Source organism: Clupea harengus, chromosome 1, assembly GCF_900700415.2.
Source record: "Clupea harengus chromosome 1, Ch_v2.0.2, whole genome shotgun sequence".
Lineage (NCBI taxonomy): Eukaryota > Metazoa > Chordata > Actinopteri > Clupeiformes > Clupeidae > Clupea > Clupea harengus.
The window spans coordinates 9,535,445-9,672,944 of record NC_045152.1 but is presented as its reverse complement, the minus strand read 5'-3'; the positions used below and the strand labels follow the sequence as shown (position 1 = coordinate 9,672,944).

The 137,500-nt window shown below is 44.1% G+C and overlaps 6 protein-coding genes and 1 long non-coding RNA gene across 13 annotated transcripts in view; 4 read left to right on the top strand and 3 right to left on the bottom strand.

Moving 5' to 3' along the window:
- Positions 1 to 107: 107 nt before the first annotated feature.
- On the bottom strand, positions 108 to 3,672 carry LOC116222426. Of its 2 annotated transcripts, XR_004164648.2 has the most exons (4): positions 3,174 to 3,672; positions 1,224 to 1,366; positions 995 to 1,071; positions 108 to 517 (listed from the first exon to the last, which is right to left on the bottom strand). It is a non-coding gene; the product is annotated as an uncharacterized LOC116222426 (long non-coding RNA). The 2 variants fall into 2 exon arrangements; XR_006152655.1 differs by having other exon boundaries at positions 995 to 1,366.
- Positions 3,673 to 10,061: 6,389 nt separating this feature from the next.
- On the top strand, positions 10,062 to 12,347 carry LOC105890742 (neurogenic differentiation factor 2). Its single transcript, XM_012816816.3, has one exon. The coding sequence runs from the start codon at positions 10,112 to 10,114 to the stop codon at positions 11,345 to 11,347; it is 1,236 nt and encodes a 411-aa protein (XP_012672270.2). The 5' UTR covers positions 10,062 to 10,111; the 3' UTR covers positions 11,348 to 12,347.
- A 14,983-nt stretch (positions 12,348 to 27,330) lies between these two features.
- On the bottom strand, positions 27,331 to 50,724 carry cdk12 (cyclin-dependent kinase 12). Of its 6 annotated transcripts, XM_031566906.2 has the most exons (16): positions 50,510 to 50,724; positions 50,166 to 50,227; positions 47,221 to 48,477; positions 41,364 to 42,026; positions 39,230 to 39,415; positions 34,977 to 35,116; positions 34,604 to 34,774; positions 34,055 to 34,244; positions 33,447 to 33,503; positions 33,120 to 33,221; positions 32,850 to 32,927; positions 32,584 to 32,700; positions 32,257 to 32,388; positions 31,831 to 32,051; positions 31,091 to 31,597; positions 27,331 to 28,631 (listed from the first exon to the last, which is right to left on the bottom strand). In XM_031566906.2, exons 3-16 carry the CDS (start codon positions 48,435 to 48,437, stop codon positions 28,231 to 28,233), a joined length of 4,182 nt encoding a protein of 1,393 aa, XP_031422766.1. In that variant the 5' UTR covers positions 48,438 to 48,477; positions 50,166 to 50,227; positions 50,510 to 50,724; the 3' UTR covers positions 27,331 to 28,230. The 6 variants fall into 6 exon arrangements, with proteins under 6 accessions (XP_031422766.1, XP_031422755.1, XP_031422780.1 ...); XM_031566895.2 differs by lacking the exon at positions 50,166 to 50,227 and having other exon boundaries at positions 50,510 to 50,723; XM_031566920.1 differs by lacking the exons at positions 50,166 to 50,227; positions 50,510 to 50,724 and adding an exon at positions 49,422 to 50,159.
- A 3,152-nt stretch (positions 50,725 to 53,876) lies between these two features.
- fbxl20 (F-box and leucine-rich repeat protein 20) lies at positions 53,877 to 65,047 on the top strand. Its single transcript, XM_012816800.3, has 15 exons — positions 53,877 to 54,445; positions 58,042 to 58,103; positions 58,843 to 58,897; positions 59,312 to 59,386; positions 59,592 to 59,686; positions 59,962 to 60,030; positions 60,206 to 60,301; positions 60,559 to 60,685; positions 61,250 to 61,324; positions 62,803 to 62,933; positions 63,096 to 63,156; positions 63,340 to 63,384; positions 63,754 to 63,810; positions 64,030 to 64,242; positions 64,757 to 65,047. Exons 1-15 carry the CDS (start codon positions 54,404 to 54,406, stop codon positions 64,862 to 64,864), a joined length of 1,311 nt encoding a protein of 436 aa, XP_012672254.1. The 5' UTR covers positions 53,877 to 54,403; the 3' UTR covers positions 64,865 to 65,047.
- A 7,801-nt stretch (positions 65,048 to 72,848) lies between these two features.
- Positions 72,849 to 91,811, top strand: LOC105890702 (SH3 and cysteine-rich domain-containing protein 2). The gene is made up of 11 exons (XM_031566886.2): positions 72,849 to 73,553; positions 81,037 to 81,349; positions 83,995 to 84,089; positions 85,869 to 85,953; positions 86,286 to 86,404; positions 86,738 to 86,903; positions 87,832 to 87,896; positions 88,079 to 88,161; positions 88,764 to 88,815; positions 90,030 to 90,167; positions 91,285 to 91,811. Exons 1-11 carry the CDS (start codon positions 73,461 to 73,463, stop codon positions 91,381 to 91,383), a joined length of 1,308 nt encoding a protein of 435 aa, XP_031422746.1. The 5' UTR covers positions 72,849 to 73,460; the 3' UTR covers positions 91,384 to 91,811.
- Positions 91,812 to 108,231: 16,420 nt separating this feature from the next.
- Positions 108,232 to 114,274, bottom strand: si:dkey-208k4.2 (P43 5S RNA-binding protein-like). Its single transcript, XM_012816795.3, has 10 exons — positions 114,163 to 114,274; positions 113,902 to 114,056; positions 113,689 to 113,789; positions 113,505 to 113,601; positions 113,242 to 113,327; positions 113,010 to 113,083; positions 112,832 to 112,912; positions 111,633 to 111,862; positions 110,197 to 110,250; positions 108,232 to 108,920 (listed from the first exon to the last, which is right to left on the bottom strand). The coding sequence occupies exons 2-10, from the start codon at positions 114,031 to 114,033 to the stop codon at positions 108,660 to 108,662; spliced, it is 1,116 nt and encodes a 371-aa protein (XP_012672249.2). The 5' UTR covers positions 114,034 to 114,056; positions 114,163 to 114,274; the 3' UTR covers positions 108,232 to 108,659.
- Positions 114,275 to 119,634: 5,360 nt separating this feature from the next.
- Positions 119,635 to 137,500, top strand: part of adam11 (ADAM metallopeptidase domain 11) — a 27,673-nt gene continuing 9,807 nt past the window's right edge. The window contains exons 1-15 of the mRNA XM_031566876.2: positions 119,635 to 120,826; positions 121,326 to 121,522; positions 127,200 to 127,276; positions 127,378 to 127,444; positions 130,584 to 130,666; positions 131,335 to 131,398; positions 131,760 to 131,829; positions 132,073 to 132,200; positions 132,436 to 132,504; positions 133,030 to 133,101; positions 133,787 to 133,953; positions 134,355 to 134,439; positions 134,661 to 134,751; positions 135,988 to 136,039; positions 137,160 to 137,259. Of these exons, the coding sequence (XP_031422736.1) occupies positions 120,769 to 120,826; positions 121,326 to 121,522; positions 127,200 to 127,276; positions 127,378 to 127,444; positions 130,584 to 130,666; positions 131,335 to 131,398; positions 131,760 to 131,829; positions 132,073 to 132,200; positions 132,436 to 132,504; positions 133,030 to 133,101; positions 133,787 to 133,953; positions 134,355 to 134,439; positions 134,661 to 134,751; positions 135,988 to 136,039; positions 137,160 to 137,259 (1,380 nt within the window). The 5' untranslated portion in view covers positions 119,635 to 120,768. The remainder of the gene's footprint in view (positions 120,827 to 121,325; positions 121,523 to 127,199; positions 127,277 to 127,377; positions 127,445 to 130,583; positions 130,667 to 131,334; positions 131,399 to 131,759; positions 131,830 to 132,072; positions 132,201 to 132,435; positions 132,505 to 133,029; positions 133,102 to 133,786; positions 133,954 to 134,354; positions 134,440 to 134,660; positions 134,752 to 135,987; positions 136,040 to 137,159; positions 137,260 to 137,500) is intronic.

Sequence of the window (137,500 nt, the reverse complement as noted above, 5' to 3'; positions counted from 1 at the left end):
AGCTCTTTTGCTTAACCTAAGATCCATCTGGAATGTGTTAGAACCACAGTCACACACTCACAGAATGATGGTATAATCCACAGAGGGGGAGGGAGAAAACAGGGGGGGGGGCTGTAGAGAGGGAGGACAGCAGACAGAGGAAGAAATGAAACAAACAAGTGAGGAATGGGAGGAGAGGCAAAGAGATTACATGAAGCAATAGTAAGTTGAATCTGATCGGCAGTCTGACAGCATGAATGTGTGTGTGTGTGAGGCGGGGGGGTGGGGTTGTCGGTGTTCTGATATACATGTATACTAAGTGTAACTAACAGACAGATGTTGATCATTTTCACAAATAGGATTTCCCCTTGAAGTTAACCCTGCCACTGATGATACATGTATGTCTGTCCTTTGAAGGAGAGTCCATTCCGGACGTTGCCTTGGATGTGAAGGAGTGGACTGGCATGCTTTCACACTGACCTTTGCCATGACATGTTTGGCCACATCTTTCACCTCCCCTCTGTGAGCAGCTGTCACCCTGAGAAACGGGCAGGGAAGGAAACAGAAAAACACACACTAGACCCTACAGTCTGAAATGCACCAGTGCTAGACTGCTGTGTAGCATTTTCTCATTTGAACAGTGAGAGAAAAGGAGCCGTATCTCATTTGCTGACATCAACTGATACAAGGCAAAGTTGAAGGCCATGATTTTGTGCTTGCGTACTTCTTGCCTATTTTTCCCTATGGCCTTTATTTCTGCGATATGTTAAATATAACACACGTATCTAAATGTTATCTTTATATAGAAGATGTTATCTTAGCACTTAGAGTAACATAGCCTACAACTTAAAAAAAAACAAGACCTCAAACACAGACACACAATGCAGAACTATAATTTAAAACGAACACAACAGACAAACAGAATCTACATGAGGTGATGTGACATTATACTGAATACAAGAAGTATAGAAATCAAGGACACGCAGAACCATTATGACAGGGCTGGAGTATTTACGTCAATCTCCTGTCAACTGACGTAAGGTTCATGAAGAACAGTGCGTATTCCCAACGACCACTGCCTGATAGCGTCATCTGCAGGCGAAGAGCAATATATTGAATGGAACCGAAGGATAAGAGGATGGGCCAGACTTTTCTAACGTGTCTCTCCATCAGTCTTTTATATAGAATATATAGTAGGCTACAGACATGTACTCTTTTATAAAATTGTATTGGGAGGAACCTACTTCAACTGGTCTTTTCGTAGAAAACGAAATGAGAGTTGCTGTGTTTTGTCTACGGGTGTCACTGCCTATGCAGTATGCACTCGTGTTCATTGACCACACCGGAGATACCGTTTCTCACATCGATAGGTTGTGTAGGGCGCCCTCTAAAGTGAAAGAATGCAGATTTCATTTGAGACGTTTTCAATTTGAAAACATCTTGAAAAACATAACATGTACAGTTAGAAAACATTCACATGTATTAATTTAGCAAAGACGTTTAAGCGAAAGCTGCAGCGATATTTCATCTGCATATGTAGTATAATTCGTGAGAAAGAATAGCGTCAGCTTGTCAAATTATTGTAATTACCTATTCATCAGAAAGCAATTTAACATGTCTGCGAAAGATCAAAATAGAATTTATAAAACTGAAATGAACACACTTATATTATTGGCATAAAGGACTACATATCACAGGAGACACAGCCACTGGAGACTGGCTATTCTCTTTTTACCATTTCCTCCACGAGATGTCGCTCTATTCTAAGAGTTGGTCCCATGAACTCTATTCATTGAGTGCACATGAAATGAAATTAAATAAAATGAAACCATTTGCCCTTTTTACCAAAAACAACATTTTAATTATTTTTTGTAATTCTATGTTGCTTTGGAACGGGAATGGTGTGGGAATACTCAAGTACTTATGTCAGCCATATATCCCTAGCTCATAATAATTATCTGTTAATATAAAAAATAAAAGTTACAAAAAATTAAAAGGCAATGCGTTCAAGAGAACAATTAAAAATAAAAATGATCACCAAAAACCCTTGCAAACACGTGTCTGGTTAATTTCACTTGGATGTTGTATGTCACAATAATTTATATTGAATCCAGCCTTTGCCACTATTTTCCTGCAGCTTTGTTTGAACAGACATTTGAGCATGTTGGCCCAGTACTTCCCCTTAATACACACACCTGTCATGAGCTCAGAACCTTCCCACTAAGCAACTTTTAAAAATGTTTTATTCAGTGTCACATTTGATCGTTTGCCTAATTTTGGATTAAATTTAGGCCTGATGTTTTTTTTCAACTATATGTTCTATAACTGTGTAGGTAGCGGGTGGAATGTTGCATGCCAGTGATGTCAACAATTGTCTGTATTGTTTTCTCCATCAATGAACACACATGTGTACAATTAATTCCATTTATATTTGTTATTTCTAATGTGCAGGTAATAGATACAGGTTGAATTCTATTGTCAATTCACCATTTATACTAATTCATTATCTATTATAAGGGAACTTCAAAATTTGTAAATCAAAGTCTAGTCTTTACATAGTCTCATTGTGGGTCAGTATAATTACTGGACCAGTTGGTATTATGCATTTTGGTGAGCATGGCCCACTGTTACACTGATGTTCCAGATGTAAGTTCACACACTTCACATTCGAGTGATTGACTTCAAAGTGTTCCTGAGATCCTTTAACGTTCACACATTGATTGTCCCTTCATATGGTCTGTAAATACCCCCCTCATCCCCACCCAAATAGTTTGTGAGGCAGTTTCTGAAAGACATAATTCCCAGTTCATGAACCAGAAGAATAGAGCTACAAATTAATTTCATCATGAGGCTACTTAGTTTTAAGGATGGATCCATTTTATTTCACTTTTGTGAAAGAAACAAGACTATACAACAAAATGGGACTGACATATTTTACACATATTTTACTTTTAAAAGCGGATGAAACATTCATATATGATGTAAGCATCATAACAGTAAATAATTAAACGCAATCAGCTATACATTTTGCGCTAGTACACACCAAACCCATTACAACTCCTCAGCTTTAAACAGTGCTGACATCCCAAACAGCTGAGTGCTGCTTTACTATTCTACTTACAAAGCCAAGGTGCTTACTAGACAACTATCACCTACTCAAAAAGTTAGTGAAAAGAGAAATCAATAAATCTGACCTTAAGCTTCAAATTTAGCCCCCGTTTTGCATGTTCCATCCATTTAGTAGGAAGAAGGGAGAACAAGGAGAGGAGGAAAGAGGGAACATGCAGCGGGAGAGGAGGTGCAGGATGAGGGGGCGCGAGATCTGACAAAGGAGGACAATGATCCAAGAGTTGGAAGGAGGGATCGCTGAGAGAGGACGGAGAAGAGAGAGAAGAGAGGGAGAGCAGAAGAGAAGGCAGAGGGGCAGTGATTTAATTACCCTGTTCTCCCCTAAAGCTCTGCACTCATTGCTCATTCATCAATAATACATGGCACTATCGTTCCTGTGAGTGTGTGACTGTGTATGTGTGTGTGTGTGTTCTCGTGCCATAATTAATCCAGCATAACTATAATTAAAAGACCAAAAACCCCTTAGCTCCAACCACCCAGCCTGGCCAAAGAGAGGAGAGGAGAAGTGAATGAGTGGCCAGAGACATGTCGTTTTCTGCCGCTCATTCTTGTCTTCTCTCACTCTCTCTCTCTCTCTCTATCTGTCTGTCAGTCTCTCTCTATGCCCCCCCCCCCGCCCCTCTCTCTCTGTTTCTCGCTCTCTTCATGCAATCATCCCTGGTGCTACACTGAGAGGTGGAGTTCTCTGAAGCTGCAATTAGGGCCCCGTGAGAAATAAATATTTCAGACCGGAGATCTCCACAGACACCTATGATGGGGGCCTGGCACACCTACAAGCACACATATAACAAATACAGGGTGCTGCCAAGGCTGAAGTCAACCACAAACACTGTCATAAGTGCAAGCGCTGTGGGAACATGTACAGTCTGATCCACAGAAGTTTTTATTAGCACACTACCGTGTAAGCAAGATTTTTGCAAGACTAAAGTCTGTCTGTCTGACAGACAATATTCATTTTTGAATGAGCTTTATTACTGAAACAAAATTACTGAAGTAATCACCAAATGACTTACAAATTACAACCAGTTTAACTATATATCCCTTTATTAGTCATTTGTATATGATTCCCCAATGTTCTAATATATACCGTCTAAAGTATACCTTGCCATAAAAAGGCAGGTGGCTGAGACCCACAGAAGAAAACTCAAAATTAAATAAGTAAAAAAAGTACTAAAAATGAATGCTAGCATCACAATTTAACAAATGTGGTTTGAATACTAAGGAAATGGTGAAGAAATTAATTTCTTTTGTTTACATATCATACAGCTATCATACTGTACAGTAGACCGCTTTGCAGGCTGAACATGCTCTGTCTAATTAAATGCACACGCACACACACACACACACAAACAAACACACACACACACACACACACACACACAAACTCATTCAGACACAAGTCGGACACTCCCTCTGGTATGCTAGTCATTGGTGAGGTCCCTCTCTCAACTCCTCTTGATTTATAGATAGCAGATAGTGCTGCACTAATTAGTCCAGTAATTAATTAATAGGCATTTGCATTTGTGCATATGCAATGAGGGGGCTTCAGGAGAGACCACTGTACAGATGGGGTCTGAGAGAGAGTCTGGTGGGGGGTGGGGGAGTGTGAATGTGTGTGTCTGTCCACGACATAAGCCTACATTGTGCTGTGGTGTGTGTGTGTGTGTCTGTGTGTGTGTGTGTGTGTGTGTGTCTGTCTGTGTGGCAAGAAGGCAAGAACAGGGTTAGCAGAGAAAAAGGTGAAGTCGTGGTCATTGGAGAGATTTAGAAAAATAATGCAAGATCATAGAGCATGATGGGGAAAGTGAGTGGGTCAGAGAAGATCAATGGTGAAGAAAATATGACCTCAACCCTTACTCCTGTGTGTGTGTGTGTGTGTGTGAGTGTGTGTGTGTGAGTGTGTGTGTGTGTGTGTGTGTATGTGTGTGTGTGAGTGTGTGTGTGTGTGTGTGTGTGTGTATGTGTGTGTGTGTGTGTCTAGACAAGAAGACTTGTAGATAAATGTATATTTAGAAACTACAGGGTAAAGTGAGGCTGTTGACATTTTCTAGTTCTCTTGGCAAAGGCACCTACTTTGGTGGATAACCATCTCCCACCCTCTCCTACCCACTTCCTGCACTTGACCTCTATTTATTGCGCCAGCCAGCTAAAACAAAACACACACTCCTGCTGATTCTTTCACACCCCCAGCCCCCCGTCTCATCCAAGCACGTCACACGAAGGCAGAACAAACACACGCATACACACATATGAACACTCAGACATGCATACACACCGAGCAACACATACAAAACACACACATCTATACACAGACACAAAGCCATACACATGCACAGGCAGACAAACACACACCCACACATATACACAGGCACACACACGAACACACACAGGCCCATGGACTTGCACACACAAACACACACACACACACACACACACACCCAAACAGATTTTGGCTGGCAGAAGGGTACCCAGTTCTCCCCTGTGTCTGGCCTGAGTTTGAGGTGGTGCCAGGGAGGCGGGTATGGTGCCCACCCTGTCCGTCTGCGTGCCAGCCTGCTCTCCTGAGAGCGGAGGATTACCGTACCCGCTGGTGCTGCGGCACACACTCTCAAAGACACACACACACATACACACACACAACCACAGACACACACACACACACATACACACGAGCACACCTAAACAAACACGCATTATGGCATAAACATGTACACACATAGACACACACACACCATTTCCAGCAAAGCCACTTCTGCTGGTGACCCAAACCTGTATTTAACACATCAACCAGCCACAAGCGGGTCTGTGAGCGGAGTTGGCCCAGATGAGGGAGCTCACACTGGGCATTGGATCAGATCATCTCTCCTGTCTGCCCCATCTCCTCCGTGGGCAGCCTGATCACGTCTTTTTTTGTGTGCTAATATATCCCCTGATGTTGCAGAGAAACTGGACCTGAACGGAAAGCGGAGTGATGCCGCGCACACCACTAAGATAGAATACAAAGCCGATGTCAAAATGGGACATTTGATTTTTGCAACAGTTCAGCCGTCCACCGTGGGCACAGCCTAGCGGATGCCAGACTGTTGGCATCGCCATCAAGCTCATCCCGGGAGATTCACCCGAACCCCCACCTCACACACACAGCCACACCTGGGTCCTTGGTGTTCACCCAGCCCAAGGCACCCATTTCTATTCCCCTCCATCCCCTCACTCCAAAGACAGCATCGGTGTGAACCAGCAGACACCCATGGCGCTCCTCTGACACTTTCCTATTTGCTTGTGGTGATCTGTAAATAATCCTCTCCCTTCTCTACCGCTCTATGTTGTTTTCTATCCTCCTGTTCTATTTCTCTCTCTGTGTCATTCTCTCAGCCCTCTCCCTCTCTTTCTCTCTGTCTCTGTCATTCTTTATTGAGGGCGAGTGCCTTGATTTTAAAATGCCTGTCTTCTCCACAGACCCTGCACAGAATTTCTGATTGTTTTTCCTCCCCCGCAAACAAGAGATTATAATTTTACTTAATGAGATAAATAAATAAATCATATACCTTCTGTTCACAGGCCTCGGAAATGGCTCCCCCACCACACACACACAAACAAACACACACACATTCCTCCATCACTTTATCTTTACCACTTGCTTGCTTGCTTTTAAAAAGTAGTGATTCCAAAATAGGTTGGGGGGTGTCTGATTTGCCCGAAAGGTGCCGTTATCTATGCCCAACGGTTTGCCTGTTTTCCCCTCCAGTTCTCTTTATCCATCTAACTCCATCTCACTATCTCAGCCTGACTCTGTCTTCCTCGCATTCTCTCTTTCTGGCTGTGTGAGCGCGCAGTGACAGATGGCGAGCTCCTCCTCCCGCGGGAAGGCAATCTCTCCGAATGCACGCGCGTGTCAATCAACCGAGGCTCGTGTGATGGCTCCTGCCGGTGACGTGCCAACCATATGGCCTGGCATCGAGGCTGGTATGTCGCCCTGCCTGGTAGCGATGCCACACTCTCTCTTTCCCTCCCTCTCTCTTTCTCTCTCTCTCAGCACGCGGAGAGCGCACACACATACACACACAGTCCTGTCTGGCCGCACCTACACGTACGTTCGGCTCGCGGTCCCTGAAGATGGTCTGATGAGCACACGCGCATTTTCACCCCTCACGAGCTCCCGCGGAGGTAAGTTGGAGAGTAAACAAACCGGGGTGAGTCGAGTGACCGCGTGAAATTGGGAAATAATTAATTTAATTAATACATAGCTATTAATAATGCAAACCTGAGTTTAACCACGCACGTTTCTAGGTTATCTCGCATGTTGTGTCTAACGCCAGTCGCGATAATAGCTCGTTTTGGAATTAATGCCGTTGATTAAAGGATATTGTATTGCTCTGTATTGATCATGTACGTTACAGTTATGGCTGTATCTCCTCTCAAATCGATTCGTCCTTCAGGTTCGAAAAGCACGGAGCCTCGGATTGTCTTTTAACAGGCGGACAATTCATCATTTCACGCCAGTTTGGCGCGGATAACCGTGAGACGCACACCTACCTACAAGCGCAAGATGGAGCGATAAAATCACTTTTTTAAACCAAGATTTCGGTTATGGATAATGCGTCTGTCAATCATTACAAGAGGGAAATAGAGAACGGAGATGGATCAAGCGATAGAGTCAGAGAGAGAGAGAGAGTGCGCGCCGAGAGTGTGGTTTCTCCTTTGCTGTCAGCTAATTGCCCCGGCGCTTCATGGCCCCGCTCGAAATCGGAAATGTATTGCCGTATTCTGTGCGCAGTCGGTAAGCTGAGCGGCTGGGTGGGACAGCTTGAATAAAAGGCGAAACGTGCAAGAAGGGTAAAGTGATTTGTGGTAAATGTTTTTATATATATATAAATAAATATAAAATAAATATATATATATAAGTGATCGTTATTTGATAATCAGATGATGCTTTAAACCTGGCTACCTAGAGTTTACTCTCGGGCTATTCAACATTTTACAGAACATTGTTTAAAAAGGCTTATAAATCTAAATCCATTTAACTGATTGATGTTGTTTCATTCAAATCTATTTTTAACGACGGCTAAATGGAGAAACAATATTGTCACACGTTATTCTGGAGTTAAAGGATGCGTTTAGTTTGCCCGTTCTTGCATACAATGTTGTTAAATGGATGTCTTGTAAAAAGCATGCACCACTAATTAAAAGTTTTTCATTTAGCAAATCTCAGGCGCCCTAAATGCAAAAGCTTGATCTCGCCTCTGGCACGCCCTAGAGTGAAGAAGCCTCCCACCTTGTGTTTGGCTCTGATGGGCACACACACATACACACACACACATTCTCTCTCTCTCTCTTAGCACACACACATACACACACACAGACAGGTTCACAATTTCACCCTCTTCGCCGGTCACACGCAAGATAAACTTTTCAAGTGGTTTCCCGTCTACTCAAGAGGGTATAATTACGTGCGTTTTTAGTCAACAGTTGACCTCACAAATATCCAGTATAAAATATCTGATTTATTGCGGTGATCGTCCAGCTGGGTAGGCCTATGATCATTTAAACTAAAGCACAGAGCCGTATTTAAGTTTCGTTGCAGAAAAGGGTTCAGTGTATATGTCTCATGCGTAATTAACTCAAAACCATTCTGGGGGAAAAATGAATCCGTGTGAGGACAGAGAGAATACAACATAATAATATAAAATTTTAAACAGACAATTTTGTTTTCCATGCGAACTAGGATGTCATTACAACAAATATCCTAACCCATTTACATATTTCAAAATGTGTTGTGTAAACACACAGTAAAATTGTTATAATAATGTTGCTTCAAAATAATATTTATTGATTAAAGTGACAGATGTTGTTAAGAGAAGGTACAGGAAGACTAATGAGCTCAACAGACAGAACACGCGGGTCTTGCAAGGGCTCAGCTGGGGCTTTTGCGCCGGTGCCCGCAGGTGCCAACGAACAAAAAGAGATATCTAATGACTTCAAATTAAGAAATGTTTAATCAAAATGTGACAATTTCTTGTTTGTTTGGTAGGTAGGTAGCTGCTGAACAATTCATTTAGGTCTTCACGGGGTGTTTAACGTCTTGATATCATAGCATTTTCGTTTCGTTTCGTTTTTCGAAGGAATGATTAGTTGATTCTTTTGGGCGATGGCTGTGGTGTGAATAGTGTTGGAATGTAGCCAGGATCGCGTGAGGGAGGCTTTTGGGGAATAGGGGGCTGGGCGGTGCTTTACCTCGCGCCCCACGGGATCACTAATGTGGCTTGCGCCGCCGAGACCCGCTGTGCAAGGGCGCGAAAGGCCACGCGGACGACAGCAGGGAGGTAAATTACCGCGAGGCCCCGTCTGGTGGCTCTTGGTTGCTCGGCAGAAGGCCGCTGGATGGGTTTGCCATTGGTGTGAGTTTCACATCAATCCATGCAGATCCACATTTACGATAGCGTTCCGACTCGATGAGATTATGTCTATTATTGCGTTAAATGACTGGTTTACAGATTGCAGATGAACAAATAGTTTGAGAGGATTAGTGATTTCTCAGTTTACAAAGCCATAACGAGGGCTTAAAGCACTAAATGGAATGTCCTATAATATAAATTCATGGTGATCATATTTAGATGACAGTGTTCAAAATTATTAGTATTAGTACCCAAGATGTACAGGTGTAGCTTCACCCTAAACTCCTTTTATTTGTGCCTTATTAGCCTAAACTCTGTCCTCATAGGATGACAAATTTAAGAATATAATTTAATATACTTCTTAATAGACTACTGTGTCCAACAGAAGAGTTGATGTAGTTTTACCCATAGCTATGAATGGATTCCTCGTCTTGAATAATTTTTTCTAGCATTTCCAAACAATGTTTTTTTGAAATCTGACTGAATTTACAGTGATTCACTGTCATTGTTTTTACATAGACCTGAGTTGATGATTTCTCCTCTCTTTTGTTCTCTCTTTGTGTGTGTGTGTCTGTTTGTTTGTTTTGCTGCAGAGGTACTGTAAAGGTGCCATGTTGACCAGACTGTTCAGTGACCCGTCCTTACTCTCCAACGTCCACCGTTTCCCCAGCTGGGCTGAGGACAGCGAAGGGGAGGAGTCAAAGACACAGGAGGAGGAGTCAGTACGGGTAGGGCTTGGTGAGGACCAGCTCGAACATGCCGGACGAACGCCCTCCTCTGACATCGCCCTGGATGATGAAGATAACGAGGATGACGAAGATGATGATGACGAAGAGGAGGGGGAAGGGGAGGAGGAAGCCGGCGGCGGCGGTGGCGACGACGACGACGACCAGCCACGGAAACGCGGGCCGAAGAAGAGGAAGATGACGCCGGCCCGCATGGAACGTTCCAAGGTGCGTCGCAACAAGGCCAATGCCCGGGAGCGCACGCGCATGCATGACCTCAACTCGGCCCTGGACAATCTGCGCAAAGTGGTGCCATGCTACTCCAAGACCCAAAAGCTGTCCAAAATTGAGACACTGCGGCTGGCCAAGAACTACATCTGGGCCCTGTCGGAGATCCTTCGCTCAGGGAAGCGGCCCGACCTGGTGCAGTACGTGCAGACGCTGTGCAAGGGTCTCTCCCAGCCTACCACCAACCTGGTGGCCGGCTGCCTGCAGCTCAACACGCGTAACTTCCTCACCGAGCACTGCCAGGACCCTACTTCTGCCCGTTACCACGGCAGTGGAGGGCCCTACCCCTCAGGCGGCTCCTCGGTCCACGGGTACCACCCTTACCCCTGCTCACGCCTCTCTAGTTCGCAGTGTGGAGGCGCAGGGGTGGGGTCAGGAGGTGCGGGGCTTTCTCTGCGTTCCCATGGATACTGCCCACCGTATGACTCGCTGTACGGAGCCGGGGGCGGGGGCGGGGGCGGGGGCGGGGGCGGCGGCTCGCCGGAGTACGACAGCGGGGAGTACGAGGCTGGCGCCAGCCCACCTCTGCCCCTCTACATCAACGGGAACTTTTCCCTGCGCCACCAGGACTCGGCGTCACCGGACGTGGCCGACAGGGGCTACCACTACTCTATGCACTACTCCACGGGGCCTGGGACCAGAGCCGGTGCCGGTGCGGGGGCAGGGGGTGGGCACGGCGGCCTGGTGTTTGGCTCCAGAGGAGGGGCGGTACATGGGGCAGCCGCAGCAGGCGTGCACGCAGACGGCGCCGTGCTGCCTTACCACCATGACATGCACCTGCATCATGAGCGCACGGCACTCTATGAGGACGTGAACGCTTTCTTCCACAACTGACCCCGGGAGTGATCCGAGCTCATCTTTAGTATGTGTGTGTGTGCGAGTCAGATGTGTACGTGTGAGAGGTCCATGTGTGTGAATGCATGTGCGTTGTAAAGAATACAAAATCAGCCTGCTGTATTGTACTATTTGACACATTTCCCAACTCCATTTTACCTGCATTCACACCTATGTAATAACACAGTTACTACTCCCCCAACTCCCAACACTGATATTACTGGTGGACACAAAACTGTGAAGGACAAACTATTTACTTTTTCTTTTAATTTAATTTCCTTTCAAATATTTATGACACTGGTGTGAATCTGAAAAGATGACTATTTGAATCATGTGTACAGAGCCATGGCTATAGCCAAGTTAAAAAAAAAAAAAGACTGACAGAAATAAAAGTCAAAAAACATCTCTGAGATATCCCAGCCTCCATCATTGAATTTGAAAAGGTGTGTACGGTATAGCAATCATTTTCCAAAGGGAAATTTAGTGGGCCTGGGTAGTAGAATCATATCACAAAGATATGATATGGAAGAGATGATAAGCAATGGAAATTGAATCAAAATGACTTACAAAAGCCTCAAATATGATAGTATTCGAGTGGAACAACGTTGACATGTATCGTAGCCTATGTTGGTTTTTTTCTTTTTTTAATGAAATGTTTACATTTGCAGTAGACAGTTGGGTGTTTTTCCACTGAGTAACAGACAAAACATATACATACTGTTTATTTATTTAAATGGGGCAAACGCTGGTGTTTTGGGTTGTGAGGAATACAAATTTAAACATTTTATTATTTTTACTATGATTAGCAATGCACTGAGTAGACCCTGCCTTCCCCAATAGTTCTTAGACGTTTAAATTAATTATTAGATCTATAATCTTATTTAAACGTATGTAACTTTTAGATGTGTTGCTATTTAATTTCTAAAGATCTATCTAATCAGCTAAAAAACACACACAATTTACATATATATATTTTTATATGCAACAGCATTTCAGGCAATTAATATAAAAAATTCTTCATTATGTCATGAAACCCTTTTCAGACAAAAAAAAACATTTGTTTAAGATAGGCCAAACAAAATGGTCTACATATTTTGCATGACAAAATTAATGTTAACAATTTCAACCACAAAAATTATAAAAAACATCATGAGGTAGACCAATGCAATATCATAACGGAGAATTGTAGGGCCGTGTTTACCAAAAGCATCGTAATCTTAAGCAGTTCGTAGAATCCCTCCTACAGAACATTTTACAATTTCGAAGCGTTTCCTGAAAGAACCGTAACTTAAGTAGGTCTAGTAGGTCTCCCGTCCTTTGTTATATTCTATTGTAGGCAATCAACCTTCAACTAAAAAAACTAAAAAAAAAGAAGATATTTTTTAAGATCATGGAAATATGATTAAACTATGGACACATAGTTGGCAAAGTTATGAAATGAGACATTGGCAGAGGCGTTACTAATTATATTTGTCTAAGTTTTCCTCTTTTTTTTATGGGGGGCATTCTGTGACCTAGGCCTAGTTCACAAGTGGGTACAGAAAGTGGTAGAGATTGGAGAACGAAGTTCCATCAGAGGAAAAAAACATAATCGTGAATAAGAGTTCGAAAATATTAAATACAAAAAAATGAAAACGGCGAGAGCGGAGTAACATATAGCCTACAAAACTTGTGCTGCTTCACCATCAGCCATAGGCCTAATGTTATACACTTATTTCCTCATTATCTTCCTTGACCACTTACTCATCCTCAAATTCCTTCTTCAAGGATACCCAAAAGAGCTCTGGTTCGGGCAGCATGCCCTTCACTGAATACTTGCAAGTAGCAAAAGGCAGACTTATGTTGGACGTCTTTAGAAGGCCTAATATATTGATAGGTCATGCAACAAACAAATCTGTACAGGTGTAATATTATACTTTTTTAATCATTAGTATTAAGTGTGTGTGTGAGTGTGTGTGAAAATGGTCTATACTTTAGTTAGCCTAGATGTTAAAGTGCATTCGTCGTATTAGCAATTAGCATGTAGGTCCTATGAAATTCAAAAGGCAGCTGTGACGTCACCCGATATCATCAAATTAGGTGATATTTCAGCACTGTTTATATGGACAGCGTCCGTTAAGTACTACTAAGAGTAGGGTACGGCCGTTTGTAGAACGTTCATAGAATCACTCGTACAGAGCACTCGTAACCGGTAAGATTAATCATTATTGATAAACTACGTAGAAATCGAAATAATGGCTTTGGGCTTCACATAAGGTCCAAAAAGAGCCAAGAACCAATTCATATTTCTCCAGTTTTTGCTTCTGAACTTGTAAATGGGTGAAACGGTAATTGTGCCTGCAATGGTTATTTTCACGGAGTGGATGTAGGCTCGGCATGTGGTAGATAGATAGATAGATAGATAGATAGATAGATAGATAGATAGATAGATAGATACTTTATTAATCCCGAGGAAAGGGAATATGTGATCTCTGGATCTATGTGTGAGGTCAATAAGGCTAACAGGGATGGCTTACAAATCTCCTCAAAGTACTAACCTCACAGCGTACCAGACGGCACAGAACATCGTAGGCTACCGTGAAATGACTGTGGGAGAAGTAAAACCAACTGGGGGTGACCTGGCTAACAGACATCAACTGTACTGTTTTGCCAAAGAATTACACGTAAAAAGCACTTCAATTTGAAATATGGACATTCCAATATGTGCTTCGTATATCTCTCGTCAGTTTCTTTTTTTTCCCACCTGACAGTCTCACACGGTCTATCCCGGGAGTTCTTGACGCACGTGCCAAAATATTTTGGCCTGAAATCCAAAGTGGAATCAAACAGATACGGGCATGCACGATGCACAATCACGGGTAACCCAGTGTGTGTGTGTGTGTGTGTGCGCGTGTGCGCGCGCGTGCGTGTGTCCAAGTGTGTGTGTTCTCATACAGAACCGAGACGAATGCGAGGGTAAAACCTCTGGATGAAGATGCAGCAGTCGCACGTTCAAATATTAATGATATCCCTGAATTATCTTAAGCCTGTGTGACTTCAGACCAGCAGACGCACAACGCTGTGGAAACAGATGGACTTTGTTTTAGATGAAAACACTGCTAGTGATAAACTGACAAAAGAAAAACACCGCTTTAAGATTAAGACCATGAAAAAAACATGTTGCATTAACTCAGAGGAACATTTCAGCGCAAGCGAAGAGACCAGTCTCATAACCAACTGTGGCCCGACACGAGAACGGGTGCGAAATCCCGTTGACGGGAATCAAAGACTTGCTTTTCCGTTTGATAATCTCCTATGAGCCTCCGACATCATTCAGTAAACATTAAAAGAGTTTGTTAATTCCCCGGTTTATTTACATATTCATAATATTTATACCAACTACTGAATCACAATGAGATTTATTCGTTTGTTTATGCTTTGATATTTTTATACTTGTTGTCTTGATTCTTGTTAATAATTTCAATTATCTATCACTTCTGAACAACACTTTATGACTCTACCAATTTTTATCCAGCCTGTCTAAACTTCAATGCGCATTTAGGTCTACACACACACTTTCCGTTTTTTGACGCGTGTGAAATTATAATGGCAGTAGAGGTTTGAGGTTTGTCTAGCCTGCTTCCCCCATTTTCTATCTATAGTCCACATATTAATGTGTTTAAGAGTGCAATATGTTCCTTCATATGCCTATGACAACAATTTGAAAGTATTAGGCCTACACAACACATATCTACAATAGGCTTTTACAAAAACATGTGGGCTGTAAGACTCTTCAACTTCAACTTCAGCTTAATCTTCCCATTGCCAAAACCAACGAGAATTATTTTATGGCCTCAAAAGTGCAGGCACTGATTGAATTAAATTGTTCAGTTCAGTCTTATACATTTTAGCTTTTTATTATGGAGTCCATGTCTATGGCTTTCAATTAACATTGTTCATAGCCGCATTACGGAGGAAGTAGCCTAATTCGAATAAATTAAATAACCGAAATATATCGAAATTCACATTGACAAAAAATATAATCAATACCTGCCTTCAAAGCGGCTCTGAAAATGGCAAGATAAATATATAAATAAATAAGTGTGGGCTATTTCAGTGACGTATACCCACAAATATCTCCAAAACCACATTTATCAGTTTGGGTTTTTCTACATTCTATTTATTTAATTACTGAGATGTCACGTCCAACCTACTTGCTAGTCGTGCTATAGCCTAACTGTTGTCAACTCAAGAACATTTTCAAAGGTTGTCCTCCTAAGGTGGAAATCAAAGAATTACAGATGTAGTACAAGCCTACGGAGGATGACTCGCGTAATCCCTTGTTCTGAGTTCGGCTACAGTTTGGACCACTGCCCGCACCCCATATGTTACAAAATGTCCTCAAAGCGACCATTACCAAATCCGCGCTACACATTGTATGACAGGAAGTCAGTCACAGTGAATGGAACAGAGTATTATTGGAATACAACAATTTATATCTATGTCTTAGGTAATTATTTGTGTATATATAAATAGTAAAGCATTTCAACAGTTATTTAAAACATGACGTTTTAGTCAACGTAGTACTGATATTTTCTTGCTACAGGATAACGTATGCTATTAAGTAGTATATACAGTTAACATAGACCTAAGGAGAAAGGCATACAATTTTTTTCTAGACCAGTACTTTTTCAATGATGCATTTATCTCATAGTTTAGTTTTACTACTTGTAACGGACACCGAGCCCGCACAGGTAGTGTAGATAGTGGTAAAACTAGTGTTGGTACATGATGTGTTTGTCAGCTCACGGGCCAACGTGTTTTGCTGTGACCTAGTTAAGGGTCAAGAGCATGCGAGTTGTCAAAGTTGCCAGTTCTGCGAGCAAGAACCAATATAGACTAGATATTTCCAGGAGGAGGAATATAGGAATACAAGTCCATCGAACAGTTTGTGGTTAAAGATTCGAGAGTAGGGACGACATCTATCAAACTATCCGGGCAGGTTTCTTGGCCTTTAGCAGGCAGCTGTGCGCGGTGAGGGGAAGGAGGGGTGGTCCAAGCGCAGCCAGCCAATTTCCTTAATATTCCCCAACACCCGCGCGAGCTCTAGTGCAGACACCCAACAGTCTCCACTGCGTGCCAACCCGCGCCAGTCCATGCCAGCTCGCGAGGTGCTTCTGGGAGGAGAGTGTGTTTCTTTCCTAATTTTGCGGCATCTGTTCATTATGCTGCACGCTCCGAAAGAAGGGGTGCCCATGCGGCCCTCCAAATGCTATCAGTAGCGCGTGAGCTTTGGCTGACCCACCTCTTCCTGTTTAAATTATTGAACAAATTGTGTATCATCACTGGAGCTAACTGATACAACGGCGTTTAGTACGTCGTTTTAATGCACCTCCCCTGTCTCAGCCGCGCCCGTGGCTGATAGATGGGCAAAAGACCCATCTTAGGCTGACCCATCTTTTTGTCTCAGTGTGCACTTTTCTTTTGTCCCTGTCTCTGGTCTTGTTTCAATACAGGTGATTCGAAGGAGTTGGGCTCCATACACCTCGTTGCGTCAAACACGCATGTGCATGCACGAACAGACGCGTGTTTTACACACATTACACAGTGGAAAAAAAGAGTTCAGACAGACTAGCTTTCCAAAAGTCCTGTTATTCGACGTCCTATTTTGCTGCTGAACTTTTCCGTTATTTTTCACGCTCCCACTGACGGATGGATCGCGCTGTTTAAATTAGCACGCGGGCCCACTCATTTTCTCGCCAAAGTTGACGAAAAAAAACGACTAGTTTAGGGATAACCGAGCGGCCAACGATGCAAAGACTTAGACAAACACGGGGAAATGTTTCACGTGAAAAAAAAATGCAATCCAATTTTAGACTTGCCAGGATTACAACTTCACTCTGAGGTGAAAGTGAAAAAAACACCCTACGTGTCTCATGTCATGTGTGAACTCAAGGATGACTGTAGGTCTTTGTGGAGTTTGTGGTTCATCTTAAGCAGTTATTAATTACTAATTGCAGTACTTTTAAAAAGAAAAGTCTGAAATCCTAGTCTTTCATTAACACGGCAACATATGGCATTACTCAGTTGTCAAAATGTCCTTGACTCGTGGGTAATACATTTTGTATTACAACTGTAATTTTAACATAAATGAATATCAAAACAAACATGCAAACGGTCATCAACAGAAAAATATGCATTTTTAAAAGATATTCTGTGACAGAAAGCTACACACTACTGAGAAGAAATCATATTGGCATGTGCATGAACACGCACACACACACACACACACACACACACACACACACATACACGCGCACACACACACACACACACCGAAGTGTAGGGAATGGCAGACAAAAGGGGCCACGGCTGGCACAAGAGGCCATTTCAGAGAAATTCCATAACATCTGTCGAGAGAGAGAGAAAGAGAGAGAGAGAGAGAGGGAGGTGGGGTGGGTAAGGAAGGTGGGCATATAATTGAGAACGGGAAAAAAGAAAAAGGTAGGGAGGAAAGGTGGAGGAGGACAGAAGAGAACCTTCACAACAAAGTTATCACTGGAGATATCACTGGAGATATCACTGGAGATATCACTGAAGCAAACAATGAATAGTTTTTTGTGTAGAAGATGAAAAAATAAGAGTGGGAGAAAGAGCAAATAAATAGAGACAGACACACAGACAGAGAGGAAGAAATAGAAAGAGAGAAAGAAAGATGGAAAGAATGAGAGAAAGAGATAGATACAGAGGGGGGTGGGGGGGGGCAGAGAAACAATGTGAGGTGGTAAAACAATGCAGGAAGGTGGGTGTGTTGAGGCTTTGCCAGAATGGAGGGGTGACAAAGATGCCAAGAAGGGAGGGGTGCCAGGCAGAGGGAGGGCAAGGGGTGCCAAGGAGATGACACATGCGCCAACGCAAAAGGGGGTGAGGGGGAACATGGAGAAGAAAGAACACAGTAGCGCTTTGAACAGAAGATGAAACAGGCACACAGAAAACTGCTTGGTGAACAACAGCTGGAGTCTGAATTTATGTGGAGCTGAGACTGTTGCAAACACACATAGTAACAACACCATTAAGAATGTTTTAGGTCATAATATGACTAAGATGTCAGGAAGTAGAATCTATCTGTGAAGAGAATGTGGTGAGGAATGTGTAAGTATGTCTGCATGGTTGCATGCACATGTGTGTGTGTATGCGTGTGTGTGCTGCCCCAGTACTGTGGGTGGCAGTAAATGGTCTCCATATTGACCAATCTTGGGGGCAGGCACTCTCCCAGCTGGCTCTGTCATAGGACATCATATTCACCTCACTGACCATTCTCTCGCTCGCTCTCTCTCTCTCTTTCTCTCTCTTTCCCCTCTCACTCTTTCTCTCACACATGCATATACACACACACACACACACACACACACACACAAAACAATATTGCATCTACAATACACACCATCTGTGCAGACCAGCAAAACCCCCATCTTCCAGCCTACATACACATAAACTTCAATTATTCTCAAAGATACTGTAGAGCATTTTAGAAAATATATCAGTAAATAGTGTTTCTTCAATGACATCACTATTCTTGCGTATTCAATTGATAAATATCTGTTTTTCTGCCTTATCATATTCCCGTCACACTTTCAGATAAGATGCACAAGCACATAATTAACCTCACCAAATAGGGGTCAATCCCTCTCCAGCAGCGAGTAACAGTGCCACTGTTGGAGTTCCAGAACACTCTCCCTGTTTCAGGCAAAAGAGACATAAGACCGCGCATCAACACACGGAACCATGATCAGAGGAGTGGAACCCAAGCGGAGATGTAGGCTTATTTTTTTTAGGGCAGGTACTGAGGTGAGGAGTACTGTGACCGTGTGGTGTCAATGTGATGCGCTATCTTAGGTTTTTGATGTGATCTTTTAGATGTGATGTGATCTTCTTATTTAAATAAAAAGACCTGTTTACACTGATTACCGCTGCATCTCCTCAACTCACACACACACACACACACACACACACACACACACACACACACACACACACACACACACACACCTCATTCTCCATTCCTCCTGTGACCTTCTGCAATAAGACGTCCTGGAATGTCACTGAGGGGGAAGAATTTAGCTGCAGGCAAAATGAGAGAGGGAAAGAGAAGTAGAGATTGAAAATGGAAGAGGGAAGAGGGGAGAGGAAAGAGGCGTGAGGGGAGAGAAGGTTCTAGATGAGGCTATGACAGGGTTACACGGTGAGGTTACCATCTACTGCCGAGGCTCCTGCTGAATATTTACACACGCGCCTCCTCACTACCCCACCCCACTTTGTTTCACCTGCCTTACTGAAACACAGTGGTGGGTTTGAGTTGCTGGGAGGTAACTATTCAGTTCACCCAAATTCTGCTGTGTTGTCTTTGTCTCCTAATCTGAGCTTCAGTCACAGCCCCTCTCTTACTCTTACTCTTTCTCTCTCCCTCACTCTCTTTCTCTCTTTCTCTTTCTCTCTTTCTCTCTCCCTCTTTCTCTTTCTCTCTCCCTCTTTCTCTTTCTCTCTCCCTCTTTCTCTTTCTCTCACCCTCTTTGATGGTTTTGGTTGTTTGGGAGCAATGCCCCCCCGAATGCCAGCCGATGGGCTCACAGTGTGGCACACCATCTGCTCCCCCCACCACAACACACACACACACACACACACACACACACACACACTGATGCAGACAGATACCCACAATCCACCTCTCCTGCCGAACAGGAGGCTTTCACACACATCACTTCACCTCTGATGCCCCCTGCCAGACACACACACACACACACACACACACACACACACACCAAAAAATAACCAGGCAACACCATCCATACTAAAATGGCAACAAATTAGCAGAAGAAATTAGCAAATATATTGCGTTCATTAACAGATTAAATGCGAGTCAAAATATATTAAAATATGTATATATCCTTACATCTGTGCTAATCTTATATTATTCATCAAAATTCTCCTCGTGTTTTTTTTTCTCTCTCCATCACTTTTTCCCTAAACTCTGATTCCTCTATCCTTTAACTTCCTTGAAACACGTCCTCAAATATTCAATGACACACAGACTCTTCTTGTTTGATTTCTCTCCCTCTTTCAATCGGTCTCTCTATCCCTTCCCTACCCTTGCATCTTCATGTAAATAATTCAGCTCCTGCATTACTGTTGATCTGGCTTCCCTCCAGGTGTGTGTGTTTATGCCTGTGTGTACATGTATTAAAGTGTGTGTGTGTGTGTTTATGCCTGTGTGTACATGTATTAAAGTGTGTGTGTGTGTGTGTGTGTGTGTGTGTGTTATGAATCTGTATGCCACCTTCCAAGAGACAGTGATTTCCGTTTTCAACTTCTTTGAAGCGACGGTTTCCCATCGTTGTGATTGGTGGAAACCAACAGTCACTCAAACAGATGGAAAGCGTCCGATTGGAGGACACAGAATGCCACCAGTCACTGCCAGATGATGTGCCAGCGCCAATCTGAAGTGAGCGCACACACACACACACACACACACACACACACACACACACACACACACACACACACACACACACACACACACACACACACACACACACACCTACAGCGAGCGTGGAAGAGGCACTCACCTTATCTCCCTCCACTTCTCTCTACATCTGCCTTTCTAGTCCCACTGGTGGGATCGTCAGCTGGTTGCAGTTTACAAAGAAAAATCAGACGTTCACTTCAACCCATTCATCTCTGCCTGTCTGAAATTATGACAGTGTTTGAATGGTAACTGAGGATCCAGTGAGCATGTCCATGGTATGTAAACAAAAACACAGTGGTGAAGTATTTATATAATGTTGAGCTGGTATGTGTGCCAACAACTTGCTTCTAATTATGGCGTGCACATGGACATGAAAACAATAAAGCAGAATGGTCATTAAATGTAGGACAACACGAAGACAGCTGATGTGTATTTGTGTGTGTGCCTACCTGCCTTAGTTATACACACACACACACACACACACACACACACACACACACACGCACACACGCACACACACACTCACACACACACAGCAGTGGGACCACCTCTTTGCCATCGCCACCTGTCAACACCAGATCTGTGTGTGTGTGTACGGGAGAGGGAGAGGGAGAGAGAGAGAGAGAGAGAGAGAGAGAGAGAGAGAGAGAGAGAGAGAGAAAGAGAACGAGAGAGAGGGAGGGACAGAGAGAGAGAGAGAGAGAGAGAAAGAGGGAAGGAGAGAGAGAGAAGGGAGAGAGAGAGGGAGGTAGAGAGGGAGAGACCGAGAGAGAGAGAGGGAGGGAGAGAGAGAGAGAGAGACCCAGCAGCTGTCGGCCTAATTTTTCTAACTCGCTGCTTGTGCTCTGATTAGGAAACAGATCTGACCTCTAATTTCCTACTGACACTGGCTAATACCCTGTATCTCAATCAATAACATACACCCATCATACAAACACACATCACATTCACACACAGAAACATTTTCCATGAATGCATTTCGGTTCACTGATTGTGCAACTGCAGCAAAACAGAATTGCATGGCAAAGGTTTGGTGAAGGCATTATGTCGAGAGCGTAAATGTGGTGGGAGCCAACCGAGTTAAAAACAAGAGCAGCAATGCAAACTCTATTAGCCCTCCAGCCCAGGACTGGGAAAGGCAAGCTAAACGTGCCTGGAAGAGGAGGGGATGGCGGATGGCAGATCTGTGACATGATTCTGTGCATTTGTGTGAGGCTCTGAATGTTGTGTGTGTGCGTGTGTGTGTGTGTAATGGAGGAGTAGATAGAGCAAGAGAGACTGTCAAGGCTAAGGAGACAAAGAGGTAAGGAGAAAGAAATATAAGGAATTGAAGGGAGAGAGAGAGCGAGAGAGCGAGACAGAGAGACAGAAAGAGAAAGAGTGAGAGAGCGAGCGAGAGAGAGAGACAGACAGAGAGACAGAGAGACAGAGCGAGAGAGAGGGTTTAGTTGTGTTCTCCCTCTCAGGCGAGTGGCTGGTATGAAGGTGGTTATGTAAATGAGATGGTTATTGCTGCACTGCTCAGCGAACAGCGTGCCGAGGACATTAATGAGCTGATGAATATTCATGCAAATTTGTTAATTGAGTTAATTATTCTGCTGAAAAGCATTCGTCTTCCAAGGACGTCTACCCAGGATTCCAAGCTGCTCCTGTCATCAGTCATGCAGTTCTGAAAAGTGGACAGGATGTCCACAATACAACACTGAACATATGACACTAAACTTAGACTGGAATATAGAACAGAGCCAGACATTTATGGTATTGTGCATATTACAACTACTGCTGCACTGCTGGACCACAGCTACAGAACTACAGTAAGTTTGATGAAAAAGGGCCCTTAACAAAATCACTTGGCCGAAAAAGGGAGATACTAAATCAGAAAGGGATACAGGGCAGAGTTCAGAATTAAGTACAGTTGCTTTTGGGAAGGGAAATTGAAGTGTTGTTTTTTTTCTTTTCTAGCATGACTATTCACAAGATTATCAACAGAATCACGTCTGTGACTGATAGAAGTTACACTTCACGCGTGACACAAACACACCCGCGCACACACACACACGTACGTACGCACGCACGCACGCACGCACGCACGCACGCACGCACGCACGCACGCACGCACGCTTCATATGGGCCAGTGCCCCCTCCCCTCTGTCTCCCTCTAGTTGGCCCCTAATTGCGTATTAAAATCCTCTTAAATGAACTTTTTCTGCCAACTTTCTGACACAATAATTAATTGTTGCAGCCAATTAAATGTCGCTGTGCAAATGAGGCTCAGCAGAAATGCTCCTGGAGGGCCGACACATGCACACCCACACTCCCAAATACACAGACAACACACCTTTCTCTATTCCACACACACACACACCCTCCCCTTTCCCCTCACACATCCACACACAGAAACACACACGGTACCCCTCCCCTTCTCACACACACATCCATACACGCAAAAATGTACCTTTCCCTTTAACACACACACTAACATTTCCCCCACCCCTCACCCCCACGCACACATCCACACCTGGTCACCTGAATTGTAAGCACTCTTTGAAGCCAATCACTCTGAGAGCACACCAGGGAGAACGTGCAGCTTGAGGTAGCAGTTTGTGGAGGGACGTTTCCTAATGGCCAGCTGGATGAAAAGGGCCAGTTGTCCAGCAAAACGCCCTACATGCCCTTTAATGTCCTCCACTCCAGCTATCTCTTTCCCTTACCTCCACTCTTATTCTCTATGAGGATAAGCATGCTGGTAATAGATGGTATATACATGATACATACAAAATTGATAGTGGATAAGAAGACTTTTCCCCTCTTAAAAACTCATTTCACAAGTTTTCAATGATCTTAGACATGTTTAGATGCACAATTGATGTGACTCCTGACCCCTCTTTGACTTAATGTGGCAGGCAGATATTTATGCCATTGCATATAATCCTAACTTTCAATATGCTGGCTACTCCTTGTTCATCTCTGTGCAATGTGGTCCTGCCTTGTTGCCATACTCTCCTTCTGCCCAGCTCTCCTCACACTTAGCATCAAAACAAACATTTCATTATTCAGTGAATTAATTGAAAAATTGTTACAGCATCTAATATACAAGATCTGCACGGGGACATATTCCCTCTTAACTAATGCTTCTTAACTAACTGCAATACATTACAGGATGCATATTCTTACAACAGGGAAAACATCTCAGAATGAAGCTACATCACAGCAGGTGATGTGCGCTGGATGAACAAGATTCATACAGGACTCTCCTTCCTATGTCTAAAGCTCTCTGTGTGAGAGTGCATGTCTATTTCAGTTTCAACTCTGCCACATAACTAGACTGGTGTTTTTTTTTTTTTAATGTGTTTGTAAAAAGTGATACTGGGGGCAGTACTTTGTGTTTCACACATCACTTTTGTCAAACAGTCCTGGAGAGGACATTTCTCCCTCAGTGTCTTTGGTCCTGTCTGGCCACTTTACACTCAGATTTAGTGAAGAAAATGCTGAATAAAATCCACATCATGCTGTCCATGTTTTTTTTTTCCTTTACAAAAAAACTCACAGCATTAGAACAGTCAGACTACTTTACATGGGCTTGTAATATTTTGGTTAAAATATATGAGAAAAACATTGGGGGCTATATGTACAAACATTACCCTCTGACAGCAGTAACAGGGGCTACAGCAGCTATTGTTTCTAGTGTTTTCCATGATAATGGAAGGTGACGGACATGTTCACTAGTCTTTATATGTGAAATGTTGCTAATGGCTATTCACCCAATGTACGTTGCTGGCCAAAGGATGATGGGGGGGTAATCTTATTGTTACACTGTAGCTAATGGTTTCGCGATTGAGAGTTTTGGTCCAACATTCCTGCCTCAAAACTTTCTGCACATTGGATTTCCACTAGAATCTTCATTTAAAAGTTCGTGTCAGTAAATCAAGTAAACATGTAAAAGAGCTGTGATGGCACAGAGAGAAGTGCCAGATAAAAAATAAACACCCCAAGGAGCTTTCTTATGTCTAGCTGGATGAAGAGACGTCCTGCTCCTTACCTGCTCGCTCTCACACAAGTCTGAAAGTTACCACTGAGCCCTCTTGATGAGCATTTAGCCTATCGTATGATCAGAAAAACAGTATACATCCGATTCATGTAGCTAGGCTACGTTCAAATTCCACATTAATAACAGGCTGTCAGCCATTCAATCATTGTAAGAATGTACGAATAAAATATCCGTAAACTGACACCGGCTGCTTTGAGATCAGATCAGATGAAAACTTGTATGACTGTATAACATGGAGGGCCTGGCAAATGTTTATCCTACAATGCAAATACACTGGTCCAAATTTATAAAGGTCTCCTAATAATGACACAAATTTAGTTTGAATTAGTTTGTATAAGATGTATAAAAGTTTTTATAAGATGTATAAAAGCACAGTAGAGCTACAATCTTCCATCACTGCTGTTTTCGTTGACTACAATAGGCTAGAAATCTGCTGTGGAAAACAAATTGTTTTATAAAACTAAATGAGCACTTAACAGAACACTGTGGTAAAATGTGGCACCAACAACCGTATCTTTATCATTTGACCAATGACACTCTATTTGAATAGCAGGCTACCGAAATCCACGCCCTAATGGTTAAGGGCGTAAACGCCCAGGGGTTTAAAGTAAGGACAGCCATGTCTTCTGTCAAGTATTGTAACTCTGATCAGTTGAGCCCGGATGCCGTCGAACATAGGGAGATCACTAAGGCCGCGTAATGCGCTGGGAGTTGTAGGGACCTTGCCAGCAAGATATGGATCGCCTGCACTCACCCAGCCGACGGTTTCGCCTTTGACCTCCGGGCCTGCAACCCTGTCCATCGCTGCCACTCAACACTCTTGGGCACGCCGTCGATCCGCTCGTATCGCAGGACAACCACCAAGACCTGCTAGGCAGCCTGCTGCATTTGCTCCTCTGGAACCCAATCCGCCACCACAGGCTGCCCAGACACGACACCCCAAAAGGAAAGTTGGAATTGTGAACAAACCAACAGTGCGCTTATATGTAAGTATACGGCCGTGCATTAGTTTGGCATACTGCCTTCTCGTTTGTCAATAAGGGTATTTTACCAACGCCATATGTCACTACAGGAAACTGTAGGACCAGCTTCAAGAAAAGGCGCCATGTGTAAAAACATCGAGGGACCTCGCGCAAATCCTCCTGGGAAATCCGCGCACAGAACCCTTGTCGCCATTTTGAAGAGTCGTATGTTGTAGCCTACCTTTGCTTCACATGAAAACCAATGAACTACCGCTAACAAATAAAATTCACAGTGGACTGCTTCTGTGCCTCAACACACCCTAAGGCTACCTCTGATAATAAATGCTTGTTGATGTTAGACGCCAACACCAGCCCGTAAGGCTAAAGCTGCACACCAGCTCTAAGTGAAGTAGGCCTATACTGAGTTCTTTCTCGGTTCTTGTCAGTTTAGTTTAACAGAGCAGATGTTGGACCTTTCTACCCAGAATAACAAACCCATTGAAGTCTTCATTATGTCCACAGTTTGTCTGTAGTGAAATTACATATGTAGTTCAGTTAAAGATTACCATGAAGGTAAGGCAGACTGTTCAATATTTAAATCTCAACTGAATGGGCTAACTCTTTCAGAAATAAAACAGTTGGCTGCCCAGCTGTGCCACCCCCACCCCACATCATGGCATTTGGGTCGCATATTGCTGCTACCAGAATAGGAGTTCCCAATAAATTAGTTTTACTTACACATGGCTTCATCTCACATTGGTCATTCTGTCCTTGCGAGAATAAGTGTAATTTACTAAAGTGAACAGACTAAACAAAACAGAATCAACCAGCGGGCCTTGAAGTAACCTTGCCTATAGTGAAGCCTGTAAGATTTTTACCTCTGTCAAGGTTGTTTTGACCTGTGTCTGTTTGTTTGTTTGCAGGATTAAGCAAAAACTTCTGTGAAATACCATATTTGCCCTTGGCAGAGGTATGCGCATTTTACAATCTACTATGACAATGTGTTTAACCACAACTCGCTTTGTTTACAAGCAAGGTACCAGCTAACATGGCTGTATTCTAACTATAATTTATGCTGCAAAGTCAAACTAGCACAATGCATTTTGATTTACAGGCAACCAAATTAACCCCCCACTGTTTGTAGGTATGTTCAGAACAAAACACAGACAGCACCACATGAAAAAATACAAACGTTGACAGCACAAATATACCAGTGAATGCTTATCTCCTGGGAAATATTGTGAAATACTGAACTAAATTTACACAAATCATCAAAATGATACTGATCATTTCTTTTCAATGTTCAGATAGTGGGGCTGGCATTGTAGGCATAGTAATCAAAGCCTTTCAGAGGTAAAGCTTTCCAGAAACAGTTACCCTTCTCATCATGTTTAGACAGTGATACACTGCCACCTGCTGGTTAGTATAGAGAACACATCCACTGAAGAATCAGGTACAATCTAGGTCAATATGATTTCAATTGATTTCTTTTAATCAACAGAAAAGAAAAAAAAAATACATATTACAAAATATCATAGAAACCACATTTAACTCAGTCTGTTTTTCTTCATAATTTGCTGGAGAAAGCAGAATAGGGTTTTGTCAGATTTCTTTTAAATGGAGGAAATAGTGAGCCAATTCCTTGGATTAACAGGGTGGAATGACTGAACGTGCACAGAGAATGGAGTGATTGGTAATCTATGGGTCATTCTCGCAGTTAGTCATTATCTGAGTTTCTATATATTGAGTGCCAGTTGTGATAAAGGGATAGGGTTAGCAGAAAAGAAAAACGGGACAAATCTCAGTGACTTAAAGGAACTCCGATGCAGCTGAGCTGAGCAGAGCATCTCTGAAACAGCACTGCCGGAGCACGGACACACTAACGAAAGCACTGAATGCCAGACAGATGCTACTTAAGAGTTACGATAGTAACACGGGAGGCACAAGAGCAAAAGGTTCATACTTCAAAAGGGAATTTTTAAAAAGCAAACAAATTCATCCGCTACCCCGTTCCCTCACACAACTTTGACTCACCTTAAACTACCCAAACAATCAAGTCCTGCTTTAGAGCCGTGATGCCACGCAGAGCTGTGGCATATTTTGAAATGGTGCATAAAAGCACATTCATACAGAAACATTCACGCATTTCAATTCTTGTCATTCACCAGATTCGCAAAACAACAACTGCTGATCATGTCTTAGTGGAGGGGTACTGCAGGTGTAAGAAAGACAGGATGGCGTTCAGGATGTGGAATAACAGCAATGTCCTTCCTCCTCAGCAAAGGTCCGACAGATACTCCGAGCCTCTTCCCTCAACCATCGCCGGCCTCCATGTGGTCCTAGGCCCCAGTGTTTAAGCAAGCCGTCCAACTCAGGGTGGACCCATCTGGGTAAAACGGAAGTCCTGGTCCCTGGGGAACTGCATGGAGCTGGATGTAGCGTTAGCCGTCACATTAGTAGTGGAGTTAGCGTCACACTGGGGTTGGGTGGGGTGGGCTGATCTAGTCAGAGGCGAATTTCCTGGAGGTATGGTCCAGTTTTGGGGCACTGTATTGGCGCCGACCTGGGGGAACGGCTCTTGGCTGGCCTGGGGCTCCTGCGGAGGAGGCCTGCCTTGAGAGTCCTGCTGGGAAATTAGCTGGAGCAAAGCCGTCGCCATCGTGGGACTGATATTATCCGTGAGTCTGTGCTGTGAGGGAGGGTGAGGGGGTGATGGGGGCCGTCGTTCAGGGTCCGCCAGGTCATGGGCATTCACTTTCCTCAAAGAGTCATCTATGGAAGAGGACAGAATATAGTCAAAAAGAGCAACACATACTTTCACACTTTCATTTACACATGTCACATTCGTGCAGTCCCAGTGGTATCAATTTGCCCATTTAAAAAAAATCTACACATTAACCTTGGTAAACACACAGGGATCATGCCTAAGCAACAGAAGTACTCAAACCTGCCGCCAGAGGTCGTTAAAGGGCTATATAAAAGTTCTGAGATCTGACAAGTCAACATTTCTGTGCGCTAAAAACGCTTCCTTTTAAAATAACTGCTTAGTCAACTAAATCTTTAAAATGAACAGCGTACACTTCTCTACGACCCACCCCCACCCCAATAGATTTAAGTATTTTATTTTGTATTTCTTCTTCGAACTGTCAAACCATCACGAGTAGACGAGTCTATTTTTAGTAGTTTACTATACCAGCCGTTGTTACAGGTCAGCTGTTTCACAAAGTTAAGGCTGAGAAGTCAGGATCCAAGGAAATGACTATGAAACATGAACTACGGAACACCTGCTATACTTGGCTCTAGGCCCATTCAGTGGGATTCGAGGTGTTCTCCAATAAGGTTAATTTAGCTTAACTACTGATCTCAAATGCGTTTTGCAATACTTATGTTACAATTGCAAGAGAACAAAATGTGTTATGAACGTGCGCAGCAGTTTTGATTCTGTCGTTCATTACGCAAGTAATAGCACGCAAGATGATGACATCGCTGAGAAGTTCGCTGAGCCAAAATGTGCCTTTAAGGCGAAATGCACAATAAGACTTTACATTCTATAAAGATCTGTCAGCTGGGATTAAACATACGTGTGCCACAGACCTTGTCAATTCGGACTTTTATCTAGATAAAATGCGTGCGACTTTGATACTGCGAATTAGTGAAGATCAATTACTTTGTAATGCAGGTAGGCTATGGGAGATGAAGTCTACCGCGGACATTAAAATACTCACTCGATACACACGAGCAAGGAAATTAAGCAATCATTGCAATGCTAGCAGCAGTGGTTGCCGTTAGCACTTTGTCCGGTATGATGTTCGTACAATTTGTAATCGAGGTTATTTGTAAATTAGGCCAATCTGTTTTAGAGAAGTCACATTCCTAGCATAAGTACCAATAATTACACTGAAAGAATATTTAATTAGGCTAAATAGGTCTGGCGAAAGGGGAGGTTGGGTATGAGGTAATGGGAATCTTCAGAGGCTAATCATAGCTATTGGGGTCCTTATGCTGCAAAAGCCAGGCTGATTGTTTAAGTGATGAGAGAAAAAAAGAAGACGAATGTAATAAACAGCAGGGAAATAACAAAGATACAAGGAAAAGAAAACCCAACAATGTGCACTTCAGAAACAAAAAAGAAATGTGTGACCTGTGGAAACATAAAAGCACAAAGAAATTCGTGCAGGTGAAGTCGAAGGTTGAAAACATTTATTTCTGATGTATAATTTATTAGATTCGTGTTTCATATAAAGGCTGACATACAGACTGTTTTATAGCAATACTTTATGGATAGAATGGCAATCCAACAAACCTGCTTTTACAATGAGAAATAATCCTACTGTGAAATGGAGAGTGACAGCAGAGAAGAGGGAAACTTAAAAACAAAAAAACAGCATGTGGGAGAGGGGTGTTGGAGGAAGTTTAGCCTTGTTGCACCCAGACATTGACTGTTGGTCTCCCAAGTGCAGGATCTGCTAATGTAGTGCAGGAACACAAACGACACCATGGTGCTGGTGAGGATGAAGAGGCGCTTGTGTTATGGAGTGTGAGATAATGGATGAAGAGAAATGTACAGGGAGAAATTGAGTGAGAATGAAGGGAAACATGTTCTTGTGGTTCAGTCAGAACTCTAATAGGACAACCTGGGCTTTTTGGGCCGATATTCTTAACACTAATGGCAGATCTGCTGCATCCTGCCCTCCTGTGTCAGGTGATCAGACCCTTATGAAGTTACTTCCTTGTCGGCCATCTTGTGGTGGCTCAAATCGGGCATGTGTGTCTGCCTATTTTACCACCTAGTTAAACAAAGTGGGACAATAGAGGGGGTGGGCAGATGAGGGGTGATGCCGGGGTTGGACTGTCTCGTCTCTGCCTCAACTCCTCACTGTGAAATCTACTGTAGCTTTTAGTTACAAAAAAAAAAAAATCCTTTTCAAATGACAATGGCAAACATTTAGTTCTCAACTTCTGTTTCATAGTTTAATATTTCACATTTTTTTTTGTGTCATTTCATATATCTTTACTTAGGTAGCAAAATAAGAAATAAAACCCCAGCACAAAAATATACAATCACAGGAGGCAGAAACACTGGACGAACCGCAACGCATCGCATCACCTACACACGACCTCTGCGGAAGTGTTTAAGATTTCCCCCCCACACCTCAAAACGTGCCCCTGCCCTTTTCCACCAAACCTCGTCCCAACTTCCCGCCCCAACTAGAGACCGAACTCAGACTTGCCCTTCCGATCGCCGCCGGTAACGGGCCCGCCACGGGTCCCGCGTGTCGCCTCGTCAGCCTGGATGCCATTGCTCTCGTCGGCGCTCTGCTCCACCACGCCTTGCGCCGCTGGCTTCATGAGCTGGCCCAGCAGCAGAGCGAAGAGGCTGGCCTGGTCCTCGTGGCTGAACGCGGACTCGGGGCCCGCCTGGGGCGGCGGCTCAGGGGGCTGCCTGTGCACGGACGGCTCCTCGGGCGGGTGCCCCGCCGGGGGCTGGGACGACTGCAGGATTGAGGAGAGCGTCTGGCTCAGGAGCTCCAGCTGCTGGGTGGGGTCGGGCTCGTGGGGGGGCTGTGGAGGGGGTGCGGGGTGCTCGGCAGAGGGGGTGATGGTGTGGGGACGGGTGGGGGTGGCGGGGTTGGTGGAGGAGGAGGAGGAAGAGGTGAGCAGCTGGGCCATCTGAGGGAGACTGTCGGTCTGGCCCTGGAGCAGGTTCAGCAGCACGGCCAGCTCCGTCTGATTCAAGCCTGCAGGGCCACGAGGACAGAGAGGGGGATGGAGGAAAGAGAGGAGGGATAAAAAAGCATCAGGTTCTGCTTTTAGATACTCACGGCACTCAGCTTCAAGATCATTACGACTGGAACTGTTGCCTCATCCATGTGCCCATTAGAACACATCAACATAGTCGACATTATCAAGCACCTTTCAACCCAATCACAATGAGAGTCAGCTCACGTTAACGCCCCTCCTCATGACTAACCTGCCAGTTCATTGGCTGAGATGTTTGCTGGGGGCTGGGGGCGTGCTGACGGTGGAGGCGGAGGAGGGCTGGGTGGAGGCCGGCTGTTCTCTCCACTGGGTGGTGGGACTGGGTCCTTCCGGGGCACTTTGGGAACAGGCACATCCTCAGACAGCCCACTCTGACGCTGCCTGCGTCGCTTCTTACTCCACAGCTCATGGCAGTCCTGCCAATGCGGGAGGCTTGAAGAGTGCAGCAAGACGGATAGACAGAAGAAGAGAAAAATGTTTATCTACATTAGTTAGCAGTTTTACCAGTGGTGGACATGTGTGTTTTAGCTGACACTTTACACACCATACGCAGATAGCAGTCTAAATAAGAATAAGCTTGTTACATATCTGTGTGTGTGTGTGTGTGTGTGTGTGTGTGTCTTCACAGGAGACTTACTCAGGAGGCGACATCTTGCTGGGTTCCACGTCACACAGGAATTGGCTGTTGAGTGCCTGCTCCGCTGTGCAACGCCGCGAGGGGTCAAGGGTCAACATTCTGTCCAGCAGGTCTAGAGCATGAGACGGTAAACTGGTAGGAAGGAAGGGAGTGAGAATGAGTTAAAGCAACGAGGGGCAAGTCGTGACCAGGCAGAGTGCAGGCATGATCGCTCATCACGAAGGACAAGCGGTGATGAGAAAATGCTTGACTCGACTCATTCTCACTCGCAGCCAACAAGGAGACCAGTGAGTGTGGTGTGTAGCGTGCGCCAGCGGCTGTACGTACAAGGCAAACTCCTCTCGTAGTCGGCGCCGGTACTGCTTCTTGGGCTTCATGGTGTTGAAGTAGGGTAGCTTGATGACGTCAGGCCAGACAGCAGGACAGGGACTGCCACACAGGCGACTGCCAAAGGTAAAAGGAGGTTAGCAACTGTCTAGCATCTATGGAAGCTCATTTGATGGACATTGCTGTTGAGTGCCTGCTCCGCTGAATCAAACCCAGACAACCACAAAAGCATGGTGCTGTGATTTAACCAATGGTGTGCTGCATACCTAATGAGCTCTAGCTGCAGCAGCTCCTGATTGGCCTGGAAAATGGGCTTTTTTGTAAACAGCTCTCCCAGGATGCACCTAAATATGAAACAAACAAACGAAAGAAAAAAAAAAACCTTTGTTGAACAGGGCTACAAAGGCACGTACTGACAGGAGTTGAATTGAAAGGCATTTTGTGGAGCACAGTCTGAGGTGTACACTGCTACAACAGCCCACGTGAAGTACAGCAGATAACACCCGTTTCATGCGGTGTGCGGGGGGGCAGCCTACCCGCAGCTCCACACGTCGATGGCGGGGGAGTATCTCTCCTCCCCCAGGAGCAGCTCAGGCGGGCGGTACCACAGTGTGATCACCTTATTGGTGTAGGGCCGACTGCGTGGAAGGAAGAGGGAGGAGGAGGAAGGTCATGTCAATAAAGTGCCTCATTCAAGTATCAAACACCAAGTCAGACTACTGCATAGAATCAATTCACCAGTGGGATTTGCTTGGCGCTAGTTAAGAAAAAGGTCACTGAAATCACATGGACAGCCGAAATGGGCAGAGTTCTTCACAATCTTTCCTAGGGGACAGTTTAGGAGAGAGGTGGGAGGAACTTACCTCTCCTCAGAGTTATACAGCCGAGCCAAACCAAAATCTGCCAACTTGATCTGACCACTGAGGGAAGAAAAGACAAACAAAGGGGTCAGGGGGTAAACAGGCACTGGATAAAAGTAATTTTTCTACTAACAAGTATTTGCAGTTCGGCTGCCTCGTGTAATTATGGTTTGAACACGTCACACGTTACAGAGATGCAAGCAACTAGCTGCACTGCACAGACAACTAATGAGTGAACAGTTTTCATGGTGTTCAAGAAGGGTATTATGGTATTGCACTGCATATGAACAGGTAAAGAACCTTCTGATGAGGCACTGCTAAAGGCAGTGTGTGTGTGTTCTGTTAAAAAGAACGTGCCCACACTGAATGGCTCTGATCAACACTGAATGTGAGAGCATTCAAACATTTATTCTCTCACAGCAGGTTAACGGAGGGTATGTGCACGATTTCACAACGTATCAATACAGCTGGACTGTCCACGCATTTAAATAGTTGGATCAGTGGACATCAGCACCCCTTAAATGTTACATTAAAAAATGACATGGTGCAGGTTGAGTTTACGTTACAATAGTGAAACAGTCCACTGAAATGCAACCATTGCAGGTCTGTACCTGTTGTTGAGTAGTATGTTGGAGCACTTGATGTCTCTGTGCAAGAAGTTCTTCTTGTGGCAGTAGTCCAGGCCCTCCATCAGCTGCCTCATGAAGCTGCGGACGTGCTCATGGGAGAAGGTCACCAGACCCGACTCCAGCAGCCCCATCAGGTCATGGTCCATGTACTCAAACACCAGGTAAAAGGCACCTGAACACACACACATGGTAGTCAGTCACATGCGTTTCTGTCCCATCTGTCTTTCCCAACCCAAGGAGAAGCCGTTACAGTAGAAAACGCATCCATTATGAATGACCACTGGCGTTGATGAGGTCATATGCACATTCAGACTCCAGTCAAATGCTATGTGGGGAAAACTGCATAGGGACCAACTAAGGCTGCTTATATCAGCTCTAATCCCGACATCATGGGAAAACCCAGAAATGAGCCTACATTTCCTCATGTCTCTTTCCTTTCTGTGGTACCCAACCTATACAAGGCACAAGAAGACAGACAGACACATTAACAAATAATGGAGAGCTCAACATGTAACAAGGTCACCGCCAGACCTTTGTCTTTCTTGAAGTCCAGGGCGTCCTGCTTGTCAGTAACGATCTCCTTCATGTTCACCACGCTGCGGTGGTTGAGCTGCCGGAGGATCTTGATCTCGCGGATGGCAGTGATGGGGAAGCCCTCCTTCTCATTGTCCAGACGCACCTTCTTCAGGGCAACAAGCTCACCTGGGTGGACACACACACACAAATTCAGTACACACGCATATTTAGTACACACGCATATTTAGTACACACACAGGGAGGGAAGCCAAACTCTCAACAAATGTTTCATTCAGATTTCACATAAACATAACTATACATCTGTCACTTATATTAATGAAAACATAATCTTCAAAGAACTAAAAAACACACACACACACACACACACCTGTGTCCTTGTCCTTGGCTTTGTACACCTGGCCATAGGTGCCTTCTCCAATGATGCCAATGATGTCAAATTTGTCCACACAGCGCTTGCCCCAGTCACTCTGGGTCTGCATCCGCTCGCCATACCGCGGACAGCAGAACCTGCACAAACCAGATCAATCAATACCAGTGCACAGATGTAACACTATAGATAGGACCTACTTGGTTTATAATAAATAAATAAAAAAGGTTCCGAGTTGGTTTTATTTTCCATTTCAGCCCAGAACCAAAAGCATGAACCAAAATAGAGATATGAATCGAACCATGACAGGTGTAGGTAGTGCAGCAGACATTTCTACACACTACCAGTGCATTTCTGTTTTTCCGAGTGGGGGTCAACTGGGGTGACAGGCCATCCTGTTTTTGATTTTGATTCTGGTTTGGGTGTTTTAGAAAGTAGGCTGATCTCTACCACCATCTTTACAGGCCAGTTTCTACCAGATTAAAATCACCTACAAAACTGCCTTGAAACTGCAAACGTCAAATTTAGCACATTTTCAAAAACGGCAAACAATATGTGGGACACATGGTAAAGTGTCATGTCAATTCCCATAAGGAACAAACTCTTTTTTTTTTTATTATTATTTTTCCATTTAAAAAAATGAATGAATGAAAATGATATTTTCATGGCAAATACAACGTCAATGCATTCCAGGAGTCACCTTTCACCTAAAACTTTCACCTAAATGTATAAAGGTTGGCAGGAAAAATATTTAGTAAAGGTGTGACAACTTTTATTTTAAATTCAGAACACCCAAAATAGTTAGTCTTTGGTGGCTCCTGGTGGTCAAAAATAGTCCAACCCGTGACAAGGGGGACATAAGATGGGTACATGTTGCTGATTTATAGGGAAACTTTGAAAATGGCCGAGGTTGAAAAATCCCAGATGTTTTTGGGTCCACATATTTACTAAAGACAATTAACAAATCAGTCCAGTACTGAGTTAGAGCGACATCACAGGCAACCGCAAAACAGTTATTCAATGTAATCCCAAGGGGCATGCATCCACGTCAAAGCAAACCACTTTTGTTCCGCCACTGACAGGCTCATAATGTAATTATAAGTGTCTGACTACATGGAGAGGATCCCTACAGAGATAGACGGTTGTCTGTTTACATCAATAATTGTAAGGCCCATTTCACACTGGCTGTGTGTTGTGGCTGTGTTGTACGTCATTTTGTCGCTCATGTTATCGGGTTGGAGCATGCACACTGTCTGTGTGAGACACGCATCTCACGAGCGGCTTGAGCCACGCTGGCATGGAGCCTATTTTTCATGAGGAAAGCGGTTCTCAGCAAAAAGATGTTTTAATGGTCACATGGCTCATACCAGCAACATAAACTGACTGATCTTTCACTGCAGTTTCGAGGCTATAGGTCACAGACCATATAGGTCATATTTTTTTAACCCTTTTTAGCAAAAACATGTCATGAAAGGGGACATGTGCACTATATAGTAACCTAATGTAGACTATAATTACATTACACCGATAAGTTAGTAGTGTCCAGTTGCGCACACTCTAGCCCTCGCTCTGAACGAGGATAATAAAAGTCAACTGTACAACCTTTCCTACTAGTATCTCATTTAGGCACAGAGACATTGTTCTATTTATAATAGAGCCCAAATGATAAAGGATTTTTAACACAGATGCCCATTTCAATATTTGAGAATTAGAAAAACTGAGTGTGATATATCGATCGATATTTTTGTTTTAATAGAAACAAAGATTTTCTCCACCATCTAGCGTACTGAATAACTGTGATGGGACACAAGAGCTGTGTCCACTATCCACTATGTGGCCCGTACAAGCTAGGGTAAACTTCGGTCCAACTGGGACTAGTGGCCTGGAGCCTCAAGTTGCGAGAACAAAAACATTTGCCCTGCAGTATTGCCCAAAAACCAGACCACAACATGCCACCTCAGTGTAAACGTCACTCATTCCACCCCTTTTCACAAGTGAGTGGGAAGTTCAAGTTGAGGCATCATGTGAAAGTCTGTATGCCAGGCACCCAACTTAACAACCTACAGTGGAATAAGTTAAGAAAAGGAATATAATGGAAACCTAAGTGGCTGTTTGTTTGCAGTTGCTCATCTTCGCTTGGTGGAATAACACTTGAATAAAGTGTATCCTTCACAACGTAAACAGAGACTCCTATATTACTTCAAACTGTCATGTACTGGAAAAGTTCATTTAGCAATCCATCATAGGTAATAATAACCTGAAGACACTATAGGCATAGCATTACATCATTAGATAGCAAGCTAGTCTCAATTGTTTACATAAGTGAGGTTAGTTAGCCCGTGTTTCAAGCACACAGTGGCTAGCATAGCATGCTAACCGTCCCTGGCAATAAATTGGCTTTAATGATCACCTAATCTGAATTTGATGGTAATTAAACAGCCATATATTCGTTTGAGTCAGTGGTGTTTTGTATCTTAAGTATGTCGTGGAACATGACATGCACACTGTCTATAGCAAAAAAATGATTTGCCCCGTGTTAAAGTTATTACAGACTGGCACCCTGGTAGATGTGCAACTCAAAATGTCTTAGTTTGTATGCCCATCAAGAGTCAAAACAGACACCTACCAAAAAAATTACAATGGTGTTTGTTGTTCTCCCCCTATTTGATCAAGTTACCATTGCACATTTTCATTAGCTCAAAAATTAAGCAGAGCCCTGATTTTGCCTGCTGACCAGCTGCAATGTTTTTCTATTTTTATCTAGTAAGGTTATTTGGTGGCGTGTAAATTATTTGATAGTGACATTCACTTATTTTGGCACCGAGCCTCTCTTTCCTGACTCCTCAAACCACGCCTTTCACCTAGACACTGTCTCAAGGGGCAGTAAGCCCTGTTTGGCCCAAGGGTAAGTGGCGGGCCAAAAGGCCCTGGCATGATCAAGCCTTGGAAATGGTAATGGAAATGCAACAGGCCTTGGCACGCATTAGTTGTTGTTTTTGTTGTTTTATAGTTGTAACCTTGTAGATAATACAGTGGTGTGGTGAACATGGAGCAGTTGTGCAAAAAGAAGTGTCACAAAAGGCCAGGCGGAAAGGCCTGTGTGCAAAAACAAGTGTCCAGTAAGGTAAATCATTAAGATAGTGCAGTATCTACAGGTACAGGCTGTTGGAAACAGACAAGTATTCATGAAAGGGTCTCTGACCGTCTGCATCCAGACAGAGACAAACAAAGGCAAAGACTTAGCATAAAGTCTTTTTAGTATTATTTGAGTGGTTTGGGCAACAATTTTCAGTCAGTCACAATGTCAGATTTAAATGTATATTCACATGGTGTACTTTCAATGTCTGCTTGACCATGTGGAGATAGGGGTCCCTCATTCAATTAGATAGGAGACTGATTTTGTTTACCCAAAACTACTGCCCGGAGTGTTGACAAAATGGCTGCCGAGTGGCAAGCCTTGCCTTTAAGGTTACTTTGATGTCGCCTACTTGCTTCAATATGTTTTCATTAGTTTACGTGTATTCACTGTGGACCAATCATTTCCACTGCACCGACTGGGCCACAACAAACAGTAAGCGATGCAACTGTCAGATGCGAAAATGGTCAACAGCAGCAAAACGTAGTTTGGGAAAACAAAAGTGCCCAAGCCACGTGTTGCTAGCATGTATGCCGTGCTATTATGTCTAACAAACTGAGTGTGATGACGTAGGCTCGTACTGCAATACGAGCAAAGGGGGACTTAATTGGTGACATTTCAGATAGATTACCATAGCATAGTCTATGAAAACAACAAATATTGATCTCCCTCTCAAAGCCTATTGTATTGCATTTAATTATTGGTCAACTACAGCATGCTTGGACATGATTATCTTCTATTTGGAAGAGGACTGACTTTTAAAAGCATTAGAACCACTTAATTGATAAGGTATGTTTTAACTCGCGCAGGAACATATCCTATGCATTTAACCCATCTGTGAGCAGTGAACAGACACTACGAGCGGTCAAACACACACACACCCAGAGCAGCGGGCAGCAACTCACTCACTCACACCAGCCAGAACAGGCATTGATGATGCAAAGCAATGAGAATTGTCTGCATTAGGATACACAATACCAACAATGAAAATGGATAATGAATGAAGCTGTGGTGATTTTTTTTTATCCAATCAATGTTTTGGTTTACAAACTTCCGGTCCCTATTCCTGGTCAGAGGTCAATGGGACATCAATGACACAGATAAGACAGGCACTTACTTTGGTCTCTTTTTGTAGGTTGGCTGCACAAGAGGCATGGCTTGTTGCAGGGGTGACTGTGGCGGGGAGGCGTCTCCTCCGTGCTGGGTGGGTGGGAGGGGCAGGTCACTGAGCAGGGAGCGCGGCCGCGCCTCCCTCTCCTTCTCCCTGCGTGACGACCGCTGAGGAGGCGTGCTCTTCTTTGGGCTGAAGCACAAAAACCACAGGCACAAGCGTTAGGCCCCTGTCATCACAACTCACCACTCACACACACACATTTGTTACGGTACACATTATTATTTCATGTTCAAAAGGGGAAAGCAGTAGAAATATTATGGTCAAAAGTCAATTCAAAGTATGGCTGCTGTAATACTTTTTAACCTCCTAATAGCCCCATTCCCCAATCTTTTTAGGTCCAAAATTGAACTAGAAAACGAAAAAACGTAATCAGTCCAGTATTGAGCTAGAACTAGTATAACCGGCAACTGCAAAACGGCTTTACCATGTAATCCTATAGGGAAAACATTTGCGTTAAAGTAAAATGCTTGTTTTTGCCTCTGAAGGGCTCATAATGTTATTATACGTGTCTGACAACATGGAAATTACCCGACCCCCCCCCCCCCCCAGTTAAGAAAGTTAAGAAACAGTAGAAAATTACTGTCATTAGTATACCTTTCTATTCTACCAGTTTAGAAGAACTAATGACTGTACAAAAAGATTATCTACAGTTTCTTTAGAGTAATACATATACTAGGCGTATCACAAGCATCATCCCTGCGCCCATGGTCCTACTGTCTAAAGTCCACTCAATTAGTGTGTCTATTGAGCTTATGTACGCCGTCTTGTGTGTGTGGCGATGCTGCATGGTTACACTAGTTTAGTACTACTCTTAAATGGCAAACATACATAATGGTGTTACGTGACTGCGGAGGGAGTTCAGACAGGATCTTGTAGGTTAATTTCCTTACTTTTAAAACAAAGGTCCTGAAACTGAGGCCATAAAAAAACCCAAGACACTTTGGAATTTATGACGTTGTGTCTGTCAGAGGAGAAGAGAGTGTTTTTCTGTATTCAAGTAGTTGCACTTCCTTCTGTCATTGGCAAATATATAAATAATGATGTTATGTGACAGTGGAGGAAGTTCAGACAGGAACTATAGGTTCATTTCCCCTCCCATGCACCACAGCAATCTGATGCCACAGATGTTCTCAGATCCTCTTGAAGGAACTCCTCCAAATCAGTGAGAACAAACTGTTTAAGACACATACATAGTATGAATGTTCACTGCCTGCTGCCACTGCAACTCATTTTCCATGATTAGAGTGCAGCCGTTATTAACCCGAGCTAAACAGAGGAGACCAAACGCCTGCTCAGCACCTGAGTAAACTAGACGCAGTCCCCAGTTCCACCGACCCCATAGCAACAGCAGTGGATGGCCTTGCTTCAGTGAGCCTGCCGACCCTTAGTACCAGGCAGTGGCTCCCATTATCTCCCTCTACCCATTCACCTCTGCCAATGCAGTCTATGTTACCATGAGAAACCAAAATGACCTTCTGCATCAAAGCTCACACAGAATTTAAGGTATGGTCAGTGATTTTTTTTCTTGCATCTCTTAAAAAAAAAAAAATAGATAAGCTAAGACCTAATCAGAACATGGAGCAGGAGCCTAACAAATGAAGATAACGATCCCATCTATCCATCATGTTCTTGCCAAGTCACCAAGGTTACAGGGGACTGTGCCATTAAAGACCACATACACTGTCGCTTTAATATCCCCTGCTGCACAAAACTATGATAAAAGCTTCAGTAGGGAGGTGATTTGTCAAGCCATTAGGGCAGGTGTTTTGTTAAGGTCTGAACAAACAGATCCAGCAGCTTGCTAATGTTATATTGGGCTAGTAGGCTAAATCCTGAAAGTTGTAATCAAAAATGGAGGATAACAACCTGAGCTCAACTAAAATGTTCCACATGTGGGGGCAGCTGAACCATCAAAACAGCTTCTTTCATGGTTAGCATACTTTTGTGTGTTTACCACTTGTGTTTATCAAATTCACCTACAAGCTTTCATATATTAACGACTGCACATTAGAGAAGTGTTTTTGGTGCACTGCGCCTTTAAGTTCAGATGGTCTGTGTATGCTGAGCATGTACTTACCTGTCCCTCATCTCTCCCAGGAGCATTGGAGGCAGTGGGAGGGGTGGCAATGTGGAGGTTTTCATTGGCAGAGCCTTATGGCCAGGGCTGCGTGTGTGGCTCTGATTGGCTGGTGATCTGGGGCGGGACCTTAACTGGGCAGCACTGAGAGCTGCCGGAGACGGTGGGAGAGGAGGAGGAGAGGTGAGAGGCAGCGGAGGGGGAGAGGTGAGCGGGAGAGGAGGTGGGGGTGAGGGGAGAGGTGGAGGAGGTGCCGCGTTCTCTTTACCGAGAAACACGTCAGGCAGAGCATCCGGAGGGGGCGGGGGAGGAGGCTCAGCGGGCTGGACCACGGCTCTCTCCACGCGGTTGGGGGTGCGGTCTGATGGCTCCATGTCTTGGTCACGGGGCCGGGTGGAGGGCGTTGTGGGCGTGGCGGTCCGCCGGGAGGGGGAGGAGCCACGGGAGGCCGCCAACGACGCGGCCTGGCGCTCCTTCTTGCGCCGGCTCAGCTCCGCCCCCAGGCTGGAGGCGATTGGCAGGCGCGAGGAGGAGGGGGAGCGGCTGGTTGGTCGGCTGCTGTGGGAGCCGCTGGCCGTCGCAGACGAGCGCTTCTTGCTGCGCGAGCGGGAGGAGCGGCGGGACGAGTACGGAGGAGAGCGTGTGCGGGAGCGAGCAGATCGTCTGAATGGAGAAAAGGAAAAAGGGAAAGTTCAGTACGATAGCGGGTAACGTGCAGGCAATGTAAATTCATCAACTCTTTCACTTCACGGTTCTGTCATATTGCATAGTCCAGATGAAATACAAAAACAACCAGTTCATCAAAAACGACCGTAACTCACACAAACACACCTCGCAGGAAGGCAAGCTGCCCCAAATCTGTATCGCCCAGAAAATGGAGGTGCCCAGCAAAACATTAGTCAATATCGACAAAATCAATCACTCAGAACTATGTGTTCATGTGTTCAGTTACAGAAGAAAGTGATTACAGAAGCCTGATAATAGAGGGGCAAGGCTGAAAGCTGGAGCTTCCTTTACCTCATGCTGGGCACTAACTGCGAGCAACTGGCTAAATCAATTAACTGGATTAACCTGTCGCCATCTTGTGATAAGGTCAGGATATTCTTCCTCATAAAGAGTATTCACGTACCATCACAGCAGAGCTACCTTAGGGCTAAAACTGCAAAGGTTCAGCTGACATTCGTCACATAACAGGACATACATCTACTCCAGATCACACAGTAGAAAACAATACAAGTCCCTGTTTAAGCCTGAACAGAACAGAACACACAGAGCATTTGCCTCAGCGAATTGAAAACTTCTTAAAAATCGAACAATGAGGTCCTGACGTATGATTGATCTTATAGTAGAGGGCATGCGTACTGCAGCCTGAGATGACAGAGCGCATTATGATTAAGTCAAATTTGAAATACCTCTTGAAACAGACTAGGCCTCTAAAGGTTCTCTCATTCTAATGATATACGAAAGCACCTATCCCTTCATGCCTCTGCTGGCAGGCATCCTCCTTTAAACAGACTGAAGCAGCTCCTAGCACCTAAACTATTAGCTAGTCTACTCCATTAGCCCTGATAGCAAACCAAATAAAATAACGAGTGCTCAGTAATAAAATGTTATGCGAGTACTGTACAAGTGTGCTACGTTTCCTTTGTTGAGCGTACACATTTAGTCTGCAACATAAACATGGTTACCTCCTTAAAATTAGACCGCTACATTTAGCTAACTTACAAATATGATCCAGACAGACTGGTAAATTGCAATCATATAGCAAAATTTTAAAAGTGTTTCAAGTTTTATTGTACTGTTTTTTAAGTCTGTTTTGTAGGTACTTCAAAACATAGGCTACTCAAGTTCATTTTCATGATGTATGATCATGTAATAAATACAGGTAATATACTTTGCCACTAGCTGCACAGTCTCTTCACTCTGAAGGTCTGTGCTCTGTGTAAGCAGGGCTTGACCACAACAGTTGCCCGGTTGCTCTTGGCAACCAAATTGAGACACGCGGCAACCATTTTATTACCCCTGGTTGCCCCCTGTGGCAAAAGCATTTTCACTGCACTTCAATTTGCACATACTATGAGTGTTGTAAAACAAAGTGACTGTGGCTAAGGAATTAGAATGTGCCCTGTTATGACAACAGCATCGGTGGCACAGTGGTTAACATTGCTGACTTCTGAGAAGGAGGCGCAGGGTCACTTCCTATTCCTGCCCAACTTTAATTAGGGTCACTAACGTCAGGGAGTCGCAGCGACAGAGGGGCATTGGGCCGCGCTCGGAGGGAGTGCTGGTGACCGGAGGTGTCCGCGCCAAGCCACTACTCAACGTGTACTGTTTAGTTTGGAAGTTAGAGTAGAGTAGGAGTAGAGGGGCGACACTACCCTATAGTTGTTGTGAGAGACGCACTTCTGGGGAGAAGAAAGAAAGAAAGAAAGAAAAAAAGAAAAAAGAAAAAAGGTCTCCTGCAGTGCCCCTCTGGCATTTTGTGCCCTAAGTAACCACACACACTCATCGCCTATTATAATCAATTAGCTACAGCAATGCAACCGAACTGTATTTCGTACAGCCTTTTATGCATGTTGGTTGGTGATTTAATATGTAGGCATACAGTTAGAAACTTGCCATAGGAATTGCTAGCCTTGACTCATTTCAGAGTAATTCATATCATGTAAACTACTAGTTATGCTGAGTTTACAAGTAATTTGACCTTACGAATGATGTGAGTAATTGAACATTTTGTGATCACAAACAGTTTCAAACAAATTCAAACCTGTGTTCAACGACTAATTGGTTTAATCAATGCTGTAGCACACACACACATGCAAATTCAGAATAAGGGCTACCATTATGACAACCATTTAGTAGGATTTGGCAATCAAAAGCTCATGTCTAGTTGCCAAGCTTGGTAAGGTAATGCCAAGTCCTGGTTAGAAACATGCAAGAATCCAAGAACAGCTTTTACAGCTCAACGTCAACCAAATATATCAGTAAGCAAGCTAGCTAAACTTAATCAGTGCCAACTGATTCTTTAGTATTTGGATCCTCCTGATTGGAGTTGATGATTCGTATACTTGCTTACTGTGTATAGATGCTTATGTGAGTGTTAAATAAATTTGACTTGACCTGTGCTGCTGTTGGTGTCTGCATGGAATGTCTACTAGCAAGTTAGCTTGTTAGTTATAGAAAAAAGCTCTCTTTAAAATCAGTGTGTTAAACTTCTCACTGGGACTATTTATCTATGTATTTATCTCTTTAATTGCCTATTTATTTATTAAAGAGACCGCAAACAGGGATGTATACTGCTTACACGGCTTGAGGTAGAAATCAAGAGTTGTACAAGGAACAACAAAAACAACAGCCGCTCAACAATATAACATCGTTATCCACTCAAGCTTATGAATGACAAACAAAATCAATCTGGTTCAACCCTAGGTGTGCCTTACTGTTGGGAGTCTCCACGCGTTTACCTGTTGCCAGAGAGAATAGAATTGATGTCAAGGATTCAATCCACTACCTTCAGAAACTCAACAGCAGTGCTGTAACCGTCAGACAAATAATTAAACACTCGCTTGTTAACCCCTCATAAAGCCTGCACAGTTCAGTGCACAGTCCAATGAAGAGCAAACAGACCTTGTGTGGATTTAAAAACCACAAGGCAATTTCTAGGGGTGCTGAACTCCCATCAAAAAATCTCAACGCTCAGCAAAGAGCCTACAAGTAATTTCACCAGGGTTCATCATGCCAGGTCAACGGTTCCTCAGCACAGAACTTCCTTTTCCTATTCCATAAGCAACTCCCAGGAGCACACGCCAGCTATGGAGACTTGATCTCACAGTGCTCACCCACTAACATTAGAACAAAGAAAACAAAAGACCCCTGTGACCCTAATGAGGAGTAGAAGCACAACCTCTATACAGATCACTACTTCTGAAGTAAGAGATGGTCATGTAAAAATCACATGAGTGACAAAGCTATGTCCTATATAACCATTGCAACCCCTAGTCCATAAACCTTAAAAAAAAAATGGTATTCATATTCCAAACTATTTTTTCTTTATTATACCCGTGTTTGCTAGTATTTGGCCTACACAGCCAGTCACAGGAGATGTTGCTGACTGCCACAGTTACATGTTGTGAGCCCCCCCAACTCACTGATTTTTTTTTTTAATGATTATACAAGTCGAAATGAAGAATATTACTAAATTTCTGTAACATTCTTATTAAGGGTGATTCATGGTGAGTCAGAATGATTAGGCAGAATTACATCATGCAACCACTTACCTGAACCATAAAATATTCTTACCACAACTCTATATGTGGAGTAAAGAGTTAGACTGGGTAAAGACTGACTTTTATGCATTCAGGCAGAGTGGGTGGTATGCTGCAGACACATTCAGGGGGTATTTCGGTTTGGATCTGTGGGGCTGCACGTGAAGTGAGCTACTGCACTGATTTCTGTGATATTTCTACTTTGGCCTAAGAAGCTGACGAAAGCTAGCATGACCCCTCATATATGTCAGAGCACATTTACACCATGGCTAAGGTCACTCCATATCAAGGTTAGGCCCTGTTTAACCATCACAAAAGCATATTTCTGAACAATTTCAAACCAATTTCAAATGAAAGTATACTGGTTGAAGGTTAGAAGATCAGATATAATTGAGCTGCCTTATAGTATTACAAATGACATCCATACTGCTTTGTCAATGTCCAGGGCCCCATTTAAGAGTTCTGCATTAAAAGGGAAACTTTGGGATTTTTTCCCCTATTTCTCCCCCCATCTTTGTGGGTCAAAATTTTTACTAGGGACAAAAGCATTCAAAATCAGTTCAGTGTTGAGTTTGAAAACTATAACCAGCAACCACAAAACAGCTTTAATACGTCATCCCATTGGGCATGCATCCGCCTCACAGTAAATTGCTTTTATACGCCACTGACAGACTAATTATGTCATTTTAAGTGGCTGACTACATGGAAAGGATCCCTACAGAGACAGACCTGTGCGTTTACCTTTATAACTCAAGAAATGGTAGAAAATGTCAGAAACAGTCATTTTCTACAGAAACTACACACTGTAGAAAAAGGAGAATGTGGCCCTTTAGCATTAGTGAAACATACCACTCAATCCCAGAACAGACAACTGTCAAATATATATTTGAAAAGTTATCCGTCTTTCCAAAAATGTCTAAACGGTTCAATCCATTGTGGAATATCTAGATCCTGCAGTGATTTTAGCATCAGGGCATATGAAGACCAAGGTGCCTATTCTTTAACTTTAGCTGAGCGTAACCTCTAAAAACATATTTCTGGCTAAAGTCGCCTCTTGACAGTACCAAGGTCAATGAACAACATGAGCAAGGCCTTGTTCCATATTTGGCTTCAGCTTGGCCTGGATGTGCAGACACTTAACAGGCATTTCACACTTTATGGCATGAAGTGGGGCTGTGTGTACAGAGGCATAACAGGCCCATTCTCTCTGTATAAACTGGGCCTCGGTGGTCTGAGTCAAGAGACTGTTAGATTTGAAAAAAGCTGGCCTATACGTACAGCATTACAGGCCTCATCTCCACATTTGTCCACAGTACGCAGGCACACAAACCAAGGCCTATACTCCGCAACTGTGGCCTAAAGCATTCATGGACATCTACCACAGGGCTGGGTGTAAAGTAAAAAGACCTGTGGTGCATGTTCACAACAGGTCTGTGCATGCGTCACCTTGAGAGACGCATAAAAAAATGACTTTGGCCAAGACATGAAAATTATGCAAATCAAACGACAATCATATTATATACATCTACGGCAATGATGTACAAAATATAAATATGTGATGTGTATGTAAGTGTGTGATTCAATACACTGACCTGGACATGGGGCTTGCACTTGAGGATCTCCGGTTGCCATAGGGACTGACTGATAGCCGTTTCCGTGAAGAATAGGGGCTGGTGTCCCTCTCGTAGCTGGAGGATCTGTGCCTGGACCCATAGGGGCTGTCTGAGCGTTGCCTGCTTCGTCTCACCGACTCCCGGTATGGGCTTGGGCTCTGGGCCCTACGGCGTGATGAGTAAATGTCTTCAACCTCTGCCCCGTAGACGCCCATTCCCAGAGGACTGTCCCCCCTTCGAGGGCTAGGAGATAAAGTCGAGCCAGAAGTCTGCTGTCTGCGGCGCGGACTGCTCCGGGATGAGGCCTTGCCCTTTGGGCTGGACTTGTGACTTTTGGAGGACTTGCGATGGCTCCTGTCCGAGCGCTCCCCCTTGGAAGAGCTGCGGCCCTGGCTCCCGCTCTCCCGATGCTGCTTGTCTTTGCGGGTTTTGGACCGGCTCCCCTCTTTGTTCCGAGCTGAGGAGGTGCTACTCCCCAGGCTAACCCCTGGCTGGAGTGCAGTGGATGGAGACTCTCCGCTGCGTTTCACGACACCTGCCTCCTGTCTCTTCAGTCCTGCGACAGAAGAGGAGAGCTTATCTTTGCTCTTTCCCTCTCTCTCCCTGTCTGGCTCCTTACTGCTCTTCTTTTTCGAGTTCCCTGCCCCGTCCACTGACTCCTTTACTTTATGCGGGTCCTTAGATTTTTTCCGGGAATGCCGGTGTTTATGAGACCGGCTCTCTCTAGCCCCGTCCGCCCCGCCCCCGTTATCACCCTTGCAGTAATCCGACGACTCTGAACGTTCATCATCTCTCCGCTCAGCCGTTCTGGCCGGTGGATCTGAGAAGGTGTCGGAATCGGAGCTTATGTCGTCATACTCAACTAGTGGCTTGATGGCGCCGACTGCAGGTGGCGGCGCATGACTCGGTGCAGTGAAAACCGTGGCCTCTGCTGACGCCGCTGAGGAGGACTCTCGGCCGTGCTTCGATGATTTATGCCGCTTGTGCTTAGACGTCAAGCCAGACGAGCCCGGAGATTTGGACTGAGGTTTCCCGTCTTTACTGGTCATGTTCGCTGCAGAGTTGTGACGCGACCCTGAGGTTTGGTGAGGCCCGCTGTTGGCGCTTGTAGCAGGTTGCAGGGGTTGTACAGAGACGCTAGTGCTGCTGGATTCTGGCTTTCTCTTGGTCCCATGTTGTCGGTCTGATCCAGGCATTCCTCACGTCAGCAGCGGTCCTTCTCCCAGACTCGGACCTCTGCATCGAAGACAATACATTAACGCTGAACAGATACGTCAAAGAAAAAACATCCGGTAAATGTATGGAGACAGTTGTACAAGCAAAAGCACTAAACAAACATCGAATCAAGTCTGCCCACGTTGTGTCCTCAAGGTTTATCCCCAGCTCATTCCAGTCAGATCAAGAGGCATTTTTTTTAGATATGAAAAATGTGTTCGTAATCAAAAAGTCGGTGATCAGTACCTCTCCACCAGGATTGTTTTAAGAGCTTGAAACAAAATCCCAAGACGAATATTTTACTGCTCTCTCCCCTTGTATGTAATTTAGCCAGCTAACCAATGCTATAAAGCTAGCTGGCTAGCTAGCAAGCAAGCTAGCAGTTGTCGTCAAAACAAAAAGGAAAAAGATTGAAGTCGCCCTTTAAGTTGGCTATCCATGCCCGATACATGTCTATGGATAAGTTATTTTAGATCCACAATTTCACTGCCCTTGACTTCAGAAACAAGTATAGTCCGTTATCAATGGGCAATATTTTCTCAAACTAAAAAAAAAACTTGACCCCGTTGGTAGCTACTGTTTACATATTCGCTTTAATATGCCAGTTTATCTCTTTGTAGGTTTGATATTTGTTAGAAATTATCATATATTCATGTGCAGAATATGTTCCAGTTTATTTTTCGTGGCTCTGGGAAGCAACCCGGCCTAGTTTAAGGGCGATGTTAATGGATTTCATAACATCCACAGCCCCTGTTATACGACCAAGCTATAGCGGCCATTGTGCCTAGTATGATGGGAACTCGAGTAACCGATTCCTTCAAAACTCCTCCGGTAGGAGGAGCTACTCATAGAGCTAAAGTAGGTAGAACGGATTTGGCCTGTTTTAATTTCACCGGCTTTCAACACCAGTGGAAATAAGTTTACTGAAATGCCTCGTTATTGGCATATAGTGTCCAAAAGGGTACCGTCGCTGGCCTCCTCTGATGTTATAAAGATGATTCTTCGTTGTACAGAATCCAGCCTCGTCCAGCATGCTGTTCTGTGTAGAAACACCGATTCAGTACGGTGCGCTCTGATCTAGTCTCTATATTTCTTTGCCATTAGAGCCGTCACTCCATCAGGTAACCGAAAGACAGCCTATCCAATGTGAACCTCAAATCCCGCCCATGGACCGCCGCAGTTGCTTCTGCTCACCTGAGGAGGGCCTGAAAAAATGTACTATGTGCAACTCTTGTATATTAGCCACTGTCACAAACTTTCTAACACAAACCAATTTTATCCAGTTGCATTCCAAGGTAAAAGAAAACGCTATCGACGTATAAATTTGTATTACTTTTATTGTGAAAATAATATCATGACCACACCATTCCCCTGTCAAAAAAATACTTTAAGAAGTTTTGGCATCTATGAAATAAAGCGACTACAGATCAATGGTACAGCCAAATCAGACTGGGATTGTCAATTTTTCATCGCTAATCATAAATGGACTATGATTTCTTCCGTCTAGTCAACTGACGTTTCCCATCTAGAGTCCGCGGATGTCCTTTGTCACCAATACAATTTAGCCAGCATCTACTTGTATTTACCAATAGTGTATTTTTAAGTGATTAAATTACACAGACGTGTTAAGCATCATCTGATCAATTGCGCGTGGAGACCCACGGACCTTACAGCTAGTTACCAAGCTGGATAACGTTAGCTAAGTTTACCTAGATGTTAGCTGCTGTTGTTGTTACGAAGCTAGTCAGCTAGCTCACTACCTTCCGCCATTCTGAAAAAGAAAAAAAACAGTTAAAGAACACACAACTAGTAACCCGTCGAAGACCACGCAAAATCTTAAACATAATTCAAACACGATACTTAATTTAGAAAACTGAAGAGTAGCGTGGTACCATGATACGCAACGATAGGTGGTCACAGCAGCTTAACTACCGTTAGCTAACGACAGCTAACTAGCGAGCCTGCGGTGTCCATAGACAGGCGGTGTCGCGACTTATTTAGCCAGCTAAGTTAAAAATAGATAAAATAGTACAATCACAACTGTAGATTTCACCTTCATTTGTCTTCATCTGTGAGGATGTCACGAAACGCTGTACGAATTATAGCAGTTTTAAGAAAGAACGGTATGTACAACAAAATAGTTAGCAGGCACTGGCAACATCCATATTGTCCTGAGCATCCTTTCGTCGCAGAGTTGTGTCGTACAAGTGTGCGCAGCTGACTGCGCAACTTAACAGACAACACAGTTAAAATGTGTAGATATTGACGGTTCCGAGATATTTTTACGAAAGGAATTTTATTGCATTTGTCTCTATTACAAACGAGTGATTTGCATGCAACTTCATTTGATAATGTATATTTGAGGGTATAAAATAACATGGAATCGGAATGGTGTTGGGTGGATTGCTCAATGTCGATTACATCTTGCAATGCAGTATATACATGACTCTTAACGAGATAAACATTTTGTTTTTACAAATTAACAAATACAGTTTAAATTTGATTTGGCGCCGACTGTGTTGTTTAAGGCCTTTGTGATGTTAGTTGCTTCCCCAAAAGTCTAAATAACCTAAATTTATTGAAGTACATTTGTGTTGTTGTATTGTCTCTGTACCATCTTTTAGAATTCGAAGAATGAGATTGTTACATTGACTGAAATATGCAGGACTATGGCAACGGTTTAATATGTCCCTGCAGATAAATGGGTTGTCAATTCTAACAACTACTACCTAGCCAATAGCTTATTAATAATAATAATGAGTGTAGCTATTTAACTTGCTACGTGTTTTAAAAGTGTTTGCATTAACGTTGTGGCTGCTACGGTTATTTCCTACACTGTCATCTGTTTTTAATAACCTCTTTTTAAGTGTAAACGGGAGATATTGCAGACCAACTACAACTACATGCTTTTTAAGATTTGCTTAAGTTTCTTACAATTGTTTTTACATCCCAATAATAGTTCTACTCAAGAAGGTAGCATCAGTTTATACCCATATGAAGATGACAGTGACTTGCCCTCCAAAATATCTTCTTACATTAATCTGTATATGGTGTCCACACACACATTGTTAATTATTTCAATGAATATATAATTATGTATTTTCTATCTATCAGTTTCTTCACTTCCCACCTCTTGCTCTGCTCATGATGTATACAAACATGCCAGTCTACATCATCAAGTATAGTATGCACTTTACTCTGTAGTTTTTTTAAATAAAAGGTTTCGCTTGAACAGATACCCTTTGTAGATGTGTAGACTGTGAGGGTCAGGGGGTAGGATTAGGCAGACTATGCTCTGCTCTGCTTCTGCTTGTGGCCCCCAGAGTCCCTAGAAATGCCCTTGCAGTCATTTAGTAGATATCCACAGAAGGCCAAAGTACAGGAAATGTATACATGTATCAGCACAGCCCCATTATTAGGCAAATCACTTCTTAACATTTACTTAGCTGCAGTATTTTCGTAGTATCAAAATGGTTGGTCTGCAGGAACTGCTAACAGCCAAGATTCTGCAATGAGAGGTTTACCATTTAGCTCAACAACCACTTTCATACCATTTTAAGAGCACATTTGGCCTAGAAATTATAGTCAGATATTCTCTGAGATTCTGATTTTATTTTTTAGAATGGAAAGAGATCAGTCATTATAAAGTCTGAAATAACCACACAAAGCAAATTGCCATATATCTGTGATAGGGGCCAGCTCTTTATTTTCTGATATTATTATTATTTTATATATTATTTTCTGAGTTTTTCTCATTTGCCAAGACACATTAGAAGTTATGCTCCAAAACTTTAAACACAAATGCATAACTGCACAGTCATCTTCACAACCTCAAACCTCCATGTCAAAACCATACAATCTTATATCTAAACTAAACTTTACTTTTAGACATCACACAAAAGCAAATGCACATACACTAAAAGAGCAATACACACAGGTGAGATCAATGCAATACAGTACAGTAAAAACCTGTTACTGCAATGTGTACACAATGATGAACACAATATAAAGACACATTTTGTAATTCCTCTATGTACTGTAGTAAAAAAACGGAAATTCAGTGAAAAAGTAAATGTTTTAAAAAAAATAAAGTAAATATATATATATATATATATATATATATATATATGTGCCAGTGGTGAGGGATTTGTATGGAGTTTTGCACAAATAGTTCAACAGATCTGAGATTTCTGGAATAGTGTTGGGAAATGGGTCGGTCTTTTGGACCACTTCTATGCTCAATTGCGTTGAAAAATAGGCTACAAATGGCATACATAGCACATAATGTTGACGTTCTCTCTGTGGAAAAGGTTACAGATGAAAAAAAGTTAACATTTAATATTATATAAATAAATTAGGTTGATAGCTTTGCATAGTGGTTACTTGAATGGCACCTAGTAGAGCGCATTGTTCCGACAAGGGTAAATGCCGTATCTCGCAACATTAGCGAAAGCCAAACTAAATTCGTGTAGGGGACTCGTGATTTGCTCCAAAATGTAGGCCTATTGTGTTCTTCTGTGGCCCATGCTACACTTTTCCACAATGTTTTATGAAAATCGAATCCTTAGTTTTTGCGTAATCCTGCTAACAAACAAATCAACCAACCAACCAACAAACAAACGGACATGGGTGAAAGTATACCCTCCTTTTGCGGTGGTAATAGAATATGATAGGCCGGCAAGGCACACAAAATTGCTTCGGTATGAATTAGGTGATTTAGCTTGATAGCTTTGGATCAAAACTATGATGCCTAAATGTAAATGGTCTTAATAGATTGGGATAGGCGTTTAAGGCTGGTAGGCGTGTCTGGTTTCAATTCATATGTTAGCAGTGATTTAAAAATGCATATTCTGCGGTTTGTTGCGTATGTGAGAGTCCGTAGAGCACGCTTCTTTTTCCCGCTTTAATGACGTCAAAATAACAATCTCGTGATTGGACAAATGCGCTCTGGAGGCGGTGTTAAGTGCAGGCGGAAGTGCAGGTTTCACGCGAACAAGACAAAAGTTGTTGTTTTGTATCTAAATGTTGCGGTCATTTATCGTACCCAAAAGTAGATCAAGGTATCGAAATCACCATCGTAGGGGACTCAGATTTTCAGACAGTGTCTCTAATCAAAAGAATTAAAGATAGTAAAATGGCTATAAACTTCCTTACTTATGGCAAAGTGACAACGGAGACCTATTTGTAACTAGGATAAGGAAAACAAAGCGTTTAATACGCTTCCAACATTTAACGTCAGGTTAAATTTTCATGTTACACAAGTGCACAGATCCATACACACATCCTACAGTGAGTCATAACCTATAGTCAGGCCTCATGTTTACTAGGCCTGAGGTTGCCTTTTATATGGGCTAACGCTTGGTTGCAAATATTTGTGTTAGGCTTATTTTTCACTCAAAACAAATCGATTTGGGCTATATCACAAATATGGTTAAAAAGGTAGGCTATCTCCTGGGCCTGTGATTTATGAAAACACCATAGCTGTGTAAGCTATCAAAGATGTTTCAAATTCCAATCGTAATGGCACAGCTATAAATATCTAAATTAAAACAATAGATATCATTGTATTGAGTAGAGTTTATCGTGTGTATAGCAACAATGTGTGTTGCGTAGCATTTATTTCAAGCAGAATTGAGGATAAGTAACAAATGCGCTTTTAGATAAGGGGGGAGGACGGAGGAGGGGGGAGACACATAGCTAGAAGAGAGATAAGAACCAGGCTTGTCCATGGTTCGGGCTGCAACGGCTTCTAGCCTTCCAAAAGCTAGCGCGTTAGCTTCACCCTTTGAAAAACAATGAATCACACATCCACGGTTGCCTACACAACAGTAGTATGATCGGTTTGGATAGGTTTGACAAGGAAAGCACGGACACCGACATATTTCTGTTCTTTTAACAACGGATTCGTTATCCTCCCCGCTTGAGTCGGGCAAAACCACCGTTCGCGATGGGGAAGGAGGTGAACGGGGTCTCGCGGAGTCGGTTTGAGGTGAGTATTTTTTACCATTAGACTAATTGAAAATGATTGACAGTTCATTTAAACGTCAACATCGAGATGTATACAATGTTTGATGCGTTTCTATATAGGTTTCTTGATTATCTCGCATTGTTATTATGCTAGCTACGTAAGCTATGAACGGCTACTGGGTTACCGAGTTTGTCAGCTTCCGCAGTCAGCGTTTAGGATTAGGTCAAATAGCCTTTTCTGTTGTTTTCGTACCATGAAATGCGTGTAACGCTTTTGTGGACATACGAGATTGTATAGGGTAATGATGTTAAATAGACTGTAATGTACGGTTACCACTCGACAACTTTAATCATTGTGCTTGGATAGGAAATGTTTAGGCTATTTTGTTTCATCCTCTTTGTGCCATCAAAACAAAGACAATAGCGTAGAGATATATCTGAAACGAAATTTCTTCGGTTTGACACTGTTTGGTATAGCCAGACTGCAACATTTAGGCCTGCTGCATCATTTTCTTTCGCCGAATAGGCTAATCAGACGGATTTGGGGACAGGGGCGGTTGTGTGTAATCATGGGACTGGTGTGGGCGCTTATGGCCGCTGCGACTGCAGGGCCCTGCGGCTGCCACTGCAACAAACTCGGCCAGTAGCCCAGGACACGGCCCCAGTTTTAACTACCAAATGTATTATTTTCCAACCGGAGAATCGAATGATTTCTTCGGTTATTTATTAATGTAAGAGGAAAGTAACGCGAAAGTGGTTAAATACTGTGTTGACATTCAGAATGTTTTCCTAACAAGACGGTTCATTTCTATTTTGAACACGGCAAAACTTTGCGTCGCTGTAGGCTATCCTCTTATAAAGAATGGACCATATGGAGGATATCGCGTTCAAACATCTAAAACACGTATTTCCCTTACAGTTTAGATAAAAGCTGTATGTTGTGACCGTGGCATTGCTATGCTATGTGCACCCTTCACTGAGAGCTGGGTTGTTGTTTAATCCCTAGCTAGGCGGCGTGGGATTTGCGTGGTTTTATTTATTTTTAACGGTGCAACAGCTGACGGCATCGCAGAGGCCTTAGCCTACCTTCTGGCCTGGAACCCGACAGCTGCGCCTGATACGTGATCAGTGCCTTATTAGCCAATAACAATGGGCATTAATAGAATTTCGTCTCGGGGAAATCGTTCATTTGCATGCCAGTCATTTATTGCATTTGGGTAGCTATGCAATGTTATCCTCCACGGAGGTCGACGAAAATGTCGAATCGACAACAATCGTTTGTTTACTGCGTCGATTTGGCATTATCAAAACATCTCGTAACCTGCCGTTGTGACAACAATGATGTTATACAATTTGCGAAATGTGGGCTTTTTGCTTTCATCATTTGGTCTAGGCTGAGACAGTTGTTGTGGTTCTAGTAATGCCTCCGCGACAAACCGACGCAGTGGTCGTCTGGACAGCAGGCACGTAGCGAGGGAATATACCAAACACGAATAACCAGCAGCATTGACAGTGCAATCCACACCTAAGAAACTGTTGCCATGAAAGCGTTATTTTCTCACTACCCTTTAGATTCGACCACCTCCTGTGTAGGCTACATCAATAGAACAAATAGACACGAATGGATGCTATTTGGGTTTGGCAAAGATCCATTTTGAGTTCGAATAAGTAGCCTATATCTCTGAATGGTGAATTGGCACAGAAAAAAAATAATTCGAGAGCTGGTGGCCACCTAGTTCCAGTACTGGCTCATGACTTTAACACGTCTGCTGTGGCATAAGCCCCTGTTGTAGCGTGTGTTTGTTTCTGTGTTTGAGAGAGAGTGCGTGTGCGCGCCTCACTGTCGCCCCACTACAGTACACTGTGGAGGACTAATGCACTATTGACCCAGTGTCCAGTGGATTGTGTAATCATCTGACTGATGACAGACATGTGATCATGTGGTAGACAAAACAGGGGTGGTACCTCTGACTGAGCCAGCACAAGTGCCCATGGTACCATCCTGTCAATATAATGTCTGCATTCTGCGAGGTGATGGCATTATTGTTATTACTCATTTAAAGTGTCAGAAGAGCCAAGGGTATCAGTGAAGTTCTTGGTGTTTCTGCTGACAAAGATGTTTATTGAGTCGGTTGTCATAATGAGACATGTGTGACAATAATTCAGTCGTCTCTGTACACCACTCGCAGAGTAGCCCCCTCTCTGCACTAAACACTGTAACTTTAATGAAAAGCAGGTGTGGCCTATAAATAATGAAGTTACAGGCTTGCTACTTTATAGAAAAAAATGAAAGTCATACTTTGCTATGATGCTGCTTTTAGCTGTGACCTTTCCTCTCTAATGGGTAGCACATGCTGCTAGCAATGCCAGTGGATTTATGTCTCAGTGATCCCAAGCACTGATTAAGCGCATCGCCATACTGTATTCTGCAAAAGATGGTGGTGAAATAACTGAATGTAAATGCAACTGTTAAAGATATTTCATGTTCATTACCAAGTCATTGCCTCCATCTTCTGCACTGATGCAGTTTTAGCTGTGTAGCGGTCAGAGGTGTCGGAGTCCGTCAGGACTACACTAACCCTGTAGCATGACCTTAAGGTGGAGTGTTCCCAAAGTTGTATATTGGTTCTAATATAAAACCATTCCTGTGTCACACCTGGACCATGCTACCACCCTGCATGGATTTTAGAATGTTAATAATGTTTAATGAGAGGATGTGTTTTGGTGTCTGAGGCTCCTTATTCAGCCTTATTGCACAACTTAATACGTACATTAAACACTGCAAAAGCATATTCAATAGGCCTGTCACATAGGAATGGACACGCAGTAAAACGACTTGAAACATTTTAATATCAATGTATGTGGGAACTTGTTGCACTTTGTTGTGTCTTAGACTGCGATGTGACCTATGCATAGAAATGGAGAGGTTGTTTATGTGTGTGTATGTATGTGTCTTTACAAGGACGTAACTTCAAAAATCTAAATAGTGTGTTTGAGGAGATACAAATGTTTTGTGAACACTTCACCCTCTGAGAGAGATTGATTTAAGGCTCAAACAGAAATCAGTAACATGCAAAACAAGAAGTTCCACAAGGGCTTTCTGTCTGTCTGGCTGGCTCTTTCTCTCTTTCTGATTCTCTTTGTCTTTCTCTCACGGACAACACACATCATTTTTTCATTCTTTCTTACTCATGAGCACTAACACTACAAATTACTTGAGTGATAGTTCACTCCACACCTTCATCTCCCACTCCCCCACCCTCTAGTTCAGCCAACTCCTCTCAATCATGGTGTTTTGCCTGCTTTTCTGTAATGCCATCATCTTTATCAGCCCTCTTCTCATCTCTCTATGCTTTCTCTTTAACTCCCCCCACACCCCCCTCCTTCCTCCTCCAGCTGCTCTGTGATTGTAGTCTAATGTTGACCCTGTGTGAACCCTATGACACATTGTTGCCATCAATCACTGTTTGTGAAAACAAGACCATCTATGACACACACACACTTCACACTCTTGACTGCTGGCTATAAACAACGAACTCCTCAGTGTGAACCTGAGGTTTGTACAGTGCCTGGATTGTGTTGATTGAGCTAATGTTTTCCATCTCCCTCTCCCCTCAGATGTTCTCAAACAGCGATGAGGCTGTGATCAATAAGAAGCTGCCCAAGGAGCTGTTGCTAAGGTGAGGGGCTCAATGCTTACAGTAGACAAGTGCTTCTCAGGTTGGCCATTCGCCCTGGCCATCATGGCTTTCTCACAGACTCGCTTGCTTTTGTATATGTAGAAGAAACACACACACACACACAAACAGACAGACACACACACACACACACGATGGTGTGCTACACAGTTTTCATCTGTTAACTCATCTGTCTCTCTCTCTCTCTCTCTCACACACACACACACACACACACACACTCACACACACACACACACTCACTCACACCTGTTACACTATCTGTCTTTGTCCAGAAAGGATTCTAATCTAGTTGACACAGTGACCTGATCAATGGAACATGCTAGGGGCAATGTCTCCTTTTCTTACAACTCACTGTGCCTTTCTCTGTCTCTCAACACCCCCCCCCCCCACACACACACACACACACACACACACACACATACACACAAACACGTCTCTTTGGGAGTTCATTATGTAGTCTCGATGGTGTCTCTGTGAGCTTATAAAACACTGAAATTGATTGTGAGGAGAGCAGCCTAGAGGCCCTGAGCAAACAGAAAATGAAGGCCGTTACTCAAGCATGGGCCTCGACCACAGAGTATGTGGGACACAGGGTGCTGACGCTGCGGGGACCTTGGCTGTGGCATGTGGGCCTGATATACACTTGATCATAATCCCTGATTACCTGTCCTGGGTGTCCATGGAAACCAGGGATGCTGATCTATTATGGTTTGTTTTCCAGAATTTTCTCTTTCCTGGATGTGGTTACGCTGTGTCGATGTGCACAAGTTTCCAGGGTAAGTCAGAACCATCAAAGCCCACTGATAGTGTTAAACCAGTTTTTACTTTAAATGGCTAAGTAAAAGAGCAAGGTAAAAATGACACTGCCATTTACTAATTCGGATGGAGGTCATATCAAATGAACACACAGTGTGGTTTGTGTTACGTAGATACTTTAGGATGGTAATGGATTTTGTGTTTGTGTTGTGGATCTCGTAATAACACACCCTGTGTGTATGCAGTTGGAAGTGAGTGTATGTGTTTGTGTGTGTGTGTGTGAGAGAGGGAAGGGGGGGGGGGGGGGTGATGTTGATCTTCTTTGTCAGTCTCATGGTGAGTCTCATACTGTGTGTGTCCTATGATGAACTCATACACTGTCTTTCTCTCTCTCTCTCTTTCTCTTTCTCTTTCTCTCTCTTTCTTCCTCCCAGTCGTGGAATGTGTTGGCTCTGGATGGCAGTAACTGGCAGCGCATTGACCTCTTTGACTTCCAGAGGGACATTGAGGTCAGAGAACACCCCACACACACACACACACACACACACACACACACACAACTCATTCACACTTTTCTTCTTTTTGGTCATTATGTTACTGCCAATCTCTCCTGGCTGTGTTATTTTCTATGTTCAGAATATTTTGTTCTTTTTGTATGGATTAATTCTTGAAATGTATTCTATTTGTGTATGTGCGTGTGTGTGTGTGTTGCAGGGTCGCGTGGTAGAGAACATCTCGAAGCGGTGTGGAGGGTTTCTGCGAAAGTTGAGTCTCAGAGGGTGTCTTGGCGTTGGAGACAGTGCACTCAGGTAACACGGTCGAGAAGGGAGACAGGCTGGGGGAATGAGAGAGAGACAGGACCTGACCAGCAGAAAGACTAGAGCTGAAGGGAGATAGTTAAAAGTCATTTTTCTTGGAGCTCATCAGCTTTCCCCAAAGGCCTTCCAGCATTTCTTAGTGCACACAGTGTAAAATACTCCTGAAGGAGAGACTAATGAAAAATGTTGCTTTGAGTGATAGAATTGTAGCCAAAAGTGTGATATTCTCTCCTTAACTGGAAAGGCTTGTCTGTTTTTACTTGTAGAACCTTTGCACAGAATTGCAGAAACATCGAGCTGCTCAGTCTTAATGGCTGCACCAAGATCACTGACAGGTGTGTGATGTGTGTTTTATTCCTTTCACCTAGAAGTGAATCGGATGAACTGCATTTTTCCTAACTTGGGGTGTGTTTCTGTTTGTTCCTCTCTCTCTCGGTTGTTCTCCTCTCTCTTTCTCTCTCTCCCCCTCTCTGTCTTCCTTTCTCTCTCTCTCTCTCTCTCTCTCTGCAGTACATGTAATAGTCTGAGTAAGTTCTGTCCCAAACTGAAGCACCTGGATCTTGCCTCCTGTACCTCAATCACCAACCTGTCACTCAAAGCACTTAGGTGAGATTCTCCATGTAATGGACACACATGTCCATTATCACCTACCTCTGTGCGTTGGATATGCGGTGGCCATTATCTAGTAGTTATTTGTTACACCTCTAAAAAAATGCATATTGACCACTTGATGTCAAGGTACAGTTTCATCAGCACTGTGCATAGTCTAATAGTGCAGTGTACTACATGTTACACACAAACTGTCCATCAAGTATAAAGTACCTCTCTGAAATGGAATGATCAATGTCTGTGTCTGACTACAGTGAGGGCTGTCCTCAGTTGGAGCAGTTGAACATTTCATGGTGTGATCAGGTCACTAAGGATGGGATTCAGGCCCTGGTGCGGTGCTGCCCTGGGCTCAAAGGCCTCTTCCTTAAAGGCTGCACTCAGGTACTTCCACAGCACACAGCACAGCTTTTGGGAACCGTCTCCACAGCGGGGAAGCATACTCAAGACGCGTTACCGTTTTCAGTATGCATTTTAGTATTGGAACACAATTCTGGCCTGTTTTGTTTTCAGGGCACTAACATGCCAACATCTCTAATGTTCTAAACTAATATTCTAAACATCTAGCACCATTATATGTTATTTATTACTCATGATTATCGATCACTAATTTTTACGCTTTGTTTCAATGTCCAAATGTAGTCTCTTGTAAATGAATGCCGTATGATTGCTAGCTCACTCTCCAGTTTAATTCTAGGAATGCTCTGATGCATAGTGGATGAAATTAGCAAGTCGTCACAGTCCTGAAATTAAAGCCCACAAACTGTCAAGATGGCATCATAAATTGAGTTCATGTGGGTGGTGCAATATGAATGGGGACTTAGCCTGGAGGATATTTGTAGCAAATGGCAATCATGAAAACTGTCTCTCTCTCTGTTGTCTCTCTCTGTTGTCTTTATTGTTATTGTTTATATTGTTTCTCTCTCTTCTTTCTATTCCTGTTTCCAGCTGGAGGACGAGGCTTTGAAGCACATCGGAGCCCACTGTCCAGAACTGGTCACACTCAACCTGCAGACATGCTCGGTAAGACCTGCCATCACACACAACTGACCATAAATGCTATGTGCTATACATGCAAACACGTAGACATACATGCACTCACTCACTTGGACATTTTGGGCTTAAAATCACATGAAAATGGACTTCACACTTGACTTGCAAATTGATCTTGAATAACTTTAGACTTCAGTGTTGAACATTAGGCAGTTTGAAAATCATAAAGGGAAACCTTAAGTGGCTTCACATGAGTTGATGTATTAATCTAATCTGTATTGATAAAATTCAGATAGTCCTATACACACTAGCCTCTGGTGTCTGTTGACCTCAGTGCTTTCGCCTGATGCCCTCTGCCTCAGTCACTGCAATGTTGTTACAACACATAAAAGCATAATAAAAGGGAAACGCATAAAAGCCTAATAAAAAGGAATAGGTCAAGGTAGGTGTAGCCATTGAAAGAGACAGGTTTAATTATTAAAGCTTACATAACTGTATGTGCAGTATGGAAGACCCGACAATTCAAGAGCGAGAGACAGGTTGAGGATTATGATCTGCTGCATATGATGAGGGAGCGATTCTTTTGACGCGCCCTGTAGAGTCAAAACACAGATGTCGTGTTGGTAGAAGTGAAGTATTGGTCTGGTGTGATGTGAATGTAAGCAAAATATGTCAGTGTTTCTGGTTTAATGGAGGTGATATGAGCCTAGGGCAACTCCTTGTGATTCAGTACAGATTATTATACTTGTATAATTGATTTGGAAACACTAATTTCTCCTTCAAAACCTCTTTCCCCCCCACATCATTTTAGATTTACATCTAACTAACTGCCATCTACTGCAGGTTAGAGTCAACAAATATTTCCCTGCAAAGAGCCTTCAATTAGACAGCATAGAGATCAAAACTAGGTTAGAATATGTATTTTGTTAAGCGTGCAGATGTAATGTCATAAACCGTGGCCTCAACCTTTTGTAAAAGTGAGACGCACCTAAATACCAAACTTCAGACTTCGCCAAATCTTGCTATTTTCAACACTTTTAGGTTGACGTGTGCTGAAGACTTGACACAGACTTGCGTTTAAATATTTAATAATATTTAAATATTCAATCATGTTTAAATATTCAAATGTTGTTACAGGAAAAAAAAGTATAAACACTCTTCACACACTCACGACTAGACATCATTATTCAATTAGAACGGTGGGGGTGGGTTGAGAGGAGAGGTATGGAGAAGGGACAGACTAGGAGAAGAGAGGAGGCATGAAAATGAGAAGGAAGGTGTTTTCTCTTCTTCTGTGTAACCTACATAGTTAATGTTGTGTGAAATCAAGCTGGGCTACACATTAATCTTGTTGCTTTTTCCTTGACACCTCCCAATCCCTTTCTTTTTTTCCCCTACCCCTTCCCATTTGTTGTGTGTCTCTGTCTCTCTCTCTCTCTATCTATCTCTCTTTTGTGTGTGTGTGTGTGTGTGTCTGTTTTTCTGTCTTGTGGCATTGCCTTGAGTAGCAGATCACAGACGAAGGCCTGATCACAATCTGTCGAGGATGCCACCGTTTGCAGTCCCTGTGTGTGTCTGGCTGTGCAAACATCACAGACGCCATCCTCAACGCACTGGGCCAGAACTGCCCACGCCTCAGGTACCCAGCACACCAGGGCTGCCCCCTCCCTGCACCCCCCCCTGCCACGGCGGGCACACATCACAGCTCAATACACCTGATGGTCTTCCATTCTAATCCCTTCTTCTGTCTCTCGTTCTTCTTTTTCTCTTTTTTTTTTCTTTCTTTCTTTCTCTCCTTCAGAATACTAGAAGTGGCTCGCTGCTCACAGCTCACAGATGTGGGCTTCACCACACTAGCACGGGTGAGTTTACACACACACAAACACAAACACACACACACACACACACACACAGACACACAAACACACACACACACCACTTTATGTACCCACTTACTATGCTCAGAATCAAGGCCTTCAGTGCATAGAGGCTCAGACAGGTGGTCAAAATGTGTCAAACGTGAATTATTCTTCCATCCCTTGCAGAACTGTCATGAGCTTGAGAAGATGGACCTGGAGGAATGTGTGCAGGTACGCTGCCTACAACAGGACTGCTTAAAGACCTATCTATAGGCCCAGCTCGCACACATAGTAAAGACCTATACATGAGAAAAGTTTGGGGTAAAGCTGCTTCACAATTGTATCTGTCCCAGTGACTGCTAAAAAACAAACCTTAAACAGTAAGACGACTGATGAAATGAGTATTGCAGAAGTCACAGTGGTGGTTAAAGTCACGGTAAATGTGCTGCAGGCCCTCTTTGTAAAAATCATAGAAGTAAGTGTTTGGAAGTAGTAGGTGCCAATAGCCAATGCAGTGGGCGGTGTAGATAGGAAGTTGAGTAAGTTTGTGACTGTTAATGTTGACATCAACACCTCATCCTCCATCTTTCCGCCGCGTAGATAACAGATGGGACACTCATTCAGTTGTCCATCCACTGCCCCCGTCTTCAGGTTTTGGTGAGTACGGAAAACCCCTTTGAAAGTACTTTTTGTAGCACTTCCTTTAGAACACTTAATTATACTTAGTTGATCCGAGTAAAAAGATGAGAGCAACATCTGCTAGTCTTGTAATGCTTTGTGTTGTGCTGCCACGTTTCACTGCTTTGAACACCCCCACGCTAACGACTGTGCTCTGTTTTGGCCAACCCCGATGCGTACCTGCATGATGTCTCTCAGAGTCTCTCCCACTGTGAGCTGATCACGGATGATGGCATTAGGCACCTGGGCAGCGGGCCCTGCGCCCACGACCGACTGGAGGTGATCGAGCTGGATAACTGCCCTCTCATCACAGACGCCTCGCTGGAGCACTTGAAGACCTGCCACAGCCTGGACCGCATCGAGCTGTACGACTGCCAACAGATCACACGCGCCGGCATCAAGCGCTTGAGGGTGGGTGTGAGCACACACACACACACACACACACAGAGCGCAGAGACACAAACATATACACCTGTACACACATACAGATCATGTTTAGATGCAAGCACAGATGCATATGTGTGGATAAAATACAAACACAGACCTGTTACGGCTTAAAGCAGTTTCACGCGGAAAGGCTGCCAACAGATCACGCCACAGAGAGTGTGAAAATGCTGCAAACATGCACTTGCCAGATATGTGTACAGACACTTCCCTCTCACACACGCACACACACACACACACACACATACGTATTCACACTAACATTCTAACAGCCCCACATTCACAGACACATGCTTGCTGATTATCTGTCTCATCTTAGATGCATTAGGCTTTCAACCTGCCAACAGATTATCCTCACCTTTCCCAGATGTCTGAGGCCAAATCTTAACACTCACACACACACACACACACACACACACACACAAACACACACACACAAAATGCTCACTGTCTAAATCTCTCTCTTTCTCTCTCTCTCCAGACTCATCTGCCCAATATTAAAGTGCACGCCTACTTTGCCCCTGTGACTCCGCCTCCATCAGTTGGCGGCAGCCGTCAGAGATTTTGCCGCTGCTGCATCCTGCTATGATGTTACCATGACAACCACCCCACCAGGATTACCTGACCCCTGACCCCAGGTGCACGTGGTGCCGCGCCCCTGAAGAAGCTGCTGAGAGCGGAAGAGATGGATAGAGAGACCGACCCACAGACAGAGAGAGAGAGAGAGAGAGAGAGAGAGAGAGAGAGAGAGAGAGAGAGAGAGAGAGAGAGAGAGAGAGAGAGAGAGAGAGAGAGAGAGAGAGAGAGAGAGAGAGAGAGAGAGAGAGAGAGAGCGATAGAGAGAGAGCGATAGAGCGAGAGTACCACTTTTATATAAGACATGTATATACATACACACATGCAAACACTCCAGACTAATACATGCATGCACAGTAAACACAAACTTTCAGTACACACACACACACACACACACACACACACACACACACACACACACACAGTTGTCACTGAAACGCCACTACATTCCTGCTCTCCCAGGGCTGTGTTCATGATCAGTGGCCGCTTTCTTAAAGGCTTCCGCAGCGAGTCCTGGCCTCAGGCGCAGGCTGTGATCCTCTAATCTGATTACCCAAACCACTGCGCTGGGTGGCCACCCAGAAGGCTGGGCTACGCCAGCCAACCAATCAACCACTTTCACATGGGAATATGTCCAATCGAAACGTGTAAAAGGAGCACAGTCCTAATCAGGCCTTTCTAGGGAAGAAAAACCTAATTGTTGGTGTCAAGTGGTGACTTTTTTTTGTGATTAGGGAATTAGTAAGTGGGCAAAAAGGTGCATGTTGGAGTAGGTAGTCCATGCTGCTCTGTCAGTTTTAAGAGTAAACATATAGTTTTTAGTATTAAGACTTAACCAGGCAAAGCGCAACATGTAACTAACTAATGCTACTGTGGGCCTACATCCTCCTAATGGAATGACCCTAATCAAATGACTTTTAGTTTTATCTTGGTTCGAAGAAACCACTGAACCACTACTTTAAGCAGACCCGGAGTTACTAGAGGGAGTTGAAGTGGCATCAGTTTCAATGGGTGATAGAGTTGAGCGCTACCTCTGCACATCAATGCATGGAGAGACAACGTGGGGATTCACGTCTAAATGTTTTCACTTCCTGAACGCAGCCCTGGTGTCGTTTACAGCGACTAAACTGCCTTTTAACTTTGTTATTCTAATATTAACGCACTGACACACACACACATACACACACACCTGGATGTTTTATGTCTAGTGACTGTAAGACACTGCCCTAAAACCGAAAAGATACTTAAATTCCTCCCAGTTTTGTTATGGACACATATCAGTTCGCTGGAAACTGTCATACATCCCTACACACATACACACACACACACACACACACACACACATTCTCATGCTTTATAGTATTTGTACTTAAGAAAGACATGCAGTTGCACACCACTCTCCATCTTCTCTCTTTCCCCTGCCCTATTTCTCTCTCTCCGTCTCTCCTCTTCGCCCTCACACTCTCTGTCTCGATCATATTCAGCGGCTGTGTGGTTCTTCTGGAGAAAGAAAGTTGACTATTTTTCTAAAGCGCTGTGACTTGGACAAGGGACCTCGCAAAAAGATGCCAAAAGATGCATGTTACGGATCTAGTTTTTTTAAATCTACACCTATATACGGAAGCACTGGAAGGGCGGGGCTTCAGTACCCATGACCAGCCAATCAGGTGATGGCAAAGAGGAGAACTTTCAAGATGGCAGGAGGGCAAAATTGAACTCTGAACTGAACAGTACACACAAACAAACACATGCAAACAGACACATACTCACACACGGGCGCACGTTCACACACACACACACACACACACAGAGGATCAGAGTAGAGAAATGTGTTTGTTTGTGTGTGTCTACAGATGAGGATCTTATCTGGGCAGGAAAAAAAAACTTGGATCTTGGAGACTTTACCTGACCCAACAAGACTGATGATGATTACAACAACAGAATAATGAAGAAAAAACAAATAAGCAAATAAATAAACATAAATAAATAATGAATGAATAACTATGATGAGGCTCGAACTTCCATAATGGTCGTCATGGATACAAACATAAAAGAAGGAAGAAAAAAAGCATCTGATCATGGGAAAAAAACAATCGTTTTGTTTATTTTCTTTTTGCTCCATTAAGGTTTGTCTTTCAGTTTTTTTTCTTTTTCTTTTTTTGCTGAACGTTGAAACTTTGCAACAGCGATCCGCATAAGGAGAGGAATCATTTGGTAAAGGGGAGTGTGTGTGTGTGTGTTTTGTGTAGGTGGGTGGGTTTATCTGCAAATGTGGTTACATGTAGTCCCTTCCTCTTTTCCCCAAGGCCCCTTTGGACGCTGTGAACACCAGTGTTGTGCTGGACTCTCCTACTGGAGCAAACTGGAATCAGTGGCAAGGACTTTCGCTGGGATGGTTGAAGGGGGGGGGGTTGGAACAGTGTGGAACTTGCACTTAAACTGAAACGCACTCGACCCTAGTCACTTTCATGCACCCACACACACCCTCCAACAGGAGTACACTCACAAACAAACACACACACACACAATCTCTCTCACACAGACATTAGAGGGAGATAGTGATATGCTGACTTTCTGTGCAGTCCACTCTCCCTCTCTGGTCTTTGTCCCCGTCACCCTCTTTTGCTGGGATCTGATATTGTTCAGTTGGTTGGTTTATTTTTGGTTCATTTTGTCAGTCGTGTCCATTTTCCCTCTCTGGATTACAGTTGGGTAACTGAAGTGTATGTATCTGTTCGTCAGCCTGTCTGTCTTCGTCCAGTATCCTTTGAGCCCCCTGTATGACTGATTATTTTAGAGCACAGCCCCCCCCCCCGATAGTACTTCAGGAATGTGTGCGATTGCGGGTGGGATTTGTCAATGGACTGAAAACTAAACACAAGTTGGAATCCGGGTGGATCTGAACTCTTTGGGGTTTTGTGGAAATGTAAAAAAATGACTTTATTCAAGATAACTCGTGACACTTTCTGGAAACCAGTTGACAGTAAAAAAAAAAAAATCATGTGGATTTTATGTCAAGTAATGCATGACAATTGCACTTTCTCAAAAAACAAATTCACTCACACACCATTTTTTTTTTTAAAAGCCCCATGTCCTCAAACATGTTCAGACACACACACAGAAACACTAAAGCTTTCATTTCTTTCTGGCTCATACTACATGCTGGCACTCACGCTTGCCTTGTCATATACTGATGCAAGGACACACACGTGAGCATAGAAGCAAACTAATGCACACAATGGCACAAGCCGGGAGCGAGGAGCCCACGTCCGCACACTTACACCCAGCGCCCCTCTTGTTTTTAAGTTTTAATATTCTTTGCAAATGGTGTGGTGTCTGATTTTGTGTTTGTCCAAGCAGCTTTTATTCTGACCTCCGACCCATCTGTCTCCTGGCAACCTGGTGTTTTGGTTCTTTGTGTAAATGTAAAGAGCGGCCATTTTGAAGGTGTAGTGGGGTGTTGATCTAGGGAAGTCTGGTGTCAAGCATTCTGACCCAGGCCAAGGACACTTTGTCTGTGTGTGTGTGTGAGAGTGTGTACGAATGTGTGTGTGCATGTGTGTACGAATGTGTGTGTGTGTGTGTGTGTGTGTGTGTGCGCGCGTGTGTGTTCTTTAGGGAGGGAGGCTGGTGGGGACATTTTAAGGTGACCTGAAGAAGTGTATCCTGAGTAGTCGCGATCCTTTGGAGGTAAAAGCAAATTCAGTTTTGACAATGACTGTAGTTGTTATAATTACTGTAAATCTTCTCCTTTTACTTTCTTTTTGGTTTTCTTTTCTTTATCTTTTTTTTTTCTTTTTTTTTTCTTTTTTTACAATTAACAGATATAAATGAATCTGTATGTATGAATAAATATATAACTATATTATTAAGACCTGTGTTTTATTTCACTGATCAAATAAAAAATCTAGTAAAGCTGTTTGTTGACAGATGCCTTAAATAGACAGGGAGAGCTGGAGTGTGTATACAACCCATATGTTTTAAAATGGTAAAACATCTGATATGAAACAGCTCTCTGGCATTTAAGATGTGTCTTCTTGCCTGCTTCTCGAAATGGTTTCAGCAGGTATGAGCTCAGTGTAGTCTTGTAAAAAATTATGGATCCAACCCCTCCCGTTACCTCTTGGGCTGTGATTCATTTCAAGGCAATATATGTGCAATTTGTATGCTGAATATTAATGATTCCATTGTTCTAAGAAGAGTGAATGTTTCTTCCTCTGGTAACTGTTTTTTTTAGTCTGACTTAAGTTACATCACCTTATATCTTGAAGGAACAGTGATAATATCTCTCTATATTCCTGAAACCATTACCATTTGTGTATTTATGTTGATTATGTATAGTTCATAGAAATATTTGTCTGGTGTAAACTTAATTTAAAACTGAGCATGGTCACTTCAGAAGTTTCTAGATGTCCCAATGTTTCATGTTTGGGTTCAATTTCTTCTGTGTCTCTACTTTGTCTTTATTGTGATAAATCCAAATCTCTCATCTTGTTCAAACAGGGACTTCGTTTCAATCAGATTCTTATGAAATGTGTCCCTGAAATGTGTCCCCTTAGGGATTTAACGGAGGCGCAGCCATGATTTGCTCATGAGAGATTGCTTAAGCCCAAACAGTTGGCAGGTGCGATGGCTTTCATCGTGAGGTCCTCATATTTGACAGAAAGTATCACCTAGCCTATCAGTGCTTGCTTATCTACACTTTGTTCTGTGTATTTGGTACCACTATAGTGAAAGGATGGGGGGCTTTGAACCCAGTCTCAGCGATGGCACAGAATTTTCCAGCAGAGCATCAACAATAGGAATTTCCTCAGAGATGAAGGTCTGGACCCACTGTTATATACTCTTTAGTGTAAGACTATAGAAAAGGCGGAGCGCCTTTCCATCGTCTTTGGCCACTATTTCAGGCGAAGCGCTCTGGAAAGTCATTCATTTTTTTTATTTTCTCTCATTTGCAGGGTAGCCTACTAACAAGCGTAATAAATATCGTTTTTTCTTCCTGTTGTATTTTAAATGGTTATAACTCAGATGAGAGGAACATAGTACATGTGTTTTGTTTCAATTGTGTTTTAAACATACCGTATTCTCTCGTTCGGACATTGTATGTGACATTCTTGTGTCCTCCGCAAGATGGCAGTGGCACATAGGGATGTCTAGGTTGCCATAGGAACAGCTTGGTGAGTGCAGACGGCTTTGGCACCAGGAGTGTGTATGTGTGGTGGTGTCAGTGCGCCACAGATTTATGCATTTGGGTCGCACTGATGACGGCTGGGCAGGGACCTCTCATTCTCTCCGAAATTAGCAGCTCCGGATCCCTACGTAGCAAATCTTCGTCATGTTGACAGCGTCACACATGAGCCGGCATCTGTCTACACTGGTCCTCAGAGGACTGTAAAATGTCTCCTCCAGCCTCGACTGACTTCGCTGGTCCTATCCTACCCCTCGACCGGTATATAATTTATCGTGAGCCTACGGAGCTTGCGACACACACACACACACACACACACGGCACTCCTGCAGAGACCCATATCCGCTCCCAGCCTGGTGCCAGGCCACCTTGATGTCATCAAACGCTGACAGAGCCTTTGTAGAATCTCTAGGGAGACATTTGGAAACTTTCCTCTCTCCCTTTATTCTTCTCTCTCTGACTCAAGCCCTCACTCCTTGTTCTTTTTCCTTTTGGTTTGTAGCTATTGGTTTGTATGGAGAGGGGTTTTATGTTTGGCCCAGTGAGGTGATTAAAGTGTTATGTTCTCTGGGAGATTGACTGGTCTGGTTTGGATGGATGAATTTGCCTGGGTGTATTTTCCTGTTGGTCTTTGTTGGTGACCACATTTGGTCCATCGGCACGGTTTGAAATTGATGTCTTCAGCTAATGAAAGCAGGACGGCTGGAGGTTGGAACAACGTCAACCCTCAAATGCCACCTCCCTCCAGCCCATCTGTTGCTTGGTGCTTGCTGAGTCAAACATCCAACCGTACTCTGTGATTGTGGTGGGCCTTTTCGCTGTGTCTACTGTATATATATATAAATTAATAAAATAAATAAGAAAAAGCAGAGCCTGGGGAAGTGACCAGTTTTTTTTTTTTTTTTTTTTTTTACTTTTCTCTCTCTCTCTTTCTCTCTTTCTCTATCTCTCTCTTTCTCTCTTTATCTCTCTGTGTGTGTCCTGTCTGCCTTTAGATGTAGGGATTAATAATAATGTTTATTGTGAGGGGGATATCCACATATCCCTGAGCTCTGGTAATAATGGAATGCACACAGAGAAGTGCTCTTGCAGTGCATTCAATCAGCTGATGGAAACACACACACACTTTTACCGATTATCTCTGGTCTGTGTTAGACTGTTACCCTCCCCCTCTTCCTGTAGTGTCTCTGTTGTTTGTATATGTCATAGCTGGCAGGTAGTAGCATTCCTAAAGACATTCATATCTTGATATTGTCACTGCCTTTAGTCCTACCTTCCTCAGTGAACTTGAATCTTTCAATAGCATTATCATTCGGTGTGTGTGTGTGTGTGTGTGGGGGGGGGGGGGGGGCTGTATGAATATGTCTAATGATGTGAATCAGTAGATATTCTGTACATAGGAATGATGCAGAATTTGAACCATTCTTCTCTCTCTCACACACACACACTCATTCACTCGCACACGAATTAACTCACTCACTCACTCACACACAAACACACACACACACACACACACACACACACACACTCACTCACTCACACTCACACAGTCTCTCTCTCTCTCTCACACACTCACACACTCATTCACTCACTCACTCAAACACACACCATAGTTCAACCTGGTCACACTCCTGCTGTGAGACTTTTTTACGTTTTGCACATCATGCCGGAAAGTCATTCATTAGTCTTAATGAAAAAAAAATGATGATTTGTTTTCTGAACAGGACAGTGAGGCAAAGGCAATTTTGAGCCTTCTGGGTTGTGGACAGGTAAAAGTTATAACGTAAGAGTTGTAAAGTGAGAGCAGTTTGCCTGAATGTCAATCTCAGCTCGCCTCACCCGGTTCTAACTGACGTATTCAGTAAGAAGACGCAGGATTGCCTCTGGAGAATTTACTCTGGCTTCAATCGTCACTGATCCAAAGTGACCGTCGAAATCGCTGCTGCACGGTGCGTTCCATAACGCAAAGACCGATGGAGTGGAGCTCACTGGCTTCTGGAGAATTTAGGGCAGATGGTTTTAGAGGGCAAGTTGACCGACCGGGACTAGTTAATTAAAAATGAGTTGAGCTGCCCTGACAACGAGGGTAATTCACATGACTAAGCATTTTATCCGTATCCCTCACTGCCACAGGATGATGTGTAGGGCCTCAAATGAGAATGAACACAAGGAACATTTTTGGATGATCCGTACTATGAAACATTATCAAGACTTTGTAAATTCTGTATAAAGAAGGTTAGGGTTTTGGAATGTAAGGTATTTTCCAGTCGTGTACCTCAAGGTAGCCACTTGGAAGCATTTTCAAGGACATACCTCATTAATCGTGAAGCACCCCAGCAAATTAGCTACTTAATTATTTTATCTTTTTAGTCTAATTACCTTTACAATCTCACAGAGCGTGAGCACTTACGTAGGGTTGCATTTTCTGAGCATATCCCTGTGCAACGACCATTGATAGTTGAAAGAGACGATCATTTTGAAGACATTCTCTTATTGAAGTCCTTGTAAGTCATTCTTTCTTAGTTACCACTTTCCTTTAACAACTGCACATTCTGGATCACGCACGAGCGCCACTGGTTGCTGAACTTTAACTATAACGTTGTTATAATCATTATGTTTGATTGTTCGTCCCTTATGGTTCGATAACCGGCAACACACATAGGCTACATAAAGGTACTCTAAGTTATCTTGGATAGAAGCTAACTTAATTAATTTAAATGCAAAACTTGAAGCAAGAGAAAGAGGTGTTTCCGGCAGTGGCATCATGAACCAATCCTTAGTATGAAACCCACAAAAGAGGTGTGGTAACCGTTACACTGGCGTTAAATTGGGTTACCTCCCTGAATGATTACTATTGCGACCCTGCACTGACACACAAGAGCGCAATCGACAGTTTGAGTTGGAGGTGGAACCCAGCCAGCATTCTCCTTCTGCTACGCAGAATTAACCCAGTTTGTGGATACTTAATGGTCTGTGCTTGGACGCACAGCGGGTTACAAGCTTTTTCCTGGGAGGCATCGTTTACAAGATCCCGCTTCAGAGCGCAATACTCAATTGTTGCTTACCATCGTGGCCAGCCATAACACCTGCCGTGGAGAAGAGTGCCATTTTAAGTAAACATACACCACTCTGTATCACGCATTGAAAGATTTATCGTATTGTTTGCGCGGAGTGGCAGTGGTCCTTTTTTGCTTCAGGCGGGGAGCTTTCTCGTTGCCGGTGGATACGTTCTGCACCCTTCCGGAGAGAGCAGATGCATGGTCCGGAGCCGAACACTTCTCATGCATTCCCCTCCTGATCCGTGAAACCATTTTGACAACAGACCCCCCTTTTGCAACGCTCATTAAGGATTATTTTGAGTTGTTCAAAACTGGTGCGCAAAGCCACACAGTTGAAACTTTTAAACCGATATCCACTCGAAATGACGGAGAACAACGAGATGGAGAACGAGTCACAGCCCCACTGTACACTTCAGCGGTCACCGAGCACTATGTCCATCACGCCCGTGTCAAAGGTAAGAGCCAAACTTTTCTTTGGAGATAGAGATGATGAGCTCGTGCAAACACTGAAGTGCATATCCCCTATTACTAAATCCCATTTTCACATAATCTGACTCGAATAGAATACAATTATCGTTTGGCAATTTGTCTTTAATTTGCTATAATGGCCAGTCAACGATTTAACGTCAAATTAAATATTTGTATTGGAGTCACTTGCTCATGTGGCGAAAACGAATAGGTTATAAATAATTCTACTCTCACAATAATATTGTTTGCAAACTCGTTTGCACTGACTGCGAGTCCATTTCCATTAACCTACCTATTGCTTGCGCGCGTCTTGCGTCAGTCCCTTCGCAGGAGGCGCCTGACGCAAGAGCAGTGATAAATTAAACAGACTGAAACCACGATCCTACTTTTATGTGTACGGGTGGTACGGGTGTTTGTGTGTGGTGTGCGCGTGCATGAATGTCTGTGCGTGTCAATTCAACGCTGCGCCCCACGTCTGCCAGTGATTATTGATATGGCGAAAAAGACTCTAATCGACTTCTGCTTATCAGATGCTGTCAGATTTCAGGGGTCGTTTTTTAGTAACAACTTTGTATGACTGTGTGCGCGCGCGTGTGCGTGTTGTGATATTATTGACCTCACGTGTCAACAGGCTTAAAGACATCTGAAATTCAGCAAGTCCAAACGCACACCTAAAAAAACGGCAGGGGATGTCATGCAAAGTTACCTCTGGCCAGAGATGGGCAGTATTTCAATATTGAAGTTGAAGTATTTCAATTACTTGTATTTGAAATACATATTTCAACTGCTTTGAGTATTTTGTAATTTGTATTTGATAGGGCCGATAAAAAATCGAACCTAATTTGTAACAAAATACTTTAGAGTGGAGTCATTTTGTATTTAAAATACTCAAAATACTTTCTCCATTGTTAAGGCAGAAGGAGATCTGCCTCTGAATGTCATTGTCTGATCTGCCTCTGAATGTCATTGTCGAATCAGGCAACAGTCATGCAAAAGTGGTGCTTCAAATGATCCCGCCCCTTTTTTGGGCGAAATGGAAATCGTCCCAGATCTCTCTCTTTGACTCTCATGTTAAATCCATTTTTATCACAAAACAGGGCTGTGTTCGAAAACTTAAAGAAAGTTCTTTCAAAGAGCGAATCGAGTTGTTGCACTGAACGTTAGCCATCTTGACAGAATGTGGCCGTGGCTATTACCGCACACTTTACGAAGTACACTGCAATACAGTACGTAGTGCACACTAAGCACTTACATCTGTAGTGCGTTCTGTCGCTGATTAGTGTTGTCTCAAATGGAACACTGAGAGATGCAAATGTGCGAGCCTTTTACCCATAAATCTGTGCTCCAGCTTCCTCCGGCCAACTGGAAATTTCAAACAAAGATGGCGGACTAAACTCCGCTGACAGCCGTGTTTTGTTCGTAAATGTACATCTTTTGGCGTTTTCTCGCTTAGATTTTTCAAAAGTTACCGAGAAATAGACACTGTACTATCAGATAACACAGTTATTGTAACCAGCAATAATGGTTGAAGTGATTTGCGAAGCGTCAGTCAGCCAACTTTCCAAACTGAAAAGCTGCCGAAAGGGCTCCTCCTCTTCCGCTACGTAGCCAAGATGGCGCCCGTTTAGGGCGAGTAGTGTCCATCGTTTCACACTGCATTTTTTGATCGTTTGCAGTGCGCCATCCGGGTACTTTCAGTGCCCTTAATTCTTCTGGCTCTGTCAGTGTGAACGCCCTAAGCACTGAAAGTCAGTGTTTGAAGTGTGCAAGTGCGCGGTAATAGACACGGCCTGTGACTTGATCAAAGCCGTATGACGTCCTTATACGCAATTACGTATGACGAAAGCATGGTGGGGCGAGCCCTCCCGGAAGCCATAGAGATTGCATTGAGAGCCCTGTTTTGTGAAAACACGAGTCACACAGCTGCTGCCTGCAAATATATATATATATACATAATCAATCAAGTTGCTTTGCTTAGTTACACTGATATTCTGTGACTGTTTTTCCTTTTTGTGGGGTTCCACAGAGCTTTGTGTACATTATATAGCCCAAACCTGAATGCTTTGCTATACCAAACTGTGAGAAAATGGAAAATCCAGAAAAAGTATTTTCTATATTTTAAATACAAAATACATGTATTGTATTTTGTTACATTTTCTGGCACCAGTATTTTGTATTTTATTTTAATACATTTATTTGAGGGGTATTTTGTATCAAAATACATTTTGATGTATTTTTGCCCATCTTTGCCTCTGGCCATAGACATGTGTTATTGGGGATGCAATCAACGTTTTATTACTGAGGCCTTGGAAAATGTGTTCACCAGTGTCACACAGGTTAAAATCTAGAACATTTTCAGGAAGCAATAGAAACCTATCCTCTGAAGTATGTCTGTGTACGTGTGTGTGTGTGGGTGAGAGAGAGAACTGAGCAGAGCATGGCATTTTGGTGCCACACGCATTAGGTTCGCCGCTGCAGCTGGATGGATCAAAAGCTCTCACCGATACAAATGCTCTGTGCTGAGTTTATTCATCCATTTTCCACTTGGTATTCACGCCAGTCCCATATGAATGGAATAAAAGGGAAGAAAAACAAGCAGAAAAACATCATTTATGTACCCTCATGGAAGTGGTAAGCCTGTTACATTCAGCCATCCATCCATCCATCCTCCAGCCCATCTATTTTTTCAATTTGTCCATCTCAATGGTACATTCTTTTCCTCTTTGCATCACAGATATAGTCCCAAACACAAGTCGCCTCATTAGGCCAGTGACAGAGAGCTCTTTAACCCTCTGCCTGCCTGCCTCCCCTCCTGCCTCCTTGCTGTTCTCTGTCAGTGATTGGCAGTGTGTCAGCGGGATCACTGAGTCAGCACAATGAAGCACTGATGAGCTGTCACAAGTACAAGTGACAAATAGAAGTCTCTCTCTCTCTCTGTTTTTCTCTCTCTATCACTCTCTCTCTATTTTTCTCTCTCTTTCTGCTTCTCTCTCTCTGTTTCTCTCTCTTTTCCTCCCCTGCCTCTCTCACTGTGAGGGTTGATGCCTGAAGCCTCTCATGACCAGAGGCTGTAGAAATAATGGCAGATGGTATCCAGTGCTTCTTGAATACACTGGCCTCTGTTTGCTGCCCAACCTCCACTGCCAGGTATCACAGGGGACCTTCTGATTTTATTCTCAATATATCATTTTGGTTGCCTTGGTGTTGCCTGTTAGCACTTTTGAGGGTTTGAAAAATATGAGTCCAAACCAGCTATTTTTAAAAGACCGATCTGTGTGCATTTTGTCGAGATTTCCCTGCTCTTTCAAGAAGTTCCCTTTTACTATTTAATTTGATAAGCACCATCAGTAAAAACTCCCTTAAAAACACAGTTTTCAATCAGACTCAGTGAAAATGTTTTAGATTGCAGATGAATGCAACATAACAGGAACCATTGAAGTGCAAGGGAAATGTCACTACATACTCTCACTTCTCTTTCCCACCATTATATTTTGTGGTAGTAATTCTGCCATTTAGGCCCCACTGTAAAATGAGTCATCAGGACACTTTATGCTGGGTACTCTACACAGACGTTGAAGTCTCCCCATTGAAGTGTGGCACTGCTCAAGGTTGTCTCCTTGCAGAAGAAGGAGAGGTTAGGTTTGCACTAAATTTGAAGCTAGACTGAATTGGATTTGATGGGCAGACTGAAAGTCAAACATTGTGACAGAGCTTCTAGAATGTTCTTTAAGGACTGTGTTGTGAAACAGACCATGTAATGGACATCATTATTTTTGACAGATGGGGAAGGATAAGGTTGCTGATCCTATTGCCTATTATCATAAAGATGGATTGCACCATGCTTGTATGCTCTGTTTCGTCCTCCACCACCACACCTCTCCGCTCTTTCGCTATCTCTCTATATGACTGCTTGAGGTTGTTGTTTGTGGAATAAACATAATTACATTTCAGCAGTTTTATTGATGTGCCCGCCTGAAATTATTGCAATACTCCACTGGTGATAACCTCTCTCTCTCTCTCTCTCTCTCTCTCTCTCTCTCTCTCTCTCTCTCTGTGTGCGTGTGTGTGTGTTTGAGAGAGAGAGAGTGAGAGAGAGAATGTGAAGGTGGTATTTCAGAGAGGGAGACAGAGACCGACTGACCCACCCAGCCCTTGTCTCTTCCTCTTCATCAGTCATGTTCAGACCATCAGATCTTTGTTCCACTGGCCGAGAGATCGATCATCATTCGCGTAACGAGTGCTGTTATCTGCCACATGACATTCTCTCCTTTGTTCATTCCTCCTCTCTGCCCTCTTCCTCAATACCTTCATCTTTCCCGGTTTTGTTTTTTCTTTTCATATCCCTTCCACACGGTGTGAATTACCATTAATATAGCAAAATAATGTATTTACATTCTTGTAGTGTTTTTGCAGGATTTCATTTCAAAAGTGCATCAATGTAATATGGCCTTCTTTACCTTACTATACTGGAAATAACTCTGAATACTGTACATCAGCTGTTGTATGTGTGTCACTGAAAATACTCAACGACTGACTAGTCAGTGGTCGATTTGTTAAAAAAATTAAGATAGATGGTCTACCTAGTCTGTTCAAGATCAGGCAATTGCTAACATGCATTTATATCATTAATCCAAAAAAGGACGTTATATTTACAAGGGGGATGCTTTTTGCTAAATCATTTTTTGTGGGATGGCAGCCCCATCTCCCCCCTCAAATCAAGCCCTGACTACAGTATACACCATCGTTAGCTATGCTTTCTGTACAGTGTGAGTGTGTGTGTGTGAGAGAGAGAGATAATGAGAGACAGAGAGAGAGAAACTCTAAATCACACTGGGAAGATAAAAGACTGACTGAATGAAGAAACTTAAAAGGCTAATAGACAGAGAGACACCAAACAGCTGTGCCAGCAGATGTCTTTATTTTTTGAGAAACAGAGTAAGAAAAAGAGTGTTAAAATTAAGCTTCTTAATTTGTTTGTGTGTGTATGGGGGGGGGGGGATGTGAGAAGAATAAGTTTGCCAAAGAAAGGTTGCATCCTATTGCCTTGAAGATGAATTGCTCCACACTACTTTGCATTATTAGTGTGTGTTGTTTCACATGAAAAACAACCAGCTTGATTTGTTTCTGTTGGTGTGCATGATTTGTTTGCCCTTGGTGATTGGTGTATACCTGGAGTATTCTCTGTCCCTTGATCTTTTCCATCCTTCCCATGAGAGACAGCAATACAGGATCACACAAACACACACACACACACACACACACACACACACACACACACACACACACACACACACACACAGACAACACACATGCATCTCTCTACCCAGTTCTCAGTTGAATTGTTGACTCAAAGAGCCAGCGGGCATTGGTCAAAAGTGTAATAGGTTGGTTTTCACACGCAGGCAGCAAACTCACACAGTGACTGAATCAGTAGCAATTACAAGACGCTAATGATGTAAAGACCTACGATGTGATGTAAAGACCTACGTTCGTTTCCTCCTTATCTCACTCCAACACTCCAGAGAAGAGGACGTGACGTGTGTGCAGGTACACGTGCACGCGTGTGTGTGCACACCTGTGTGTGTGTGTGTATGTGTGTGTGTGTATCCGTATCCAAGGCAGGAACAGAAACACATTAACCTTAGGGCCAGAGTGATGCACCCTCCCCCTCAGATGGTATTGACGACCATTCCGATATGGTGCACAGGGCCACGCTCTCTGTCACACACACACACACACACACACACACACACACATACACACGCATTCATTAACCTTTTATCCTTTCATCTCCTGTGCGCCAGGCCATGTGCTTGTGCTCTTCTTTGATTGGTTGATTAATACATCAGAGGACCTTCCAGCCCACTGGCATGCCAAGGTGATGTGTGGTAACAGAGAGGATGCTGCCAAGGTGATGTGTGGTAACAGAGAGGATGCTTCCCCGTGGTAACAGGGAGGATGCTGCTAAGGTGATGTGTGGTAACAGAGAGGATGCTTTCCCGTGGTAACAGAGAGGATGCTGCCAAGGTGATGTGTGGTAACAGGGAGGATGCTGCTAAGGTGATGTGTGGTAACAGAGAGGATGCTTTCCCGTGGTAACAGAGAGGATGCTGCCAAGGTGATGTGTGGTAACAGGGAGGATGCTGCTAAGGTGATGTGTGGTAACAGAGAGGATGCTTTCCCGTGGTAACAGAGAGGATGCTGCCAAGGTGATGTGTGGTAACAGAGAGGATGCTGCCAAGGTGATGTGTGGTAACAGAGAGGATGCTTCTCCGTGGTAACAGAGAGGATGCTGCCAAGGTGATGTGTGGTAACAGAGAGGATGCTGCTAAGGTGATGTGTGGTAACAGAGAGGATGCTTCCCCGGGAAATAGCCTGATGATGGCAGTTTTGATTGGGCACCTGAGGCTCTTCTAGTTGTCATGCGCTCTTGATTGTTTTTACCCAAAGGGGAATTCTAGCGGTTCTTTAGATTGCCATGATTTGCTCAGAAACAAACAAATGCCTTGAGAGGGTTTTGATTGTTTGAAGAGGCTTTTATCTCATTAGAACATTAGAGTCCCCACTGTTGCCATTTGTCAACACTTACGGTTTGGATTTACTTGACTCTTCTAGAATAGTCTGATTTATTCTGAAATACTCTTAATGGATTTTTTAACGAAACCCTTTATAAGCGACAAATCATATCAGTTCAGCAGTACCTACTGTACAATCCCTGTTGTGACCTCACAAATGGCTGAGCTGTGGACAAGTAGGTGTTTTACCTCAGCTGAGGATGCGGTGTGAATGAGGGTCTTGCCAGTTTTTTTTTGTTCTTGAAATGTTTTCACCCTTAAAATAGAGCAATCTGATCCTCTGTGTGTGTCTTTTTGGAACTGGTTGTTAAGGGGTTGTTGGGGACCTGGCAGTGTGAATTGAACCATTACAGTATAAAAAAAACGTGTATGTTTGTGTATGACTCATGTACAGTGTAATTTTTTCAGTGGTGTGTGTGGTGAGCCTGAACAAAATGTCAGTGCTATGGGCTGGCGTGGCATGTCACGATTTCAAATGGACACCCCATACCACATACCACCTCTCTCCCTCTCTCTCCTATCTCTCTCTCCCTCTCTCTCTCTCTCCTATCTCTCTCTCCCTCTCTCTCCTATCTCTCTCTCCCTCTCTCTCTCTCTCCTATCTCTCTTTCTCGCTGAATGAAATCTTTCAAAAGTACCTGTGTGTGTCTGTGTGTGTGTGTGCATAACCTTTGGTTATCAGTCAATTGCATAGCCTTTAAGTCATTCAGTGAATCAATCAGTGAATCAATGGACAGCAGACTAATCAATGTGAAGTCCTTCAACTGGCTGTACATGTCTGAGAGTCCGCTCTCTTAATCAATCATGTCCTTGTTCCTCATCATTTATGGTCTTGATTTAATCCCTCTCTCTCTTTCTCTCTCCTCCCCTCCCTCTCCCTCTTTTTGTGTCTTAGCTCCAGCGCTTGAAGTGTTCGCTGAAATTCATGCGGAGCAAGAGCGTGGAGAACTTCTTCCAGCGCTCTTACAGCGATGCCCGCTTGCCCCCCGACTTCCAGTCTGACCCCTCGCCGCCCTCCCCGCCCCTGTTGCCGGGCACCCCGTTCTCCAGTGGCATCTCTCCGTCCCTGTCGCCCTCCATCAGCCCCAACCCCTCCTCGAGCCCCACCCCCTCCATCCCACTGACACGCCCCCAGCTCATCCACTGCTTCCTGGAGCATGTGTTCCGTCGGCCAACCAGCTGCCAGCTCTGCAAGCACGTCATTGTGGGTAAGCTTTTCGGTCGAGCAGCAGGCCTCAGGCATCAGTCATTAAAAGAGGGCACTGCAATCTTCTCATATTGGCATTGCTTTTGTGCACGCACCTGGATGAGCTTGTGTGCTGGTTATTGTCATTGTGGCCAATGTATTATGAGCGATGAAAGATCACAATTAAAGCAATGAACAAGCACTTTAAAGGGCTCCAGATGGTGACTGAAATGGCCGCCAGTGCACCTACATTTTTTATTTTTCACCCACTTCGTTCCCTGTCAGTCACCAGCGGTGACGTCCCCCAAGAGAACACATTTCTAGGGTTCAATATTAGCGTTTGTCTGAATGTCCAGAACAGGTACAAAAATATATATCGCAACAACTAAAAAACTCTGGCTGTAGGACAAGTGCACTTATTGTTGTTTAAAGTGTAGGACAAGTTGTTTAAAATGTCCTAAATCGGTATTGGTGTTTTCAGCTGGTATTGTCATTCATGAAATACTTCAGTGGTACTGCGCTGCACGTATATAACTCCGTTAACAATAGTCTCAAAGTTCTTTATAGAGCCCAAGGCACAAGGTGATGCTGGCAAGAAAAAACCTTGAGCAGAACCCATCTCAGAGGGGGATCCATCTGTTTGAGGCTGGCCAAGTAGAGAGATAGAAAGAGGGAGGAAGGGGAAGTGAGAAAAAGAAAAGGCAGGTAGGTAGTTCATACATGGCATCAAGCAAATACTTATACATCATATTGGCATACGTGGGGCAGACGTACAACAAGCATACAATAGAGGTTGCAAAATGTAGAGAAGGATACTATCACAACATTTGGGCCACAATATGGTATTATTGCCATTCTTTAAATTTTACAATGCAGCAAGTATTGCGATACAATTCTACGATACATTGCGATTTATTTCTCTCATGTATTAAATCTCTGCAACCATCTTGGCGCGGTTAATTGGTTCTCGACTCCGACCTTCTTTCCAATTTCCACTGTGAAGAGAAGAACGAGGCCTTGTGCCATCTTGTGGAGTTCAGACGCAATGGTATCAGACAAGACATATGTGCCAAAATAATATTTAAAGCATACTAATAAATAAATAAATATTGTGATACTCGGTGCTGCTGTATCAATATAATGCTATGCCAAACAAATTGTGATACCACGCTGTATCAATTTTCCGACCAACTTGGGTATAGATGTCTTATATATTACTATATGTAAACATAAGTGATAATGGTGGAGAGCAATGGTCACAACCATCAGCAATGTAAACAATGGTGCTACTCTATGGAGGGAGAAGAGAGACAAGTTAGAGCACAGATTAAAATTGACATGTTACAGTAGCCAGATGGCAGAGGGATGGCAGAGAAAGGAGGAAGGAGAGGTTGTACGGCAGGACACACGAGAGGCCCTTGGCAGCCAGGGCCTATAGCAGCATAACTGAGGGATATTGCATGCTGGTCCAACACCATCACAAGGATGGTCTGGAGCTGACTATACCAACTGGCAGGCCAGTCGCAGAAAGGCAACACGAAAGGCAGCCTTTTCCACGAGAGGCTCTGCAGTGAGTGAGTGCTGGACCTCCACACACCATTCCAGTGCCATAGGATTAACTATGGGCAGTAATAAAGAGGAAAGGTTCAAGTCTAGACTTAGTGACAGTGCTTCACGGATAGAGGAAGGAAAATGATTCCAAAGGAGGGGAGCTAGCAAAATGATCTGCCTCCTACCGTCATTACAAGAAGGCCTGCATTTTGAAATCGAAGAGTTCTTGATGGGCAGTAACTTGTTTACTTGTGTGTGACATGATTTTATTTTTTTGTTTCACCTAAATATTTTAGGTTCAGGAGCAAATGGCTCCCAAGGATTTTTTTTGTCCAGAGCCCTGCTTTGAAAACGAAACCTCCCCCTTCATGTCCCATTCTCATCAAAACAAAGGAGATATTCATAGTGGCAGTTGGGCTCTTGTAAATTTATATTAAACATAGGCTCATATCACATTCATTCTGTAAGCCGTGTGTGGATTATGTCAGTCTACAACAGCACTGCCCAAAGGAAGAGGATAAATGGCGCTGTAATACTGAAGGCATACTCATAATGCAATATACAGATGGACTTAATAGGAGGTTTGGCCAGACCTTTCCGACTGGGCCCTTCTCTTTAGCTTTGTCCAAACAACCCGCGCCAGACACTCACAGATGTAATCACATATATGCGTTTATAAATGGAGGCATAAATACAGCCAAGGTGTGCATCATTTCCTGTAGCACACAGTGTGCAGGTCAACTCTTTAGGAAATAAAAGCCCCTTTTTTGAGAGACTGTCAGACAGAGATGTGTGCCAGATTTCAAAACTGTGTGTGTGTGTTTGTGTGTGTGTGACTTAGTATTCCCATGACCCAGCTCATTGCCCTGAAGCCGCTCTGTCAGTTTGACTGATTGTAGCTTTTGTTTGGCTCCCCTGCCACTGCCTGTCTCGCTGTCTCTTGCTCCTTCTCTCTCCAAACATGGTTAGCCACATGATTTGTTCCCACAGAAGTTCGTCTGTTACACTTCACCTACATTAACCCTTTTTCTCTGTCTCTCCCTCTGCCTTCTCTGTCTGTCCCTCTCCCTACCCTCCTTCTCTCCCCCACTCTCTGTCTCCTTCTGTTGGCTGCAGGGAATTCTAAGCAGGGGCTTCGCTGTAAGACCTGTAAGATGGGAGCACACCTCTGGTGCTCCTCTGAACTCTCACAGCAGCCCTGCCAAGGAAAGGTAGGCCTATCCTGCCTCTCTCTCTCTCTGTCTGTCTCTCAAACACACATACACAGACACACACACACACACACACACACACACACACACACACACACACACACACACACACATACACACACACACACACACACAGAATAGTTACAGCTTGCATACACAGACATAGACACAGACATACAGCTTGCATGCACATTCACACACACACACGCACACACACACACACACACACTCACAAACACACTCACAAACACACTCCCCTACAGTTCTGTGGGAGCTGTGTGAGACTAATTATGTTGTCATCACATGTCATACACATGCACAGACTCATACACACACACACACACACACACACACACACACACACACACACACACACACACAGGATCACATGCATACTCAGCATATACATGCTAAGAGGTTATTTTGAGGATTGCCATTTCTCATGAGCAATGAGACACGGCGTCCCCGCAGCATGGGACAGAACCAAGTTTGGTCAAACACACACGCGAACTCTGCTCATCACAAAAAAATTTCCCTCCCTGTGACACTAGCACACAATGAGAAAGAGTTCCTAGACTTACACATATGAAGCTTACACACACTTACACAGAGTTTTCTAGATGTTGTCAAACCTGCAGGAAGTCGGTGTAGCTCCAAAACAAGTCATTAGTTCAGTCATGGAACGCCATAGCTTCACTATTACATGTTTTTCCTCAGCAGCTTGATGCATTGACTCCCATCTGAAGCAAGGCTGTGAGCCATGATGTAGAGTCTGTTCAAGCATGCACATCGCTAACACATTGTGTAATGGTGTCCACTTTATGCAGAGATTTGCTGGTTTTGAGCCAGCTCAGTGAGACTGAAAATGTGATGGCGAACAGTTGGATAGCACAAACACAATCACCCGGGGTAAAGAACGAGAGCACGAGGAGACAGACAGAGGGATGATTTCATCAGTACATTTGTTGTCAGACTAAAACACACAGCAAATATAGAGATGGGATGAAAAACATGATTTACATCGGTGGTCTGGAGGCGTGTAAGTCTGAGATCTGCAGACAGACAGATCTCTCATCCAAACTCAGTGGGTACGGATCGATATTTTGTTACAGAAGAGGACCCAAGATAAAGTGTGTGTCTGTGCGTGTGTGTCTGTTTCTGTGTCTGTGCGTGTGTGTGTCTGTGCGTGTGTGTGTGTGTGTGTGCGTGTGTGTGTGTGTCTGTGCGTGTGTCTGTGTGTGTGCGTGTGTGTTGGTGTTAGTGTTGGTGTGTTTGTATTTGGTGATAGGTATTGATTGGTAATTAAGTAAGTTTTGTGTTTGTGTTCACTTCAGCAGCCTGTGAGAGAAGGAAAAAATACCCAAGAGAGTCCTTGTGTATGCCGTTGTGAGTGAGTCTGTATGTGTGTGTGTGTGTGTGTGTGTGTGTGTGTGTGGTCGGTGAGTATATATCCGTATTTGCACAGATAATGTCAGTTAGACCTAAGCAAAAATGTATTGCTTTAATAAAGAAGTTCATAGTGTGGAAACTTCATTTTGTTTACCGGTGCTCTCAGTGGACCCATTGTTCTGCTGCCTCTTCAGTGGATGTCACATTGTTTTATCTTTTATTTTTGTTTATTGCAGCAGTAACGTACCCCATCACCACGATTAATCTCCTAAATGATCCTCTCTCTCTCACTCTCTCTCTCGCTCTCTCTCGCTCTCTCTCTCTCTCGCTCTGTCTCTCTCGCTCTCTCTCTCTCTCTCTTTCTCTCTGTTCTCCTTCCCTGCTCCCCAGTCCGGGATGTTCAAACGCAATTTTAGCTCCCCGTTACTAGGCAACGACCAGCTAGGTGCGGTCAAAGAGACTCAGCCTAACCCAGGTGAGTCTGCCCCTCCCCTCTCCCCCCTTGTTTTCTTGCTTTCCCTCTCCTGCCCTCTTTCTGTCTATGTGTGTGCTAATTTCAGAAACCCTTTATGCAGATAGTCTTTCTCTCTCAGTCTCTCTCTTTCTTGTTCTCCATCTACCTCTCTGTTTCGTCCGTCTTGTTCTTCTCTCTACTTATCCACCATCTCCCTTTCCCCTTTCTTTTTGTGATTTTGAATCGTAGTTTATTTCCCTTTATTGCCTTTTTCCTCTGTTTCTCACACTCCCTCTTTCCCCTCCTCCCACTCTGTGGGTATTTGCCTGTGTGTGTTTGTGTGTGTGTTTTAGTTTTAGACCCAAGGGTTCGTGTGGATCCTGTCTACGCAGCTCTGCGATATGGCACCTCTTTGGCTCAGATGAGTCGCTCCAGTTTTGGGAGTGTGTGTGAATCTCCTACCCACAGCCTGGTACGTGTGTGCGTGTGTCTGTGGGTGGGTGATTTAGAGTGTATGTGTGTGTGTGTGTGTGTGTGTGTGTGTGTGTGTGTGTGTGTGTGTATGTGAGTGTGGGTGAGTGATTTAGAGAGTGAATGTGTGTGTGTGTGTGTGTGTGTGTGTTTATGTGTCTGCGTGTCTATATGTGTGTGTTTGTTTGAGTGCGTGAGGTCATTCAACCAATGAAGAACCAAGTAATTGACGTGAAGTCCTTAAAGGGCCTATGCTTACAGGGCAGAGGTTCTGCCTCCTAATCAAACATATCATCTCTATTCCATGCCCCTTCTCTTCATCTGTCTGTCTCAGGGAGAAGGGGGGGAGGAGAGAGACGAGAATGAGGAGAGGGAGGAGAGAGACGAGGGAGAGGAGGGAGAGGAGGGGCCGATGGGGATGGACGAAGAAGCGGGTCAGGAGGCCCAGGAGGCTCAGGAGGCTCAGGAGGCTCAGGAGGCTCAGGAGGCAGGAGACAGCGGTAAGAACTTGACCCACGACCCCAATCTCCTATGTCGCCTTCAGCACCTCCGAAATGAAAAACATCTCCAAGCCTCATGGCCTCTAACTCCACATGCTATGATAAGCAGGCGAGAACCGATAACACGCAGCGATATCAGTTTCACCGCCGTTAAGGGCACAGCCCCTGTCTCAGCCCAGAGTTCCAATCTGATGGCAAACACTAGACACAAGACAAGGTTATATTCAGAGTCACAGTTCACAGTTATGATATATATTTGAGACTGAAAACACTATTACACCTTGTGTGTGTGTGTGTGTGTGTGTGTGTGTGTGTGTGTGAGAGAGAGAGAGAGTGTGTGTGTAAATGAGTGTTTTTCTGGATTGTACATAGTTCCACAGGGTGGATAACATACCATGACATTTACTCATGACATTTACAATTTCCAAAATGTTTTGCCATTATCGTTTCATTAGCACGGTTTATGCTGCAGGGTAGCCTGCTGAACTCACTTGATAAACTGAACTTTGTTTCTTGGCACTTACACACAGACAAAAAAAATATTAATGTGCGTTTTTTCTGTGAATGTGTGAATGGACGTGTTTGATTTGCATTGTAATGACTGTGCAGCCGGTACGCGTCGTCAGTGTTTCCATTACGCACCAGTTGGTCTGTGGCACCCTGTGGGCGGGCATCGGAGCGCCAGCCTGTCTCACTCACAATGACATGCAGTAATGTTCTCCACGCTTGCCAGCAACGAAGACATCAGTATTTTGCAAAGGCAGATAGTAAACATATTTATGCCTCCTGTCCTGCCATTTTTAAAGATGTCAGGTATATTGTTGTCCAGCTACTGAGGGGTGAGATGTGTCAAACAGGATAGAAAGCTTCCTTGCCTTCGCTGAGAGTAAAGAGATGACCGCCCGTCCCTCCCCTCTCCCTTACCCAGATTCCCCTCTGCCTGAGTCTGAAAAGACAGAAGAAGCAGAAGCAGAAGCAGAAGATGCTGTGAAAGTAAGAACTCTTCATCTATCATCTAGTTGCTTGCTTTGTCTGTAGCTGTAGATCATTTCTTCTTTTTAAAAAATAATGTTGTCACCCAGCTACTGAAATCCTGTGTTTGTGTTTTTTCTTTCTTGTGCCTGTCTGCCTCTCTCTTTATTTCCCTCTCTTCCTCCCTTCCTCTCCTCTCTCAGGTGCCCAGACAGGTGCACTCCATCCATACCTACGTTGCGCTCTATAAGTTTCTGCCGCAGGAGCCAAACGACCTTGAACTCCAGTGAGTGTGTGCGTCTGTGTGTGTGTTTTTTTCCCCGTCTGTATGAGCTTATTTGCTTGTATCCAGTCAGGTTACACAGTATTTTGGGAATGCTGTGATAACATAAAATGGACCTCTCCGAAAGGGGGAAAATAACCCATCCCCTCCATTAAGCTGGTTATTTGTTTTTTTTGGTAGGTGTGTGTGTAAGTGTGTATGTGAATAGGCACACAGCTGTGTAAGCAAGAAATAGAGGTTTGGGTGGGGATAAACAGGGTTGGGAATAAGATGCACAGCTAAAATGAGGGCAGAGTGTGTGTGTGTGTGTGTGTGTTTTTATGTTTGTGTGTGTGCATGTGTGTGTGTGTGTATGTGTGAGTGTGAGTGTGTGTGTGTGTGTGTGTGTGTGTGTGTGTGTGTGTGTGTGTGTGTGTGTGTGTGTGTGTGTGTGTGTGTGTGTGTGAAGGAATGAGAGGGTAGGATCACACAGGTACAAAACAGAGGCGGATCACCACAGGGACCTTTGAACCATCTGTCACTCCACAGTTTGCTGTGTGTGTGTGTGTGTGTGTGTGTGTGTTTGTGTGTGTGTGTGTAATCCTCTCCCTGTGTGTTTCTTACAGTCCTGGTGACAGAGTTCAGGTCACTGATGACTCCAACGAGGAGTGGTGGAAGGTGAGTACTGGAGGGTTGTGTAGTTACAGCAGGTTTTACATATAGTATGTAATATGTCACATAGGGTCTCTCTCTCTCTCTCTCTCTCTCTCTCTCTCTCTCTCTCTCTTTCTCTCTCTCTCTCCCTCCCTCCTTCTCCTTCACTCTCTCTCTCTCTCTCTCTCTCTGTGTGTGTGTGTGTGTGTGTGTGTGTATGTGTATGTGTGTGAGAGAGAGAGAAAGAGATGGCAAAAAAGACAAATGAGCACACACCTGCCCCAGTTTCAGTCCATATAAATAGGCGGCGATAAAAGTTAATTTCCTTGGGCACACACTGTAAAGGGAGAAATAGAAGGCATTTAATACCAGCTCAACTGGAAAGATCCTCCGCTGAATGTATAATGGCCTGTGCCCACTTAAGATGGAGTTGAGTGCCTGGCCAATTCTCCAGTGCTTGCCCTCTTTCTCTTCCTTTCGCCATCTTCCTGGTGCTTTGTCACTTTCCAATTTGTTTGGAGTGGAACATTTCGTGAGATATAATGAACTTGGTTGCTGAGAGCACAAATGGGAATGAACCGTCTGAGTTTTTAAATTGTGTTTCTGCCAGTGCTGAGGTCTATGAATTCAGCGGTTAGCTTCTTTGACGTTAAATAATAGATATAGATTTAATAACTGTCTCTACTCTATTTACGCTCAAACCTGTCTTCTTTTAGAAAAAAACTATTCATTGAAATGATGCATATGCATGCAGGACTGAAAAAGCAACATGGCGGCATAGTAGCTGAATTGAATTCTTCATGTAAATGTTCTTATTTTAATTCTGATACTTTATCTTTCCAACTATGTGGCAGCACACATTAGGTAAGTGCTTGCTGTTAGAAAGCTGCATTTTGGACCTGTAACTTCAGTGACCATTTGAGCACTGGTCATCAGTTGTGACTTAGCTCCTTCATTCGTCTCCTTTTCTAAGGGAAGGGTAGGGGAGAGGCAAGTATGGTCATTGTGTTCCATCTATAACAGCCTTGAGAGTGATGTCCGGATAGGCTACTAGCTAACTATGTGTGCGCTGAAAGTTTATTCAAAGTGATGTAAGATCCAGAAATAAGATCCAGAATTAAGAGCCAGATCAGAGCCAGATCAGAGCCAGATCAGCGCCGACTCACAGGTCCCAGATCAGGACCAGATGTGTTCCAGGCTCAGCAGCAGTCTGAGGTGTTGTTTCCCGGCGTGTGCAGGGCAGGTGTGGGGACAAGGTGGGCTTCTTCCCCGCTAACTTCGTACAGCGGGTCCGTCCCGGCGAGAGGGTGTGGCGGGTGACGCAGGGTATCCATGGCAACCGGGGGATGGGTCACATGGCAGTGAAGGAGGCACAGGTGAGAACACACACCATTAGATTCACATTCACACTACACAGTGCTTTGTTACATACACTGAGGAAAATATTTTGTCGGATTTACTTCATTGCAATGTCACAATTGGTTGCACAGTGGTTGCGCGTGAATGAAATGTGTTAAATCAACACAGCATTTAATCTCTTTCAGTTTACAAAATGTATTTGGCAACTGTAGTTTTGCAAATTTAGTTCCAAACTCTCATACTTTTGGCGTATCTTTTGGCAAATCTCTTTCAGTTTTCAAAATGTATTTACAGGGTTGCCAACTGTTGTGCTTTTAATGTCCTGTCTCACACTAAAATCCCATTGACTTCAGTGCATGTCTTGACTTCAAGCTAAAAACTCTGATTTTCATCAGCCTTGGAAGTTGGTAACTCTGTATGTTGGTCCCTTGTAAAACAGACACTACTTAACCAACTCATTTCAATGGAATTGTTTAAATTAAGGATACATGAAATTGGTGTTTATTCCTAGTTATAGTGCTTTGAAACAAGAGCTCGTCAAAAATGACTCACATATCATTTTTTTTGCCATAAATACATTCCTTAATCTATAATGTATCCACATGAAGTACAAATTTAAAATAATTTCCGTCCCTGAATAGGTTAAGTAGCACTGCAACAGATACAATAAGTCTTTAACTTTTCTATGTCTATACCTTAAAATATATATATATATATATGGTAAATGGCAAAAATAAATGGATGTTATTCACGTGGTTGTCATTATCTTTTGCAGTTAGACGCTATAGCACTCTAACTCAATACTGTACATATTTTGATAGTTAAAAATAGGGCCCAGGTTGAAAAACCTTTTAAATAAAGAATCACTTCTTTCACCACTTCTAATTTGTGTAATTCCAATATAACATGGTTTAGTACATTTTAAATGTAGAATAGTGTAGTGTAGTGTAGTGTAGTGTAGTGTAGTGCAGTGTAGTGTAGTGTAGCAGACAGTGGTGTTACCTAGATGAATAATGGATGAAATGTATCAATGGTTTATCTCTCATGCTCACGCCATGTCTCTCTCTCTCTCTTCTCCTCTCTCTCTCTCTCTCTATCCACCCCTCCCTCTCTCCCTCTCTCTGTGTGTGGCAGATTTGTGTTGGGAGGGATGAGGACAGCGAAGGCTTCCTGAAGATGAGCAGTGGGAAGAAGAGAGGTCTGGTCCCAGCTGACTCCCTGGAGGAGATCTGACATCAGCAGGGATCAGGATCCCCCTCAGTGCTCCCCCTCAAACATCCGCACAGTACCTCCCTTGCAATACCCGACCGCCTTTTTGTCCCACCCAGGCACCCGTAGGCTAGCCACCACTCCTCAGTACACCAATCCCAGCCCTGAGTACCTCCAGTGGTTTAGTTCTGCTCTCTCTACGTCGCCGCTGCTGCACTGTAGTCTCATCTCCGTCTCTCCACCCAACCACCCGGCATATGTGACTTCTCTGGCACGAAGACATCACTCTGCTACTCCACAAAGTCCCCCCTGTAATCCCCTCGAATCTCAGAGATATTCACACAGACGGACACAGACAGGTGTAGACATACTCAAAAGGTATACACAATCAAAAACACATACATGAATACATACACACCTGCATACACACACACACACACACACACACACACACACACACACAAACACACACACACACACACACACACACACACACGCTTCAAACACACACACACACACACACACACACACACACACACATACACACACAAACACACACACACACACATGCATACAGTGAATTTGGAGATTAGCCAACAGCCAGCACCTGCCTTCTTAGAGAATGTGTGTCCTGTAGCATAGTGCTTTCTCCTACACCCTCCATGGAAACGAGTGACGCATTCCTCCAGAGACTATCTAAGCCCCTTGATTGTGTGACTCTGTACCCATCAGCCACTGGGAGAAGAGGAAGTGAATGGAAAAGCAAGGCTGGAGAAAAGCGGATTTCTTGCACTGGTTAAAAACATTATGGGACTGAGTCATTGCGCCTAGGGAAAAAAGGACGCATGCTTATGAATTTATGAATTGGATTTTTTTGGGATTGTGTTAAGTCAGCTTAAGTCAGTTAAGTCAGTGCTTAAAATGTTTAATTTGTCCCACAATCTTTTGGTTTAGTTAAATCCCCCCCCCCTTTCTCCCCCCTCTCTCTTCTATCCCTCCTTCTGTCTTAATGGAAGCAATCTCTACTTTATATATCTGTTCTAGCTTCTCCCCTCACTCACTGTCTCCTTCTGTTATGAAACTCAAGGATGGCTATGAGCAGTGAGGGGTGTGATTTGTGTTTTAGTGAATGTCAGTGTGTATCTGTGTATATGCCTGTGTGAAATATGTGTGTCCCTTAGTGTGTATGTGTGTGTGTGTGTGTTTGAAATATATGTGTGCCTGTGTGAAATATGTGTGTGCCTGTGTGTGTGTGTGCCTGTGTGTGTGTGTGCCTGTGTGTGTGTGTGTGCCTGTGTGTGTGTGTGTGTGCGTGTGCGTGTGTGCGTGTGCGTGTGTGTGTCAGACATCCACTATGAGACACCCTGTGCCAGCGTGCAGCGGCAAATCTATTCTCACTTGGTTTGTGTTTAGAATTCACAGCCAGCGGCCTGGAGGCGGCTCCTCTCCCAGTCCTGCTCTGTGTTCTGAGACGACGGTTTACATTTGCAGAGTGGCAGCTTGTGTTTGGGAGAGTTTAAATAGCAGCCATGCAGGTGATAAATCCCCTAATGGAGCTCGAGCAGTGAGCTTTTAAACAATACAGTCCACACAGTGCAGGAGGATTGAAGATAAATAAGAGAACAGAGAGAGAGAGGGAGAGAGGGAGGGAGAAAGAGAGAGATGTTTGCTTTTTAACTAAGTCACCCTGATGTGTAGGGTAATTGAGCAGAAGCTTGGAGAGAAAGTGTGTGCAGCCAAGTGAGTTATGAGACGGGGCAGCGGCATGATCTTGTCACAAGTCACAAACAGAGAGCAGTAAACACAAACCAGAGAGGCGGAAATTCTTGACAACAGAGTTGACTGTTTACAGCAGAGTTCAGAAACAAAGAAAAACAGAACGCAAGGGTTTGTGTATGTATTTATTTCTGTGTGCATGTGTTCTGTTTGTGTACCTCTTTCTTTTCCTGTGTGTGTGTGTGTGTGTGTGTGTGTGTGTGTGTGTGTGTGCGTCTGTGTGTCTGTCTGTGTGTGTGTTTGTGGTTTGACATACCTCCACCAAGCAGCATAACCACACCCGAGTCTGACGAGCAAAAACCAGAGCCAGAGTCTGACTTGGATCCTTAAATGTATTTATTAGTCTGTTAATTTATTCATAGTTTTTTCCCCCCAATATATATGTATTAGTGTGGTCAGTTCTGCTTGAGTCTGTATCTTAATTCCCATTACGCCCCCTCAGTAAAGATGGTACCACCAGTTGAGAATGTGACAGTGTTAATGCGACATAATGAATGTGTGATGCTAGCTCGCGGAGGACATTTTGGATCACACCAATCTCCTAATTGATCCAAATGCAGATGGGCCATAAGAGTGGCGGTACACGGTAGTTCTGGGTTAGCGGCGTGTTTTTTAATAGGCTTACGAGACCATTTCAAAATCCCCCTCTGGTGCTATAAAATGTTTTAATGATGGTGATTAGTATGGCGTGAGGGATTCTGGGAGTGGCATTATTGTTTTTGATGATGCAGTGATACCTGACACTGACACAAACTGAACATGATGTTTGGGGATGGACTGAAAGGCATTTTCATGACTTACTTATAGACAATGTACAGCACATTGGGTAGCAGTAATAGAGGCTTTATAAACAGAGAGTAGGAGGGTAGTGCAATGTTATGTTTGTATTAAGAATTTACTGTGTAAAGCTGACATGTTTTTTTTTGTTATTCATTTCCACAAGTCCTACTTGGGAACTCTTACATGTAGCATCTCATCCTGTGTGTGTTTATGTTTGTATGTGCATATGTGAGAGTGTGAATGAGAGTGAACATGAGAATTTTAGAGTCCGACTGTGTATGTGTGTTCAGTCATGGGTTATTGTATGAGAAAAAAGACTACCGTAAATAAAGATCTCAAATGAGAGCAGACTGCATTTTTTCTTTCTTTAATTCCTCTAGCTGAGAGATGATTTCAGACCCTGTGTGTGTGTGTGTGTGTGTGTGTGCCTGACTGCATGTGTATGTCAGTGTGTAGTTCTTAACAGATGTGCGTGTATGCCTGCACATGCCTGCAATATTGTTCTCTGTGCCAGTTAGTATTTTTGGCTTTAGTCAGGTCCATCTGCAGCAGCTCGCCTGGTGGCTATAGCAGACATCATAATCTAGTATTGTGTGTGTGCGCATCTGTGTATCTGTGTATGTTTGTGTATGTGTGTGTGTGTGTGTGCGCGCGTCAGTGTGTGTGTGTGTGTGTGTGTGTGTGACGGAGGAAAGAGAGTGTGTGAGAGAGTCTGTTTTTGTCATGCTGCCTAATGAGCCCCAGGGGGGGGGGGGGCACAAAGGAGTGAATTTGGCAAGGAGGACAGATCCACGTAGAAACGAAGGAGATGAAGGAGAGAGAGAGAGGCGAGAGAAACACAGAACAGAGACATTTGGAAACCTGGAAGTGCAACAGAAAACAAACTAGAGGGAGCATGTAAGTGTAATTGTGCACTACTAGATGACAGGACAGGAGCAGATGACAGATCTACTGATAGGTGTGAGCTCTGACCTCGCTGTGCTCGTGTGTCAGCTTCTGTGTAGACAAGTTCAGAGACGAGAGATGGAGGACAAAAGGGGAGGAAAGAAGGGGTGTCATGAGAATGACTGAAGTCATTACCAGTCGTTTGTCCTCTACATTGCAGGGGGGTTTTAGTAGCCGTACAATTCTTGCCTGCCAGGGAAATCAGCGTGTCCTTGTATGTGCGTGACACTGAAATGAATCCCTGGGGTTCAGTGCTGGGGACAGATTGTGCCACGCTCAAATGTCTCGTCTTGTCCCCTGTAGCTCGTCTTGTCCATACAGCTTGTATTTTGTCCTAACATTTTCCTTTTGTTCCAGAATATAACTGGGGGTGTTAAGAGAGGCTGGGCAGGGGGGAGGGTGCAATTTTGTTCCAGAATAGAACCAGGGGGGGGGGTGGGGTGGGGTGAAGAGAGGCTGGGCGGGGGGAGAGGCAGGGTGTGGTGGGGCGGGGGGGGGGTCTATTGAAAAACAACAACTGCAAAGGTGTCATTATGTGTGAGTACATGTGTATGTGTGAGTGTGTGTGTGTATGTGTGTGAGAGAGCGATTATGGGTAAACAGTGGGAAGCGAGAGATAAAAGATAATGGTATGTTTTGTGGTACTGAGAAAATTCATTATGTTCTTGTCAGCACTAAATGTCACTATCTGAAATCTTAACGAAATGAGACATTTTCATTTCTGTTTCACAAACAGTAGTTATTTCACACCAGGAGCCCTAATTTCAGCAATGGGTGACGGCAAAGCAATGGGCAACGAGTATCGTGTGGGTGCCTTGTGTTGACCCACCCATGTTTGCGCTTAGGATTTTGCAAGTTATTAAATTAGTTTTAGTTTACGTACGGCAGACTTTTTGTCTCTCTTTTTTGCTCGTTGCTTTGCTTGTTACCAGTTGCCCGTCAATGAAATTAGGATCCTAGAACTGATATGAATGATAATAAGGCCATTAAGATCCTCAAGAAGCATCACTAATGGTGTAACAAGAACCTTTTTAAACCACTGATAGCAATCAGGTCTAAATGAAATGCCTTGCACAGCTGATGGCATATGTCAGTAAGTCGTCTCATTGTTTTCATGACGCATTGTGAGCACTTCAGATACATCAATTCCTCTCTCATCAGTTACTGACTAGTCAACGCAGCGTTCCCATGTGAGTTCCGTGTTCCCATGTGAATTCAGTGGGTCCTCCTCTTTTCCCTTGTCAGCTTGTTCCCTTTCATGTGCACAGAAATCGACTGCTTGATTACACTTTGGCTTCAGGGATGAGTGGAGCATGTATGCAGACAGCACATGTTGTACTGTGAAGTACGGCTTTTACGGATCCCGGGTACAGCATGCGGCACATGTTGCGGCGGTCGCCAGCCAGTTGTGCACTGCTCTTGTATCCTACCACCCTTACTATGATTGTATAACTAAAAATCCCCATGCACCATGCCAGCCAACATAACTAAACATAACTCATCATAACTGAACATTCTCAATATCAATAAAATTGGGCTACTGACAGCGCATGCTGTACTATGAAGAAGTGCCTTTACTGATCCTGGGTATAGCATGCAATGCGTGTTGTGGCTGTCACCAGCCAGTTGTGCACTGTTATTGTATCCTGCCACGCTTACTATCCTGACTAAATTTTGCATGCACCATGTCAGCCACCTATAAATAAACATAACTCGTCAAAACTAAACATAAACAAAATTCACATACAGTTTGCTGGGCAGCCTCTCCTTCTCTTTCTATATCATATTGCTAATGCTAATACTGATATTGCCATGTTACTGATTTTCTCCCCGTCTCCTCCCTCCCCTTCTGCCACAAGCTGACTGTGGAGAGAGATCTAACCCTGGCAAAAGAGTCCCCATCTACCAGATTGCAGGACTTGTGAATGAGGCCTTCTTGTCAGCTGTGACACCACGGAATATCACTTCTGGATTCAGGTCCACTGGGATTTTCCCATATAACCGAGATATTTTCCCTGAGGAAGCGTTTGCACCAAATGAACCACCTGCAGATGAACCACCTGCTGCAGATGATCCACTCGCTGATGCAGGTCCATCCACTGCGCGTGGTCCACATGGATGTGCTTGCCAGCTGACTCAGATGTGCCATGTGTTCCAGGCCGACCTGGAAATGTGTCTCCTCGTGAAATCCTACCACTTCCCAAATGTCCCCCCAGAGCACAAACCAAAAGAAAGCGTGTGAAGACAGCCATCCTAACTGATACTCCTGAGAAGCAGACAATAGAAAAGGCTTATGTCTCTTAGTTTTGACGATGACCGTGCTGAGTAGTCCTTTACGGTGCCAGTGTGGTTAGTACGTTATTTCCTGTTTATTGATATCTGGAAAATCTGTGTTTTTTTACAAGTGTTTGTAAACCTCCCCCTTTCTTTCCTACTGTGAGGCGCATTGTCTTACCTCCTTGTATGAAATGCGCCGTACAAATAAAGTTTGATTTGATTTGATTTATGAGGAGAGACAAAAGAAACTGGCAGGAAAAAAGCAAAATAGCAAAGAAAAGGGAAAACCGAAAAAGAAAGCACCCAAAAAGAAAATCATAGATAGCGGGTCTGAGGAGAGTGTTGTCCCTGTCCCACTTGATGATGAGTTTGACAAAGAGAGCTCTGAGGATGAGAGAAGTGATCCTGGAAACACAGATCTGTCCGTGGGTGACTTTGTCCTAGTTAACTTGGCAACAAAATACAAAATGAGTATGAGGCTGATGTTCTAATCCAGGTGGGTCTAGTCCTGTGTTCTGAGTCCCAGGCTGTTCTAGCTGGTTCTGATTATGGTCCCATGACTGTGTTCTAATCTAACTGGTTTTATCTGTCATTTGAATGTTAACAAAAACATTTTGAATTATATTATGTTGTATATGATTTTGTTCGGAGTTACTTTCAAGTGTTTAAAAAAATGTGCTTAATTGACCAATCCCCTTGATTCTGTTACTAGTCCGATATTAGTTTTGGAATGTGTGGTTGTCAATCGAGCTGTCAGGATTCTTACTGTTACAACATGTGTTGTTATGGTAGTTTTAAAGTGGAAAAAGTAAGTGGTTCACTTTACCCCCTTGATTTATCTGGTCTGTCTCACTTTACCCCTATGCTGGGGTAAAGTGAGACACAAGACCACTTTTTTTTAAAACAATCATATTTTCACTGCCCTTTGTCCTGAAGATATTCTGATAATTTCGATTGCTAGGAGACATCCTGAATTAATGGTAAATGTGTAAATTTGACTGATATATCAATTTGGCTCGCCTAGAGGAGAGCAAATGTAAAAAATGTCTCACATTACCCCGCTCTCCCCTATGCTTGCTCTAAGGAGGTTCAGACCCTGGGCTCTGTAAAGCACATTGAGACCATTTTATTTTTGGTGCTATCTAAATAAAATTGAATTGAGTGTATGAACTGTAGCAACTGATAAAAAAAGGCTCATCTCCTTCTGCTAGCGTGACGAAGGCTAAATCGGAGTAGCAGTCTCTGGGATGCTACTGCCTCCTCATCAGTGTGTTTCCATATTAAACATGTCTCCTCCTCTCTCCGCTGCACCTCTTGCTGTTTCCGCAATTAAAGAAAAGGCAGGGCTCCCTGTCCCCATCACAGTGAGTTAAGCGCTAAATTATACTGCACCGTCTAGAGGCTGACACTTTTATTCCCCAAGCAACCAACAGCACAGTGACTCCAAACACTCTTCAATAGCATCTGTGCTGTGGTCAGCGTCTCTGGTCAGCGTCTCTGGTCAGCGTCTCTGGTCAAACACTCTTCAATAGCATCTGTGCTGTGGTCAGCGTCTCTGGTCAAACACTCTTCACTAGCATCTGTGCTGTGGTCAGCGTCTCTGGTCAAACACTCTTCAATAGCATCTGTGCTGTGGTCAGCGTCTCTGGTCAGCGTCTCTGGTCAAACACTCTTCAATAGCATCTGTGCTGTGGTCAGCGTCTCTGGTCAAACACTCTTCAATAGCATCTGTGCTGTGGTCAGCGTCTCTGGTCAAACACTCTTCAATAGCATCTGTGCTGTGGTCAGCGTCTCTGGTCAGTGTCTCTGGTCAAACACTCTTCAATAGCATCTGTGCTGTGGTCAGCGTCTCTGGTCAAACACTCTTCAATAGCATCTGTGCTGTGAGGGGTCTTGAGGAGGCCATGACTTTGCTTTGGTAGTGCTCCTGGCCTGCTGCATCATCTAAGGTGTACCCCTGAGGTGTACACAAGGGAAGTGTATTCATGCTGATTGCTGTGTGTTTTCTCCACATATTTGCCACGTTCTGAACACAATTACGGCGAGGCTAATGGACGCTGATGATATTAAAACAGGCGGGGAGTGAGCTAAATTAAGAGTGAACGTGTGTGAAGCTTTTCTTTGTGTTTGTCCCTGGGCTCTTTCTTTCCTCGTTCTCACTCCCACACTGTCTTTCTTGTCATTCTTTTTTTTTATCATTCTTTCTCAGAGTCTTTGATCCTTCAGCCCTGATTCTCCTGCCTCATTCTGTTCTGGAGATAAGATTCAGATTTTCAATTCCAGAGGACACACACACACACATACACACACACACACACACACACACACACACACACACACACACACACACACACACTACATAGCCAGACATACCCATAATTTCTCTGTCTGTCTTCTCTTTCTCTTATTCTTTCACACCCATACAAGCGGTGAACATTTTTTAAAAAAGGACTGGAATAACTCTATGAATAATGATAGTTTGTTTTGTGCAGTCACAGCTCAACCTGCTTTAACCTACAGTGGAAAGCAATGGCAACATCACACATACACACCCATGTATACACACACACACAGACACACACAGACACACAAACCCACTTACACACACACACAGACACACACACCAACGTACACACACACAGACACACAAATGCACAAGCTAGTGCAAATTCTTTATGGATGACTTAATGAACAAGGTTAACTAGATTCATTTTTTCGCTGGGATTATATTATTGCATCAATTATTGCGACATATGTCAACAGACATGTGAAAAATGTCACGCACACTTCCACCTCACATCAGAGACCACATTATGCATAAGCAATTACACACGCAACCTTACTGTCACTATCTGTCTTTGCTTTTCCTACTCCCCCCCTCTCTCTCTGCCTATTTTCCCTCTTCTTTGTCCTGCTTGCCTTTCTTCTCTCTCTCTCTCTCTCTCTCTCTCTCTCTCCATTCCCTTCTCTCCACAGGTTGTTGCAGTCACTTACGTTCACATTAAGCAAGGACTCTGACAGCTGATGCTCCTCGCAGTAGAAATCCACATGTGAGTCCACATCTGAACACACACAGTGAAAGCCACACACACTGTGAACACAACACACACACTGAAAGCCACACACACTCTGAACACACACTCTGAAAGCCCAATCAGACCACACACAGGCTCCACATATGACCCAAGAGCAATGATATATGTCTGCACATGTCAGTGACTATGAGATTTTATGCACTTATGCACACATGGTTCTGATATTTGAGAATATGTGTGTGCGTGTGTGTGTGTGTGTGTGTGTGTGTGTGTCTGTGTGTGTGTGTGTGTGTGCGCGTGTGTGTGGCACTGTCTCAATCCCAGACAAGTGATAATGACATGGACATTTGTTTGGACTCCTATTAAGTACCTAGTGAGTTTGTGAGTGAGTGACCGTGGTTACATGCATTCGAATTACTGGCTTAATCGGACTGAAATAGAATTATCCCTTTGTTGTAAACACCTTTGTTTGAATAATTGTGGTCCGACTACGATCTGATTGACACCCCTGGATAACTCGATCCGACTCGGTTGATAATTCGGACATTGCGGCTTGTAAACGGTGAATTGGATTAGGAACTGGACTTTGCGTCTTTGCGCATGCTTGAGATCCCGCCGCCCTCCCCCTCCCAGGTTGTGACCCGGAAGTCGAAAGAGACGATAAGTTGTCTCAACTGTTCATACTAATGACACGTTTTTTTATGAATATCCTGCAGACTGTCTCACAAGCTTATTCTTGTTGATTATGAACAAATATAACAGAAGAGGTCCGAAGATATGAGCACCTTTACAACCCCTCCTTAAACACGTATAAGGACGTTCAAATGACGATACATTGTGTTGACAAAAACGTTGACTGCGACTGTTTGGACAGAGCGCGCTAATTCACCAAACATATACTTTCATATTAATTTTCCACCACTTGTTAGTCATGTCATCCATTCATATCGATGTGAATCAATCAATACTAATACAACTTTAACTGTGATGTGTTTTTGTTTCATTTCACAACGTATTTACTGTATAATCAACGATAGCAGGTGCCCGCTTGTAAACAGTCCCAGTGAGTCTGTGTGTGTGTAAGTCTGTGTGTGTGTGTGTGTGTGTGTGTGTGTGTGTGTGTGTGTGTGTGTGTGTGTGTGTGTGTGTGTGTGTGTGTGTGTGGGTGTGGGTGTGGGTGTGTGTGTTTGTGTGTGTGTATGTGTGTGTGTGTGTGTGTGTGTGGGTGTGTGTGTTTGTGGGGGGGGGGGGGTGTGGGTGTGTGGGGTGTGTGTGTGTGTGTGTTTGTGTGTGTGTGTGGGTGTGTGTTTGTGTGTGTGTGGGTGTGTGTTTGTGTGTGTGTGTGTGTGTATGTAGATAAACTGTTTTTGGAGCAGGAATACAGATGAGGTGGCACCTGGAGAGAGGCTTGGATTTACTGCGTTAGCCACTGGGCCTCCCGCTGTCTTCAATTACACAACATTTGTGCAACACGCTCCGCTGCTGATTAATGCTAGCACAAGCCCCAAACCCCCTCCTATCCTTTCTCTGCATCTCCATCCCTTTCTTTCTGCTGTTCTGTGCTGTACTGTGCTGTCATTTTACTGTCACGGATCTTGCAGTCTTTCTCTCTCTCTCTCTCTGCTCTATGTCTCTTTGAAGGTGTCTTGTTTTGTCACCCCTGTGTTTTGTCTCGTCTGCTTTTTTTCTCTGAGCCATTCTCCCGTTTTTGTACATTCACATCAAGTTGACTTGCTCCCACTCGTATTTACCTATTTGATCCATTCTGTTGATTCCTTGGTCAATTCTTACAGATACGGATAAAGTCTACAGAAGAAAATGTCTAATTTTCCTTCCCCTCCCTCTCTGTCTCTCTCTCTCTCTCTCTCTCTCACACACACACACACACACACACACACACACACACACACACACACACACACACACACACACACACACACACACACACACACATTGCCCAGCAGAACTGTCAGTAGCACTCCATCCAATCAGTGCAGGCTGAAAATGGTAATGAACCATTATTGCACAGAGCAGCTAGCAGATGACACACGAATCGGCAGCTGTGTGTGTCAGTGCGAGTGTGTGTGTGTGTGTATATGCGTGTGCCATAAGTCAGGGAGCTGTTTGTTTGCTTACTGTGTCCCACCTCAAGGACTCACTCCTATACCCATGTCAAAAACACTGGCAGCCAAGCATGCATACACACACACACACACACACACATGCACACATCAAACACACACACACACACACACACACACACACACACACACACACACACACACACACTCACACACACACACACACACACACACACTCACATACACACACACACACACACACACACACACACACACACACACATCAAACACACACACACACGCACACATACACACATCAAACACACCTTCAGACACTGTTCCTACATTCACGCACAGCCACACTGCAAAGATAAGCCCTCTGTCAAGAGAGCAGCATCTGCTAAGGAAACACTAGCCGAATGATGGAGCAAATGTCGGACAGAGATAAAACAGAAGGAGTAACAAGGCACAGAAGTGTCGGAACAAACACTGAACAAGAAAGACAGAGAAAGAGGGAGGGATGGAGGGAGGGAGGGAGGGAGAAAACAATATCAGCTGAATACCAAGAACACAATCGTCTTCTCATATTGTTTGGCCAGCTGCAAAGAGGGCCATATGACTATTCAATGCACTTTGTCATTTTAATGAGTACTGTTAGAAAATATTCTAATACACAAAATATTTAACACCATTTTAATCATCTACATGGGATTTGATGGCATCCTTTTCCCTGTTTTTGGTTGCAAAAACACATAGACTTAGCTCAACTACTACCACACTACCACCTGTCTCCTGAAGGCAAGATGTACCGCATGAACTTCCCTGGTGACCAAGGTCTTTACCCCAGAAGCACCATTAAAGTCCCTCTACTTACATGTGAGCATTCACCACTGTAGAGGACATCTTAGTCAACATATTAAGAACAACTTGATAAAGTCATTTCAAGGTGTATCTCAGCACATGTACATCTCTAATGTAGCTGCTTGTCAGCCCCAGAAATTCCTTTGAGCACAATGTAGAGAACTTCCTATTTGCTTCGTTCATTTACTATTCACTGTGGATGTCACCATTTCTGAGATTGTCAACACATAAACAGTTAAGGCCACCTTCAGCTGTGTGGCTATGAAAGCTATAGTCAAAGCAGTATCCATCTGCCTGCAGATATGTTTTGCCTACCAAGGCTTTTCAGTGGTGTCTTTAATAAAAGAGAGAACTCATTTTTTCCATTCTTTGAGACACTTGCTGGGTTTGACCTTCAGTGTAGTCCATTTTAAATTAAATGAAATTAAATAAAAGTAGACCTGGAGATATATTTGCAAGCATGATTGCATTACCTCCGCACGCTCCGATGGGAGGGAGGTAGGCTCCATCCTGTAACCACTCACTGCTGACAGTCTACTTCCATTACCACTTCCCCTGTCACCCACCCTCATTATCGCTTCAGCTGTCATAGCGAAAGCTGACAGTAAAACAGTACACTGAGCCATTATCCTGGTACGTGGCCTGACAATTAGTGTGACGGCGAAATTGAATATCATTGATATAAGCTTTTAATAGCCCTCCAGGAATCGACCTGAAAAAGATATATCGTTATGCCTGAGAGTGGCACTGAACCAAAGGTGCCGAAACTAGTGAACCGAGATCTTTCCTTCCTTCTCTGTATGTGAGATCATATCACTCCAAACAGTGAAAATCCAAGGATTCCTGCTTCCTGCACAGGAATGTGGCAGTCATTTAATTAGCCTTCCACGGGCCAACACTATTGGACAAAACAGCTGTGGCCAGAGCATGCTGCTGGCTTGGTGATAAGAGGAGCCTTCTACTCCACCTCCACCGTGTTTATGATTCCCCTCTTCCACAGTCCCTCCTGCAGGCTCCATAATTACCTTAAAACACTGGGCGCGCCCTTATGAACATGATACGGAGCCCCGTGGTGGCTGTGGAGGAAGCAGCCCGTTCCCAAAGCTGCGTCGTGTCTTACACCTCTCTACCTGGGAGGGCTGTCATCCATCTGCTGTTATATTTCTCTCCCAGGAAGCATGTCTGCTGACAGCTTAAGCCCTGCAGCCCTCTGACTGCCTGTGTGCCTTCTACCACAGTCTTCCTCCTGCTCCGGGAGTCCATGATCCAGACTGAATTGTGCATGTGTCTCCAATGATTGATGTCCCGGCTCTATACTCCCTCTTAATGTGGGGCAGTTTCCCTAGTCATGAATGTGCTCTTTATCACTGCATGTCACACACACTCATGGGATACCAGTCATGGGATATGGTCACTGAAAGTGTGTATTTGTGCTGTTACGGATTATATGAATATTTTGTGTGTATGTGTATGTATGGAGGATTTTCTCACGGGACACTACCAGTTGCTCTTGTTCATTTGTTATGAACTGTCCTGTGAAATTTGATTGTCCTGTCAAAGTTGATTTCCGTTGATACCGTGACGGTATTATGCAAATCAACACGCACACACTCCCACCCCCCACCCCCCTCACTCACACACAGGCACAGTGACTGCCTCATATATATCCAGATGAAATGTAATCTCGGTGAGGTACCATCTTCAAACAAATATCACCATACATCAGAATTGAAATATGGCAATGTATCATCCTCTATTGATGATCCTATCACTCGGGTTGCACAACAAACACCCCCCCCCACACACACAGACACACCCCTACATCTACACACACACACACACACTCACTCTTAATGTATCTCTCTCTTTCTGTCCTCGCTCTAGTTCTTCCAGTCCGTGCTGGTCTTGTGCAGGGACATAATGAATGGGTGAAATCAAAGCTGCCGTGGGGAGGAGACCTATGGAATACATTTATCATGTGTGTTGTTAGGAATCACTGAGAGCACAGAGAAGAAGACTGGAGAGGAAGAAGAGCTGAGCAGAGGAAACAGGGGGAGACCATAAAGAAAGGAGGAATGAAATGTAAGATGGGAAGAAAGAGAGAATGAAAGGATGGAATAAAGAAAGCTGTGAAGGCCAAGGAATTAATGGTTAATACAAATTTTAAAAAAGGTATGCTGATGAAATGACAAATCAAATGAATGCTTTGTGAAGTGTTTCCAAAAGTGTTTTTTTTTTTATTCTTTGTGTACACATAAAGGTTGTTTGTGCACATCATCTATGTGTTTGTGGCAGCTTCTGGTTGTCACACCTGTCGCCACATATCTACTTCTTTCAATGTAATTGGATGACCAGGTCAGAAGGTCTGAGCACTCTGAAGTAGAACACTCTGTGACAAACAGGTGACTGAAACATGGCAATTTGTCTTGAGTGTGTGTTTGTGTGTCTCTGTCTGTGTTAGGGTGGGAGAGGAGTGTGTGTGTGTGTGTGTGTGTGTGTGTGTTGTTTGTGTGTGTCTTGCATGCAGGTGGCCGAAGAGGATATCTGTCTGTCGTGTCGAAGGCTTCAGTCTGTATATCTCCTGACAGAGCCCTGCTGCTTGTGTTGTTCTTCTCTGTGTCTCCATCTATTTTCGGAGGCAGGGTAGAATACATTCTCCTTGCTGCTCCCTCTTTTTCTCCATTCTTCACCCCTGCACCTCCCCCCAACTTAAAACCTAGGGGTCTGTCGAGCTTTTATTTAATTTATTTTCTGGATTATTTTCATTTTTTTTTTCAGTGTTTCTTCACAGTTGATGACTCGGTATCACTCCAAATACCCTTTTATCTCTCTCTCTCTCTCTCTCTCTCTCTCTCTCTGTCTATCTGTCTTCTCCATCTCTTTCTCAGTGGGTGATCCAATTGCTCTGCTAGAAATCCATTTCTCCATAAGCGATGATGGACTTTTGCGCTGGTCTTCATCCTGCTCATCTGAGGTAGAGTCGTCTTCTTATTCCACCCTTGCGTCCTCTCTCTGTCTCTTTCTCTGTCTCTGTCTCTCTCTCTCTGTCTCTGTCTCTGTCTCTGTCTCTCTGTCTCTCTCTCTCTCTCTCTCTCTCTCTCTCTCTGTCTCTTTCTCTGTCTCTGTCTCTCTCTCTCTCAGCGCCTGAGCAGATTTCTGGCTCTTCTGGGAGGAGAGTCAGGGAGAGGCATGTAGGTAGATCATAAAGAAGTCAGAACACATGGCCACATATGTCACCATGAAATTGAATGGAGGCCATTTCTTCACAGTCCTCGCTCTCACCGTTCCTCTAGTCACTCTAGTCACAGAGTCTAGTGTTTCTCTCTCAGTTGTCCATCGAGTGCAGGTTAATCCCTTGGATTCGCAATAACTTTTTTGGACTGTTCAATTAAAGCGTCAGTTATGGCTGCTATAACTCTGGTAATGTAGACGTGGGTGTAAATGTGATGTGTGCTGTTTGCTGTGCATGGGAACGTTTTAAGCGGAATGGCTGTGAAGGGACCACGCGTGTTTGTAGCGTAGATAAGCCTAGCCCAGAAACAAGTGGGCACACTCAGACTCTGTATGTTAAAAAAGCAGTCAAGTTCACTTCTAACCAGGACTAGAGCTATTCTAAAACAGGGTCATATATAAGAGAGAGAGAGAGAGGGGGGGGGGAGAGGGGGAGATAGAGAGAGACAGACAGACAGACAGTAAGGAGAGGAAGGAGCAGAGAGGACTTATTCGTGCGGTTTTGGGTCATCTATTCCAGAGAGCGGTGGGCTATATCTGTGTTTTGAGGACTGGATGCTAACCTACTTAACTTCGTATCCCCACTTCTGACTTTAACTAGAGCCTCAGTGGTATCGGAGCCTGCTAATGTTAAATACACATTGGCCCCAAATCTTCCAAAAAATCCAGCAGATGACGTCTGCCGAGGAACAGCCAGGGAGTGACAGACAGAAATAGGAGAGGACACTCTACACCGGCTGCTGTACAAGTGAGCTATCCGTCTGTTGTCTTATTCAAAAGGCAGATGAAATAAAATAAAATGAAATGAATAAAACAATGTGTCATAAAGGAGTGAATGTTACAGTGCAACGCACATTTGACCTCAGGACAAACTATCCCTGTGTTTGGTGATATGTTGTGGGTTTGTAATAGGCTAGGCTGCCCTCGGGGTTATTCTTTAAGCCTGCATGTATGCATGTCATGACATTCAACTCATCATAAGAAAAGGTCACTGCTGGACAGTGACAAGTGATATCTGCCCCAGTTCTGTAGAGTGGGAATGAGGCGGTATTCTACACACACACAGTCTCAGATGACCTCCAGAAGAGGAGAGGAACATCTGCTACCCACCTCACACCCCGTAAAAGCTGCAGCCAGAGAAATTGGCAAAAGACCATGTTCCATTTCACCAAACCGCCATCAAATAAAGGCCATGTGTGTTGGTCGGCCATGGGAGAGATGTGCCTTGTCGCAGTACAGCCAGGAAAAAGTATAGACTGGGTTTCATTTTGGTGCAATTATGCTACAGAGAAAAAAAGGGTGAGGCACAAAAGAGTTACCATGGTTACAATACCAATTCTACAGAGAAATGAATGACCTGGAAAACAAATGCACACCAGCAAAAATATTAAGACAAATCCACAGGTTCAGGGCCAAACGGCATTGATCATTGGGGTTCTTGCTGTCTGATCTTCATCCAGCACACACTTCTGGCAGTTTTATTAGCTCATTATATATTTTTCTCCCCAGTGAGGATTTAGTCATCACTTTTAAGGATGAATGCCCTGGAGAACAGCAACAGCCAAGGCTCTCTTCAAGCCTCAGAGCCACACATCAAATGTTACGACACCGGCGCTACCGTGACCTGACAGGGCTTTGAAGTGCCTCATCTCCACGTTCATACTGTACGCACCACCCTTAAAAGGCTCGGAGGTGTCAAGAGTTTTTCCGTGGTCCCATCTGAATGATCATACAAAGGGAAGATTTGTCAGCGGTGGAGGACTGCTGGTATGCTACACCAACTTGCATGGTCTACATTACGCACATAAAAAATGACACACAAATTTGTCCTGTTGTCACACGCAAGACCTACTTGGAATAACAAAATCAACAGATCATGAGCAAAGTTCCATTAGGTCTTTTATTAGGTCGGCTCAAGCACAGCAACTCAAAACTTATTTACCGCATATCATTTACAACCAAGTCCTTTTTTTTTTGTGAGCCACAACAGAATCATTACATTCCAGAACATAAATCTAGACTTTTTTTAGTTAAATAAAACACTGAAATAGTTACAAGTCTCATCAACACTTTCAAAAACTAAATTTCACAAAAAAAAAAAAGACAATTACACATGCTTTTACAGAGCCACATTCATAAAATTATAGAAAGCCATTCAATCATTTTGCCATTTTTGTCATTACACTTGACATTATCTTAGACAAATTGACATGATTCGATCATGTGTGTTTTAAGGCAAACAAACAAAATAGCCACAACATGAATAATAAAAAAATAATATGAATAAGACATGACTAGGTAACCAGGTACCAGGTCACTCCTGCTTTTCTTCGATGGGGGGCTCCACCCGCGGAGCCTTCAGGCTGAAGAGGTCGCGCAGGTTGGTTTCGGGCTCGACGCGGTGCAGCACCTTGCGCTCGTTGAAGAGGCCAGAGAGGTCGGCCTCCAGCTTGGAGCGCCGGCTGATGCGCATGCGCAGGGCGAACAGGCCGCGCAGATCCTGCTCCACCACGGCGTTCTGGCCGTGCCCGTCCAGCCTCTTCTGCCAACTCTTACTGGAGCGCCGCTGGCGCCGCTGTAGAGAGATAGGAGTGGCACAGAAACGAAACGCAAGAGCTGCGGTGAGTTATGGTTGAGGAAACGGTAGCACCAGCACCTAATTTGACAACTGAGAAACGGGGACTGATTCTGTGGCAATGCTGGTCACTGGAGCGCCGTAGAAATCACATTTAGGAGCGGAAACTCACATTAGCATACACTGTGAATGGTTGAACGACAAACAGACAATCACAGTCTTATCTGTGCATTCTAAACGAGATTAATATTCCATCTGTGTCTGCATAGATGCTTCAATCAGAAGAATCTGGATTATACCATCGGATAACACTGAGTGTCGTATTCTGCCGACACTACATGCGTTTCTCGGCTCAAGTGCCTGGAGACAGACTTCATATATTGCTGATTTGCACCGTATGATTGTGTGGACAGGCAACTGAATCCATTCGATTCAATCTGATGCAGCAATGAGAAGCAACCCTGTCAGCCTCGGCAAACACTACAATTTTCAACCATCCTACCAGAATGATGTGAGCAAGCACTGCATTAACATTCATGGTTTGATTTTGCTTAACAATAACCATCATTTTATTCCATTGGCTCAGACTACACCACCACAGAGGGGATTAGGCACTACCATCAGGAAGGCCTGAGCTAGAAAAATGTCCATTTAATATTCTGCAAGTATCTACTTCGTGATAACAAGGACACGGTGACATGCATAAACGGCAGTTGTGGTAACCTTGGACCCGCACTCCTGACCTTAGCATTGCAGTCGCCATGGTGAGACCTCTCCCCCCTGATAAGGGGTCATGTTTACTGGTGCATGAGAGACGGCTTAAGAATTTCTAAGAGTGCCACTTCTGCTTCCTAGGTCTTACTGCAGGGGATGCTAACAGATTTAGTCCCTGGGCTCGGATGCTGGGGATTTGGATTAGTCACACTCAGTATGTGAAATCAATCTCAAATCTGCCAAGTGTAGACGAAAGCATCACCTTCTCCCAACTCTCGAAGGTCTCAATGGGAAAGGGCTTCAAAGGAGAGGGGAAATTAAGTTCACCGCATCCAAAAGGCCATATAACTTAAAGGCCTGAAAGGCAAAACTCACTCAACTGAGTGGCAAAACTGAAGGCCCGTCCCTGCAGTAACATCATACCTCAGTGTCTGAAAACAGTCATTCCAGACAGTTCATTACTCTGCAATGTTTTAGGTTTTAGGGAACATAACATAAATCTGACAGCACTGCAATACCTACAGAAAGGAGGCGCTTGAATTGGAGGAAAGACTAGGTTTACCTTCAGCCTGGCAACATCTGGGTCATGGTGTAGCAAGTGTCGCGTCAGACTCTCCTGTGGGAACAAAAAGGCCAAAGAGCAGTCACTGACTAGAAACAGTGCTGCACAAACCAGTCTTACATTTACACTGGCAAATACAGGAACCAGTCACCAACCAGACACATAACAGATCTTCACATACCTTTCCTACATAGAGACACACAGATCAGCCTCTTACCAGGCGTATATACACACACGTACACACAGACACACACACACACCAGTCTAACATATAGGCCTACGCAAAGAGAAACACAGGAACTCAACAACTCTGTGTGTCCTAGCCTTCAACCCCAACTCCCATGGCAATTCCCTCCACGCTTAGCTTGCAGAACAAACAAAACAGGATTAATAATTTCAAGCATCACTCAATACTCATAATACGAAAGCGGTCATTTGGGAAATTGAATGAACTTTACCCATTCGCTAACACCGTAACAGCGGGCAATGCAAATTCATGAGCCCCAAGAATCTGCAGCGCTGAAACGGAGTAAACGCTTAGTGAGAGAACTCTGCATTAAAGGGCAAAACAAATTAAACAGGGGAGCCGTAGATGAAAGCAATGAAGCCATGGGCTTCCCTCTGACTAGACTCAATTTGCAAAGCTGCCTCCACACAATGACCAGAGAGGTAATGGCATCTTGTGGAGCAGAGTGTCAATTACCTGGAACACATTTTGGTCCACCTGGAACACATTTTGCAGTAGAAAGTGCATTACAGTGAGAAGCCAATGACTGACACCGGTGAATAATGAAAGGCACCGATAACACAGCAAGACTTCGAACAAAAAAAACACAATTAGCCACAACAAGCTTTGTCAACCGAGGCGCCTAGTGGCAAACACCAGCCCGCTCAGGAAAACAACCTTGCATTTGCTCCCTGGGGCAGTCTGCAATTACATTGTGAACAGCGCATTGAAATTCACCCCTTTACACCAAAGCAGGACTTGTTATACAGACATTTGGATTGTCATTGTGGAAATGTAACGCCACTATACAACGTGCATGAAAATCTGGAGTCGGGAAGATTTACAGGGGCTTTGGATGCCAGGGTAAAGGCAGAAACGCTCGAGGCCACATTTTGATGGGCCTGCCCCTTATTTTACCTGCATAGCAACTCAGTCAGCTCTGAATACTGAATACAAACACATCCATTAAACTGTCTGATAAATGACCCTTTTGTATTCCTTATTTGCTCTCATCCATCAACTCTCTGCCTTGGCCAAGGCCAAACATCACCCGCCCCCACCTGGAGATCACCCTTCCCCACCCAGACATCACCCGCCCCCACCTGGAGATCACCCTTCCCCAGCCAGACATCACCCGGCCCCACCCGGAGATCACCCGTCCCCACCCAGAGATTAGCCTTCCGCACCCATACCTCTGTGTGGTACCCACCCGCATGGCGAAGGCGCGGTTGCATTCAGGGAAGGAGCAGTGGTGGCGCAGGAGCTGCAGGTGCTGCTTGCGGATGTGGTGCTGCAGGTTGAAGGTGGTGGAGAAGTAGGCCTGGCAGCCCTGCTGCGGGCACAGCAGCACGGGCTTCTGCAGCGCGTGGGTGCGCTTGTGGCGCCGCAGCGAGTCTCGCTTCTTGAACTGCTTCTTGCACATGGGGCACGGGAACACCACTGCAGCCAAGCCAGCGTAGAGAGATTGGGGGATACAGTAGAAGGCAGGAATGGAGGGGAGGGAAAGAAATAAAGGGGAGGGGGGGGGGGCAGAAAAGGAAACAGGAACGGAGAGGTAGAGGAGAAATATAAATTCAAAACACTCAACAAGAGCAGCAATGTGCAATTCAAACATTGTCCTTGATGGAGACAAAAGAGGGTGAAGGACAGTGGAGGAGGAGGCCATGCTGGTTGGGTCAGCTTTTAATGAGCACATTTGCAGGGGCAAAGCAGCGCTGTTGCAAGTCATCAATACAAGAGGCTTCTCTTAATTACTCCGACAATATGCTTCAGCAACAGTTCAATGGTCTTAATCCAGCAATGCACGCTTTCAGCACAAGACACACACTCTTTATGTAGTTAATCACTCACGCAAACGCAAGCACATGCACGCACACACACACACAGCCCAAGGGACTAGCTTCAGACAGGACATTACTCATGTGTGGGAGTTATGTGGTACTTCAGGCTCCAAATACAGAAGTAGGGGGGTGGTGGCTGTGGGAGAACATTGTTGCTGCCCTACAACCGTCTCCAAAGAGCAAGAAAGAAGGGAGGAGAGGAAGAGTGGGAGGGAGGGAGGAGAGAGAAAGAAGGGTGAGAGATAGAGGACCGGGAGGAAGGAGAGAGAAAGAAGGTGGAGACTGCGAAAAGGTGGCCCAGATTCTCAGTGGAATATTCTGTACTTGTGAAGCCGGCATGCCACTTACGACAGCAGCTCCAGTTGAGCAGCAGGGAGGGAGAAGACGGCTCACTGCGAGCCCAGAGAGAGTGCACTTCGTCTGGGAGGAGTGGCAGTGGTGGTGGTTGTGATTGGTTCATTGGTCAAAAAGCACCAGAACCAAATAGAATTCATACTACTTTCCCATCTTGATTGTTGTCTAATTTTGGATCGAATTAGAATAAAGCTGTGTAAAGTAGCTAGATCACCTTTGTGGCTGGCCATGTGTTTAAGCATTTTCCCCCATGTCTTCTGTGCCACTTGACAGCCAGACGTTGGGCAGGTGTACCCTAAAGAAAAAAAGTCAAAGGGCATATTCAAAACAGGGCAACAAATCTGCTTTTTTACATGAGATCCATAGAAAGCCGGAAATGTACTTAACATTACCTATATGTGTTCTTTCGTGGGCTTTACGGGCTACATGGGAATCAAATCTCATCAGACATCCGTCCTTGGAGCACCTGCAAGATATTTCCATTTCAGCATGCTAATTAAGTTTCAGCGGCAGTTAGAAGTTCAGGAAATGGGCAACACGTTCTGCATTTCAATGTTTGGCTGGGATGTCTTTAAATTGTCACAGTTCTGAAGGGCCAGATGACAAGTGGTTGAGTTTACTCACTTGAACGAAGACACTCCATGCGAGTTCAAGTGAAGTTTGAAAGCACGCCGTTTCTTGAAGGACTTGCTGCATCCCACGACCCTGCACTGTAAACACAGATCAAAGTAAAGGTAATGTTAGTAGTGTTCAATATTACAAATAACGTCCACACACAATTGGTCATCCACGAATGAAAGCTCTTTGCGAAGTGCTCATAATCATGGCGGAGAATTAGGCACGGCAAAAAATAAAAGCGACACTGCGGTGCCATCTTGTGGACATACCTTAAAGAACTTGTCCTTCTGACCATGAGCACACCCGACGTGCCTTTTCAGTTTATCAGCGAAGATGAAACTCTTATCACAGGTGGCAGTACTACACCTGCAAACACATTTTAAAAAGTAGCTGTGGACATCCATGTCAGCGCCACTGTAAAACTGAAACACTTCAACTTCGAAGTTAACTCACTTGAACTTTTTAACCCCACTGTGTTGAAGAGCATGGCGTTTTAGGTGAGAATTGCGTGAGAAACTTCGTCCGCAACCTGCCACCGGACATTGTACTGGCCGCTGGGTATGAGTTTGCGTATACACATAAAAAGATGTCACCGGTATACCATCCATGAATTGTAGTTTATAAATTGACAATAACCAGTTCTCATTATTCGACCCAAACACTTACCGCGCCAGTGTGCGTGGTCTCGTGTTCCTTCAAACGCCACTGACGAGTGAACGTGGCACCACAATCCGCGTGAATGCAATTGAGCTGCAACCGTGGGACTGGGTCCACTTTACCTTCGCAAACTCCATTCATCGTCAGACCTTTACTGTTGCCTCCTTTGAACAAACAATGTATATTTTACAGTTCTCAAAATTGTTCTTTTGAGCTATGCAAATAAGGACATTAAGTCGTTTAATAAGGTCGTTAAGGGCGCATGTTTACCTAAACCAACTTGATGAGTTTACTTATCTCTTCTTTCGTTGCGATTTCCAAACTCACCTACTCACCGCTTTGATGTTACCGTACGAGGTTGCGCCCGCCGTACTTACCGACTTTTAAAGGCTCGTGTGGCTCAGCTTGACTGACTTCCACCTGCACTGAATGACACTTGATGATGGGGTGGGAGAATGCATGGTCGTGGTGCTGATTGGACTAATGAAGTCATCAGAGAGCAGCCATGGACGTTCAGATAAGATGTGCAGAGAATGTCTGTAAAATTGTTACGTTTTGTGATGTTTGCATAAGGGTTTTGTGTTTTGCTTCTCCCGTGTCATTTCTGTATTTGTTTCCAGAACTTCATAAATTAAAGTGCAGTGAGCCTATATGTGTACTGTAAGTTTTTGTTTGTCACACTTGTGGCACTGTGATGGCTGATTACTGAAGGGAGGCATTATTAGGATGTTGATCAAAACAGAAATGGGGACTTTTCTCTGACTGGAAAGTTATGACCAGGCTGGGTGTAAATTGGAATTGTGGAATAAAACTTAGATTTTTTTTTAAAGTCCAAATTCATGGTCACTTTGAGTGTTCTGTTGCCTTTCAGTGGGATTGACACAACGTCACAGCAAAGGAAAGCATTAAGGCACATATTTGTGTCTGCAGATGGAAAGGTAAGAAATTAAGAGGTGGGCTACCTGTAATTCATTTTCCTCACCAAACATGCTGTGACATCTTGAAATATTGATCTCAAATCAATTTAACACATCCACATGCACACAAAGGGCAATCTAATACTATTTATTTTGTTAAAAGCAAATTAAAAGGATTGGAATTGTTGCATAAGCTATACTAAACTGTGACATTAACGACTAGACTATGTAAGCACAAGTTTGGTGGCTGGCCTTTCATATCTCTCCTAATGCAGAAGTTAGTGCATGCAGTACATCTGCTTTTACAGCAGGGGGCAGCAAATAACTGACAGATTCACAAATTCCAGACATGCATGTGACATATAGTACATTCCAATTTGTAATTTACATGCTTCATCCACCCTCCTTCCTTGGTCTTCCAGCTCGTCCCCCGAAAATTGTTCCAAGACAGACGTCATTAAGGACGTCTCATTTGGTTAGATGCTCCCAGACGAACTGAGGGACGAGGGGCGAGGACCTAAGCAAGGAAAAGAGGTGTTTTCAATTGGAATGCCTAACAACGACAATTACATAAAGTACAATTAATATTTGAATTTATCTTAAAGTCCTTAATTTCTTATATAGATATAGTGACAGGTCCATGAAGTCTAGCAAGAGGCGATGCTGCTGTGTCATCAGCAATTGATGTCTCTTAAAAGTGTGTGAGCGAGCAAGCACTACATTCACATTTATATTTACACTTACTTATTTTATCCAAAGCGACGTACGAGTGAAGAACAATACTCAAGCTTCAGTACAGAAGTAGGAGACCTTTGAGTAAGCACTTAGTACTAAATCTATTCAGTAAGACAAAGTGCAAGAAGTGGCAAGTTTGGCATGTTAGAGGTTTTAGGAGAGGAGGTGTTCTCAGAAGAGATGACTCTTTAAGAGATTCTTGAAGATAGAGAGTGACACCCCTGCTCTGATAGCATTTGGTAGCTCGTTCTACTACTGGAGGAATGCAGTGGCCGAGAAGGAGCATAAGCCTGTATGATTGAGTTGAAGTAGATGGATGCAAACCCAGAAATCATTCTGTAGGCAAGCATTAGTGACTTCAATTTGATGGGCCATGGGCAGCCAATGGAAGTTGGAGAGCATTGCAGTGGCATGTGGCCTTTTGGATTGGTCGAAAACCAGATGTGCCACCACATTCTGGACCATCTGTAAGGGTTTCACTGTGCATGCTGGGAGACCCCCTAGAAGGGCCTTGCTGTAGTCAAGGTGAGAGATAACCATTAGCTGTACCAAGAGTTGAATGGCATACAGAATCAGGTAAGGCCTGATTTTTCTGATGTTGTATAGTGCAAAGCAGCACGACTGGGAGACAGACGCAACATGGCCAGAGAAGGATAGCTGGTTATCAATCATCACACTCAGGTTTCTTGCCGCCTTGGTTGAGGTGAAAGATGAAGAGGTGATTTTTATGTTGAAATTGTGATGGCAATCTAAGTTACACACACACAGAAACACAGAGAGGCCATGTTCCTGCTTACATAAGCACATGATTCATACAAAGTCATTATTAATACAAGGCACTTGATTAATATATTCTTAAGTCATTAACAGTGTTTCGAAATTATCTCTGTCAGGTAGGATTCAAACCAAGAATGCGCTTTACCCAAGATGCTCATATCAGAGAGTATGAATAGCAGGATGTGGTGGTTCACTGTGTCAAAGGCTGCTGATAGGTCCATCAAGATAAGAACCGAGAACTGAGCTGCTGCTCTAGCTGTCACAGATGACTGTGGAGTGGCCACTCTTAAAGCCCGACTGATTTGGATAAAGGACGTCTTTCTGTGAGAGGAATTCTGAGACCTGTTTTGAAAACCGCCCTTTCGATAGCTTTAGAAAAGAATGGAAGAAACGAGACCGGACGGTAATTCTCAACTTGAGCAGGGTTGAGGGAAGGCTTTTGGAGCAGGGGTGTTATCCGAGCCATTTAAATGTGGTTGAAAATGTTCCCGAAGCCACTGAAACATTTATCACATGTGTGATTGCTGGCACAATTGCAGGAGATAAGGCTTAGAGGAGGTTGGTAGGAATGGGGTCCAGCAGACATGTAGTAGGACGGATACAAGTCAGAAGTTTTGAAACCTCATTCTCAGTAAGAGGGGTGAATGAAAGAAGTGATGCGCCATTGACTGGAGGAGACAGAGAAGGGTATATAGTAAGGACAGCTAAATGTTATCCTTTCTGGTGCCTTGCCCACAGGTAGAAGGCTGGGTGAGGGAGGTGGTGCAACACTGACCAGGGGAGGCAAGGAAAAACCTGTAGTAGGACTGCTTAATGTTTGGCCTGCAGGTGTGCTGCCCCTGGGTAAAACGGCTCACCAGGGAGAAGGATGCACCCTTAACCGGTGGGGACTGGTTGTCTTTGAGTGGTTCCGAGAATTGGCTACTGAAGGCCACCAACTTTTCATTAACGAAAGAGGCAACTATGTCAGCTGAGAGGTTTCTGTCTGGTGGAGGTGGTGGAGGATTGATTAATGTTTTGAAGGTGGAAAATAATTTCCAAGTGTCTGTAGTACTGCTAAACTTATCATTGTAAAAAGCAGTTTTGGCAGCACTGATGCTGGATGAGAAGAAATACAGGAATGACCTATAACCCTTTAGATCAGAGGGGTCACTGGATTTACACCACTTTCTCTCAGCAGCTCTGAGATCGGTGTGCATCTTTCAGATAGTATAGGTCAGCCCTGGGGGAGGCTGGGTAGAGCGAGCAGGTTTGGTGAAAAGAGGACACAGCCTATCCGCTCAGTGTAGAGCAGAGAGACTCTGTGGCATCATTGAACTCTAGTGAGGTAAACGTGCTAGAAGGAGGTAGAGTGGAGGAGACCACTGAGGAGAAGTGGGTGGGAGACCGGTTGCAGAGGTTGTGCAGAACATAAACCAGAGGTGGTGGAACAAGAGGGCTGTTCCGGGGAGACGCACAGTAAACTGAGTGAAACAGTGACCACAGAGGTGCAGAGGTGTGCCTGTTATGTAGTCTGTGGCACAGTTTCGAATGAGAATGAGGTCTAGGACAAAAAGAAAGGAAGGAAGGGTAGAAGGGAGCATTGACAAATAAGGACTTGAAATGCAACTATCGAGAAGGATGCATTGAGGCACTCGTGGGCCTCAGCACCGGGGAAATCTTTTGGCAGCAGCAGCAACTGGAGGGCTTTTGTCAGACACACACTGGGGAACTCAATCAATCAATCAGTCAATCAATCAATTTGTTTATTTGATCAAGAGGGACAGTGTACATTCATGAACATTAAAATGTAAATGCACCCAATTATAGCCAAAAGGCTAGTTTCCATTGGCAGTCCTCCTGCCAGAGTGAAAAAGGCTATACAACCTAAAAAAAAGGCATTAACGTATATCAAACATAACATTGACAACAACTGAGTGGGCTAGAGGGCATTATGAGTGGGAGTTATCAGACTAGAGAGTATTTTTACACAAAGAGAGGCACCTCGAGACATTTTAGTTCATTAACTGCTGCAGCAATGTCAGCAGCCTCTGAGTATGTCTACCTGGCTTGGGGCCACATGGAACCATTTTGCTTTCCCAGTATTCCAGTACTCATTTCCTCATATGAGCTCACTTATCTTTATGGCTGTACATCTTTATGAAACATTTTTGGATCCCCTGTTACCCCTGTGGTTATCCCATTGGCCATGTTGACTCATTTCACAGCTTAATTGTGATAACGGTATGGGCAAACTGATTAGCATGAGTTTCAGGTATAATGTTAAATGGTCTATAGCCCCCCCAGTCAAATAAGAATTTATGTTTATATCTGGATTACAAGAAAATCCAAATCACCTCTTTCCCGGTATGCCCATAGACTTTGGCTCAAGCACCCACTGGTATATAACTTTATGATGTGATTATTATTGATCATGCTCTGACCTAATGGATCCTAATACAATAATGCTCAGTCTACAGTGCCGTTTGACTTACATCTACAAAAGCTACCCAGAGAAATGTGTGTACATATTATTTTACTGATGAATGGAACCATCTGAAAGTAATGCCATTGTGTTGTCTATTTTCTGCATTGTTATTTTGTTAGACTACCAAATAAAACGTAATGAAATAACCAACCAATACATATAATGGGTCAGAAAGTGTGGTAATCTATCTGATATTTACCAAGAACAAGGACATTAGGACTTTTACTGATACATTTACCAAGGGTTAGAGTAGACCAGCTCCTTTGCAATGTCTTGTGCTTATGTGATTGGATGGAATGAGGCCAATCACATACTCATAAAAGGACAATATGAAACTGACCTAATTTTCAGTGACCACCTGATAAATCCATAATGACAAGACCTTGGTATTAGGTCTTTAATTAAAAGAGATGAGAAATAAATTCCTCTAAGAGCACTCCATCATCTCATCTCCTTCGCTGGCCGTTGAGTGCAAAGGGCTGACTGGTGCTTTACTCTGCCCGTGGCACAGTGATCGTATTGATAGTAGGTGCAGACTCGTCTGATATAGCCATCTGGCAATGCTGCCAGACTGTCACATCCATCAGGGGACCGAGCCAAGGAAGTGCTTTTCCTCCCAGAGTAATGTGGACTCCTTTTCTTAGGAGCACAAAGAGGAACCTCTCTCATCGTCTCATCGTTCTCAATGCCTCACCCTTTTTGGCAAGGCTGTAACTATAAGATCAATGAGGGAGCTTACATTACATCACTGCTATATCAGTGTGTGTGTGTGTGTGTGTGTGTGTGTGTGTGTGTGTGTGTGCAAGCGCATCTGTCAAACTGCCTCTTGCCACACTAATGGAACTCTTCTGAGTGTTTCAGCAGAAGCTCACTGAATATTTTATACTTTTTTTTTTTTGCTGTATGTCATCTGAAAGCAGACTCAATGAAATGAGAGAGAGAGAGAGTGAGAGAGAGACAGAGAGAGAGAGAAAGAGAGAGAGAGAGGGAGAGAGAGCGAAAGAGAGAGAAAAATGGTTCTAAATCAGTGCTTCCTCTGTTTCATTCCAAAAAGGAAGAAAAAAGAAAAGGGGTTTTGAGTTCAGTGTTACTCCCAGCTACTATTAGATATGCCACTGTGACCTCCATCCAATATGCATAACACACACAAATACACACCACAGGGGGGGTGAGTTTTTTTGTTTACATAGTTTTTTAAAAGGTGATCTGTGGTCTAAGCAGGTGCATGCTTAAGATCTACCCATCCCTTCCGCCCACCCACACACCCACTCATTCTTTCTGTGAGATACTCTTATGACCTGATTAGAGCTGTGCTTCCATAAAACACCAGTGTTCTCGAACAGTGTATTTCTGGTATGAAGCATGAAGCTATCGGCCGCTCAGTGGTCCAGCCAATGTCATACGCCAACTTCTCGACCACCTTCTCTGCCAGAGCCTATGTCAGGTTGTCGCATTGAAGTCAAGGCAGAGAGCTGCATGGCAACGGCGAAAGGATGCTTGGAGATAGAGGGAGATGCGAGATGAGGGAGGGTACTCCAGGTCCCACGTGCCCTCTCCACCGCAGAGCCGTTCATTTTTCCGACTGCCCCGCGTTTCCGCATACCGCATACTCACGCACACACATAGGCCATTCACATATACACACACCCCTCCAAGCACCATGTCCATCATACGTGCATGGCGCCTGACAAGTAACTGATTTTCACATTTGTTTAACCAACATCGATTCTTCACCATATATTTTTCTTTTAACTGCAGCGCCACCCTGTCTCAGATTTAACCGTAATGCGCCTGCCCGCCTAGGTTTTAAGCGGTAAGACAGGAGAGGAGGGTCGTGAAAACAGATATTTCCTCACCAGCATTTTGCTACTCGCTTTTCGCTTTTCCTTGTGGTGCTGCTGCTGGGTTCGTTTTTCATCGTGAATTCGCCTATTCGTAGCGCTATTGCTCGATGTGGGAGCACGGGACTACGTGAACAGGATGCTCGCAGTGCGGTGCCTTGTGTTTGCTGCAGTGAGCGCGAGGCTTTCCGTGACAGGTAAGCAACCGGGGGAGCCGAGAGAAGGCTGGAAAGGTTGCGAAAAATAGAGAGGAGAAGGGGAGGGTGACGTCGTAAAACAATCTTATTACGCCTTCGCTTTACCTCCCTCACACTGTATATTTTTTGCCCCTGTAATCGTTTTTCCCCGCTCAAAGATTCACAGCTGGGGGTTCTTGCCTCGGTGCCAAACCCCGATCAGCGTTCAAACCCCCGCCGCCGTTTGAGAGCCAGCCGCTGCGCTGGATTTGCTGCATCAACACATTTAAGCCGCAGAACACTCGCTCACAAGCCCACAGTGTTGAGAGATAAAACGTATTTGCTCAATTAATAAAAAGAATGGTGCTAAAACAAAGCGCAAATGTTGCTGTCCTTTTCGTTCATAAAAGGTGTAGCCCATCTCCCTCCCTAAAGACTACAATCCCTATTTGCTAGTAAATTTGTTGGCAATCAGTCAGCATGAGATACAAAATAATGACTCCTTGTCGTTGTGTTACAGGCAGTGGCGGCGATTCTTTGGCGCGAGATGCAAGTGTGTGGGACTGGGTTTTCCCGGAGAAAGAGCGGGGGGAGAGTAGCGCGGTGGCTGAGGAATTCGTCCGTCCTCACCGGCTCTTGTTGCAGCGCTACTCGGAGGGGGAGACAGCCAACCCCCAACTTGATACCCGTTTGAGGGACATCCCCGACATCGCTACGGTAAGGAAACTCCCTGAGGTAGTAGCTGAGATATTTACCTGGCTGGTAAGGTGTAATACTCATACTAATGCTGATGAATGAAAACACCCCATGGAGATCCATGAAGTGATCCATTATCTGCGCCCAGAATACTGCTTGTAAAGTTACCGGTGCTTGTCAGTTATCAGTGTATTTTCTCAGGGAGTAAGTAGGCTAACACACCTTGCTGGGTCTATCAACCTGCTGCTTTGTTTTTCCGTGTTTTGTGTATCAGAGACTGCTGGTTCTCAGTGCGTAGTCCTGGGCATGTTGTCTTTTGCATCTTTGTTCTTGCTTCTTTTCAATATATTGCTGGATTACAACATTTGTAACCCCACATCCATTTTTAGTGCAATAGAAGCTCAACTATCTCGCTCACATGGGGATGTCAGCAGGAATTTAGTCTATAAGATGATACATTGCATCAGAACTGCTTACATGCTTGTGGTGCACTTTCTGGTGTTCAAGCCCTCCAGTAAATTAATTCTATGACACGTCTTCCTCAGCAAAAGTTTCCCCTTAAGCAGTAAAACTTTGTCACCGATAGCCAGTCCTCCACCCCCCACCCCCGGCATAAGCATAGTGAAGCATTTTCAAATGGATGGGTTCAGCACCCAGGAACCATATATACTGGTAATATACCAAGCCTCACTAAACTGTGCTATGAGAAAGTCTACTAAATGACTAATCACACATGCAGATGAAGGGCCAGGGCTGTATCTGGCGGGGAGAGAAAGGTGTGCCGTCTGAGAGCTTCAGGAGGACAGCTGGGAGTGCTGGCCTCCACGGCTGCATGTGAATCACAGTCTGCCATGGAAGCCAGGCTCCACTGAGTCAGCGCTAGGTGTCTGGTCTTTGGTTGGCAGACGTGTTATGGCACCATTCTGGTCCAGTGTGCTAAAGGGACATCAGTGGTCCGCACATAGAAACTTCAGCTCTTCAGAGAGCACCTCACTTCCTAACTTGCACTTCTACTAGTACCTAACTTGCACTTACAGTAGCTACATTCCTGCACTTTTTTTCTATTTCTTTTGTAAAATAAAGAAATAGACACTGGGTCTATATTTGCTCCTAGCTTGATTCTCTCCCTTGTACGTCGCTTTGGATAAAAGCGTCTGCTAAATGACTAAATGTAAATGTAAATGTAAAGCAAACATGGCTCATGTTGGTCCTGAGTGGTCTGTAAGGCACACAATGTCTGAAATTCAGGATGAACCAGAATGATAATGTGTGTCAGTAATTTATGACAAGGCCAGTTCTGGCCTTAAATGGCAAAAGATTGTATGATATGCAGAACATTGAAAAAAAAAGTAATCGTGTGTGATACACAGTGTTTACATTTTCATCCATGAAAAATGGCTGGCAAATGGAAGTCTTGTTTGACAGATCCTCATGTTCATTTAGCTCCCATCTAGGTCTTAATGTAGCATATGAAGCCAGGCATGGCTCCTACTAGGGGATGTTTAAATCCACTTGTGACACTTTGACAGTTGGGGGAACTGCTGTGTTGTGTTGCTGTGCCTGCGGCTACAGGCTTTAGAGTTGGGCTAGTGTCTCTCCTATAAACCTCTTGTCTAATTCCATGCATTGGTAATGGGGTGACAGTACTGTTAGCAGACATCCTATTATTTAGGTCCAGATTGTGGGGCAGCACGATCAGGGTGGCGCTGACATAAGCCCTCATTTCCATTCTAGGGACATAGACATCAAAGAAGTGCTCACTATGGTGAGCTCCTTCCCGACTTTCTGCATTCACAGTTTATCCTTTGCTGATTTCAGCATATCCATTCACTACTGCGTGTTTCACTAACATCAAAGTACTGTTTATGTCAGTGCTTGAGGGCAACAGCATTACACTTTCAGTTTTGCTGAAAAGAGTTTTCCTCCCATTGACTGCTCATGTCTATGGAAGATGCACTGCACTGACATTTTGTCTGTCAGCTAACATTATTGCAGCCATTAAATGTACAGCTGGCTCTAGTGAACAGCTTTGAGCACCACCGATATGTTTGATTTGAGGTGTACATACATGATAGTGGCACAACATACGTGTGTAAATGTACATTACCTGTGTCTGTAAGTTAGCAAGTGGTAGCATTTTGCATGATGCAATGGTTACTCTTATCGGAAATATCTTATTTCTTTTTAGTGTGTTAAAAGATGTCTGTGAATCATATCTCTTTCGTGATAAGCCCAGGGTACTGCTCATATAGCCTGCCTGATGAGTGGGCCCCACCCTTTTTCCTCTCCTCCCCTCCTCCTCTCCTCCTCTTCTGCCCTGCTTTCATCTGCTCCTCTCTTTCCTTCTGTCTTCATTATTTAGCTCTGTGTTGAAGTATGTCCTCTTTAATATTTAAACAGGCCAGTGTGCTTTAAAGTGCTGCCTTTGCCAGGAATCTGCTCCCTAACCCCCCATTCTCTCTCTCTCCTCTCTCTCTCTCTCTCTCCTTCTCTCTCTCCCCCTCTCTCTCTCTTGCTTGCTGTTTATTACTGTCTCATACTCACTGTCATTTTTTGTGAACTCTTGAACTTCTTGTTGACAAAGTTTCAGTTATTTATGAATTGATGTATAAATGAATGATCTATCTATCTATACTTCTATCTATCTATCTATCTATCTACAGTATCTGTCTGCCTGTTTCGTCTTCTTCTGTTCCTTTACCTTCCTCCATCTTGCTCTTCCTCATTTGTCCGTCCCCCCCCCCCGCCTGTCTCTGGGTGTCCTCATGTCTCGCGCTGTAATTGCACAAAAGTGATCCTAACTGGATTCTCTCGGTCCACTGGCTCTGCTGTGTGATGCCGTGTAAATATTTCATGTGTCACTCCTAGTGTGGGGGAAATCATACTAATTCTGGAGCTGCTTCCAAACCAGCTTAATTGCTGTTTCACAATGCCTCCGCCTGCTCCTCTCAATTACCATTGTACATTTGGGGCGACGACTTAGCTTCTGTTCCAAAGTTTTGTTTTGGGATTGTTTTTTTCCCACTGTTGGGGTTTTGTAACATGGGTAGTAACTGCTTTTTTGGCAGTTTCTTGATTTTTGTCAGCTGCAGAACCAACAGGGCGTTTGATGTAGTGGAGTATGATTTGGCATAACAATTATTGCGGGGTTGTAATTCAACCCCGTCTACTTGTTTCAGTGCAGCAGTCGTTGAGTTTGACATGGAGTGTCATTCAGCATTAATGTAGTCCCATTAGCGTGGATTGTTAAAGTGTGAAGAGATGCCCTGGTAGGTCATCTGTGAAAGCTGGCGCAGGAGATAATGTGTTAAACGAACAAGTGAAAAGGTCTTTTATGGGTATAAAGCAATTAATGAAATGGCCAAATCAAAATGGAGGCCAGCTTTTCTATGTTGTGTTATTTTGTTTTTAGCAAAATTATTTGATTACCTCAAAATGGCTGTTCACAATCAAATACAGCCCCATAGCTACATATAATTTCACTTCCTGAAGGTTTGGTCATTATTGTATGTCTTTAAACCAATGTTCTTTGACTAGGTCTTTGAATGAACAAACCTTGTCACACTATGTTTATGGCTTTCATGAGAACTTGCCATATAGTTTAACCTCAATCTCATCAGCGCCAATGGCATAGATGACTTTTAGAGGGAGTCATTATTATTCATCAGCATCACTGCATATGCATGTACTTCCATAGTGACTAAATGCTTTCAGACACGTTTTATTAGTCTCTGGGCTAGTCCACTTCCTGGAGCCCTTCAGCATTGCTGTCAGACTTATTTGCCTGAACCCCACCGTTTGGTGTTGGCCAGGGTAAGTGTCCACTCAGCAAGATTAAAAAAAAAATACACTTTTGGAGGATCACATTAACATGAAGTAATTTTGAAGATGCTCTTACACAAAGCCCCCAAGTGATGCAGTTGATAAAAGGTTCCACTTTGGTGTGTGCCTCTGGAGCATGGAATTCAATCTAATTTTATCTATATAGTGCCAAAACAATAAAATTGTCTCAAGGTGCTTTATAGAGCCCATGGGGCAAGCACAAAGGTGACAGGGGCAAGGAAAACCTCCCTGAAACCTTGAGCAGAACCTATAACGGGGGACCCATCTGCTCGGAGCTGGCCGGATAGAGAGGTAGAGATATAAGGGGGGGGGGGGCAAAAGGGAAGGGAGGAGAGAGGGAGGCGAGGGAATCAGAAACATGGCAGTTGAATTCATACACATATCAGGATAAGCATGCTAGCATACGTGTATTAAATGTACATGATACATGCAAACGTAAAGATGGTATATACATGATACATACAAAATGAAGTCAAAATGACTTGAAGTCTTAAGTCAACCCTGACAAGAGTGAGACAGCCGATCTGAAGCTGATCTGGTCTTCTGCACCAGACCCCGAAGGTATCCATTCCATAGTCAGGTGATGTCAAGGCATCCATGTGATTCAGCTCACTGAGCCTCGCTGGAGTGTGTTAGGAAGAGGAGGCACACAAGTGGGAGGGGTCAGGGCTGCAACCCTAGCTCCGCTGGACGGTCAGTTTCTAGAGGAAATGCTGGTGTCCCCTGCCCAAGGAGCCCGCTGAGCTAAAAGGCAAAAACAACACTTGGCGAGAGATGCTGTTCCCCAGAGTGTGTCCATAGCCAACGAATGATCTTGATGATCTAATGCTCTCACACACATACTTTGCATACTCAGTGAAAGTGGATATCTGAGTTGGGATGCTGTAATCAGCGGTTTGAAAGGGACAAGCATGAACAACCTTCGACGTATCACTTATCATTCGCAACACACATGTCTCTCTCTGTGGCTGAGGTCGGAGCAAATGGAGCCAAAGAATGTAGCATACGGTACATTGTTGTGTCGTGTTTTATCCGAGTGCTGAAAATCGTGACAGAATCATTGAATGGGGGGAGGAAAGAGAGCATTAGAGGACACCGTCGCTGTTTTTCATTTGCACGTTTTTATGTCCCGTGTTTTAATGTACTGCAAAGTGCTTCTTGGACTCCTTCCTTTTGATGATCACAGGCTGTCCTTGTAAATCCTTTAACAGCACTGCATTTGGAAAACGCAGTGTCAGGAGTCATAATTGTTTTTGTGTGTATCTCTGTGAGTGTGTGTGTGTGTGTGTGTGTGTGTGTGTGTGTGTGTGTGTGTGTGTGTGTGTGTGTGTGTGTGTGTGTGTGTGTGTGTGTGTGTGTGTGTGTGTGTGTGTGTGTGTGTGTGTGTGTGTGTGTGTGTGTGTGTGCGCGCGCGCGTGTGTGTGGCTGAGTCATAGTGTGAATGGAATTATCTAGAACGGTCAAGCCAGCACATTCCGGGTGGTATGCAGTAAAAGATGAACTTGTCAATTGCATGAAAACAGTTATGAATGCTGACTGCACTTTTCAAGTGTTTAAATCTAGCGACGTTGGCCGTCCACCGTGTCATCTATTTGGCTCAGCATCTTAGTCTGAGCGTGTACCTGTGTGTATAATCACTGGTGTTTCTGAATGGCTCTGAAAATGACAGATCGGGGATGGATCTCTCGCAGGCACCCTGCTTTTGGAGGCACTGCACTCAATATTTAGTCAGCAGGAAAGGGTCTGCTTTAGGAACTTTAGAGTTATCACTGTGAATGGTGTTTGACTAGATAGAAATGACAGGTAGCCAGTAGCCAGGGGTCTTAATGTCTCTCTCCTCCCTCCCTCCATCCAGCCGGTTCATTTGGCCCAGAGTAGTTTCCAGGTGGAGGCCTTTGGAAGCAGCTTCACTCTGGACCTGGAGCTGAACCAGTGAGTATTTTACATGTCACTTGCTATAATAATCACTGTCATGTTCCATCATGATCTTCAGGCCAACTCAAGTTCACCCTTCCTGTCTGTTTTGCCTTAAGTGATCTGCTGTCATCAGATTATGTGGAACGGCACTTTGATGAGCAGGGAAAGCCGTCACAATCTGCGGTGAGTTAGTTACAGATATTTGTTTGTTTGTTTGTGTGTGTGTGTGTCCGTGTGTGTGTGTGTGTGTGTGTGTGCCTGTGCGTGTCCGTGTGTGTGTGTGTGTGTATGTTGTGTCTGTAAAGCAATAGCGTGCGAGTGAAAAATGTTGAAAGCGTATCCATACATGTCTGTTTATTGTTTTATAGATGGGGTGGGTGAGAGCTTTGGAATACACACACACACACACACACACACACACACACACACACACACACACACACGCTTGACACATGGTCCTGTTTAAGGCAATGCACCCTTCTCTGGATTTATTTTCCAATTTATTCTTAAGATTCTTAATTCATTCAAAGTTACTCCTATTGAATATACAGTATATGATAGAGAAAGGTGGACCAACTTGGGATGGGAGCGTGGGTGGGTTTTTAAGTTTTGTATATGTTTCTTTCTTTCTTGTATATCTTTTTTTTTTTTTTACATGTCTGTTTAAAAAAAAAAAAAAAAAATGATCACAGCTAATTGTACAAGATCTATGCTATTTGATATGATGTGTTTCAATAAACAAATGTATAAAAACAAAAAAAAAGAATATACAGTATACAGTATAGTCTCAACATGGGATGCTGATGGAGACCTCACAGTCTTTACGTGTCAGCGAACCATCTACAGTCATTTGATCATAATTAGATCAAGAATGACTTACTTGAGTATGAATTATGTGTTGACATTTATGAAAATAATTGGAATAGTCGTGCATGCTAGCCTTTTGACTATATGCATGTGTTACGGCTGGCTCGTGTGACCGCAACTTAAAAGATTGGAAGCAGAACGACAAAGTTATCTTATTAAATGACGGGTTTTTATAAAGTCCATACAAGGTACAAAGCAAAAGAAGACGTGTCTAGAGAGTTTGATGTCTGTATGCTGAGGGAGAGAGAGATCATAAAACATGGAATCAGGTCCACATTGAATATCAGCTTGGCCCAGAGCTGCTGATGGAGAGATAGAGAACTGTAGTAGTGCAAAATGACTAGCATAAATCATAACCAGTCTCGACCAGTCAGGTGTCCATTTCTATGTCCTAATTTAGCAGAGAACTCTGGGAAATGTAGGTATAAAAATAAGCAGACACAAGACATTGTGTGTGTAAAGAAGGTCTGATGGTGTTTGTAGAGGATCTGCGTTGCTTGAAATATAATGCTTTTGTATTGTATTACCCCAGTAAACATGCAATTATATCTCGTTTAGAAACCAAGCTGACTATCTAACTTCATCGGATGTCCGAAAACATCCTTCAAGGAAGAGATTATGTTACTAACTTTCTTTGTTTCAGGGACTGTGTCTTAGTCACTGGTTATTGGCTATTGGTTAGTGTGCTCTGTTCACACTGTGCAAAGTGACATGTGAAGTGTTTTTCCCCAGCAAGGCTAATAGAAAACAACCTCTCCCCCCCCTTCAATATGAAATGAATGGAGAACCACAGCAGTGAGGGTCCTGGTCCACAGTGTAGCCCTAGTGGTCTCCGTCACCCTGGGCTGTCTGAAGCAGGAGTGAGTGAAGGTCGACAGAACAGCTCAGACAAATAAGGAATCGCTGATGTGCATATTTCTGCTGACATGTGAACACCAGAAAACCCAGAATAGATTAGAATTTCTGAACAAATCCCAAGAAGAGCTCTCACACCACAGCTCATATTCTTTCTGGTGGAGCATGCAGTCCTGATCCTGAAACTCTGTATGGGTCCATTTGCGCATAGTACAATGAAAGGCTTTGAGAGCTGGGGCATTGGCGGTGGTGTTCAGCTTTCTGGTGGAGATATGGTTATGTTTCCGAGAAGGCTGTCTTTCAGAGAGAGGCTTTGTTATGAGTCCTACTTTAATGCTCTGCAGAGGATTGGGTAAATCTGTAATGGGGACACACCCTCCATTGAGTAATGCTTCAGATCGGTACAAGTGTACAGAAAAAAAGCTCTTCCCACGCCAAACCAAATGCATTCACACACACAGACACAAACACACACACACACACAACTTAGGAACAGGTAGAAGGGAAAAAAGCCTGTGCAATGATAACACACAGATACAAGCCCACAATATACACACCCTCTTTCATACACAGAAATGAGCAGGTTTATAGCACACATTGTTTATAGTGAGGCACCACCCCCACAATGTAGGCTGGTTTTGTATGAATTCCACTCTTATCCACAGCATATGGACCCCTGTCCTAGACCTGATCCCACCATGGGGGAGGTTAGAGGAAGTGACACCCTGGATCAAATGGCCTCATTTCCAGTATATGATGGATGAGGCCTATAGGCAAGCTCACAATTGTGATTTAGATTCAATTTCAAGTGGATAGAAAGCCTAAATCAGTGGTGGATGGCACATACACACACATACACACACATACACACACATACACACACATACACACACACACACACACACACACACACACACACACACACACACACATGCACATGCACACACACACACGCACGCACGCACACACACTAACACACACACACACACACACACACACACACACATGCACATGCACATGCACACACACACACACGCACATGCACATGCACACACACACACACACACACACACACACACACACACGCACGCACGCACACACACACTAACATATACCGTTATGCACATTGCGCAAGTGGTTCAGCAGCACCCCCTACCCCTCAACCCACTCTTCCCTTAGCACTCCCAGCCAATCAGGTGGTTGTTCCCATGACTACGGGCTCTCAGGGAGACCCTCCACCTGCTGTGTGCTTCCTCTATGGTGGTGGAAACTTCTTGGCAAAGAGCAGAGTTGGGATGAAATGGGAAGAAAAATGTCTTCAGTAACGTCTTCTGTCCGTCAGTCTGTCTACTGCAACGTGCCAGTGTGTGTAGCTGTTCGTCTGATGGTCTTCTATATTTCAGTGTTTCATGAAAAATACTTACTCTTACATATCATGATTTATGTGTACATATAACAGTGTGTATGTTTATATTTGTGTAGGTTAACGTGTGTGTTTGTGTGTGTGTTTGTGTGTGTGTGTGTGTGTGTGTGTGTGTGTGTTGTATGTGTGTTGTATGTGTGGAACAGTAGGGGAATGACATGTTGTTGTCATTCATAGGGAGGAGAGCACTGTTACTACCATGGCAAGCTGAGAGGAGTTCCAGGCTCCTGGGCGGCTCTGTCAACATGCCATGGCCTATAGTGAGTACACACACGCACACACGCACACACACACGCACGCACGCACGCACGCACGCACGCACGCACGCACGCACGCACGCACGCACGCACGCACGCACGCACGCACGCACGCACGCACGCACGCACGCACGCACGCACGCACGCACGCACGCACGCACGCACGCACGCACGCACGCACGCACGCACGCACGCACACACACACACACACACACACACACACACACACACACACACACACACACACACACACACACACACACACACACACACACACACACACACACACACACACACACATGCATTTGACAGACACACTTGAACTACTGTAGCTGGTAATCTGACATATAACTAAGGCTGTCCAGCGTAGATTATAGTTTTATCACCTGAATAATTCAATTCATCAATACCCATTCAATCAATGTTGTCACCTCACGTTTACTGCAGCCAATTACCTGCACTGCTATAAATCTCTGTAGTGGTGTGTCATCTTAGTCACCCAGGCAAGGACATGGACCTCTCTGATTTGTGAAACACCATCCTGCCGTCTTGTCAACCAAGGGTATCTTGTCAAACGTGACACGGCTCCATTTCATTGTTGTTCTATGATCTTTTCCTTACCGACCTAAGATGATACTGGTACCTGTTCTCTGTCTCCTCCATCTTTCCAGTGGACTGTTTTCAGATGGGCTGTATTCTTATGGCATCCGGCCAGTTTTAAATGGGAGCCGCCAGGTAAGTTTATGGATGTGGAAAATAACATCTGCAAATAAGGCACAGTGTTGTTCAGTAGACCCCCAAGCACACGCAGTGTAAACTGGAGATGGCTCCACATCCAATCATGCAGTCTCACAGTATTTCAGTCAGAGTCCCTTCTGAAAAATTCACTCCATTTATTCTCAGTGTGTGTGTGTGTGTGTGTGTGTGTGTGTGTGTGTGTGTGTGTGTGTGTGTGTGTGTGTGTGTGTGTGTGTGTGTGTGTGTGAGTGAGACACACATCCAGTAACCACTCGGGCTACAGGCCCTTCCGAGTAAGAAAGAGAGTTGTCAGATCATTCAGAGATTTCTGTGTCTGACCGTCACTGCTTTTCAAAAGGTGGATGGAACCCATCGAATCAGCAAGATGGCCGATGTGAAACTCCACCCTCTACCCCCCTCCTGCCCAGGTATGACGGGCTTCCTGGCAGAGAGCTCACCGACACGAAGTGTTTGAAATCTCCAGTTTGCGTAACTTCTTTCGCCTTCCCTAAGCCAGCCTCTCTTCTGCTGATGAATGTCTGACTGTCTGTCTGTCTTTCTCTCTGTCTGTCTGTTTTTCTCTCTGTCTGTCTAACTTTCTCTCTGTCTTTCTTTTACCCCCCCCCCCCCCCCCCCCCACACACACACACTCGCTCTCTCTCGCATACAAGGTTGTACTCAGGATGAGCAAGACAGTCAAAAGTATGGAGAAGAAGAAGATGATGGTTACTATGGTGACAGTCTTGACACTCAAAAAAGGCCAGAACACACTAACGGACTCAGACGCTCCAAGAGAAGGGTGAGAAAGTCATATGCACACATTGTAAATAAACACACACACATACACGCACGCACGCACACACACACACACACACACAAGACACACATATTCAACACTCATTCACTCACTCTCCCTCCTGCTGACATGCGCGCACACACCCACACACCCACACAAACAAACACACATCTAACACTTGCTTTGACACACAAAACTGCAGAGTGTGGTTCTTCTCAACTTTCATATTTCCCCACAGGCTTGGAGGCCCAGGGTACAGACTGAGACCAAGTACATCGAACTCATGGTTATCAATGACTTTGAGATGGTGAGCCTGGAGCATCATGAAAGTCTGTGTGTGTGTGTGTTGTGTGTGTTGTGTGTGTTGTGTGTGTGTGTGTGTGTGTGTGTGTGTGTGTGTGTGTGTGTGTGTGTGTGTGTGTGTGTGTGTGTGTGTGTGTGTGTGTGTGTGTGTGTGGAGAGGAGAGGAGAGGAGAGGAGAGGAGAGGAGAGGAGAGGAGAGGAGAGGAGAGGAGAGGAGAGGAGAGAATAGGGCAGAAGTCATGATAAGGTGTGCATAGCCAGTTAAGGCTCACCTCTTGCTGCTTCAGTGGGCTCTGAGTCAGCAGACACAGAAGGACGGAGGTTAAGGAGGTTGAGTGGTCCAGACTGTGATGGATGGACAATGACCCAGGAAATAGATTTTTAATGGACAAAGAGGTTTTTCATGCTCCTATCCCTCTGTAATGCTATCTCCCTCTCTCTTTCTCTTTCTCTCTCTCTCTCTCTCTCTCTCTCTCTCTCTCTCTCTCTCTCTCTCTCTCTCTCTGCCACTTTTGCTCTCTTCGGCTAGTTTGTGCTGATGAAACGCTCTACGGCCCAGAGCAGGAACTTTGCTAAAGCTGTGGTGAACATGGCCGACGCGGTGAGTACACGCAGGTGGAAGGGACCAGGCTTTGAATTGTACGTCTGCCGGAAAGATGACTGGATTTAATGAGATTACACACTCAGAAAATGAGAGGCAGTCTAGGAGGATTTCTTTACATTTAGATTTACATTTAGTCATTTAGCAGACGCTTTTGTCCAAAGCCACGTACAAGGGAGAGAATAGTCAAGCTACGAGCAATAGAACCTGGTGTAACAATAAATACTACTTTACATAAGAAATATAACAAAATGAAATAAAAAAGAAAAAGAAGTGCAGAAATGTAACTGCTGTAATTGCAAGTTACGCACTAGTCGAAGTGCCAGTTAGGACGGGAAGTGCTCTCTGAAGAGTTGGGTCTTTAAAAGCTTCTTAAAGGTAGAGATTTCTGTTTTCTGTTCTCGGTTCTGAGAATCAGTTAAAGGTTCTACAGCCTCCTTATGAATGATTTTTAGATCTTTAGATAGAGCTCGGTGTCATAGCAAGAAATAGACAAAAAAGTGCTGGACACATACTTGACATTTTTGAGGAAGTCGTTTCGCTGACAATGGGTTCTTTGAGTCATACAAACCATTTAGCATTCAACTGTAACATTCAGTGTTTTAGGAGTGCATTTGCTGTGTGAAGTCATGACTAAAAGTTACTGTTCATTCTCTTCCTGATTCACTGTCATCCTGGCACCCAGATTTATAAGGAGCAGCTGAACACCCGCATTGTGCTGGTTGCCATGGAGACGTGGTCGTCGGGAAACCCGGTTCCCGTGGTGGTGGACCCGCTGGTGACCCTGGAGAACTTCATGAAGTACCGCAAGGAGAGCGTGAAGGAGGAGGCCGACGTGGTGCACCTTTTCTCGTGAGTTTCCCCGGCATTGCCTAGCTCTGTTTCCCCTGTCCTGCCTCAGTCCCAAAGCAACTGCACTTCCACCTGTACCACATGTAAAGCATGTAAAGCACACATGTAAAGCAAAACGTTGAGTGATAAATGACAAAAGCTCAACAAAAGTTCAACAACTGAAGATTATCTGATGCTGTCCCCTGGTGTTGTATAGGGTGGCTCCTTTCTACTATGCCAATGGGACAAATTGCTGAACCACGACACAATAGTACCTGAGGTAGTCATCTCGTGGTGTTTTACTATGTCCCGAGGGTTTCTTAGCTTAATCAGGAATGTTGTTCTCTCCTTCATCTAAGAGTACGTAGTCTAACAATCTACAAACTTCTGAGACTGACCTGTCTGCTCTTGGTCTCCCGCAGGGGAACCACGTTCCAGAGCAGCCGGAGCGGAACAGCTTATTCAGGGGGTGTGTGTTCTCTCACCAGAGGAGGTGGCATCAACGAGGTGTGTGTGTGTGTGTGTGTGTGTGTGTGTATATTTGTCTGTTTGGCATGTTATAGTGTCCTTTAAAACGTACCTTCTATTGATGATTGTGTGTTTTAGACTTATGTTCGTTTAACAGATCTTTTCAGTGACCTTCTGTGTTTTCCTACTTGTGTGTGTGTGTGTGTGTGTGTGTGTGTGTGTGTGTGTGTGTGTGTGTGTGTGTGTGTGTGTCTTTACAGTATGGAAATGTATCCCCTATGGCCATCACCCTTTGCCAGAGTTTAGGCCAGAACCTTGGCATGAGGTGGAACAACATCCGCAGCTCTGCAGGTGAGAGAGATTTTGGCACTGCCTTTGACGATGGAAAAATAAAAAATCAGTGGCTCAGCTGGAGAAAGAGAAAAGGAGAAGGAGCAGGAAGTGAGATTAGAACTGAGATGCCATTGGTGATATATGTACGTCTCATCGCTTGAGACACACAAAGAGAACACAGATTGGAAGACACAGTACATTAGAAGTTAAATTATACCCTCTGAAGGAACAAAGACAGACAGAAAGTGTACAACTTAGCAGGTAATCAAAAAATGGAAGAGATCGATAGATCTATGGAGCGGGAGGAAGGGTGAAAGAGAGAAGAAAGCTGAGTGCTCGTACAGGATGCGGTGGAAAATAAATAAGCAATGAGAGGCAGCAGGGTTAGAGAGAAGGAGAGCTGTTTCACTCAGGGCTCCGCTCCAGCCAACCAGTCACAGCATGTCCTCTTCACTGGAATTCTGTCCTGCTTTTTTATTTGGACTCGGATCATTTCACAACGCCCACCACCCATAGGGCCTCGCCACCTGGGGAGGAATTTATTTCAGTGCACCAGTCATGATTAGGAAGCGTCTTGGTAGCACAGATGACGTGCCGTCCTGAGATCGTCTTCGTCCAGGAAGTATTACGACTATGAGAAGCAGTGTTGAATTAGTACTGAAGGGATTGAAAGAAACACTTCTGTTAATCAATGGAAAACGACTTACGGCCGTGTGTGTGTGTGTGTGTGTGTGTAGTTGGTCTGAACTGTGATCCCTCAGGACAGTGTGAGCGGGGTCATGGTTGATTTGAAACCGTCTGTCCATCTGTAATTAGGTTATCTGATAGGCCAAAGCACCTGAGAAGCAACGAGAGAATTACTGTCTGCTTCCACCCCCAGCCCGTGATTAATAAATCACACACTATCTGTTACACACAACATACAGTACACACACACAGAGACACTGAAGACAAGTAAATACACAGAAACTCACACCTTCATGTGTACAGATACAGACACACATACGTACACTTACTCACAGAGACAAGCAATCAGACACCGTCACATAAAACACCCAGAGACATCTCTCTGACGGGAAGCTGAGTCGTTGTGCTTTTTTGCGTGTTTGTTTGTGTTGCCACAGAGCAATTAGGGGGCACTCTGTGGAACGGTAGACCTCGTCTCAAATTGCCTCTCCTTTCTTCCTTTTTTCCGCTTGTTTCATCTCCTCCTCCTCCTCCTCCTCTTCGTCCTCCTCTCACCCTCTCATGCAGGTGACTGCAAGTGTCCAGATGCCTGGCTGGGCTGCATCATGGAGGACACTGGGTAAACCTGCACTGCTCATGCTGATGGCACCATAGAGATAATGCTTTTCATGTAGTAACTGCATGATGCTAATGACACCATAGAGATAATGCTTCTCATGTAGTAACTGCAATATGTGGGTCCTTGTGTCTCAACTGGTACAGCAAGGCGCTAACAACACAGAGGTCATGAATTTGATAACCAGGAAGCGGATATGGTGGTTGAAATATATAACCGTATAGTGCTCCACATCCCTTTGCATAAAAGCATCTTCTAAAAAGGCTAAATCACTAAATGTAAATGCAGAATGGTTTTCCAAGTGCAGAAACTCCTCTTGATAGTTAAGGTGAAGACATCTTGTGCTGTACTGGCCACCCTCACTGTAACTGCTGACTGCTGATTAATCCATATATGATCCAGCCAGCACAGGGAAGGCCAGCAGTAAATCTCACTTACTGAAAGCCCACAGCGCAGAGATGCTCAGGGTGGCGGCGTCCCCCCGCGTTTGTGTCTCAGTCACGGCCACACAAGGACATTGCCGGCGTTAGTTTATGAACCACCGTAAACCTCCCTCTCGGCTGCCAAGATTTATCCAGGCAATGAAAAGAGATTGAGGTGAAAGGGGAGAGGACAGGAACGTATAGGTGGATATATTTGAAAGAGGGATAGAGAGAGAGTGAGGGAGAGAGAGAGAGAGATGACTTGTGTAGGATAATCTTGGCAGGACAAACTGAACCTTGGGTTGCCATGAAAGCCGAAGTGCTTCTTTAGACAGTGATTCTTACTGTGGGCAGTGTGTCCATTAAGGTAATTGGACGTTATTAATTGATGACTGTGACTGGCCCTCAGACCACTGATACTACACAGATCCCACAGCTTAAGAATGTCCTCAGATTTCTCGGAGATTAGAGCTGGTCTACTCACATACACACACACACACACACCCACACCCAAACACACACATCTCCTGATTGATGATCTGAAAATTGCCGCAAGTTACCATACCCCATTCGAGTAGTTTGACATGATTTGATTGGTTTTGATGTGATATCATTTGACACTTGGCCCCTTTGATCACATGATATCAAGATCTGGGATTCAAACCAATTTTCTTTCTCTCTCTCTCCATCTATCCTGACAGATACTACCTCCCACGGAAGTTCTCTCGCTGTAGCACGGACGAGTACATGCAGTTTCTGCTCCAGGGGGGTGGGAGCTGCCTCTTCAACAAGCCCAGCAAGGTCAGTGTCGAGTGGGGGGAGTGGCGGAGAGGGGGAGCCCCTGGGAAGTCCGAATGTCTGGATTTGCAGGAAATCTACCGTGTGTTGTAAACCACAGGAGAAATTACGTTACAGGGCCGACCTAATTAATTTTTCATATGGCCCACAAAAATATGAGATACCGTGTGCATTGATGCCTACGCCATACCGCTGTGCTAAGCCTTATTCATGTTTATGTTACACTTTATGAGTTTTTCCCTCC

Coding starts and splice junctions, on each gene's coding strand:
- LOC105890742 (XM_012816816.3), top strand. CDS start 10,112: ATGTTGACCAGACTGTTCAGTGACCCGTCCTTACTCTCCAACGTCCAC.
- cdk12 (XM_031566906.2), bottom strand. CDS start 48,437: ATGCCTGGATCAGACCGACAACATGGGACCAAGAGAAAGCCAGAATCC. Junction 33,504..34,054: donor AACATACTACTCAACAACAG/GTACAGACCTGC, acceptor TTCTTCCCTCAG/TGGTCAGATCAAGTTGGCAG. Junction 32,701..32,849: donor CTGCAGCTAGAGCTCATTAG/GTATGCAGCACA, acceptor TACCTTTGGCAG/TCGCCTGTGTGGCAGTCCCT.
- fbxl20 (XM_012816800.3), top strand. CDS start 54,404: ATGGGGAAGGAGGTGAACGGGGTCTCGCGGAGTCGGTTTGAG. Junction 62,934..63,095: donor CAGAACTGCCCACGCCTCAG/GTACCCAGCACA, acceptor TCTCTCCTTCAG/AATACTAGAAGTGGCTCGCT. Junction 63,157..63,339: donor GCTTCACCACACTAGCACGG/GTGAGTTTACAC, acceptor CATCCCTTGCAG/AACTGTCATGAGCTTGAGAA.
- LOC105890702 (XM_031566886.2), top strand. CDS start 73,461: ATGACGGAGAACAACGAGATGGAGAACGAGTCACAGCCCCACTGTACA. Junction 86,405..86,737: donor AATCTCCTACCCACAGCCTG/GTACGTGTGTGC, acceptor TGTCTGTCTCAG/GGAGAAGGGGGGGAGGAGAG. Junction 88,162..88,763: donor CCAAACGACCTTGAACTCCA/GTGAGTGTGTGC, acceptor TGTTTCTTACAG/TCCTGGTGACAGAGTTCAGG.
- si:dkey-208k4.2 (XM_012816795.3), bottom strand. CDS start 114,033: ATGAATGGAGTTTGCGAAGGTAAAGTGGACCCAGTCCCACGGTTGCAG. Junction 113,790..113,901: donor AGACCACGCACACTGGCGCG/GTAAGTGTTTGG, acceptor ACTCATACCCAG/CGGCCAGTACAATGTCCGGT. Junction 112,913..113,009: donor CCACGAAAGAACACATATAG/GTAATGTTAAGT, acceptor TTTTTTCTTTAG/GGTACACCTGCCCAACGTCT.